This window comes from Lytechinus pictus, chromosome 12 (genome assembly GCF_037042905.1).
Source record: "Lytechinus pictus isolate F3 Inbred chromosome 12, Lp3.0, whole genome shotgun sequence".
Classification (NCBI taxonomy): domain Eukaryota; kingdom Metazoa; phylum Echinodermata; class Echinoidea; order Temnopleuroida; family Toxopneustidae; genus Lytechinus; species Lytechinus pictus.
Genome location: NC_087256.1, coordinates 22527120 through 22671298, shown reverse-complemented (window position 1 = coordinate 22671298; position 144179 = coordinate 22527120). Strand labels below are relative to the sequence as shown.

At 36.8% G+C, this 144179-nt stretch overlaps 6 protein-coding genes across 11 annotated transcripts; 3 read left to right on the top strand and 3 right to left on the bottom strand.

The window, feature by feature from the left end:
- Positions 1-24198: 24198 nt before the first annotated feature.
- On the top strand, positions 24199-31479 carry LOC129273041 (uncharacterized). The gene is made up of 3 exons (XM_054910099.2): positions 24199-24381; positions 25127-25207; positions 29144-31479. Exons 1-3 carry the CDS (start codon positions 24205-24207, stop codon positions 29255-29257), a joined length of 372 nt encoding a protein of 123 aa, XP_054766074.1. The 5' UTR covers positions 24199-24204; the 3' UTR covers positions 29258-31479.
- A 4373-nt stretch (positions 31480-35852) lies between these two features.
- On the bottom strand, positions 35853-45792 carry LOC129273040 (uncharacterized). Of its 6 annotated transcripts, XM_064107631.1 has the most exons (7): positions 45758-45792; positions 45310-45478; positions 44067-44101; positions 41793-41954; positions 40029-40150; positions 38854-39705; positions 35853-38331 (listed from the first exon to the last, which is right to left on the bottom strand). In XM_064107631.1, exons 4-7 carry the CDS (start codon positions 41893-41895, stop codon positions 37438-37440), a joined length of 1971 nt encoding a protein of 656 aa, XP_063963701.1. In that variant the 5' UTR covers positions 41896-41954; positions 44067-44101; positions 45310-45478; positions 45758-45792; the 3' UTR covers positions 35853-37437. The 6 variants fall into 6 exon arrangements, with proteins under 6 accessions (XP_063963701.1, XP_063963699.1, XP_063963700.1 ...); XM_064107629.1 differs by lacking the exons at positions 45310-45478; positions 45758-45792 and adding an exon at positions 43635-43728 and having other exon boundaries at positions 43975-44076; XM_064107630.1 differs by lacking the exons at positions 45310-45478; positions 45758-45792 and adding an exon at positions 43635-43728 and having other exon boundaries at positions 44007-44073.
- Positions 45793-51854: 6062 nt separating this feature from the next.
- LOC129272565 (uncharacterized) lies at positions 51855-60128 on the top strand. The gene is made up of 4 exons (XM_064107916.1): positions 51855-52146; positions 56780-56817; positions 58908-58935; positions 59779-60128. The coding sequence occupies exons 1-4, from the start codon at positions 51912-51914 to the stop codon at positions 60042-60044; spliced, it is 567 nt and encodes a 188-aa protein (XP_063963986.1). The 5' UTR covers positions 51855-51911; the 3' UTR covers positions 60045-60128.
- LOC129272564 (uncharacterized) lies at positions 59113-72767 on the bottom strand. Its single transcript, XM_064107915.1, has 13 exons — positions 72441-72767; positions 71575-71729; positions 70069-70175; positions 69400-69521; positions 67950-68291; positions 67185-67487; positions 66088-66222; positions 65244-65396; positions 64823-64954; positions 64258-64422; positions 63277-63408; positions 62440-62602; positions 59113-61424 (listed from the first exon to the last, which is right to left on the bottom strand). Exons 1-13 carry the CDS (start codon positions 72499-72501, stop codon positions 60893-60895), a joined length of 2502 nt encoding a protein of 833 aa, XP_063963985.1. The 5' UTR covers positions 72502-72767; the 3' UTR covers positions 59113-60892.
- An 8335-nt stretch (positions 72768-81102) lies between these two features.
- On the top strand, positions 81103-106294 carry LOC129272563 (solute carrier family 49 member A3-like). Its single transcript, XM_064108059.1, has 9 exons — positions 81103-81493; positions 89369-89524; positions 91039-91329; positions 93810-93950; positions 99015-99131; positions 100321-100473; positions 101484-101641; positions 102780-102973; positions 103478-106294. Exons 1-9 carry the CDS (start codon positions 81281-81283, stop codon positions 103645-103647), a joined length of 1593 nt encoding a protein of 530 aa, XP_063964129.1. The 5' UTR covers positions 81103-81280; the 3' UTR covers positions 103648-106294.
- Positions 106295-126523: 20229 nt separating this feature from the next.
- On the bottom strand, positions 126524-137354 carry LOC129272559 (proton-coupled amino acid transporter 1-like). Its single transcript, XM_064108058.1, has 9 exons — positions 137260-137354; positions 136646-136757; positions 134970-135084; positions 133202-133805; positions 132328-132422; positions 131130-131409; positions 129749-129951; positions 128117-128222; positions 126524-127422 (listed from the first exon to the last, which is right to left on the bottom strand). The coding sequence occupies exons 2-9, from the start codon at positions 136702-136704 to the stop codon at positions 127241-127243; spliced, it is 1644 nt and encodes a 547-aa protein (XP_063964128.1). The 5' UTR covers positions 136705-136757; positions 137260-137354; the 3' UTR covers positions 126524-127240.
- Between the last annotated feature and the right edge of the window lie 6825 nt (positions 137355-144179).

Genomic DNA, 144179 nt, shown 5'->3' with positions numbered 1-144179 from the left:
CTTTTTTTTGAGAATACAGTTATATGTTTTTATGTGAGAAAGTACAGCATCTCGCCTTGGGCGTAAATTCAAGCAGTTTAAGCCGTTTTATTGGAGAAAGTTCCGCGTCCTCGCTCTGGTGTAAGTTCAGCAGTTAAGTGTTTTTTATTTGATAAAGTATAACGCGTCTTCGTTTTCGGGTAAGTTAAATAGTAGGGCATTTTTATTTGAGAAAGTACCGCGTTTTCGCACTATTGTAAATTCAGTAGTTTGCGCGTTTTTATTTGAGAAAGTACTGCGTCCTCGCTTAGGGGCGAGTTCAGCATTTTTTTTTCTTCAGAAATTATTGCTTCCTCGCTTTGCAAGTAAGTTAAATCATATTTTTGCTGGCTATTCATTGTTTGCATTAGCTGATTAATTCGTGGATACGAAATTGAATTAAGTGCTGTTCCTTCGATACTAATTATTCTGAAAAGTTTACGTGCAGTAAATACGAGTCATATAGTAACATTTCAATTTAATATCATGCCGATTGTTAATACTCACAGAGAGAACATTGAAGTATTAGATATTGACCACCAGATAAATATATATTATATATTTTAATGAAAAATAAAAATCTAAAGATATTTTAATTTTGATTAGTGTAAATTCCACTTAAAACCGACTTTGCCTATATTGAAATAAATATGTAAAATTGAAAAATGTTCATTTAGAAACATGGGCGTTATTTCTATTAATTTTTTGGGGTAAACAAGAGTTACACTGGTTGCTTAATAATCAACTGTGATAAAGATATTTCAATCGACCTGAGCGAGCGAGAATAAAGGTGTTGTCTTTTATCAAGATAAGCTAGACCTGCTATACTGATTGTTTTTGTATATTGACATAGATGGCCAGATTTTTTCTCCTGGAACAAACTTGCACCCTGTATATTCCTTATGCCGCTATTCATGTATAGGCCCCATATAAGCTCTTATACGATTGAGCCGATTGAGCAAAAGTAAACAGATATCTTGGTAATGTTTTATTTGATCATAAAAATATTCTTTATTCTGTAATCTGTTTTGTTTGGTTGTGTTTTTTCTTAATATTGTGTCCCATATACGCCATGTTGCATCATTATGCAACTGCATCTACCATGTCATCAGGTCTATTTTTAGGAACGAGTGGAGCGAAAACAGGTGAAGAAAAAAAAATGAATAACCTTTTTCGTCGTCGAAATGTTATGTTTAATAGTAAAAATGGGCTAAATGCTTTTTTTATTAGAGATATTATTACAGATAAAGGAAGTGGGGGCGTCGTGGTCTAGGGGTTAAGACTCTCGTCTTTTAATCTGAAGGAAGTGGGCTCGATTCCAAGCTATGGCGTTTTTTCCTTCAGTAAGAAATTTACTCACATTGTGCCGCACTCAACCCAGGTAAGGTAAATGGGTACCGGCAGGTAGTAATTCCTCAAAAAGCTATGCGCACCGAAATCGGTAGACTAGCTTAGCCGGGGTAATAGAGGAGCGCCTTGAGCACCTAGCAAGGTGAATACGGGCGCTATACAAATCCTATATTATTAATTTATTATTGAATCATGTACTTTACGTAAATCTTAATTTGTTTGATTATCTTAATCATCTTAGATCAACCACTCTGTTTAATCCTATTATTCTTTTAGGCCTGTGAAATATGCATAATGTAATATAATCACAATAATTATTTGTCTGTAAACAAATAATTAAAGGGATTATCCGGGCTGAAAATATTTATATCTTAATACATAGCGTAGAATTCACTAAGCAAAATGCCGAAAATTTCATAAAAATCAGATAACAAATAATAAAGTTATTGAAGTTTAAAGTTTAGCAATATTTTGTGAAAACAGTCATCATGGATATTCATTAGGTGGGCTGATGATGTCACATCCCCACTTTCTGTTTTGTTATGTAATTACATAAAATCATATTTTTTTCATTTTTTCATACTTGTGTGAATAATATGTCTCCCTTATAATGAAATAAGTTGCAGTAATAAATATCTAATGCACTAATTCAGTTGTCAATCCAATTTTTCTAGTTCTTGGAGGAAAAAAAATGAATAAACCTAATTTCATATGATAAAATACAAAAGAACAAGTGGAGATGTGACATCACCAGCCCACCTATGAATATTCATGACGACCGTTTTCACAAAATATTGCTAAACTTTAAAATTCAATAACTTTGTTATTTGTTATCCGATTTTGATGAATTTTTCGGCATTTTGCTCAGTGAATTCTACTCTATTTATTAAGTTCTCAATACTTTCAGCCTGGACCATCCCTTTAAGAAAGTGCGCACCTAGTTAACAAGAATGCATATAGCCACTGGCGTACAGATGGGGGGGGGGGCAAAAAATTAAACCCAAGAAAAAAGAGAAAAGGATAGAGAGAATGATGAAATATATAATTCTCTGAATATTATGTCAAAATCAATCACAATATTTTATTTTTGGAATAAAAATGTCGAAATTGTTGCTCGCTCGCTCGCAACTTTTTTTGTAAATTGTAAACGATACACCATACAGCCTCCTCATAATTTTCGGCTTATTACGCCACTGCATATAGCACTTCCATGTATTTATTAATGCAGGATAAAAGAGCCCCTGCCTTACTCACGGACATAGGTGCCGTGGCCGGGAATCGAACCCCGGACTTTTAGATGTCTGATTGGGCACCACGGCACCTTGGCAAGTACGACGATTGATGAAGAAAAAAACACGCACTCACAAAAATATCGGCGAGGCAATCGCCATATATGGTATCGTTGTGCCATAGTAGAAATTATATGATCTCCAAATATATTGGAGAACAAACAAATAGATTTGCAATTGATTCAATCAATCACATCTTTTTTTAATCAATCACAACATCTTGAATGCATGTTTTTTCTGTTCAAAGTGTTTATAATTTTTTTTTGACGTATTCTCGTGTATCAGTATCTTTACAATAATCCTCCCCGTTTCCAAATGGATGTTTTGGAAATTTCATGGATGAAAATTATGACTTTGATGGATGACCATAGTATAGCTTGATTGGATCGATCACAACTCTTTTGTAGACTTGGCCCAATGACAGTTACATTAACCTTAGTTAAGCTCCACAGGACTGGTGAAACGTTTTGGTGATAAATGGGGCACCCCAAATTGTTCCAAATATGATGATAGTGGGAGCAGGTTTCACATACCCCTAGAAATAATGATTAGATTTTGACAAATGAAAATAAAATTATGAGGCTGCGCAAGGCCGTGGCAGGTTAACAGAATCATTTGATTGTTTGATTTTATTCTTCAAGAAAATCACAAGGTACGAAAAACAATAATTGGAAAGAATTCATTGACATGATAACCCATGGAAACCAAAAAGCTTCCAATGTGGTGGACATTATTGGAACAACAGAATGTGTTATCAATGACAAGTATAACATAATTTACTAGAACCTGAAGCAAACAACAATTTTTTTTCTTTATATCAAGCAAGATTATATCTTAACACAACCTATATTTTATACCATAGTGAACATAATTGTACATTATGTATGTTTTTGTTTTTTATAGTTAATACTATTCTCGAGTAGATTCCAGCTTTAGGTTTATCTTTAAGGCACTTTTAAAGTGAGGAAAATTCTTAAAAACTTTACCATGATTAGGAAAAGATCATTCCAAAACTGCATGCCATCGAAAATGAAAAAAGGTGATTCCTCAATGATAGTTTCGTAACAATTACATTGACATTGACTTTCACGTTTTGGTAATACAAAATTAACATTAGTATTTTGGTATGGATATACGAGACACAGTTGAAATTATTTGATGTGTAGTGATCTAAAGGCCACCGCACACCTTACGACCCGACTGGTCGGCGACTCGCTTGCGACTGAGTAAGGGGAGATGAATCGCAAGGTAGTCATAAGCCTCGACACCGCACACCTTGCGATCCGATCTGCGACTCACGCATGCGCTTTTTGCTTTTTGGCATTGCAACTGAGGAAGTGCGCTTACTACTACGTAAGCGCGTTGTTTATCATATACGCGTCGTGCAACTCTGCTGTCTGATTGGCTGGAAGTTGGATTGAGCTTGCGATCCAGTCATAAGGATTCGACATGTCAAATCCTTAAGGCCACCGCACACCTTACGACCCGACCAGTCGCCGACTGGCTTGCGACTGGGTGAGGGGAGATGAGTCGCAAGGCAGTCATAAGCCTCGACACCGCACACCTTGCGATCCGATCTGCGACTCACGCATGCGCTTTTTGCTTTTTGGCATAACAACAAAGAGAATGCGTTTACTACTGCGTATGCGCGTTGTTTATCATATACGCGTCGTGCAAGTCTGCTGTCTGATTGGCTGGAATTTGGATTGAGCTTGCGATCCAGTCATAAGGATTCGACATGTCAAATCCTTCCGATTTTCCTTGCGACTTGTCTCTGACCGGTCTGCGACTCTGAAGCTGACATGCGCTGTGACGTCACATCTCCCCTCACCCAGTCGCAAGCCAGTCGGCGACTGGTCGGGTCGTAAGGTGTGCGGTGGCCTTTACGATTTTCCTTGCGACTTGTCTCTGACCGGTCTGCAACTCGAAGCAGACAAGAGCTGTGACGTCACATCTCTCCTCACCCAGTCGCAAGCCAGTCGGCGACTGGTCGGGTCGTAAGGTGTGCGGTGGCCTTAATATATCCGAGTTTAAATTTTTACGAATGTGGTACTAGTTGTTTAGATGTTTGACCTAAATGGAGTAATCCTGCGTTTTCAAGTTCATGACATCCGACGTGCGTTCTTGGGCCTAAAAAATTGATGAATCTTGCAATCGTATTCTGAATCATTCTTAACCTTTTCTTATCCATCACACTCCGACTACCGTACCGAGCTGCATTAGCATAGTCGAATAGGCATTGTATTAAAGTAAATCACAAAATACATCTCGACCTCACATTAAAACAGGTTTGGTATCTATACAAAAAAAAATTAGCGAGAATTAGACATTTTGGCGATTGAGTCTACCAATCCCGTCCATGGTAGGTCACTTGTTAATTCAACTCCCAAGTACTTTACAGAATCGTATCTGTCAATTACTTGATCATTGCATGAAACCATCAAATCATGTGTATATTCAACTTTCCATTTGAACCAAAATAAAATGCTTTCCGTTTTCCCCAACATGTAAACTGACATTGTTGTCAGTGATCCATTCGATACAATTTGCCAGTTCTTCACCAACTTGTCTTCAATTGTCCTAGAATTTGTATCTGATTATAGCAAGACACTATCGTCAGCATATAAAAGTAATTTAGCTCCTTTAACACACCGTTGATATACCACATAAAGAGAACGGGGCCTAAAATGCTTCCTTGTGGAACTCCGCATTTAATTGTCAGTGAATCAGATAGTTCGGTCTGCATACTGATTTACTACTTGATGACGATTAGATAAGTATGATGTAAACCATGACTGATACACATGCAGAATCTAATCATTATTTCTAATTTCTTTGAAAGAATGTTATGATTTACAGTATCAATGATTTTTTTTTAGTCTAGAACCATTCGAACCATGCGCCTAATGATGAAACTCATTCCTGATAAAATCTGTTAAATTAATCAAACAAGTTTCAGTGGAATAAAATAACTTTAATCATAAAAGACCGGCTTCAAAATAAGTCAATTGGAATACAAATAACTGAGCTGATTTCTAACAGGTCATGCTTATAAAAACAACTTTCAGGAACCCCACCCTGGGACTCTACCGCTTTAAGAAATATCATCATATACTAGTGCTCTTCATTTTATTATTGCGTTTGCTATCAAACATGATATGATCAGTCTTATTATGCAAGTAAACGTAGCGGGCAAGGAAATATATATCATGAATATTGCAGAATAAATTTTATTTCATGATCAGAATACACCGTAGATCAAATATAATACATGGTGAGATACGAGTAAATCTTCGATCACAGCAGTGGCCAAACATTGCACTTTGAAATACCGTTTTACTTTCAATAGATCAACAATAAGAAGTATCTTTCTAGAATGTATGCTTTGGGTTTTTTTACTATCCATTTTTATACAATGATTTCGAATTATCATATGGCTCGCTGGCGCCACGTTAGTGAAAATTGTGATCCACTTTGTAAAGTGAAACTCATTTTACCAAGTAAGAGGTATAACAAAACAAAATAGATTGAATAGGTATCTCAGTAACTAACTTTCAAATAGATACGCCCTCGATAGTCTCCTATCCCGATCAGTTATTAAAAAAGGATAAAACAAACAGGATTTGTAATTAAATTAATTCACCAACTTGATTTCAGATGCTCTTTAAAAGCATTTTAACTCTTAATTAGACTTAACATGGTTAGAATATTACGAATACGATCCCTAGATTATCAAAATATTGAGTAAAGTAGCTATAAAGTTAAGCCATCCTCCTACTTAATAAAGACATAACAGATTTTCAGTGATTAATCTAGATTGTCATGGCAACGAGATAATGAGATATCTATCCGTCAGGATAAACACCCACAATCTAGACTTTTTAAAGGGGGCGTACATACAGCCCACGGTAAATTGCCAATTCGTCTATTGCCAACTCGTTCACTCATCACATGGTCTACCTTCATTTAGTCATTGGGCCACGTGGTGCTTTGGAAGATTGACTCGTAGGAGTTTAGCTCGTGGGCTCTGTTTCTTCTCCTTGCTGTATGGTGTCTAGTAACTCGTATGCTCTTCGTGTGATTCATCGTTGCCCTTTGTTGCCTTTCCTCAACATAAAACCTACGGTAGCGTACGCAGGAATTTTTAAAGGAGGGGATTTCCAAACTGAATGGAATGTTGACAACCAAGAAAAAAAGAAGGTCTTCACCACCAATTTTAGGTCGTTTCCTACCCCAAGAAAATTGACAAGCAAAAGAAAAAAAATGTCTAAAATTTTTTTGAGGGGGGTTGGGTATAAAAAAAAAAAAAATTAAGGGGGGTAACCCCTGTAATTAACTAGCATCCTAGTTGGGTAGACAACAGGGAGAGAGAGTGGGAGGGAGAGAGAGAAGAGGGAGGTTACATGTTGACAACATGATGTTGTATAGAATCAATGTGGGTGTTGGTGTGTGTGTGTGAGAGAGAGAGAGAGGGGGGGGGACACTGTGGTCCTGTGACAAAGCTACAAGCAACAATTGTTTAATTGAACAACGTTTATGCATGTGAGGATGACCAGGGCCCCGGTCGTCTTACAAAGAGTTACGATAGATCCAATCAATCTCAACTGTATGGAATTCAAACAGTCATACATTTTAGATGTTGATGTTGCTGGCCGTCCATTGTTGTGATTGATCGGATCAGTCGCAACTCTTTGTAAAACGGGGCCTAGAAATGCAGATATTTTATCAGCAAAATGAAACTCAAATCTATGTAGACGTTCCTTTTCCTACACATGAATATGAATTGAGGGTTAAATGTACCCGAACATTCGCAGAATATAAATAATTTTCTTTAAGTTAAACCCAACCAAAACCAAACTAATCTTCCATAGGCGTAGCGCATGAGGGGGAAACAAACTGATACTAAATCTTAATTTTTTATCATTTTATCTCTCGCTATTGGTGTGTGTTATCCATTGTCAATTTGTTTCTCTTTTCGAATTCAGTCTCTTATATTTTGACAATGAGGTATCATTCTTAAACTTATGGTATCGATACGTTTACATGAAAAGAATTGAACGCTACCCGGTGTCTGGATATATATTGACTTCCATCATTCGTTGTTAGAGAATTCGCATGAACAGAAAAATCTAAAAATATATCGCTCATACGAAATAAGAACAAGAAGCATATTGTGCGAAAGCATTATATTTGCTGGAGTAGTCATGAAGAATATACCTGTTAAAGTATGCAAGCCAGCAATTCGCTCAAGTGTTTATGCAAATCCAATATGGCTAAATTTGATGACTTGGAAAGATGAAATGAACATTAGATCAATCCACGTGTAATTCTTGTCCTTTTTTTCTTTTAATTTCTTTTAATTATGGGTGTGTGGCGGGGGGGGGGGGGGGCGTCATAACCACAGATTTTTTTTCTAGCGTGTGTTGTGTGTAATTATGTGCGTAGGGGAGGGGGTCAGGATATCATAAGTAAAATGACCAAGAATACATAAAATAAAAGCGAGGGGTGTAAGAGTTTGACCCGATCAAGAGAGTGCTAATACCTCTTAAATTGAAATTTAATATTTTGGTGCACACTTTGGGCGAAATATTTTGAAATTTACAACAAATAGGACGTTCTTAAAATTGCCTCACCCACGCGTGCGACCGATATAAAATTATTCACAGCACATCACAACATTTTTGTGACAGCATTTTTTTTAATCGATCGGACTTGTTAAATGACATTTATTATCAAGAGCCAGCCATCCCTGAATTTTCGGTATAAGTTGCATTCGCCGATGGCCACATTAAATTGTCTTCAAGAGCGGAGCCCAAAACGGAGACGGCTAAATCCCTCTGTTCGAACATGGACCTGTTTGAGGGAGTTGTTTGAAAACAACATTTCTCCTTCCGGGATTGCGGAGCCGGGGACTGCGGGATGCAGCACTGGCCAGCCCCCTCCCCTCCATTTTTTTTTGCCAACAATCTTCGTAACAAATAAAAGATTGATACTGCATTTTATTACTGCATTTTATTCCTCCGCTTAGTTCTCCAAAGTGGGCATTTTCAAATTGCAAAGATTTCTCTGAATGTCGCTGCAAACTCCCAATACGCACTATGTGATATGTTATTGCTGTCATTTTACACGTAGAATGCTAATTTTATTATTAAAAAAACGATGATTTTTTTTTTGTTCCTCGCGTTAATTGAAGCGTCGCCCTTTTCGGGGGCGGGGGTTGCAACCAGGGGGTTCCTTAGCTCGATATCTGTCCGCCCCTTTATTAAAAAAAAGAAAGGTTTCGTGGCCCCTGGATACAGAGACTAAAGCTCTGGTCTAATCCTATCTGCGTGACCAATCGAAAGTCACATTATCCAATAATTAGATGTAATCATTCCCAGATACAATAGTTTTAAGTATCCACTTTAAATATTTATGTATACACCAGCGATCATGATAATTCATGAAAATTGCATTTAAATCTCAATAAAACCATACATTGCATGAGTAAAAAAAACACAATTTAAAAAAGAAATATCAAATTAAGATAATATCATATGTAGTCCACATGAAGATCATATTAGGAGCAAGTGATTATATTATAAATCCAGTTGATAGACAACCAGATTGAAAGATTTTTATTTATTTATTTTCCACTCGTGGGCTTGATTGCCCTCTTCAGCCACAGGCTGTTCTTCTGAGGGGTCCAGTGATCACGTTTAAAAAATACAAACAAACAATACACAAACAAATACATACATATATAAAAGAATACATAAATCAATCCTATACAAGGTAAGAAAAAACTACAAATTACAACTTATACAAATGTTAAAAAGAAAAGAAAAAAGTGGAATGGGGGATGGTGGAGGGGGGGGGGGTAGCAAGCAGTAAGGGGGAATTATAATAGGTGTTGAGCTAATGTGGTCCGAAGCTTTATCTTGAAGGTAGTAAGAGAAGTTTCAGATAAAAAGAGATCATTTTTTATTATATACTATATACATGTAGGCCTATATATTTTCTGTAATCCAAATTGGCCTTTAGTACATACAAGGGCCTAGATAACCTTGCTATATAAAATATAATATATCCAAGGATTAGGATGGATCTCGTGAAAATGACACAAAGAGCGGACCATTATCCTTTTTTCAGAAAAGAATTTAACAATTTACTTTAAAATATTTTAATATTTTACAGCATTCTTACCTAGCCCCGAACACCAGAGGTGCACCATAATGTGCCCTCGTGATGTAATCCATGACATCGTTCACACAAAAGTTTGCGATCGATCGATTAAATTTTGATTGGGTATTGATCAGAGTTGCGAACAAACTGCAAATGCAACAATGATCTTGACTGCATCGCCACTGTCATTTTGCGACTGAATGCGAACCTTTGTGTAAAAGGGCTCTGTTGATCGGATAGTGTAATTTCAAGGTAGTGTGGAGATGATTATGTTAAAAATCAATGTCTACACGCCCGCGAGGGGTACGATTCAAGGCGACTCAGTCAAAGAGGTGAAAACAGATACCTTTAATTTCCTCCCTTCCTTTCGATTTCGATGATAGTCATCACAGAGCTACATGAGTCTACGGTAATTATCATTATGCCAAGTTCGCTACGTGCCAAGAGATCCCTGTGTATGTTAATGGGATGCAGTGGCGCTAAAAAGTTAATGAATCCCACCCCCCAACAAAAAAATGCTCTCCTTCATGCTGAGCGTTGAATGTAGACACCAACACTACACAATGTCCGGCGAACCCAGAGAGAGAAAAAAAATCAAGAACACTTTATTGAATCTAATATTTTATCACCTGACTTCACAATTAAATAATCATCTAAAAGATTTTAAATATGTTCATTTTCTGGTGGTGTTCTCTTACACTGCAAAAAATGCCGGTGTTAATTCAACACCAGCCTGGTATCTATATCGGTCCACACCAGTAAGCCGGTGTTGAAAAAACACCAGTTTGGCGATAGGCTTACACCAATTTGGCATTCAAGCAACACCAATTAGTGTTAAAGAATATTTTGATTCTTAACTGGTGTTGTTTCAACACCTCTCCGATGTGGACCGATATAGATACCAGGCTGGTGTTAAATTAACACGGGCGTTTTTGCAGTGTATACATTCTTTAGCACAACTGTATCTCTCATTGATATGAGTATGTTTGATGTTGTTATGTTGCTGTTGCCATGGTTGTTGTAATTGATGATTGCTGTGATCTTCTTTTTTTGCCACAGTCACACCAACGAAACCCACTCAAACTCGATCGAAGGTATACACCGCAAAAACTCTGGTGTTGATTTAACATCAGCCCGGAATCTATATATGTCCACACCAGAGAAGTGTTGAAACAACACCAGTTTGGAATCAAACCGACGCTGTTTTAATACTAATTGGTGTTGTATAAACACTTATTTGGTGTTAGACCAAAACCAAACTGGTGTTGTTTAACACTTCTTTGGTGTGGACATATATATATTCCAGGCTGGTGTTAAATCAACATTGGAGTTTTTGCAGTGTATGTCTCTGAAAATAGGGTAATCGATTTGGTCGGCTTCGCTTGTGTGACGTGGCATTAAAGTCTTACTATATTCAGAGTGAACCTTTATATCACCAACATAACATTATCACGCATACCTGTAGTAAATCCCATCGTATCAAGTATGAGGCTTTAATGGGAATTTGGTGGAATTTCAAGAATATGAACATGACCGTACGCATATATTTGTTGCTGGTGGGGCTTAGGGTATTGTTACTGTTGGAGTTTTCACTTTAATCCATTTTAGATTTAGATAATACATTAGTTAAATTTAATTCAATCATTAATTTATTCCATGAGTCAGATGGACAATGAGGAAAACAAAAAAAAATGTAGTAAGTTAATAAATGCCACATGTCCGTTATGTTGTTAGTGAAGGGTTGTTTTACATGTTTAGCATAAAAGAGAAGAGAATGGATATGTACACTAAAATATAAAAGCCCCTTAAAAGTGCCGCATTTTTTTGTTACGAAAATGAACTTATAATGTATTCATATAACAATGTCGGTTGTATTCCCTGTTGTAACGATAACAAAATGTATTGGTTGATAGATATTCCAGGGAATTACTAACGATTCACTGATTATTCCCCTTCGATACACCAGCAGAGCACCTGCCGTCACACATGAGAAATCGTTTTTTATGCAAATGTTATTTGGGAACTTAGACTCCTCATGGACGTCGATAAACTTCATCTGATTTTTTTCAACATTTCGTGTGCTAAATTCAGCACGCTGATTTTTATAGCATGTTTACCATCCCAAATGCTAAAATTTAACACCCACGTGCTAAATATAAGCACCCAAGTGCTAAAAAATAGCACCGAACCGCAGTCACTTTGCGAGCTCACATATGCATCTCAAGTGCTGAATCCATCACTTTATTTATTACATGTCTCCACTTTGAGTGGGTCGTGTGGTCCAGTGGTTAGAGCATTGGACTTGTAATCGCAAGGTTGTGAGTTCGAATCCCCACACTGCCATTGTCTCAACTTTGATTTTAAAAAAGGCCCAAGAGTATTATCTGTCATCTATAAGGTCAGCCACTATGACTGATTAACCTAGACGTAAACTGTTTCCTGTATAGGTATTGGTTATAATATATACCACCATCATGGCTTTTACCAGCGAAAACTCTGTCCTGCCGAGTTCCTACGTGAATTACCATAAACAGAAATATGTCTTTAGTGTCTTTAGGAGTGTTATTATATTTAAAACACTTTAGTAATACTTGATACGTGTTTACGTTGCCATTATAGGATCAACTAAATCTCGTTTTGTCTAAAGTGCATTTAATTCGTGAAAATACATGTATTTCAAGAATCTCATAAACCGGATATTCCTTCTGAGCTGCCTACCATTCTCCACGATCTAACTTAAAAAGTGCAGAACGCACCAAAATAATATATATGTAAAAGATTAAAGGATAAGTTGTGAAAAACCAGCAATGAAAACTGTTGAACATTTTCCTCAACCAATGAGTTTTGTTTTATAAAGTTTTATCCTGATTAAATATAGCATAATTTTTTTTAAATCATCTTTCACACCTATAAATCTTGGATCTGTGAAATCACATGCTGTTAAATTCCAATAGCCATGTCATTCGATACACAAAGAGAACAAAACATTTGGTCATAACAATAATAATAATAGTAATAATAATAATAATGTTAGTATTAATGATAATGATATTGACAGTAGTAGTACATGGTTAGTTTGGTCATATTCGCTCATTTAGTTTACGAAGCAGACGACGCTACTGTATACTATGCACTCAGACCAGATTGCAAATCAAATCGATTCCGGACTCGATACTACTATAAATATTAGCTTTCTCAAACTGTAGCTATAACATAAATATCAGTAAGCAAAATACTACAAGAACATTGTTACTGCCAACATTAAATGCATAAATCGATTATATTTTGACTGTATTAATTGTTTCAAATGAAAGGGAAACTATCATGCTAGACACGTGACGTTTTACACCAAAATATGGCATTTTCTGCCAGCTCGTTCTCAGAGTTCAAGATAAAAAAAAAATGATATGTAGCCATTGGACCTGTCACATAGTATTATACATCAGCATGTAGATAATTTATTCAGCATTAAAAAAATAATCAACCTTCTTGACTCTTAGGGACATTTCAGTTGGAAAAAACAAAGGTGCCACGTTTCGAAAAAATGGGCGATTTCGGACCGATCGCCATAGCAAAAGTTGTGAACATGGATACTTTAAAATGAACAGCGAAACGTGAATACTGAATTGATTTTAATAATATTTGAATCAAATTAATGGTAATGAATTAATTTCTAATAATCTGACCAATCAGGTATGAGGTTATTAATAACTATAAAGATATACCGGGATTTTTGCAATTTTACGCTCGTGAAAACGTCTGTTTCCTGTATTGACTCGAAGCGCTGTGTGTGGACTTTCGTACACTCAAATACACGCGACTAACCATTATTTAATAATGACCATAATCATAGTTATCATAATCATAACGATAATAATGACAATAATATTAGTATTAATGATGATAAAAATAATATTTTATATATGATATACATTTATAATATTAATAATGATACCAAAAAAATGATAAGAATAATAATCGTCACCATCATCGTTATCATAATGATATATATTCATTTACAACCATATATCTAGAAACGTCTATTCCGAGGCGCACTTGTATTATTATGCCGACTTTAGCTCGATTTTTCCTCCAGCGCTCAGTGCATTCAATGAACTATTCCCGCCTGGTAATCATTCACCTCATTCCTGTATTAAGTGCAGCACAGTGTGGGTAGATTTGTTGCTGCAGGAAAACATATCATCATGGCTAGGGTCCAAACCCACGACCTTCTGATTCAAGGACGTGAGTCAGAACCACTAGATCACAATTACCACCCCCTTCTTATGTATCCTCACTTCGAAATTTGAATAGCAGCCTATGGAAGGGGGTAGTCTCCCCTCATTGAATACACTGAGCGCTGGAAGGAAGCTCGAGCAAAAGCCGGAGTAATAACAATAGTGCGCCGCGGAATAGACTCTTTCTAGATAAACGGTGGTAAATAAATATAAATTTATAAGATGATGATAATTATTATCATTATTTGTATTATTACTAATATCGTTATTAATAATATTGATAATATCATTATTATTATCATTATTACTACTATTATTACGATGATTATGATTATTATGATGATGATGATGACTATTGTTATTATTATCATTATTATTATTAATATTATCGTTGTGGTTGTTGTTATCATTGTCATAACATCCTCAGTCCCTCGAATCGCCGCCTATTGAATTGGAACGTCCTCCCACCCCCCCCCCTCCCCCATATATGGGGGCCAAATTTTACGTAGCTGGGACGTGATATTCCTTCATTCTACATTGGGTTCTGTCCCTGTATTCAATGGTATATTCCTTTCTTTCAAACTTGTTACGAAGCTTACTGTGGATAAGGACGGGTAAAAATTATGAAATAAAAAAAGTTGAAAATTGGATAGGTTTCTTTAAATTTCAAAGGAGATTTTGGGCTTACTCAAAACTGTTCAGTTGATTGATAGAAGAAGGTCGATCTCTACAAAACAGGCTTCTTCTGAAAGTGGCGTATTAATAAAACTCCTCCTTGAAGATTTCAACCGAAATCCGCCGCACATTAATCTTTGTAGCTTTTCTACGTTAGATTTGGAGATAAACATTTATTTCATTGGATCAAATTAATAAATAATTCAGGGTATTAAAGGTTTCTGACAAAGCCATGTAATTCTCATTTTGCCATAATTATCTTCCCGAATCTAATTCTAAAACAGTATGAGCTGAACGTACACATTAAAAAAATGTCAAAGATATGAAATCAGTAAGAGATAAAATTCATGAAATTCTACCAGAGAAAGTCGAATACTATCTCTTCGTATGAGTGTTTATTCATTATTCTTTGAAAAAGATTACACGTTTTTTAATGTATTTGTATTTTGTATTTATTTATTCTCCGAGATTCACAATAAAAACAAAAGTGTACATATGAACATAAAAAAGCGAGACGTAAAATAGCACGTAAGAAACAAACACATACAAAGAAACAACAACGTAATATAAAATACCAAAGAGACATGAGGAAAGTGAAAACCCAAGTCAGACTATCAATCCGTGAAAATGTTAACGCATATTTAATGCAAACTTTCGAGTCATTCGCCTTTTAATCGTCATCTGAGCAACTCGTCGCACCTGAGTATCTGACTATTTGGAATCGTCACAAGGTATCCTAGTCTCATTTTGTTTTGTACTGTTTGTCCCTATGTACATGTATGTGCTCTGCCTGCGGGTAACGGAACGAGAGAGAAACACACACACACCCTCACACACAGAATGGTAATTATGAAACGATACGTCGAACAACATGAAGTTGAAGCTAGTTTGGTTCGTTTGGATTCAACGAAACTTTTTCAAATGTCAACTGCCCTTTCTAATTGGGAGTTAATAATTTATTTAATCTCTAATAGGAGGATTCCTAATTTCTCGGTATACGCCTAAAATTCGTATTTTACTATGGACACGAATGCTAAAAACTGGCAACGTCCGGCATTCGCATTTCATGCGAAAAATTGCGCAAAATGAGGGACGAAATATCAGGAAGCTTTGCCAATTATTCGCGGGTTCGCTTAGAGTCCCTTTTCGTTCGGAAGGTTTTAAATAAACTCAAAACTTCATCCGAATCACCGTTCCTTCATGTGAAAATCTTTTCTGTTAAACCAATTCTACCACTTTTGCCTTTCAACACTTCATACATTTAACCTATTTTGTTCTCTAGGTGTTGTTTTCAGCGCAGTACATCCCAATGCCAACATAATATGGTATCTGAGATTTCTGATTTAACTCTGCGCAAAAATGAATAAAAATGGGGTCATTACACATCCCTGGCGCACTCCTCTTTGGATTTGTCTGTATCTGTAACTTGTGTTTCCAATATTGTTTGCGATGGAAGCTGCCTGCCACAGTCTGCGTGGTCAGTTTTGCCAAGTGTTCCTAAATAGTCAATAAAGTAAACATATTTTTTTTCTTGCTTAGTATACCTCTTAGTCATCATTCCCATATGTGATCATCAACAAAGAACAGTGCATCTCACACGTGCTACACGATACGTTGTGCCAATTGTAATGGAATTGCAATTTTGTTTTATCAATATAAACTATAAAAAGCATAGCTTTATTAGCTGGATTTTTTTTATTGATTTTACTGGTCTAAGGGGCAGCGCAAGTATATCCTTCTATTTACTTTTATTTGGATAGATGGCGAAATTGCCATAAGGCGGCGCGTCCTCTTTTATTATTTGAAAAAAAAATACAGGTGTATGACTCACATCACTCTTTGTATAATATTCTGTCTTATTCTCTTCCTCTTTTTCCGTTTTCTTCAATTCCCCCCCCCCCTTTTTTTTCTCTGGGCCTAATTGTAAAATCATAAGGACCCTGTCTCTTTCTGGTGCGTTGCCCGTGACTTATCCTATCATCCTTGCCATCATACCTCAAAACCAACAAAGCCATGAGAGGATTCTTTTTCTCAGTAGATATTTATTTTTTTATCCTGACATGAATTGTCATTTTGGTAATGCTGATTAACTCTCCTCCCTATATTTATAGAAAAAGTTGAAAGACCACAGATTTTCTGATCTCACTCGCAAGGTAATCTGCGGAATGAAATTACATATTCTGGGATAATGCCATGCTGACGTGGGGTAACCACTTCGAAAGCCCTTATTTTTGCAACCAGTATCAACATCGCCCGTGGTTTGGTATTAGCAATCAAATGTCTGAAGTTTCAAAGGCGCTTTCACACGCTCTTCTTTTAGCGTCTTTCTGCCACCGCCACCTGAAAAGAAATAACAAGAATAAAGCACATTACACCGTAGAATCTGAAAACACTCGTCTGAAAAAGCTGATATCCCGTAGTTTTTTAGGTTTTCTCCATATAACTGTTTCATGTCGGTAATTTATCTGATCCTAGAACATGAACGGTAAGGAGATCTAGGAATACAGATATGTAAATTCCAGGAATATGTAGTACCGTGGCTCGAAAGGAGGAGGTGTTGGCCAAAAGGGGATTCCACTCTCTAATTGAATTTGTCTATTAAAAAAAGAGCAATATTCGTCTTTTACCATGAAACTTGCAGGGACAATAATGATAGTAATATATAATAATAACGGTATATTTACCCATGGTAGCCACTTCAGTTCCGAAAACTGTTCTCCCAGCGGGTCTCTGCTATTATTATTACCCCGACTAGCTGGTCTGCATAGGCGCTCAATTATTGAAGGATTGTCTTCCTATACCGGGTACCCATGCACCTCACCAGGGTTGGGTGCAGCACAATGCCAAATTCACAATCCACTTGGTCGCCTTCTGGTTTTAGTTTGTGCAATGTAATATTGAGGCAAGATCTTGAAGAAGCACAATTTTGTGTCAGATCCTCGGTGAAGCGACGGCGCTTCGCTCCCTCGCCGTGGATCACACACTCAGGCGCGGAGCCCTTTGAGCAAACTTAAAATTTGTAATGTAAAAATGCCATTAAAAGCGAGATGTGCCCCCTATTTTGAAATTGAAGACCTTTTTTATTTTTTTTGCTTGTCAATTTTTTCGGGTACGAAATATCCCCATTTTTTTAATGGGGGGGGGGGGCTTGTCAAAATTTTAATTTTGCTCCCTCCCCCTTTGGAAAATCCTGGATCCGCCCCTGAACACACTGCCTCCCTCCCACGGTGTGTGTTGACGCAAGATACCTACATATGGCCAAAATGGAATAAATTAATAAGCCTAAATTCTACACATGAAGAAAATAGAGAATAACTCAAACTCTGAACACAAAATTACGGATAAAATTAGTATAGTAACAACACGCCGAAATTTTTTATGACGTTTAAATCCTAATGTATACACATCTGATGTTTATGCGTGTTTGAAAAATAATTTGCATTTAGATTGACTGGAGTTTGGGAAGTGAACGAAAACAGCCGATCCTTTGAATAAGTTTAAAGGTTTCTTATTTTCAAAAATTAGATTTATTGAAATCCATTAACATTATCTCTTTTCATCTTACTAAAGCCGTCCAAGGAGAAAGGTTTTCCATCAGACATGATATAGAACGATTCGCTTGTGATAGTCTTCATCAGTGTCTGTCATAAAATGTGTAGCTCTTGATAAATTTGAGAATTCAGTTTACGGAGAACTTATTCAATATAGTTACTTGCCATTCCCCCCTCCGCGTTCAAAATATACATGATATACCTCCGATAAATTCCCACTTACACAATGAATGAAAATTGGTGTGCTATATACAGGGGTGTGTTCGTGTGTGTGCGTGAGAGGGTGAGGAAATGTGGGTGTGTGTGAATGTGTAAGTTTTGTGTGCGTGGGTGTGAGGGTGTGTGTATGTGTGTCCGGGTGGGGGGTTCTGCCCTGAAGAATTTTGTTTGGGGGTTAATTCACTGTATTGGCTTTCAGCATTTTATAATTTTGACCAGTTTAAGTAAACTACATGCCGGAACTTTGACAGAATCAATTATTTTTTTTAAAGATAAATTGAAAACGGTGAATTATCTCCTTGATACACACCAGGGGCCCGTAACACAAAGCTTAGCAATGATCGTAGAACATTTTTCTACGACTGATTGCATTGCCTACAATGTACAGTCAATCGTAAAAATCAAGCGTACGATTAATCGCTAACTTTTGTGTTACGGGACCCAGATGCACGATATATCCATGAAAATATAAATAAATGCACGTAATGTCGAGCGAGCATACACCCATTAAAGACAATTCAAAATGATGAAATGATATTTGGAGCATGGATTTGACTATTTCACACCTTATTTCCCGAGGCTTTTTAGTATTAAAGCCCCCTCGCGATTTTCCCCTTATCATCAACAGAGCATGATATTTTCCGTTTACAAATCATCCCATCTTCTGTAACCACACCCTTTATCATGAAAGACACGAACTCGGTCAAAATGCAATGAATTCGAAGTTTTTTTTATCTCAGCAAATCTTTATCCCTAACACAATCCTTTCATTCTACCGTCAAGATTATTAGGAAGCTCTAAGTGATGAATTTTTCCCTTTATTATATGTATCTAGAGTGAAATACAAATTATTGGGTATTGCGATTTTATCTACATGCCGACAAATTACAAATTTCCCCCATTCGTACAAATGAATAATAAAAAAAAATGGTTACAAGGCTCATGAAGAACATTTTGCTTTCTAAATGAGCATCACCATTACAGGGACTGTTTTGTTTGAAATGAAAATGATGATGGTTTAAAGAAAAATAATTACATATGATTTAACATGATTAAAGTGATTTTTTAAACCTGATAGGCAAATATCGCCAGGCTGCCAACTCATGAGAACCGTATAATTTTTATGAATATTATTTCTTACAGAGAGAAGTATGAAGATAAAACCCCAAAGTTTTATTAAATCCCCGAAAAAATTTATTCAATATTTCAGTTCATGAATTTTATTGATGCATATTTGTAGCATTGATGAATTGTGGTAAATATTAAGTACCTTAGGCAGCTGTATACAATTCGAAATTCGATAGGGGGACACGACACTCCCCCCCCCCCTCTCCGGGCTGCCGCCCATACTTATATCGTAAGAATGTTTGAACAAAAGACCTGTTTAACCTGCTTCTTAAAAGAATAGTGAAATACATTGGGTGTTATGAACAGTACCCAGAATATTCCACATATAATAGAGACAATCATCTGTTCATTCACTCGAATGTTATCATGAATAAGCATTTATTTATTAATGATTAAGTTTTCGACTCTTTACCGTCTCTTTGGGAATATCTTAAGTATATTCTTTTCGTGTTTCTAAGAAAATGATATTCAAAGTAGAGATGAGTTCTTAATTTCTCATGAGTAATTCATCGGAGATCGACGGGTCAGCGCTATAACCCCTCGACAACAATGCATGATTCTCACATAATATGCAATACCTTGAATTATTAAAATGTAGTTTGACGTGCATACAAAACGCATTTTTCTCAATATTTTTTTTTTATATGGGCAGATTTGAGAAACATTACCACAAACTGTCTGAGAAAGCATTCATTTACGAGAAGGGTAAAACTGAAAGTCTGATTGCAAAACTTTGAATTCGTTTGCTTTTTCTTAGCTGTTAACTTTTTTAAAGGTCCAGTAGACCTAAAACAAAAGATTGACTTTGATTAGTACGGGCAGATCTAACCAGCATAACATTGAAATTTTCATCAAAACCGGATGTAAAATATATTAAAAAACGTGTGATATTTTCAAATTCCCCGTTTTTGCACAAAACATTTAATGTGCACAACACAGTGATATAGCAAACGAGAAAGTCAATGACGTTACTTTTGAAATTTATGGTATGAATAATACAAAAATTCCAGAAATTTTCATAATGAAACTCTACAGCAAGTGACGATTACAACAATGGAAATCAAGGAAGGGATAATATTTTAATTAGGAGAAAATTAAAATATTACAATTCATGTAATAGAATACACTAGGAATAGTGAGTGGATGGCGTTATCAGTTCCTTCTTTTTATCAGTTCCTTATTTCACGTATTTCGCACACCACTGACAATCATGTGCATTCAACTATTTTTAAAACGAAGCGAAACTTTAGAATGGCATAACTTTATTCATATTTTACATCTGATTTTGATGAAATTGTCTGCATCGAGCTTGCTTGATTTTGCTTTTTTTATTAACATTGTTGGGGTGGACTAGACCGTTATTACAGTAGTGCATTTGTTGCAGAGTTCGAAAAAGCGATACAGTAACTCCAAGTCATGTTGAAAATTGACTAACAACTTAATGATGATAATGCACCCTAAGATTGAATTTCTTTTTCCAAGAGATAGTGGGAGAGAGACACACACAGACAGGGGGGGGGGGGGAACGAATCGATAAGTCAAATGACATTGCACAATGAGCCAAAAAAAATAGAGGACCACATATGGTGTATCGGGCAAAATTAGAAAAAAAAGTTGCGAGCGAGCAATAACTAAACATTAAAATTCCAATGATATGTGATAGATTTTTAGAAAATATTCAGAAAATAATATCATATTACACAATTTCTCTCTCCTTTTTTTTTTCTTGGTTGTGATTTTTTGTTGTGGGGGGGGGGGGCGAGCGCCTCCAAGGCCCCTCCCTCTTATCTGTACGCCACTGCATGAGTGACAAAGAATGACAAAGTAATTGAGAGAGAGACAGAGAGAGAAGCATGCATAAAACAGGCAAAAAAGATTGAAACATTAATTAAGGAAATTGGCAAATGACATGGGTGCGTAGGAAGACAGATAGAGACAGCGTAAGAAAGGTGTGCCCCATGGCTAGCACTGTTAGGCATATTATCCTGAGGGAAATATCATCCGGGAAGATCGAAAAAGATGAGACGGCGCGCAATCCTTTGGTATTATGAAAACTGGATCAGGTGGACCTTAGGCCACGCATAAATGTTGCAGCACGTCGCCCGATCGCGAAATCGAATGCGGTTATCCGGGACATGGAGGCGAGTCAACTACTGTTGAATGCTGTCCTTTTTGTGGCAGAAGAACATTATAGACCATTCTGCTAATAATGCAAACGCTTTGAAGTGTCTTTTTACAACAGAATCATTTCATCAAACTATTATTGTATTATAGCTGAAATGGTAAATTGCCAATTCGTCTACTGCCAACTCGTCCACTCATCACATGATCTACGTTCATTTAGTCTAATGTCATTCCGTCTATCAACATTTCATCGAACAGCCATTTTGTCCATTAAAACCATTTTGTCAAATCATCACTTCGTCTAATCACCATTTCGTCTATAACCATTTCGTCTCTCTCATAACCAGTTGGTCTAATATCCATTTCATTTTCATTCATTTCGCACAATTTAAAACTTAGTCCAATTAGACCAAATGGTATATGGACCAAATGACTATTGGACCAACTGGTTTTTAGACGGAATGACATTAGACTAAAGGAACGTAAACCATGTAGTGAGTGGACGAACTGATGGTAGACCAAATGATAGTAGACGAGTTGGCAATTGGACGAATTTGCGTTACACGAATAAGAAATAAACCGCTGAAATGGGGATGGCATATTCAGTGTAATTTTATCATTTCATCTAATCAAAACGTTTGCCAGGCAACAATGTATTGGCTAATACATGTATAGGCTTACAACATCAGTATTCACGCATTATTCTTTCTCCATGGCAGCTTATCAATTTTGAAAATTTGAAAAGAAAAAAATATTCTTTTTCAGTCAGTCAGTGAATGAATCTATCAATCAATCAATCAATCAATCAATCAATCAATCAATCAATCAATCAATCATTCAATCAGTCAATAAACAGGAAATAATTGTGTCAACTTATTGGAATCATTGTATGTACAGCTATTTTCCATTTCATTTTTTTTCTAATTCGCCATAATGTCCATTCCCAATGAATATAAGTCAAATTACATATGAGTATGACGTGACCAGTGCCAAGGACGGATTCTTTTCTCCAAATATTCAAATTTAGAGCCCTGAAAACGAAATTTACACATTAATATGAGTATATTTTGGAGTGATCGTGATTGGTATCAATAGGTATTCTGGGAGATTAAGTACCGAAATGTCACGACATCATTTTTTTTTCCTTTTTGTGTGTACGCATTTTGATACCATATTTTGATAGAGCATGCTGAAATACCTCCACAATCCAACTTTAGTGGGAATTGGTTCGAGGAGGCCTTAAATAATGACCCTATGAATACACAATTCGCCCCATGGACTGATTCCCACCAAATTTCGATAGTGGGTTTTTCTTCATCATGCCATGCCGAGGTATGGTATAAAAAACGCTGAAATGCATTAAAATATTTGCTGTAACGTCATCACTTCGGGACTCTGTACAATAGTTTTGCTTGTCATGGTTTCGTATTTAAATGCAAAGCAAAGATTTGAATGAAAGTCTACATCTCAATCATTTACCAAATTGAGAAATAAAATGTGATATTTGAAAGGCATTTCCTCGACGTATGTAATCTCAAGTGTCAAAGACATTCCAACTGCCTCTAAATCGTTGGCAAATGGGATAACGATGTGAATTATACTGGAGTATAATTCAACTTTTACAAAAGTATGGTAGCCGTTGATTTTTTTTATTTCAACCTTTGAATATTTTTGAAAAGTGAATTCCAATTGTGGGTAATCTAGTTTCCTCTCTCAGTAATAATTTTTGACCCCTTTTATATCGGTCCTTCGAATATGATACTTACCAATGCAGTAATTTGTTATCAGAAAGTTATGTTTAAAGATAACATCATGGAATCTCCAGTCTTTTCCATGCTTGAGAAGTGGCCGATGAAAATATCTGTGTTAAAATCGCAAAATTAGTCCAATAAAACACATTTTATATCATCACTCTTATTTATATTCATATAATTTACTTTTTTTTCCTTTTTTAGTTTCCGGCCTTTAGTATTTTAAAACAAAATAACTGAAATTATATTATGTTAATCACCTATCAATTTAAGAGTGCATTAAAGAAGCACCTAAAACTGGAAGCTACCCGAGAGCAATATAACCAGTAAAAATCAAACATTTTGTACAGTTGGTTTCTAGTATTGTAGATAATGTAGGGTATGTTGAAATATAATCTTGTTTCATATATTAGGAGGATTGTTGTTTGCTTCAGATGTTTGCATATTATTTGACTGATGAATATGTATGTATGTATTTCATTATTATTGTTTTAAAACCATATTCCAGTACTTGTCGTAGTTTATACTTTTTGTTACAATATGTTAATGTTTTATACTAACTATAGGACCCCATTGGAAATAAGCCTTTCGGCTTTCATGGGCTATCCTGTCAAGGTATTCTTCAATTTTATTGTAATCTCCTGTGATATTCTTGACGAATAAAATCAATCAATCAATCTATCCAGGAAGGCTAACGATGAATACTTCCAGTAACCTCACAGTGATGGTCATCCTGATGACAGCCGTTATCCTTAGTCACTTTCAACCTTCACTGTGCCAAATACATCACAGATTCAACTGCTGGAGACCGGGAGGTAAGAAACGATCTGACCCAGACAACTCGAACGATCCATCCTATAGCGGAGATCACCTGGTGAGTAGAACGATACTGTTGCTGATGATGTGTACCTTTGCTGCTGTGCTGATGATGATGGTGACTTTAATAGTGGTGGTGATGGTGGGGATGATGATGATGATGTTGGTGGTGGTGGTGGTGGTGGAGGTGGTGGGGATGATGATTGATGATGTTGGTGATGATGATGATGATGTTGGTGGTGGTGGTGGTGAGGATGATGATGATGATGATGACGATGATGATGATGACGATGATGATGACGATGATGATGGTGGTGGTGGTGGTGATGGGGATGATGATGTTAATGCTGCTGCTGCTGATGATGATGACGACGAAGATGAGGGTAATATGATGATGATGGTTCTACTGTTGCTGCTGCTGCTTTTGATGATGTGCTGCTGCTGTCTGGATATTTGCTGGTTTTGCTGGTTCGGATAATGTTGTCGCTGCTCCTGGTATGGTCATGATGATGCTGGTGATGGAGCTGATGTTGCTAATGACGATGATAACGTTGATGCTGTTGATGGTGATGACAATCGACGCTAATGATGTTGTTGATGATTATGATGATGATGGTTGTTGTGGTGGTGGTGGTGGTGGTGGCGGTGGTGGTTTTAATCTGATAAATCTGGATACTTAGTAAATGAATCAGATATCATGATGTTGTATATTACTATTACGTATAGGTTAAAAGCAGAATAATGATATAACACACACACAACACTTTCTTCTCTCGTTTATTTTCTTGTGTTTTTGTTCCCAGCAACTTAAATGGTCTTTACAGAGATACATCGATTCCGTTCCAGCAAGTGAGCTTTTAAATCTCCTCAGTCAACTTTTACAGGTTAGTATTACTCATGTCTCATCATGGTTATTTCCATAGGAATCTAAGCAGGTACGTTCAGAAATTGTTCAGAAATCCACTCTACTCCACTCCCATGCACTTCCCTGATTGAAAACTACTTTCCGTATTATGTGAGGACACTGGGCGACATAGTGAGAAAATTAGCTGTGCTCAATCGGGCATTCTGATTGTGCAATTCGATAATTTGGCATTGCAGTGATTGTAGAGATCGAGTTTTGTGACGTTCACCTACATTTCAATAAGAGATCATTTTAACATTCTTGTCCGCCTTCGTGCATAGCCCTGGGAATCGGGGGCGCACCCCCAAGGATGTTCAGGGAGTACGTGCTACTTATGATGACGGAGATTTGTGAGCAATATAACATTTTTTGGGCTTGTCATTTTGTTCTGACGACAATACCCTAATTAACCCCCCCCCCGCACCCCCTAGTAAAAAAAAATCGTTTACAGAGCACTACCTTCGTTGGAAAAACCAGTTCACTAATGCTGACTCAAATTTGGTGAAAGGAATCACATCCGAGGTATATTAGCATAAGTCGGCCTCGAGTATTTTCGACTCTTGAGAAATCAACACGATAAGATATGGAAATTAGCACAAAATGAAATGTTTGGAATGTAGAAAGTGTTACAATACGTAAAATCTAGTTCGTCATCAATCTCTTTTCATCGGGGGTGGGATAACTATCAGTCGGAATGGTATAGATTCCAAATAAAATCTGCCGATGATAATGTGTCAGACGATCAGGACAATTTTATAGGGCACACTCCGCGGGTCCCGTATGGCCTCTGCGTCCGATCTGACAAGCTTTTAGTAAAATGACACGTTTTCAGATGGCATGACGTTTTCACCTCTCTCAATTATGAAATGATAATTTCAACTTAAAAATAATCCTAAGTTGCATTTTTCGACTCGATACCAATGTAGGTAGGACACTGAATCGGCATCCCCACCCATGCATGGCCCTGGGAACTGGGGGGGGGGGGGGTGCTGCATAGTCTGCAGGCACAGACCCTGATTGGAACTTTGATCAATAAGTGTGCCTCCACGCAAAGACTAGCACATACAAAACTTGCTGTTCCAATACAATTGCATAATGCTAGACTGGAGTTTCAATCAGGAGTATATGTGGGATGCAGCGTGTAATTAAACAAACACCAGTTGATCTCCTGCCCAGCAGGTGACTGGCCCAAATGACCAGCTAGTGGGAGGAGAGTTCAGAGAGGGAATGTCATGGTAACAAACTCACAATGATTGACATAGCAAAATTTGTGCCCAACTTCCAAAGATGAAGCAGACCCTGAGCGAGAGAGCCTTCAGTACACAATGCATGAGTAGGCTGCACATTCAGACCCTTAACTCGAGTGAAGGGTTTGCCCAGCAGACTAGGTGCTGCATGGGGTGCTAAACACCATCGGCGGCTCCCCCTGGAAATCAGATGGGTATGCTAAATTGTATAGGAGTTCGAGAAAAAAAAATGACAAAAACAACCTAATTTTTTTGCGGGGGGGGGGGTTCATACATTTTCTGACCCAAATCACATACATTTTGGAGCGAAAACCTGTTTTCTCCCCTTGTCATTTAGTTTGTGTAAGTCGTCACTCCTTTAATCGTTCCCAGGGCCGCGTCCTTGCCCTTGTTGCAACCTACCACATTGAATAAAACCAGGTCTTCCATGACGAATTCTATAATCATTTTTGATATCTCTAAATTGATATTACTGATCCTTTTCTATCCTTTAAAACATCCACGATAATCTAAGTTTAGATTAAAAGTTTATAAGAGAGACCGAAAATGATTTTGTAAAAATAATTGATATCATGATTGCAATTTCTATTCCTTAATCGAGTTGTGATGTTATTAGAGTATATTGAAGTAAAAAAAAAAATATATTGATGAAATTACATTTTATAATCATTTTGAAATGCAGAAATACGCCGACGGAAAACTTGAATATATGTAGTTTACCCTGGGATGTGAAACCAGGAGGGGGGGGGGGGAGGAGGCGGGGTGGGATCGAGACCGCCACTCTGATTTTCAAGAAATGAAGAGAATAAGATATGTGAAAAGGGGAAAGTAAGTCAATGGCGGATCTAGCTTTTTGCTAAGAGAAGGGTTTGACAAGTTGGTTTGACCGAATAACGATGAGCTCCGACGTACCCCCCCCCCCTGGTAGGTTGCGCGATTCTAATAAACAGGGAAGGGGTGTTGGAGTTGGATCCCACACTCTTTGTTTATGATTTTTTTGGGGGTCCGAGGCGGGGGGTTTGAACCCATAACTCCCCCCCCCCCCTGATCCGCCACTGTAAGTGCGATATAGAAAAGGCTTACTTTTTTTTTACACGGGAGCATAATTATATTCTCGTTATAATGACATCTCATCCCTTTAGAAATACCCTGGATCCGCCCCAGTGGTTGATTCCGGAAGGGGCACATCCAGCCCGTGCCCCCCTCCCCTCTTTGATAGCCACAGACAATATTTTTTTGGAGAAAATGTCATGCATACGCAAGTCACGACTTTTGTTCTTCTTTTCTTACTTGTAATTGTTTTTCCTGGAACGAAATTATCTCTATATGCCCTATTTGGTAGCGAAAACCTTTAACAAAAATCCTGGATCCGCCCCTGCCTGCGGTTGTGGAAACAAAACAGAATGGCATGCTGAATAAATACATTGACGAAGCGTAATTATCTCCCTTATACCCCTACGTACAATCGTCGATAATTATGTTGCACAAGGTCAGAAATCAAGTCGAGTGAGATGATTTATTGATAAAGGGGATAATGACAGGAAGAATCAAAACCATAAATTTCGGTTTCTTTGAGTAACTAATTATCTAAGACCATTGTAAGCTAATTATCTTACATCAATTTATTATTAATTCACTGAACTGGAAATAATCACAAATTCCGTTCCTTGATTTTATCACAAACAAAACAGTTATAAAAAAAAATGATCAAAAAAGTATTAAAAGATAATTTCTGACGACCGCATGGGTTAACGTACCACACTGTGGCATTCCCTGCATGGGGCATTGTGTTAAAGACTCCATGGGCTCCGGAGGAAAGTTAGTAAGCTGATAACGTCATGATTTAACTTTCCTTATGTTTTCTTATTTATCGATTTATCGTTCAATTTATTTATTTAAACAATATTTTTAAAGGATGTCCTTTTAGCAAATGCTGGTATTAAAAGGGGCCCTAAAAGCATAAAAACAAAACAAGTATATGCAGATGATAAAAATTGTCAATGCTTACACAGTATTTACTGATTTGTGACGTCACCATTTATTTTTACAGACCCAAGCGATTTTATTGGTTTTTATGAAGCCCATCCCGCCGCCCCTGTATTACGCTCATATATCGTAAACTTATTTTCATTATAATGCAAAAACTCCTAAAAAGGGAAGTTTCTCCTCAAGAATGTGTAGCTTGTGTAAGGTCGCTATTCGTATAATTTATTTTGTTACAAAGGATAACTTCTCGCACAAGCATTATATGACCAATTGAAAATTAATTACCAAAATCAACGTTTGATATTTCATAAGCAGAAAACGTTTTGATATGATTGCAACGGTATTTTAAAGACACTTTTCCCATTTCTCCCACACACCTTCCACTGGCATTACAAATAAATCGTAACATAAATTAGAATATAAAAAATAAGAATTTTGAAAAGGAAAGCAGCTTTTTCATTAGCTGTATGATTTTTTCTTTTTTGCTCCCATGAAATCAATAACCATTGCATAATTTCATTTCGTTCACACTCGTACCACTCAGTTACTTTGCCTGATTACTTATAGTGTAGAACATAACACACTTGTTTAGTATTACGAATTAAGAATATTGAATTGCGAAAAGGTGTTGTGTGATTCTTTTTCTTCTTCTCTTTCCTCTTTTTTAATATTTACTTCTCCAGTTTGAGAACATGCGACGGACCAAAATCACTGTCCCCGAAACGGAAGGCGACTCCAACAACGACTGGCTATCATCTCCAGCGGAAGATAAAGACGTCAGTCGGACGTGGTCATAACAAGTTCATACCCGTCGTCGTCACCGCCATCGTCGACATTTAGTATAAGAAATACTGATTCAGAAAAAGAAATTTAAAAAAATTGTTTGACTTGAAAAGAAAGATATTTTCTATATTTTGTTAACAGTCACGACACAATAGGCTACACATTCTTTATTATGTGATTTAAATGTTACAATAGTCTAATCATTTTATTTCGAACTGTTAAGTATCATGATGTTAAAATTACTGAGGAGAAATTTAAGTTTATCAAAAAGCACAGAGGTCAAGGAGGTTCGTAAGCAGTGAATAATATGATAAAGTTTTTTTTTTATCTTTGTAGAATATATTAATGATAAAGTACAGGGTTTCCTTATCATATTTTTATATAAACATAACCATCCTAAGATAATTTTAATCATCTTCTTTTATTCCAGTAAAGCATGGCATTTTTTTTTCTCGAAAAAAGCCCAACAGATTACACGGATAAGCCACGTGAATATAAACGATGGTTTGTGATGATTTGTATGATATACACCTTTCTATATTCATAACGAAAATTCGATCAATGGCAATTGTCCAAATTGTTACATCCACACAATCTGCTGAACATGATTTTATTTTGTGTGTTTTCCAATTATGTTATCTAGTTTTATATTGGGAATTGGCTCGGTGGATATGAAATATGTAACAACAGCAGAATATTTCAATTTACTCATGATCATATAGAGGGTAATAGAAGGAAAGTTGTTTTCTGTAGGTTATAATGATACGTAGCAAAGAGAGGCGTGGCATTTTCATAGCGGGCAGTAATCTGTCCTAATGTGATTTTTTTTTTTTTGGGGGGGGGGGTCTCAATTGAACAACAGGGGTAAAATACAATTACACCGTTAATATCTATCTTGTAGATGCTTCTTTTTTTTAATTTTCTCCCACCCCTCCCGTCCGCACTGATTACGTAAACAGTTGTCATTAGAGAAGCATATTTGCCCCTTGTATCATCGCCGGGGGGGGGGTGTGGTGTCACCTACACTGTAGAAAAAAATCTCTGTCAATAAGTAGTTTACACTTAATGTATATAAGTAAATTTATTATTTAATCTACTTGATTTGTTTGGTTTATTTGGGTTCAGTATACATTTACGAAAATTCACGTATTGCTAGCTTGCTGCGATTAAGTAAATGTAACTCCAATTAGTCAAAGAAAATTATTACTTTCAAAATCATTTTGGATGTACTTATATTTTTTAATTTACGCCTTATTTAAATGTACCTGAGGAGGATTCATTAAGAGCAACAGTCATATCTGTTTTTGTTTGAAATTGTTTTGGAGTAGGTTGTGCAAAATATTTTTTTTTTTTTGAATCGAAGAAAGAGCAGCATTAAATAGTCACTCATCAGAAAATTTTAGATTTCTTTTTAGGTTTTCGGAAAATGTTAATATTGTTGTCACTGTTTCATTTCTTAGGATGAACCGGTCGCGTATTGATATAAATGACAGTACCTATCATGTACAGTTAAGTGATTATTTGGATAAAAGATGAAAATTATGCCACTGAAAGTGGGAAGATGGGGGAGCAGACTTACAAATCACGAAAGTCCACTCCCCCATTTGTTTTTTTTTATATTTCAGTGATTGTTTTACTTAACTTAATTAAGTTGTTGTAACTTAATTTACTTGAGTAAAATTGATGCAGAGAAAATAAGTAAATATTAGCTAAAACTGCCAAACTAATAGATAGGCCTACTTGAAAAAATTAAGGCAATATTTGCCTAAATTTTATTGAGTAATTACAAATATTTTTTATAGTGTGTACTCACTGCAAATAAACATTGTCTGGGACCAATTGTTGCCGAGGCATTTGTCGAGTTACTGGATTTTGTTCGTTCCATATCCAAATACCTTACAATACCTTGTACCATATTTCATTAATGTCATTCTCGTCTATTACACGATCATAAAATAAGAATACACATTTACACTTTCCCTATACATTTATGGTTTTTTTCTCCGATTTTACTAAGATACATTAATAAACGTAAATATAATGTCGATAATGTTTAGAATTGAGGGAAGAAAAAAATGTATTTTCCATGACAGGTATTGATATCATTCAATAGTTTTCCCCGTGTTTCAAACTCACGTTTCATTTTTATTAACGACTAAGAAAATGTGCATTCTTTAATCATTTGTCTTATAAATGGCCTATTGGAAGTTCATAATAAAATTACTTTCCAAGATTCTCTCATGTCACTGTGTTATCCTTTATCATCAAGCAAGCGCTTATTCATGCTCTTATCTATTAACATCTTTCAATGCTACAATCATGACAATATTAAATCATAAATATACAATATCTTAAAACCGTTTTGGCGTGGGTGCTGTATAAGAGAACGCACTAGGTATAACTCTAAGAGGGGGAGAAAATGAGGGAATATAGACTGAGAAAATCAAGAGAGAGAAAAAGAGAAAGAGCGAGACAGAGAGAAGAAAAGAAAGAAAGAGAGAGAGAACGAGAAAAGGTTAGATATGTGTCTAAAGAGCCCCTTTTAAGAAAGTTATATGAGAAGGCGCCATTATAGCTGGAACAGAAACGTTCAAATTTCGCACAAAATCAACGAATGTGAAAGATTCAACAGCTAATTGCCACGCCTGTGAAACTGGAGTTTTTTTTAATGATAATCCAGTAAAATTTACATTATTGAACTTTACCAAGGCTTTTGCCAGGCTTTAGGTTTGTAAAATTGAACTCAAGTGCCCTCTGTGAATGTTAATCATTACCGTAAATCCCATGATCAACGGTGAATATTGCAACAGAGCAATTGTCGCCGGAACAAATGTCATGGAACTCCTATGATAATAGATGAAAAAAAATGATTTCACCTTCCGATCAACTCTCTCTGTATCTCTTTCTCCCCCCCCCCCCCCCCCTCTCTCTCTCTCGAGATGCCATGGTATTAAACGCCCCATAATAGTGTGCAAATGCTGTGGAAAACAAAAGACTACTAACAGTAATTGTGAGTGTGATTCTTAAGATGACCAAATTTTGCCTTTAATGCCTGCAGATCTCAGTAAATTTACCAAAACGTGCCTATAGTCATGATAGTGTGAAATTTACCGAAATGTGCATTTTTTAAAACTTACCAAACAGTACATTTTTAAAAATGATCAGTACTGTTGTTAATATATGCTGGTGGGGTACCAAAATGTAAACTGCACAGATTGGTGAAATTAAGAACTGTGCTTAAAACGCTTTTTAATTTGAAAAAAAAAAATTCTTAGGGCCTAGTCAGTCTACTGAGCAAAATGCGCATGCTAGGATAATTTTGATAGGTCGTTTAATTTAGCAATTAATCGCTAATTTTGGGGTAACGGGGCCCTGAACTGTCATTTTCCTTCAAAATAACTTTCTTTGGGGGTTATTTTCCCCCTTTAAGACGGAATGCTGCTTGTCCTACAAAGGTGGTGGTCCTTCTCTTAAAGTACAAGTCCACCCCCCAACAAAAAGTGGATTTGAATAAAAAGAGAAAAATCCAACAAGCACAGCCCTGAAAATTTCATTAAAATCGGATGTAAAATGAGAAAGCTATGACATTTCAAAGTTTCGCTTCATTTCACAAGACAGTTATTTAAACATCCTGTATACTGACCGCACAGAAACGTTGTCAGCGCTAACAGTGCACTAACAGAGACCCTGATACAACCGGTATTGGGATTGTAACAGCGATGCCTAATGTTACAACAATGCATTACTTACACATTGAAATAAATGATTTGACTTAACAAACCAAAAGGTGTGACTGAGCTTACTGTTAGCGCTCTGTTAGGCTGACAACGTTTCTGTGCGGTCGGCACTGGTCGGTATGCAAATGAGGGGACTGATGATATCACCAAGTCACTATTTCTTTTGTATTTCATTATACGAAATATAAAATATTGTTATTTTCTTCTCATTGTCATGTGAAATAAAGCTTTATTGCTCCCTGAATATGTAAAAATAATATTGTTAAACATTTTGTGGTTCAGTCAAGTTGGTCTTTATTGTCAAATCTGTAAAATATGAAATATTGTATAATTTAAACAATAAAAAACAAAAGAAAAAGTGAGTGTGCTGGGACATCATTCACTCTCTCATTTGCATATCATTTTGTGAAAAATAAGTTTGAAATGTCAAAAGTTTCTTATTCTTACATCCGATTTTGATGAGATTTCCAGTGTTGTGCTTGTTTTATCTTTCTCTATTGATTCATATAAACAATATTTCTCTGGGACGGACTTGATCTTTAAGTCATGATAAAGGCAAAACTATTCAGTAAAGTGGTTCGAAAGGATTATTTCGAAGAAGCAAGATCAATAACAATTATGTGCGATTAATGATATTATCTGAACGTCGCGTCGTACAAATGAAATGGTGCAATAATGAAGCAACCTTATTCATGATTGCATTAACGTGATTCAAAGAAGACGATTTTCGGGAGTCGACATATCCTCAGTGGACCATCTCCAAACATGCAACCGCCCCGAGAAGATGCATTCTCTACTGGCGATCAGGGAGGATGATATAATACTTGCGTTTTAATCTTAAAGTGTCTTTAAAGAGATCTCGAGAGGTACACTTCAAAGCAATTGCTGGTAGTAGGGGGAAAGTCACCCGGGGAATTTGCGGGAGATCCGCACTATTATTGATCACATCACACATGTCGAATATAATTTATGGCATCTTCTGTTGAAGATAGGGGCTGCGATGAATAAATAAAAGGATGAATAGAAAATAAATGGCATCTCTCCTGATCTGCATTGTTTGATTGATGTGGTTGATTTTCCAAAGCTATATTTTATGAATTTGATTCGGAGATCGGCTATTGTACATTTCAGAATACAATCTTATACCCATGGACTGTCATGGAGATGATCATACATTTGCAATATCAATGTGAACATAGACCAATAAGAACATGTACAAGTTAACTTAGAAATAGTGAAATATGTATTGTGTGTAGATTTAGCAGGGACCGCGGAACGGTTTTGATGGGGGGGGGGGCTAACCATGCAAAAAATCATAATCAGCATGATCAGATGGTCATTTTTACGTTTTTTTACACGATTTTGGGGAAAAAGTGGGGGTGCTGAACCCCCCCCCCCCTGTTCGGCGGCCCCAGTCAAAGGTCAAGTCCACCCCAGAAAAATGTTGATTTGAATCAATATAAAAAAATCCAACAAGCATAAAGCTGAAAATTTCATCTAAATCGGATGTAAAATAAGAAAGTTATGGCATTTTAAAGTTTCGCTTATTTTTCACAAAATAGTTACATGAACAAGTCAGCAACATGCAAATAAGAGAGTCGATGATGTCGATCACTCACTATTTCTTTTGTTTTTTATTGTTTGAATTACACAATATTTCAATTCTAACAAATTTGACAATAGGGACCAACTTGATTGAACCATAAAATGTTAAAACAATGGTAATTCCACATGTTCAGAGAGGAACAAAACTTTCTTTCACGTGACAAAAAGGGGGAAATTAGAATAATTAATATTTCATATAATAAAATACAAAATAAATAGTGAGTGGATGACATCATCAGTTCCCTCATTTGCATACAGACCAGGATGTGCATATAGCAGTTTTGTGAAATTAAGCGAAATTTAAAAATGTCAAAACTTTCTTATTTTACATCCGATTTTGATGAAATTTTCAGCGTTGTGCTTGTTGGATTTTTCTCTTTTTATTTAAAAGAACTTTTTGTTGGGGTGGACAGGTCATTTAAAGACAGTGAGTTGAGTTGAGTGGGAGAGAGGGCGAGAGAAGGAACGACGGGGTGGGGTAGGAGAGAGAATGGGGACAGAGAAAAGGGGGAGGTGGATGACCGAGGGGGTGATGGTGGGCGATGAACAGAAGACTTGGTCGCAAAATGTGCACGTTTCTTACATATGATAAAGTGTGGTTGTGTATGCAAGAGGATGCAACCAGCTCATGGGAGTACGTGGGTGAGTGTGTGAATGTGTGCGTGTGTGTGAGAGAGAGAGAATTGTCGGGATTCATTCCATACTACAGATGGCGCTATATATATTTTTGTACTGAACAGGTACAGTCCCGATGTGCCATCCAATCGGAATCGCCTCTGCGTTTTCACTTGTGAATAGTGCCCGTTTGTCCACATTCTACACGATCGAATCATGTTTACTTCTTGCTCGTCTATAATATACGCATTTGATCTTTCGCAACATAATATTTTAGCCTATTAGGCACTTACTCTAATATTCGAATTTACTATCCCATTTTACCATCATCCACTTAGTCAATAGCCAGTCAGTCTAAACATCACTCCGTCAAATAAGCCACTTGTGTTATCATATTGTATTCCCTTTAATATCTGTGACATTTACGTCTAATATAAATTTGAGTGAAACTCACGTTGTCAGGTTATTCATATACATCAATTAGCGATAAGGTTATATGAAAACCTTCTCAATGTACATGATGTAATAGATTGATTCATTAATCCAATTTAATTGAAATGATAATTAAAAATTTCTTTTTTTTCTCCTTCCAAAAATGTGACAATGGCCATGGGGATAAATAAATAAGACAGAAAACAACAAGAGGCGAATATCTCATTAATTAAATATTTGTATTTTGTCGGTATGTGGCAAAAAGGGAGTGAAAAGTATTATTATGTTCAATTTAATATACAGTTTTATATATTATGTTTTCTTAATCCTCCGAATACATGGTTTCATGATTCATGTTTCGTCTACAAAAGAATACAAACGATTAACATGTCATTTCTATTATTTCAATATTTTCACGAGGTAAATATGGCAGAGGTAAAAATGGCAAAGGTAAAAATGGGGGGGGGGGAGCTGGGCGGCTTTCGCGAAAGGCTGGGCTAATTAGTCTCTTGTACCATTTATGTTACAGTATAATTTCGTGGGACGAAGGGGGTCTTGAACTCTATTATGCAAATCTATTCAAAATCAACAACAAAAAAGAGATCTCGTCTTTTTCTCCTGTTATAGTTGCTGGTTCAGAAAATTACTCAACATAGCCTTTCGTACACCCCTTGTCTCGAAAAAAGGTGCATTGATTTGACTACCCTTCTTCAACCCATCTTTTCCCCCGCCCCGGTTTGCTCCAAAAGGTGCGGCCACCCCCACTCCTCCCCAGCTCCACACCCGCTCCGCGAACGCACACTGTGGTCAAAATCCTTTTATCATGATTTACATTCAAAATAAATCGTCATCCAAATTTAAAAACAGTCGTGATGATCGACAGTCCGTCCTACAGTGTGTTCCAGAAAAATAAGACTAATGTTATCAGTTATTGAACTATAATAATTATCTCCTTTTCATGACCATAATATTCTAATTTTCTTGTCGACTTCGATGTAATATGATTAGAAAAGAAACCACATTGATAAGAAGGAAGATATCATAATTCATATGCTAGTGTGAAAAATTTTTAATGAGATCACTTCCTTGTTAGTAATTGTGATTTTAATCTGAATTCATATGGTTTACAAACGATATTTCAGTTAAAAGATCGTAAACTCCCAACCATGCTAATTTTTCCCAAGACGAAACAATTTCATAATGATCTTTTAAATATTTTTTTCCTTTTTTAGGTCAGGATGAGTGTTCCTGGAATTAAATGTACTACTAAACCATCGAAAGAACACAGGAAAAAAAAACATATTGCATGTATCTATTAAAAAAAAAACATTTTCAGACACAATGCAGCTCATCTGTGTAAATGTTCTGGCGCTTTTATCGCCAGCAAACATAACACAGGCCCTTGAAAAAAATTTTTAGTGGGGATGTTGATGTAAATTTGAAAAATAAAAAGGTTTTACTACAAAATAAGGGTTATTTTGTAGTATTTTTTTTTTTTAAATACTTTTCTCCATGTTTACACCTTCCAGAATACCAGGGGGTGCTGACTGTGGATAATGATACACGCGGAACCCCCTATAGGAAAATCTTGGGGCTGCTGGATCACCCCAGCACCCCCGCCTCCCAGGGCCATGACAATAAAGTACATTTCAACACACACAATTTCAGTTTCCGCGAGTACATGAGACTGGAGAGAATAAGATTTTCATAAACAAGTTAACATGATTAAACTAACGTACAATTTAACATACTGTTACGCTGACATGAAATTTTTGTCATGACATGTGGTAAACAGTCTTAGTGCTTCAGTTTAGGAGAGGGTTCTTCCGTTGCGTTAACTCTTCACTCATGGAGTACCCAAAAAGTTTGAAATCCGGAGCGTACGTCTCGTACAACTTATGGATGTATTCTTTGGAAATTGTATTGTAATACTTGTTGAATATTTCGTCACTATGGCTCGTGTTCCTCGTGGATTCTTTAAAGTGAACAAGATGGTCGACCTTTAAATGCTTTAAAATGTTTGCGGAGTCTTCCGCCCCAGTTTCCAATTTGCCAATGTAATCATAGTGAATGTTACACGGGAGGACCATTTGATAAATGGGTTTCCAGTGGCCGTCCATGTTGTTCATCATCTTTTCATCGGTAATGAATCGAACGAATTCTGCAAAGGTGACGTTTGCTCCAGTATGGAGCTCCATCTCGGAGGGGCGTTCTCGATACGCTTTGATGATTCTTCGGCCAATGGTCCTTTGGTAGGATTTATTATTCTCTTCCAGCTTACTCCTGTATGCAGATAAGACCCGCGCCAGAGGGTCCCTAACGAACAAGAACGTGGTGTAATTTTCCAAACGGTAATCGATCTCTTCAGGGCTGTACTGGCTAAGTTTCTTCAAACTTGGATCATGGGCTCGTGATCCTGGCACGTCCTCGACCCTCTTGAATTTTCCCTTCAGAACGAGGAAAGTGCTCTTCCAGTGAGTTGATCCTACTTTGGAGATGAATCCATACAATATTCTGTATTTATCGTCAACAATGTAAGGCCATAACAGTTTTTTCTTGTTTCGTATGACATCCGTCATGTTCATTCTTATTAATGGATGTCTTCGACACTCGTCGTTTAAGAGCTGCTTTCGTAAAGACTGTTTCTCAAACCAGGAATCAATCGTAGCTTCAGTATTTCTTTCACCATCCTGTAAAACCTGGAAATGGATCAACAAGAGCATCAGTGTCAATGGTACTAGTTTACTTTAATAATTTTATCGATGGTGGTAATGCAACAACAGTACACTTTATATTACACAGAAAGGGCAATGCCCCTAGTATGTATGTTTCCCAGACAACCTCTTGAGTGAAATGGGGCAAATATTATGAGCGGCAGAATTTTCTGACGGTACAATTGAGCGAAGCAGAAAATAGGCATATGACGTCTGAATATACTTCTTTAATAAATTTGGTTAGTAAAATTCCAATAATCAAGTAGAATTCAACAAATAAAATTGAACAATACATCATATTGATTTAAACCAAAATGTGTTTGTTGATTTGTTTATCTTTTTTATGAAGGTGGAGTGACAAACCAGTAGGCTAGTTGTCAGGGTCTCCACACTTCTAAACTAATTCGATCATACATGCACACCCGCTTAAAATGCGATCACGAAATTCGTCGACACTCATAGAACATTTAGTACCACTACATGGCCAAAAATACGTTAAAAACATACCTTTATTTTAGGAAGTAGGTCGTATCCAAATAGATCGAAGTCGGGTTTATATACCCTCTGCACATTCATGATGTCCTCTGGGGACAGTTGGGAGTAGAATTGCTGAAAGACGTCCTCACTTTGGCTGAGATTTCTGTGCGATTTCATGAAGTGAATCAGATGGTCAACTTTTGTGTATTTCAGAATATTTTCAGAGTCTTCATCTGCCGTTTCGAGTTTGCCAATGAAATCAAACTTGACGGTACAAGGTAGGATCATTTGATAGATCGGGTTCCAGTGTCCGTCGGCAAATCTGTTTCCTCCTGACGTTATTGCTTGAACAAATTCTGGGAACCTTACGCCCTCCGCTTCCGAATTATGCCGCTGTTCCGTGGCATTCGTTCGGAAGCGCGCGATAATAGCTCTGCCGAAAGAACGCTGAAAGGACCTATTTCCTTCATAAAACTTACTCCTATAGGCAGACAAAACACGTGCGAATGGGTCACGAACGAATACGAACTTCGTGTAGTACTGGAGACGATGTTCTATTTCTTGAGGAGTGTAAGAGCTGAGTTTCCTGAGACTAGGGTCGTGTGCAAGAGCACCCGGTACATCTTCGACGCGTTGGTACTTTCCTTGTAGGACAAGAAACGCACTTTTCCAGTTTGTCGAACCAACCTTCGAAACGTAGCCAAAGATAATGCGATACTTGTCATCCACTATAAAGGGCCAGAGCAGTCTCCTTTCCTCATGTACGATTCGAGTCAAGTTCTTCTTCAGGAAAGGGTATAGTTCACACTTGGTCTCGAGAAGATGCTTCCGTTCAGCTTGTACACTCAACCAGGCTTGCTCAACAGAGCCATGTGATGTTGACTAGATAGAGAACATAAAATTGAAAAGAAATGCTTAATAATACCCGTATCATCTGTTTATTGGTTCGGTATTATAAATGTCTCTTTTTACTGGTCTTATCCTAGTTTGGAAGGAGCGACCTATTATTCAAGTTGTCGGTCTAATCATTGTCATCAAATTGTCTCCCACTAGACATGCTAGAAATTGATTTTTTTTTAATAAAAAAGGGGGAGGGGTCATGGATATTCTTCCTGAACATTCATCGTATCCGTGTAGTTGCCATCAAAGTATTGCAGTACATAACTAAATTTACTATCCATTTAGCATAAATGATAGTAACTCACTTTGATGGAAAGCCCTTGGAAGGTTTGTCGGATGGTCTGTATGTCATATCCAGATGTGGTTTCTCCGACAGAAACGTGCAATGCCGAAGGTTCCCCACTCCTGGTCACTAAAGAAACTTGATCTGCAGAGGAATAACATGAGCGGTATATGGTCATATTTTCACATCTACTTCCGGTTTGTACCTCATTCAATCAATGCATGTTGAGGTGAAGTTTAAGACCCTGCATGGAAATGGAAGTCTTGGTCTAATTGGTCTAGGCCTAGGTCTTGGACCATTATCTGGTGGACCTATTACACTTCGAGTCTACAGCATGCCGATAGCAGGCCCATGGCTCATCAGTATTTCAAACAGTATGTACACAATTACAATGTGTTTATAGTGTGAAAAACAGGTTCCATTACATTTGCTTCGGCGACAATTGCTCCGCTTCTATAATCCCACACATTAATAGAATAAGCAACTTCAACCCCGGATTAAACACTATACCATATGTCCTAAACCTAACATAAAACCATACTGAATCCCTAACCCTATTGCCCTAGACAAAATAAAGCCCGGAGCAATTGTCGCCGGGGAAAATGTCGTGTAATCACCTTCAAACTGTCTCAATCTGAGCATTTTAACAGTGGGAATCAAACATATTTACATCGTCAACTTTGTGGACCCACGGTGAAAACACACACTGTCGAGGTATTACAGGGGAAATCATTCTTTGCATTGTTACATTTGAACACTTTAACATTGGGAATCACATTTTGCAGACTATGTGAACACATTGTGAAAACTCACATAAGATTGTCGACAGGCAGGTCGAGATATCCACACTATTATATCAAGCATTTCATTTTAACAGTGTGAATGTCATTTTTACATAGTCCAATTAATCTGTGAACATAGTGTGAACACAATGTGAACATAGTGTGAACACAATGTGAACACAGTCTGAACACAATGTGAACACAGTCTGAACACAATGTGAACACAACATGTGACTCTGTGTCATATATGTGTCGCACATTATGACGTTGATCTTGACCCTCGCCTCTTAATTCAGTTTGTTTGAATGGGAAGCAGAGCCATTTTACATTCTCAGTTTGGAACTTGATACTTTTACTTACTTCTGCAATGGACCTACTAGTCAGAATAGTAGGTCCATGCTTTTACTTACTTTTGAAGTTGATACTTTCTCGTTAAATTCAGATTGTTTGAATGAGTAATAATGAGAAGTAGGGTAGTTTTACAAAAGTCACTTTTGAAGTTGATACTTTTTAAATTTAGTTCGTTTGAATGCGTATTAATGGTTTATTTCCAAATCGTCTAATGCCAATTCGTCCAATTGCCAACTCGTCTACTGTCATTTGGTCTACCATCTGTTCTTCCACTCACCACATGGTCTACTTTCATTTAATCTAATGCCATTCCGTCTAATAACCAGTTGGTCCAAATGCAATTTAGTCCATTCGGTACGTCCAATTGGACTAACTGTTGAATTGTGCAAAATGAATGAAAATGAAATGGATATTAGACCAACTGGTTATGAGACGAAATGGTCATAAACGAAATGGTGATTAGACGAAGTGATGATTGGACCAAATGGTTAATGGACCAAATAGTTGTTAGACGAAATGTTGATGGATGGAATGGCATTAGACTAAATGAAAGTAGACCATGTGGTGAATGGACGAGTTGACAGAAGACGAATTGGCAATTTACCGTAATAATGTGCCGTTTTACAAAATCACTTTTTGAAGGTGATACTTACTCGTTAAATTCAGCTTGCTTGAATTGGTAAGGATGAGAAGCAGAACCAGAATGTTGATGAGAAGAAGCCAGATAAAAAAGCAAGAAGTCCTTGTGAGTGCCATCCTCCTAAAAGATTTAGATTCTGATTCTGATTAGGAAGTTATCTCCATCATTTACAGCTCTGGGAAGAGAGATAATTCTAGGGATCTTTTATTCTGAATACGGCCAGGATCGAGGAAAAAAAAATTATGTGTTCCACAAAGACTTTATACACACTTCACGAAGACGAAATTGGGCATGCTCCCTCGAAGGTGTTGGCATATTTTATTAACAGTCTGTGAATTTGCATGTACAGTTAATAAATAATCCACATAATAAACGACTTCAGAAAAGACATACATGTAACAGGATGATACCAGCGATATCAGTCCTGTTGTTTACAATGACTAAAACTAATTTAGGAAATGAAATTATCAATGTACTAAATACTGTTCTCAAAACACGAAATCATTTTAAATCATATTGATCAGTTTTGTGAGTACGAAATCAGTACATTAATGCTTCATTGCATTTTGAGGCGTACAACATAGTATGCAGTATGGGTATTCGATTGCCACCTTTTTTGGCTGCATATTTTTAAATAAACGAACTTGCTTCTTCTTTTTTGGTAAGCAGTAAGAAGGGGGTGTAATTGAAAGGTATGAATGCTTAAAAGTGCCACCCAGATGTTCAGTTAATAATATTGTTATGTCTACAGCCCTTAGAAAAAATGACCAGATGAAGAGATCTCTGATCTCGTCACGTATACATCATGTAGGAGGGATGGTGAGTTAACAATATCTTGGATCTCATCATATCTACATCCTGTGGAGGAGATGATCAGATGACAATATCTTGGATCCATGATCATGTCATCTGATCATCTCTTCTAAAAGATGTAGACATGACGAGTTACGAGATCAGGACATCTGATCATCTCTTCCACTGGATGTAGACATGACGAGATCCAAGATCTTGCCATCTGATCATCTCTCCCACGGGGTTGTAGACCTGAAGAGATCCAAGATCCTGTCATCTGATCATCTTTCCCATGGGATGTAGACATGACGAGATCCAAGATCTTGCCATCTGATCATCTCTCCCATGGGATGTATACATGACGAGATCCAAGATCTTGCCATCTGATCATCTCTCCCACGGGGTGGTAGACCTGAAGAGATCCAAAATATTGCCATCTGATCATCTCTCCCACGGGGTTGTGGACCTGAAGAGATCCAAGATCCTGTCATCTGATCATCTTTCCCATGGGATGTAGACATGACGAGATCCAAGATCTTGTCATCCGATCATCTCTCCCACAGGATGTAGACATGACGAGATCCAAGATCTTGTCATCACATCATCCTTTTCAAGGATTGTAGACATGACGAGATGATTATCTGAACATCTGGGTGGCACTTTTAAGCTTCCATAGAAAGGTGCAAAGTGGATGGATATTGCAGTAGTGCGCTCGAATTAAGAGCTGGAATAGATCTTATGTTTCAGCATTCTCAATAATGCTTTATTCTTCATTTTTTTATGAATCGAACATTTCATTTACTGTGTCGGCCCTTGTCCCCCGCTGGACCGCCTATTCTATCAGAAAAAGGATAATCTACGATGACTACACATTTCAGTATGATACAATTTGATACCAAAACATATTGAGTATATAGTGATTTTGTTTCCGTTCTTGTGAAGTGGTTTACTTTTACCCATTAGTCATGCAAGTACACAAAATTATCTCTGAGAGAAATGTATTAATGTAGTGTATATTGGCCAATATCTCAAAGATTAGCAAATTGTCCCATGCTTCACTCACCTTATATGTTTTTTAATGGCTATTAATCCCAATGTATCAATTAAACCTCATCCGATCTTGTACTGAAGCAAATTTGAAAATATATTCGTTTCTCCTACGATACAAAGGATTATATTCAACTCATATTCGAGGATTTTGATCAGTGGCTTCGTATATCTTGGTGCCTCCACACTAGACATGCTATATAGGCATCATATTACCCATCAGATTTACCAATATCAGTCACGGTATCTGACTTCTAGTGGAAAGTGACACGTCGAGACTGCATCCATTACCACAAGCTTTTAAACGTGTAAGTGCAGGATAGAATAAAACCCGGGTAGCCTCAGAGCCTAATTACCTCATGCCTAGCTAGGATTCACGAAGATATACTCTGTGCAGAAGCAATTATGTTGCTAAACACGATTGAGATGACCATTAATTAAGCCCTACCTTCTTTGGCAAACACTGGCAATCTCTGGCAATCTCTGTTTAAATGAACAGAACGAAATCCAGTAATGTTATTGTTTGCGCGTTCTTCTCCAACAGAAGGCAATGACGTAACTGTCTATCCATCGTGGACCTACTTTGGCAATCTCTGTTTGAACAGAACGATTAATAGGTCCATGCTATCCATAAATTGCATGACAAAGGGGTACGTTGAAGCCTACTGTTGCAAGTGGAATCAGCTATATAGACAGACCAACACGTACGACTCTATTCAAGCGAACATAACAGTAATTATTCTTGAATATATTAAATCATGCCAATTGCACGGGTAATATATTAACTGGCATCCTATGATAGAAGCTTGTCGAGATAAGCATCGATTATTATACATTTTGGCAAAACATTCGGAAATATATCATATTGTGTATTTTGATGGTGGACACTTCCTCTTTGACGGAAAATATTATTTGGAGCAATAGGCCTCTGCGATATTTCTTTTGTGACATGAAATGTTGTTAAGAGGGGCAAAATGACCCATTTGTTGTTTGTTTAGGATATATTAAGGGACTACAGTCATGATCAACTGAAAATGTATTCTGGTAGGGGGCCGGGAAATGTTACTCAAGATGATAATAATGATAATGATAATGATGGTGATAATAACAATGATAATAACTCTTATTCATTTAAGGTTATGATTATGAATATTCTTCCAGCGGGCCCCGCATAACATAATACATGTCACATGTTATCATGCGTTCAATGTTCAAGTAGTGTGACATAATTGCCCTTAAAATAACAATCCGTGATAGGCCTATTACTTGAATACACATTCAGTTAGGTAACTAAACTATCATTTTGGAGCCCGCGGCCGCCCCCCCCCAAAAAAAAAAATGCTACGTGCAACACTGCAATATAAATTAAAGCTTCAAGTACACTGTAAAAACTGTGGTGTTAAAACTGACACCATTTGGTGTTAACAGAGGACCACACCCTGAGGTGGTAAAATTACACCCTGTATAGAGATTGAACATAACACCAAAGAGTGTAAATTGAACAACCAAAGGTGTTGTAATAACATCAATAGGTGTTAATCTAACACTGTCAAATTAACACCCGTGTAAAAAAAACTGGTGTGGTACGTCCTCTATGTACACTGGTCAACACCACAGTTTTTGCTGTGTAAAATCATGCTTCTTCAATCATTATGCTACAGACACACAAATGAAACTGATTCCAAACCAACCGATAGCAGCCATTAGTAACACACGAAATTTGTTATCGTCTGTCTCGAGTTGGTTTTGCCGGTCTGACGTAGTGTCGCATCGCAGGAGTAAAAATCCAACAACAATTTAAGCTTCCAATTGCTGGAACGGTAGCCGAAAGCTATATTCACAAGTGTACTTACAGCTGCACTAGTTGGCCAATTATGCATACATTCGTAATTCCGAAGCTTCGTTATTCCGAAGGTTCGGATATTCCGAAGGTTCGTTATTCCGAAGGTTCGTATTTCCGAAGGTTCGTAATTCCGAAGGTTCGTTAGTCCGAAAACGAAATGAGGTTCGTAATTCCGAAGGTTCGTTAGTCCGAAAACGAAGTGAGGTTCGTAATTCCGAAGGTTCGTTAATCCGAAAAAGAAATGAGGTCCGTAATTCCGAAGGTTCGTTAGTCCGAAAACTAAATGATTAACTAACCTTATTTCGTTTTCGGACTAACGAACCTTTGGAACAACGAACTTCGTTTTCGGATTAACGAACCTTCGGAACATCGAACCTTATTTCGTTTTCGGATTATCGAACCTTCGGAATAACGAACCTTCGGAATAACGCCACAAATTTTCGGATTAACGAACCTTTTTACGTTTTCGGATTAACGAACATCGAGGTACAGGCAATTTGCGTGTTTCGGAATTACGAACCTTCGGAATTACGAAGTGTAACCGACCATTTAAGTGTTCTACAAGTCCATGGACCTCTTTTTAGCGGCTGACTTCATCAAAAAAGAATTAATGAAAAAAATCATATCCTCTGTATATTGTGGTGATGGAACAATACAAAACGGTAACAATAATCAGCATCTTGCTTAAAGATGTTCAGATTGCCACCGTCACTTCTAGAGTTTGTTGACAGTGGGCTATGCATGCCAATGACATCTCTTTTCTTGTTTGTTTATCCCCTCCCCCCAAAAAAAATGCCAGTGCAACGAATTCTATTAGGATCATTGCAGACCGAATCTGTTTTATCATTACTATCGGGCTCTTCCTGACACCGGTGTTATTACTGGAAATAATAATGATATTTTTTTAATGACAGAATAATAGGCCTAATTCTTATTCTTCAAGAGTATATCACTTCAGCTCTCATGAACTCTTCTCCCAGCGGGCTCTGCACCACAGTCATAATAAGCGACCCTTCCTCAATCTAATGGGAAGAAGGCCCAATTAACGTCCCATTTTAGTCAGTTTAGTCTTCGGTCAGACTCGGCCGGGGATCGAATACACAACCTCGGGTTCATGAGGCGTTCGCTCTACCACTGAGCCACGCCGTTTGTCTCTCAAATACAGATATCGTTGGCCCAATGTCTTTTGGGGTAGCATTTTTCCCCGAGCATATCATTTCTATTTTAGCGTGTGTGAGCGCGAATATGATACCAATAACATATAAAAAAATATTATAATGGCAATAATTTATGAGAAAACCGGGACAACATACTTTCCAAGAGACGTGCAGATGAAACGTCCGTCCGTCCCTGTGGGTTGCTGAAAAGTTATGGAATCGCCCATACCTGCTGCAGAAAAGACGGCCTCATCTGTTCAGCGGTTTGTCAAGGAATGCGTTAAAACCTATTTATTGAAGAAGATTCTGAGGTGTTGAATTATAGTTTTCTTGGCCCAAACATTGAGTAGTGTGCGTGGGTGTGTGTGATGGTGTGTGAGTATATATATATTAAGATATATATGATTCATGATTTTATTAAGTTAGTGAAAAAAAAAGTGAAAATATGAAATGTCAAGTATTATATGTGATTTGAAATGTTAATTTGAAATGTTATGTATTTTTTTTTGTTCATGAAATCAGAATAAAAACATTATTCAAAAAAAAAAAAGTGAGTATGTGTGTGAGGGTGTGTGTGTATGTGTGAGAGAGAGCGTGTGCGTTGTGTGAGGGTGTGTGTGTATGTGTGGGCAGAGCTTTGTAACCGAAAGGTAAAGGCGGTATATCAAATGACTTTTGAATTGGATTGGGTTGGATCCTGGTACTATCATCTTTCTTACTATTTTCTCGGCCTGTTTCATAAATTAAAACATGTTATGATTATAAATTTGCAATGACAGTTATAAGCTACCGAAATCTGTCATTCTGATTGGCTGATAATAAATTTGTTATAGAAATTTACATTTGTTATTATAACAAGGGTTAGCTTGCCTAATATTATTCACCATGCTGTTAGGGCATGACTATGCAGTGCGAAAGAAAACGTGCGAATATCAGTACCGCAAGGCCGGCTGCGCACAGTATTTGATACAAAAAATGCCAGTGGTATTGCAAAGTTAATTGAGGAAAGTGGCGAGGGTTCTCTCTCTATCACCCACCTTTATTTAGCACCGCTATCATATGACACCATAACCAATAAATATGATAAACAAGAAAAAATTAGAAAATAATGGGAAAAATGATGAAAACTAAGACACACAATGGTCGTTAGTAAAAGAGATCTCCGTGTGTTAATATTGAAAACAAATACATGTACCAATTTCCTTAATCGATCTATTATTCTTTCCTACCAATCTGTATGTATTTTATCCAACTGTCTAACCATGTTCTATATTCCAACGTAATAAAAGAGTTTACTCTATCTGCATATGTAGGTGCAGCGCGATGGTAAGATTAGGGGGAGCAAAGGGCTGACCTCATTTTTTAATTATCGGAAACATTTTGTTTCGTTATGTTTCTACAACCTAACAATCTTCTTATCATTGATAATAATAAACACAGCATTTATTATGCTCCATCTATCGAGTAAACTGTTCTGAGGTGCAGAGTGATGGAGGGATTACGGGGGTGGGGGGGGGGGAATGTTTGCTTGTGTGGGTGTGGGTGTATGGTCAGATCAAATTACATTGACATATTAAACAAAAGTAAGAAGAAAACAGATAGGATTTTAAATACTTTTTACTTTTTTTTAAAGGGTGTGTAGTGATTTTTCTTTCTTTTCATGCATTCAATTAAGTTTTGTGTATATTTTGGTTTATTTGCTTTATATGCATGTATTTATGTTTTAAAGGACCCCATGGAAGAACAGTGGTATTTTATTAATACCGCTGAAATGGGCCATCCTGCATATGATCTGTATGTTATGTTAAATTGAGCATGTATATATTTTATCTTTTTATATGGAAATAAATACAAACAAACAAACAATAAATATTTTTAAATGCTACAAGTGATTCAATTGTTCGGATCATTCTAGCCTTTCTTCAATTTTTATATCCTAAATCTCCGTTATTATATCTGTCTATGGTTTTGTTCACTTCATTTCCTGAACTTCCTTTTGGTCAATGATAAGATCGTCGGCGTTCATTCAAACCGTCGTATCAGTCAATTTTGGTTTTAAAAATCGGATTTTGAGATTTTTGCTGAAAATGAAAGTACAAGTCCTATTCTATTTATAACTAAATTTCTAGGCAGCAATTTATTTTAGTTTCTAAAATATGAGGGGATTTTCAACGCGATGACATACCATTTTTTTATTAAATGCGCAAATCCCATTTTAAACGTGTACTGTAGCAGAGAGATACGACGTTTTGACGGTTTTGACTGACCGCGATTTGAATGCGCGCGGTCAGCCGAATCGTCGTATGCGACCATCGACACCGCAATGGCTTTGCACGTGAAAAGCGATACGACGTTTTGACTGACCGTGCGCATTGAAATCGCGGTCATGGTTGAACAAGGACAATCTAAACCGCTCAAACCGAAATTACAAGCATGGAGCTCTTTTGCGATATTTTCTCTGATCCTTTGTTTTGTGTTAAAATAAGGATACCAATGTCACCCATTTGTCTCGGTCTTTCCAACCATGTATTTTTCTAGCAATGAAAATGTTGTAAGGCCGGGGGAATAAGCGTGAAAATTATAGCAAACTTTGAAGTCGATTTTCTCTGAAATGGGTTTGCACCGTCGTATGTGTGATACAACGGTTCGGATGACCGCCGACGAACTATGCAGTGCGGAAGAAAATGTGCGAGGGTTCTCTCTCTATCACCTACCTTTATTTAGCGCCGCTACCATACGACACCATACCCAATGAATATGATGAATACTCATGAAATGAAAAAGTCCTTTAAAAACAAGAAAATAGGAGAAAATGATGAAAAATAAGATACACAATGGTCGTTAGTAAAATAGATCCCCGTGTGTTAGTATTGAAAACAAATACATGTACCAATTTCCTTAATCGATCTATTATTCTTTCCTACCAATCTGTATGTATTGGTCTAACCATGTTTTATATTTCCATGCAATAAGAGCCTACTCTAGCTGCACATGTAATGTGGGTGCAGCGCGATGGTATGTTTGCTTGTGTGGGTGTATGGTCAGATCAAATTACATTGACATATTTAACAAAAGTAAGAAGAAAACAGATAACAGGATTTTAAATATTTTTTTAATGCTTCAAGCGATTCAATTGTTCGGCTCATTCTAGCCTTTCTTCCATTTTTACATTCTAAATCTCCATTATTCTATCTGTCTAGGTTTTAGTTCACTTCATTTCATGAATATTTATTTGGTCAATAAGAAAATGTTGGTACTATAACGCAACAATATTAGGTATACACGATATACGGAGCATGCCTCGTTCACTAAATTAATTTAATCGGTGTGGCAATCTAATTTTGTATTGAAAAGAAAATGAAAATCATATTAAACCTGTTGCCTCATCATGCAGAGAGAGAGGGAGAAGAGAGAGAGAGGGGGGTGGTTGTGAGCCTGGAGAAAATATAGATAAAGAAGGAGAGAGAGAGAGGGGAGAAAGGGGGCGCTACTGATAGGGGGGGGGGGTGGGAGAGAGAATGAAGGAGAGTCTAGAGAAACGATGTCGTGAAAAGGACGAATCATGATGGGGAGAGGGGGTGGGGCTAACATCAGTGAGTTTCCTGTAGTAATTCTTGCAGCCAATGGGAGTGGAATAAATTTTTGCCGTTGCTACTCCGACAAAAATTATACATTTCAAGAAAGGTTTATATGGTAAAGATAAACGACCACATACTGCTAAATATACTGAGTAAATCGTACGTGAGTCCTGGGCTGTAGTGCGATTATTGATCAATATTATTGACGATGATATCTTCTTGTTGATGATTTTCAAGCCAGATATATATGATCATCTGCATCAATAAGATAAATACTAATGATATAAACCTTCTGGTGAACGTCATTAGAACGACTGGGTTGTTTTCTTTTGACGGTCTGTTTTAAAATAGAACGCTTTGAAATGAATGCAGCAAGGACGAGATTGATGGCCATTCTCATTATCCAAGGGTTATTCGTAATTACACATGGAACTGCACCTTTTCGAGGTAAGAAACAATAAATTCAGAATGAAATTATGAAATGTTATCAAACCACATAATGGAAATACTGGTATTGCTAATTCATCGTATCCCTTCAGTACAAATCATTGAGAACATAGCAAAACCGTTATTGAGAACGTTAAGGAGAGTGAAGCCTTTGAAACAAGTTAAATGTAGATTAGATTAAATTAGATTTATTTATTTCCGTTCAAAAATGATATAATCGAAGTAACAATGTAAATACATGTTCAAAATAATACATACTCAAAATAATACATACAGTTCAATGACATTTTATAACAAACATATTGAAGAAAAATTAACAGAACTTAACTGACTTGCCAAGAAAAGCAGAGCTTGTAAAAAAAGGCAAGTCCCTAAACTTAGCTTTGTGAAAGCAGACAAAATACGATCAACGAAACTTTGGGTAAAATAGGACGAAACAGTCCTCCCCATTTGGATACTGAAATGATACCTCAAAACATCGATTGGGGGGGGGGGGGGTCATTTTTATGAAAAGACTAAAAATAATTCATCCATGAACTAATCTTGTGAAAACTGGAGTTAGGATGCTATTCGTTACCCTTTATGCCAAACATTGATATAAAAAAATAATTTTTTTGACTGTTATCTATTCCCGGCAGATTGACGCAAATAATCATACTGAAACTAAATTACACCATTAAGATCAGTTTCCGTACGCGCCATTCTATTTACAGGACGTACCTAGAACAAAATGTGTGAGATTATCTTTAAATAAATGAGTTATGAAATGAATGAACATAGAGATGAATGGTAGACGTGGCTCAAATCTAAAAAAGAGTTATCCTCCATTTTCTCAAATTTAAAGGGGAGTGAACTGTGTGAGGTCTCTAATTGACTGTGTGTTATAGATACATAGTCTTAAAATATACGTTTTCAGATATCTACTAATACGACAAAGAATAAATTGACCTATAATTGTACTTGTATAGAGAAACTAAAATGTTTTGAGAGAAAAAGTAATTGTTTTGCAACTTGGCAACATAATTATTGCGGTATAAATGTATTGAGTAGTTAATTAATATGTTATCATTAAAGTAGGTCTGTATAACTAGACTACACTAGCATTATGGGTCAGGAAATTGGCCAGGTATGAGTAGTTGAGGACTCGAGATGGCGCTATTGGTTCGTATCTGCTTTAAATGATTTTTAAAAATGGCTTACAATGTATCTTATGTGTCCTGACCATTATTTTAGAGACTGCGTGCCAAGGATATGGTCTGTCCCCCACGATGACTATCACATGTGACCAGGGATCGACGATCAATATCATCAAAGGAGCTTGTGTGAGGGTTACTAATTGCAGTGCTTATAACCCCTCCCTGGACAGTCAGTGTGATGAAAGCGACAAGACGACTGGCTGGGCTACATATTGCAGGACCGCCAATCCATGTATAATCACTGGGACATGCAAGTCAGGTGAAACATGCCCAGGGGAGTACACATATATTTACGCCGATTATGAATGTAAGTTGTAGGGTATTAATTATTACAACCTATTTCTGACATTTTAATTATTTTTTTAAATCCCATACAGTGACAGTCTGTTCCATAATGTGGTTACTATGTGCAACTATATGAACACGCTTTGCTGAACGAATGACCCAGTGCCAATTTTCTTTATAGAGTGCTTTTTATCTTCACAGTGTGAAGTCACAATGACAAAAAAATAAATAAAAAAATTATGTGTAGACTACGTGAACAGAGCGGTCCATATTCTGAACTCAGTTTTAAATTAAACTCTGCTCCAAAGTTCTGATTTAACTTTGTCTAAAAAAAATAGTCAACTGTGACAGGTATCTCTTACAGTTCAAGTTCAAATTGTCAGCTCAGTTGACATTCAAATCAGTCATACTGTAACTGACTGGCGCGGGCCGGAAATTATGACCGAACTAGTTCTCTTCATCATTAAAACACGAGGAAAGAGCTGAGTAAAGATATCATTATGAGAATCCACACTGTCAAAAGTTTCTTTTACATTATTAATGTAAAATCATTTTTTTACATTTCGGCTTTCCATAATGATCATGATAATTTCAACAGAGTAAGACCATGTTAAATAGGCATGGTTAGACCTTACATGGTCAAAGCTAAAACCAGACTTTAGAATACAGGCTAGCTCGTGAGTTGGTCGGAAAATCCCAGTGTAAATCGCTTCACTGTGTGGTGACTATTATGCTTTTCACAATACATTTTCTTAACCCCATACTATCCTTAACCCCGCCGGATTATCCTTAAGCCCATACTTTCTTTTGGGGTTTCACGCTGTCTTTACAGCCCCATTCTATTGGCTAAGCCGGGGTTAACGCCTTAACCCCGTACTATCGCAGCTCATGAATATTGATGATTTTTTTTTCCACACAGAGCGTGATTAATGTGCAATTTCGACTTCTTTGATTGGATGATGCTTAGTCCCACTTTTCCTTAGCCCGATTTTATTTCTTACTGCGTCTCTAAAGCCCCTTTCACAATTGACGTACGACCATTTGCGACCTTTTGGTCGTGCGACAGGCTGCAACAGGCATCAATCGCCAGTCATCTCATAAGATCGCACAGAGGCTTTCACAGTTGCAACAGCTGTCGTACAACAAAAACAACCAGTAAAACCCGTTACACGAGTAAGTCGCTTATGATCCTATTGTGCTCGTGCGATCACATGCGAGTGTTGCACGAGAGAATGCGAGGGGAACGGTCGCATACAACGGTAGTGAAATGTTGTAAGCCGTTGCGATCGGTCTTGCAACAGTCTTATGGCCCATCATATTGTCGCACCCAGTCGCAAGACAGGTCTCTGTACATGTAGGTCGCTAGCACATGTGCAAGTGTTGTACGACCTCCAGTCGAGTAAATGCGACTACTTAGTTGTGCCACCTCTCGCACCAAGTCGTGCAACGTTGAACAACACTCGCACGATGATCGCCCGACCGATGGTACGACCCCGGATACGAGCTGATGCGAGTGAATCGATCGTATTTGGTCGCGTTCGGATTTTGAACATGTTCAAAGTTCAGATGTGACCAGTCACGACCACCTCGAGTTCGTGCGACCGTCTACAACGACTGCGAGTGCTCGCAAGTCACCAAGCGATCGATCGTGCAACAGCAGGAAAAAACTGTTGCAGGCGGTCGTAAACTGGTCGGATGTCAATTGTGAAAGGGGCTGTACGGTCGCATACATGCGAATGCAACGGTACTGGAATGTTGTAAGCCGTAATTTCGATCGGTCTTGCAACAGTCTTATATTATCGCAACCAGTCGCAAGACTGGTCTCTGTAGGTTTCTAGCACATGTGCAAGTGTTGTACGACCTCCAGTCGACTAAATGCGACTATACGTAGTTGTGTCACCTCTCGCACCAAGTCGTACAACGTTGAACAACACTCACACGATGATCGCCCGACCGATGGTACGACCTGATGCGAGTAAATCAATCGTATTTGATCGCGTTTGGATTTTGAACATGTTCAAATTCAGATGCGACCAGTCACGACCACCTCCGACCACCTCAAATTCGTGCGTTCGTCTACAACCACTGCGAGTGCTCGCAAGACACCAAGAGATCGATCGTGCAACAACGAGAAAAAACTGTTGCAGGCGGTCGTAAACAGGTCGTACGTCAATTGTGAAAGGGGCTTTAAGGCCACTGCACACCAAACGACTGTTCGCGATCCGATTTTGGAACAAATCGCATTTTGCTCATTTTCTGAAAATGTGAATGGAACATATCATTTTATTTGAGGTTGAAATTAATTGAAAGATTGCTCTTATAACCATTTTTAAAGGTTGCAAGCCTTTATTTGGGAGTAAAGGCCAAATTAGTTTCAAATCGTAGCCAATCATACGACTGCTATGACGTCATTACGACTAGATATTAAATTCGCTTTTATTCTAAAGAAGGATGATAGCATATTCACAGATTTGAATATAGGTATTCGTATGATGATTGAGAACATTACACAGCAAGATATTCCATGTCTCAATATTAGCATCAAATTCTACTACATTTTATTCCCAAAATCGGGTCGCAGACCAATCGTAAGGTGTGCGGTCGCCTTTAGCACCGCAATAAGCCGGCTAACCCTGTTTTTTTGCAGGGCCAGATAGTAGTACCGTACTATTTACCGTGCGAGCCCACTTTACTGAAACGTTGTGTGAAACCGAAGTGGGCTAAGCTAAGCCCCGGGAAATTGGTGGGGCTAAGACATCCCCTCCCCAGAGTTATTAATAATGCTGCCCCTCCCCCTTTAGCCCCACCAATTTCCGGGGTTAAGAAAAATATGTGCAATGTGAAAAGCATATAATGTGTCATTACTTTGTAATACACGCATCCCACCGTGACACAAAGTGTTACCACTTTTAGTCACAAAATATATCAATAAAGACGCGTTATTTCATACTTTATGATATCTCTAAAAACGAAATTGGCTTCCAGTTTAATTTCTCGAATCGGAAAACACCATGATTCCATTAGCATATTGATGATGTAACAAGTTATATTGTTAGCGTTGCGCGATTGGGATTAAATGTACTAAATATGCAGACCTTGCTCCCTTTTCTTAAAAAATTGGTTTAATAATTTAAAATGACATATAACATATTAAAAGGTTACAGAAGGATGAATTATTCATATGCATTTATCTTATCTATATTTATTCAATGGCATTACAACTACACAGTGAAAACTCCAAGCACTTTTTTTTTCATACACAACAGTGTGAGCCCCTATACACCAGGGAAAGTGTTTGTGTAATTTTTCAAGTTTTTATATGTGGATTGTGATTGAGTTGGAGAGTAATATCAGCCAGAATTCCCAATTTCTAGAGAGAAATACCCAAGACGCACCCCTCTGAATCATGTTCTTAAATTGAAATATTTTTAAATGTCAGGAAGTATCACTCCCTATCATGAATATTAACAAAATAAGTATCTTTTCACACTGTATATCTCTAGAACATGGATCGGTGTTCATGCTATTATCTAGGATGATAAAAAATGCCGCAATCCCATTAGCAAATTGATAACAAATGTAACAACTTATTCAATTATAATGATCATAATTTTGTTGACCTCAGTCAGGATTAAATGTACTAAATATGCATAAACCTTGCTCCCTTTACATCAGAAAAGTGGTCGAACAATAGCGGGATGTTTTATATGGAAATAATCGGAAAGGATATGAAAGAGAAAAAGGACCAGGAAAGGGGAGAATTAGAATGGAAAAGCAAACGAGATGTGGGTGGAGAGGGGGGGTGTCAAGCGGGTAAACAGACATAAGATGTTACAGAAGGATGAAATATATGCATTTCTCTCTTCTACATTTCAAATTACATAGTTAAAGTGCAGGCGTGTTTTTTTTTTTTTTTTTTTTTTACACACAAAGATAGGCCCCATCTTACAAAGCCGAGTTACGATTGATGGGATTAACCTCAACTATGGAAAGCCAGCAACATCTAAAATGCATGTTTGTTCAAAATATTTTCTAGATGAAATATATATTCATACTTAACATTCATCGTTTTCTTGAAAATTCAGTGCATGTGCTTCTCTTTGTTTACAAAGGACATTTTTCAAATTTCCTGAATGAAAAAAATATGACAGTGATGGATTTACATATATATACTTGAGGTTGATTGGATCAATTGTAACTCTTTGTAAGACGGGCCGGAGCGCCTATATACCGAGGAAAGTATTTGTGTGTGTTTTGACGTGTCCATGTGAGATGTGCAAGCAATATCAGCCAGGATCTAAAAATTCTAGAAAAAAATACCCCAGACCTCTCTGAATCTTGAAATGCGGCGATAAATGGTGAATGATTATGTTCTCTTTACCTTTACAACATTGATGTCGAACTTCAATGGATTATAGAAGAATACTTATCGGTTGGACGCTGGATTTAGATTTAACCCTTATATAAGCTATATCTAAATTTGGGCGCTTGAATATTAAAATACTTCTAATGCTTCGCTTTAAATCCAGAGTTCTACTGCAATCTAGGCACTTACCACAATCAATCTGGGTTTATTCTCATCAATCTCAAAAGTGTATCAATTTAAAAAGTGTTTCAAAATTCATAATAAATTCCATTTGATTTTTTTTAAACAGGTATTCCAGATGAAACAACTACACCAACCACTGTCACGGTGAGTCATCACTTTTCAAGGCCTCTTCCTCCTTTTAATCTTCATGTACATTTATGTGCTCTAAAATCAGTGGCGTAACTACGGGGGGGGGGGGCATGGGGGGCACGTGCCCCCCCCCCCCCCCAATCGGCTGGCAAAAAAAAAACGGGGAAAAAGAGGGAGAAAGGAAGAGAAACGTAGTGGGAAAGAAGAAATTATTGTTCATTATAATGCTATATTATAACTATGTTATATTACATAAGAAATATTTTTATCATAACTGTATGAAACATAATTTGCATAGGGTCTATGTATTCATTGTTCCTGGTACTCGCATTGTCTGTTTAACGAGATATATAATCCTGTTGTACTAAAACTTCCCGTTTTCAAGTCATATACACCAAATGTATTTCCTCGCACTTCGAGTTATTATTGTTTTATGTAGTGAAATATGCTTCTTTTTCATGGCTACTTAAAGTGATTGCCCCATTTTAAGGTCTTAATATAACACATTTCCTGTCCGAGCTTACGTTCGCATTGGTGGATTGGTGAGATATGTCTGCTCTCCATGAATTCCTAAAATCATGTCCTTAAAATGTCCCTTTTCTGATCTGAATATAAAAATTTCAGCTCGCGCTTCGCGCTCGCATCATTTGGTTAGTGAAATACGTATGGTCTTAGTGAATTCCTACAAACAAGCCTTAGAATGCCCCTCTTTAGGTCTGGATTTCCAAAATTTTCAGCTCGTGCTTCGCGCTCGCAATATTTGATTAGTGAGATGCGTATGTTATGACTACAAGTGCTTCATGTGTTAAGATGTAATTCTAACAAAATCAGCAAGAGCTTGGCACTCGCATTACATGACTATGGTGAGATATGTATACTCTTAATGAATTCCTAAAATAAAGTCCTTAAAATCTCTGTTTGGGGTAAATATATACAAAAATTTCAGCTCGCGCTTCGCGCTCGCATTGTTTAGCAAGACAGATACGTATATATCATGATCACAACAATTTGATTATAATGTCCCTATTTAGGTCTGAATATCAAAAATTTTCAGCTCGCGCTTCGCGCTCGCATTATTTGATCAGGAAGATACATATCTGTTTTATGGCACTGTCCTTAAAATGTCTCTATTAGGTCAGTATACCTGGCGACTGAGCGCGCTTCGCGCGCTCACAAAGTGACTCAAAATTTTTGCCGGTGCCCCCCCCCCCAATGCCGTGACCCACGGTACGCCACTATCTAAAAGTGAGAAAGGTTTTAATGGGCTTACAACACTCTGGGTGGGATTCTGGGAAGGGGGAGGGGCAAAACGGGCATATGCCCCCGTTTTCTGTCGGCCTATTCTTTTTTTCTTCATTTTTTTGGGGGGTCATCAGAACTCCATCCCTGCGTTTATAATGAATCTATCCTAGATCTACCCCTAACTACATTAGGGGCATACCGTCGTCACAATGCGAATCATTTTTATCGGGATGTCCGATTTACCAAAAACTACATCACAGGTAGACTGGCCACACAATAGTAGTGAAAACCTTTCTTTGTTTGTTTTTAAAATTTCTCGGGACCAATTTGACCTCCATTTTGTAGTGAAAACCTTTTTTTTTTCAAATTTCTCGGGACAATCTTGACCTCCATTTTGTAGTGAAAACCTTTTTTTTGTTCTGTTTTTGTTTCAAATTTCTCGTTCTCGGGAACAACATTTCTTGCTTTTTGAAGTGAAAACCTTCGGGTTTTTTTTTTTTTGGGGGGGTGGGGGCTTTTTAAATTAACAATGAATCGTTCCCATGCAGGGCTTTGAATGAGACCCAGGATGTTTCAGCCAGCGTTTGCTGACGTAACTATGACAAGCCACTTTACAATTAGAACCTAGCTATTCCTGATATCAAGACATTAATTCTCGATGTCAATAATTTCCATTTTGGTGACAACAGACACAAGTTCCTTATATCAAGATGTTTTGGCTATAACGATTTCTTGATACCAAAAATTATTATTCATATCAAGAGACAGGATTGAATTATATACGCTGGCTAAAATACCAGTTGCAAGATCACTTCATTAACTTTGTGTGTGTGTGTGTTTTATTTCTTTAATTATCATTGCAGGGACGGACATCCGAAGCTCAAGTGCCAGGTATCGAAATGAGTGTTCATTTTTTAAGTAGTTGATATACTCAGCCATGATATGTACCCGTCCCCACGGGCGCACCCCCTCCCCCACACATAAATTCCATGACATCTGGAAGCAGTTTGTATTGACACCAGTAATTATGTGTAGATCTCACCAATTCAGTCCAAAACATACACATATGAATTTTCATGTCTTTTTTATTCGTCCTATCTCTTTCTCTCTACACTCTTAAAATAGATGGGCAAAAATGACCAACTTTTACCCGACCATGAGCAACATACTCTCCACACATCTATTGGATAAAATCTGCCCAAATTGGGTAATAAACACTTATAATTGGTTAATACATTTGCTCAATTGGATCATAATTACCCAGAAGATATATACATGTATGTATGTTTAACAAAATACATTACCCAACACAGTGGACTGTATGTTGCCCAACATTTGTGTGTATCTCCCATTTCTCTCTTTCTGATGGAAAACAACGTTCTAACCTGTTTTCAAAAAAGTACATTTATTCACGAGTTCTGACATTTCTTTATTATTATATAACATAGTTCCACTTTACATGTCCTATGAAAATAACAGGTGCTTTCAATGAATATTCCAAAAAAAAAATTACCGTTCGAATTTATTCAAATCTCCACAGTATTATATAGCCAGCTCCACAATATATAGCCAATCTACGTGAAACACAAAAATAAACACTTAAGACATATACCGAAAACAGTTAAATAAATACGCAAAGCGTTCTTCGCCATCACTATATACTACCACATATTTTACTATTACTAATAATGATGGTGATAATGGTTTTTTTTCTAATGCATTTATCTTGAGCAGTTCCTGCCCAATACGATCCGACCCACAGAAAGGCTGCTCTCTTCAAACGGGTTAAAGGATGGCGCCTTCAAAATCACGTGATCAAAACCAAACAAGGAACCTCATTGGTCAGATGTGGGGCTGAGTGTAACGGTCAAGACGGGTGCGTGTCGTTTAATGTCTGCAATGGTGTGTGTCAGCTCAACGATGGGATGGTTGGTGGCGATGGTGTAGCTGAGGGCGACTATGTTGTAGATGAGCGGTGTAAATACTTTGAGAAGCAATAAGCCTAAAACTATAACTACATAAAGGATATGATATGAGCCCTATGCTAAACATCGAAAACTGCACATAATGTACTTGTGAAATGTCCAAGTGTGCTTTGGTTTCATTGCCTTTTTATACGTGTTGGTAAATAATAGTGATTATCTACAAACCTTAGTAAAGAAAGATTCATTGCCTCACCTCGCGTCTACATGGTCTAGAACTGTTCGTTTGAGAACAAAATGTCACTCTTTTTAGGACATTAAGCATTCTTTTATGTTTCTTACAAATCTTAGTGTATATACCCTAAATATCCTCAATCTTCATTTGTGTGCATTCGGATAATAGGTACAACACATTTTTGGACTTTTACGTTGTTGCATTTTTATTTCGTAACACAAACGCTTTGAATGATCATGTATCAAAATCTTATTAGGTTGGAGTCGGATCATTCAGTGTATTTATATAAGGTTTCACACTTACATAATAATACCTGTACCAAAATGCAGGGTTCATTGCATTTTCTAACTCTTTATAATCAGCAGGGACATACAACATGAAGCACCCGTGGAGGATTTGTCCTCTAAACGAGGATGGGAAATACAGAAAAAATTGTAATAAATATGAAGTCACTTCAACCAAATAATGACGCATACTGCGGTCTAAAGGAATAGAAGATATATACATAAACTAACTATATAACTATATTGAAACCTGTCTATATTGTATTTACATCTGCTGATATACAAGGATGATAGTATGACCCATGAAATTAATTTTGTATTAACACCTGTCATCATAATGATGTAGGTCCTTATAGATCCTATCTTTTGTTCTTAGCGTATTAATTCTGGAAGACTAATCCAATCGATCACAACAATTTTGATTTGGAATTGTCTATCATCTTAACACCGCTGTTCTGATAGACGACATCGGACGAACTGATTGGCTTTTCATACTCGTTGAAATGGTCGCTCTCTGGAACCTTTGGCTTCGAGCTAACATTTTCCATGGGAATCGCATAGTCATACGCGTCATCATTCCCACCCATCGTTCTTCCTGTTGGTTTGGGACCCTTAAAGAGGGGTTGGTAAGCGTGTTCGGATGAGACGGCATCAGTAGAGGAAGGCTGGTCCTCGTCAACGTAGTCATTACTTAAAGTGCCCAATGGAATATTGGTTGTGACAGCACTTGGGCCCTTGTAGAGAGGCTGATATGCGCCTTCCCGTACGGCATCAGCAGGTGAAGACAGTCGCACGCCAAGACTGTTGCCTAAAGAGCGACTCGTGATATCGGTTCCTATAGCATCGGGTCCCTTGTTAAGAGTTTCATAAGTAGGGTCCGAGGGGGTTTCTTCAGCATGTGATTGTCGTGTTTTCGATGTCGAAATTCTGTTCCTCATCCTAAATGGAAGATAACAAGAAATTTGACCTTGGATTACGATAGTAATTTAAGAAAAAATCATTAAAAAAGAAACAAGCAAGAATACGGGACCCCGTTTTACCCAACCAAAATGTGGTAGAATTATTTTTAAAGTTTATTCAGGGAAAATTATGTTATTTCATTACACAAATAGAGGTTTAGTTTGGAAATCGATAAAGGTTTATCAGCGAAAGAGTGAAAATCTTGCATGCATGGCAGGTATTGTTATCTAAAAACACCAAATCAAAATCATTATTCCCATTCCTACCGTTGACTGAAACTTAAAATACAGCCCATTCAGATATCCAAATTTTTAACCTTTCTTTAGGTAGGAAGGAGTGAACTTCTTATAACCGTTATCACAATTTCGACAAATAATTACTATTGGTACCAGATACTTGTAACAATTTTAATGTTCAGCAATCTAATTGTAGGGCCAAAAATCGGAGAATCTGAATTGACACGTGTGAAAAGCTTTATGAAAAAAACCCACACACACACCACCAGGGGCCGTTTGGGAAAAACAAAACTGTCCGCAAGTTTCAAATGACCTCTACGCACGACAGACATGAGAGATGTCCTTTTCTTGTGCTAACATATATCATTATCTACATGAATTAAATCCTGTATGCTGATTGGTTTAATAGCATCATGTGACCAAACATATTCACACTATTGTGCGATGACATCGAAAATGAAACGCCCACCGAAGAATATGTACTATATCATACATGTCATACTGCAGCCGATTATGAATATGAATAACTATGAATATGTTCTAGTCGTGCCTAAAGTTTTTTGTGTTAAATTACGTACAGCCTTATGAAACATAATCCTGTGTCCCGTCACAGAAAGGTTAGTGATTAATAAGTACGATTGATTTTCATGATTGATTGTGCATTGCAGACAATGAAATCAATCGTGTAAAAAAAATCTATGATCTCAATGTTAAGCCCCAGGCCCAGGTTGTAGAAGGTCAAGAACTGTATTCTTTACCTCAGTAACGCAGCGAGGCACGCCAATAGAAAGACGAGAGTGGTCGCCAAGAGAGCCCACAAGGCACTTCCACCCGTCCAGACACCAATAGATCTCTCATTGATGCTAACTCCAGAAGATGAATTCACAATAGCTATGGTACTTGTCTGCAAAATTTCTATGACTAAAGATGTGAAATGAGTGTAAAACGAGTATTATGTAAGTCAGAAAGTTAAGTTTCCCTCTCCAACATCAATACTAACAAACATCCGATCCAAATGATATAAAGAGAAAACAATAATAAAAATGAATTAAGAAATTCCACAGAATGTTCTTTCGTTCATTTCCTTTTAGGGCAAACGTTGTATCGACATGGCGCATGTCACGGCATGTCGAATGTAACGGCGTGACTTGTATTTGATTAAGTAGAAGTTTTTGAAAATATTAATATCAGTATTTAATGTATGCCTTGATGTGATTCTGGCGTATAATTTTGTCGTATAAAATGTATATTATTATGACTATAAAGATTAGTCATAAAGTAGATATTCAAGCTTACATGACAAATAAAGTGTCAGTAAACTGTTACCTAATATTGGGTTAAATAGGAACACGCCTGTTTGTTGGGTAACAATAAAACATGTTCCATCCACATAGCGTAAAGGTTACACAAAATTGTGCGATGATTTACCCAACATACATGTGTATGCTCCCTTTGAAACGAATGAAGTCGGGTGATTATGTCAATACAGCGCCCTTGAATATGCAACTAGATAATCGGCGCCACAAAAATGCTATATATTTGTTATTATCAATGTGTTTTAGAGTGAAGTATTTGGTTGGAAGGAATTAGCTTACCCGTGTTGCAGGCTGGCCCACCCCATCCAGGGAAACACTTTCCAGAGAAACAACTACCAGTCACAGAATTGCAATCTGGTGCTCCTTCAGAACAATGGCACGTCTTGGAACACGAATCAAAGCAACCAACGTCTACAAAGAAAAGAGTTATAATACTTTCTCCGTCGTTCTGTGGGATGGGTGGTCAGTTTTCAAGTGCGCAAATTGTACAAATCGTTTTACTTACTACAACAGTATCATGTAGTAGTATAAATGAGTAATTCATTTCCACTTATAATGAACCAGAAAGGAGCCCGGGTCGTTTTCAGTGCGCGGCAGCCTTGAGACAGAATGAACCATTTCGAAAGGAATCGCTGTCAAGAATAGGAATTTGCCTTAAACTTGCCTTTGTTATTCGAGCCTTCAGATATATGATCCATGAGGTAGTATTTTTTGTTATAAGATAAATATGGAGCTTAATATCAGAATTAATATAATACCTTACCGGTTAATAGGTGTGCCATAAAGTTGTTCGTAAGTTCCGAACGGCTTTGCGAACGACTGGTGATGCTTTCTTAGAAAATATATCATCACCGATGAAACTCTGGTGTGTATAATTTACTGCAAGATCACCAGTCGTTCGTAACGTCGCTAGTAGTAGCTTACCATTAGCTTTATGAAACACCCATCTGGTCCGTATTCTGAACCCGAGTTTGATTAAAATTCAGGTTTAAAGTTGTTGTTCAGCTATGTATAGTTAATTGTGACACAAATCTTACCAGTAATTGTACTATTCCCCAGCCCATTTGACTCTTAAATCATTTATATCTATCTTGGAATACTAATCAAAATAGTTTTCCCCACCATAAAAGTATGAGGAGAAACATAGCATAAAAATAATATATATATATTTTTGTAACATTTTCTTATTTCCATAATGTAGGAACAGACCTACCATGGCCAAGTTCAAGTTATCACCAAATAACAATTGGTTCAACTCACAGATATCGCAATATGTCCCCCTCATGGGATCCGTCATATACCCACTGGCGCACACACCGTTAGACCTGAAACAGAAACCAGTTTGCAAATCACATGACTCGTTAAGGCAGTGGCACACCTTACTGCAGTCCTCGCCGTAGAACCCTTCTAGGCATGTTTCAGGAACTTTGCGAAAAGCAGGGAAATAAAAAAATTGTTAAAAATGAAGAAATCTTTTGATCAATGATTAAAGGTTTGGAATTTAAATACACGATTGTTTTTAGATAAAGAGCCTTAGCCGCTGTTTTGGGGTTGTTTTTTGTGTGGGTGTGTGTATACTATACTTTTTAGAAGTGAGAAGTATTACAATAGTATTGATTAAAAATTTCTTCAAATATTATAACTGCTATTTTGCTGTATCTTGGCTGTAAAATATCTCAGTTAGACATTAGCTGTCAATCAGAATAACGTTATATATATTGAGATACTTAATTATAATACCACAAATATCGATCTATATTCGGTTATCATGCCGAGGAGTGTTCCACCATTATTCTTGTCAACGTTTCATGGATATATACTGTACCTTGACAGCTTGGACCCGTCCAGCCGTTCTCACATTCGCCCGGACATTCCCCGCTGACGATATTACAGGGGGTCCCTTCTGAACAGTGACAAATTTGAAGACAGTCCACACCGTACAGACCAGCTGAACAGGCTAGAGAATGTCAAATATCAAACTACGTTTGTAAATCCGGACCATTGTCTGAACTATTAACATGATTAAATGCTCTTTAAAAATAGGGAAATATCCCACTCATATTACCCTATGCTATCCACTTTATGTATTACATATCATCCATCTCCTCTATCATGTTTATGATTCAGCAATTAGCATAAAAATTGGGGTTGACTTAACATGACAGTTGCCCATTTGAAGAACAATAACCGGTGTGTAACCTTATTCTCTCTTTAAAAAGAGAGTACATGAGATGATCGATACTCACTTTGGTTGCAGTACTTTCCGGTGTATCCCGACATACAATTGCATCCGTAAGGATCAGGACGACAGATCTGACTTCCGGCACAAGGCATGCTGAGCTCCTGGTCAATTCCACACGTGATCTCACAATCTGAACCAAAGCGACCCTCACCACAGGCTTCAAACAAGGATTTAGATAGAGAAAGAGAGATGGCGAGAGAGAAACATTATGTAATAATAATGATAATAGTAATAATGATAATGATAATAATAACAATACTCTATCAGTGGTATCTACGCGTGCAGTTATGCAGCATAATAGGCATAATAGAGGTTATATAGATAATAATGATCTTTTCCATTGTAAAATTTTGTTTTGAAACGATGAATATTTTTAACGTGTTTGAGAAGTCAAAGAAGATTATTATTCAGCCATCCAGCAATAAAATATCCAGGGTCCCCGGTGCATAAAAGTTACTACTATGGCAACTTTGCCATTCAATGGTAACTATCATGCAACCATGCTCAATAGCCAATTAAAATCAAAGATTCCGTGAAAGATACTATTGGATGGTAAGTCACTATAATAATAATAACTTTCATGCACCGGGGCCCAGATGCTAATAACAAATTATTACCACTGCAGGTAAATGTACCATATTTATATTTACGCAAAGGAAATGGCCGCAAGGAAATGGATCTAGAATTGTTAGTATGTGACCCGGCTGGGCATCGAACCCATTACCCCCAACCCCCCCCCCCCCCCATTCATGAGGTGGCGCCCTAGCACTGGGTCACTCAGATGCCCTGTATGCCATCCACTTTGAACATGTTGAACAACTACCACCGTCTGGTTGATATAGGCCTACCTGTTAGACAACTGTCTCCTGTGAAGCCCGGTGGACAGATGCATGATCCCGAAAGATCATGGCAGATCCCTCCATTGAAGCAGGGGTTACACATACCTAGACACGTTGGAGGACCCCATCTTCCTTCCGGACAATCTGTAGGTAATAGAGTAGGGTGATGTTCCATGAAATATGGGAACTCTTTTAACAAGATATCTCTTTCCTTATCAGGTTTATTATTTGCCAATGAAAAGGTTGGATTTGGTATGAAAACTTCGGCTCTGAAGGAATTACTCTTAGTATCTTATCATGTATAATGGCTGAATTGATAGGATACCTTATTGATTATTCAAGAGCTCATGTGGACGGCAGCTGTGAACATTATGTTGAAGTTCCAATGGCAAGAACATTACTTCCCGATCACCTGCTAAAGTCAAAACCTCTCTACACAACATCAAAGTGAATAAGGGAACGATAAATTTGATGGAATTATCTCCTTTGCAAGAATGATTTTCAAAATGGCATTGTGCATTCCTTTTTTATGCAGCCTGGCAATGATCTAGCTTAAAATAGATTAAACAAGTAAAATAATAATAATACCAACACGCTTATAAAGAGCATATCTCTGTTAAAGGCGTCTCTATGCGCTCAATTTGACATTATTACCCTGGCTTTAGCCCCGCAGCCTTTTACAGCGCCGTTGCATTTCAAGGAAGAAATTCCTGCCAGCTACCCATTACCTCACCTGGGTTGAGTGCAGCACAATGTAGATAGATTTCTTGCAGAAGGAAATTACGCCGTGTCTAGGATTCGAACCCACGACCCTCTGTTTCAAAGTCAGGAGACTAATCCACTGGGCCACAACGCTACACAAAATTATATTAGCAGAGTTTGCGATCTCGTTCTCAATTAAAATCAAGTCTGATTCCTTTCAGTTGTGCAGCAGATCGATACTATCAAAAAATGACGTGAACAATCATTATTAAAAATAAATGTATTGTATTAGCCTCGCCTTGCTCAACCCCCCCCCCCTCTCTCTCTCTCTCTCTCTCTTTCTTTCCATATTTTGTCTGTATAAGGAAATGGAGCTATATTCTGGGGTCAAGATGAATACTCACCAGGAACTATAAGCCGAATTGCACTTCCATTAAACTGGACGAATCTCTGACTGTTGTTTGAATCATAGATTATTGCTACATAAGTTCCCTCGTCTTCCTCCCTTGCATACGTTATGCCATGGACTGTGTCGTGCAAAGATGGGAAGATTACTTCCCCTCTGCTGATATCTGATTGATGAAGTGTCCACGTAAGAAGCAGAAGACGAAACCTGCTCAGTCGTTTGAGTGTATCCATTTCCACTGTGACACGTGTTCCTGGGTAACCCATCACTGTAAATCGTCCTGACACTGGCTCCGCCTCTCCTGAAATATAAACATTCCAATGGCAGATGAAAAGATTATTAACATTTGGTCCTAAAATTTTGAAAGGTTCAAAAACACATACAAGGCCCAATACTTACTTATCTTTAATTCGCATACCTCTTCCTGGTAATTATTTCTAGCCATTTCTTCAAATTGCACAAATTGACACGTTCCATCTTCTTGGAATCTGCTACTTAGTTTGGAGGCATGTTTTCACATCAATATTCAATGTACTTGCAAGAAAGTAAAGAAAATGAATGGAACCGTGGATTTTACATTACCAATCCTTTGTGGTCCTCTATTACTTTTCGGGGGTAAAGTCAGCGGGGCTTAACTGGTAACCCCACTCTATGAACGACCAAAGGTATCATGATTATGAAATTACATAGGATTTCCAATCATTTTAAGAAAGAATGAGCGGTACCGAAAGTATCGAGTAGGCGAACGTAACTAATGACATACTGTCAGGTAGTCCTACAAGATGAAATGCCGATACGGTGGTTGTTGTATGCCGATCAAACTCCGACGAAACCCCGCAAACTATTCTACCGGCCGCTTGGTATTTCGAATCCGGATCCAACTGCACTTCGTGGACTGCAGACGATTGGGACGCCGACGGTGTTACGGTGCTAGTCGGGATAGGTTGGGTTAGTGCATCCCTTCCGTCATAGGTGATGTGTTTGCAAACAATCCTTTCTTCCATTTCGGGTGCGATTACCAAGACTTTAAGCAGAGAGACTGGATCAAATGGATTAGAAATCCACTGGTAAACTTCAGCTGGTCGCTTAATAGCGTTGTGAATATCTTCGATCGATCGAGAGAGAGAGAGGGGGGGGGAAAGAGAGGGTGAGAATTGTTTTTAAAATATTATTATAAACGTTTGAACCACAATCTGGTAACAAACACCGGCAAATCTTATTCCAGGTCCCCATCTTACAAAGAGTTAGGGTTGATCCCATCAACCTCAACCGTATGGAAATCCATCAACGTCATAATTTTCTTTTTACACAGGAAATTTGCAAAATGTCCTTTGTAAAAAAAAAGAGAAGCACACTAAATTTTCAAGAAAGCAATGAATGTAAGAATTTTCAGCATATCTAGATAATGTCTTGAACAACACATGCTATTTGTTGCTATACACGTGCTATAACACATGTGGGTGAGTCGTGATCTAGTGGTTCTGACTCTCGCCTTTCAAGCAGAGGGTCGTGGGTTTGAATCCTAGCCATGGCGTGTTTTCTTCAGCGAGAAGTTTATCGGTACTGTGCTGCACTCGACCCAGGTGAGGTAAATGGGTACCGGCAGGAAGTAATTCCTCAAAAAGCTGTGGTCACCAGAATCGGTAGACTAGCTTAGCCGGGGTAATATAGGAGCGCCTTGACCACCTAGCAAGGTGGATACGTGCGCTATACAAATCCTATATTATTATTATTTAGATGTTGACGTTGCTGGCTTTCCATAGTTGTGGTTGATCAGATCAATCGTAAGACGAGGCCGAGTACCAATACCAGATCATCGGTCGGTTTCGTTCGTGAGACTGTGTCATTGTTCCTTATAATAGGGAGTTTCGCAATCGCGACGGGGAAGGATTCTACAACATAAAATCTCTTGTCAAAAGCCCTTCATGACAAAGCAGTCTTTGTCGAAAATCGGTAAATCAAAAGAGCACTTTCGTCCTGGACTGTGGAAAAAAGGATATATATACTTGCACCTTTTCAGCTCAGAATATTACGATGATCAGCTGTCTCGGTTCACCATTTTTCGACAAAGGCCTCTTAGCTGTTCATTGTGATTTTTCGCGATTACGAAAACTAGCTATTACTATAGGTTACGTATAATGGCTCCCCGCTAAAGCGCAGTCGACATTATTACAGAAGCATAAAATGGTTCATTAGACGTCTTGTTAGCTTACCTGAGTTTTCGCAAACAAAAGAGCCCGGAAAAGAGCAGTTGCGTTCCTGCCATGTTCCTTCTCCGAGTTGAACGCAGTTGATGTTTCTGATGCAAAATGGTGACCCAGTCCATCCGGTGAAACTTAAATGTTAAAAACAAAATTAAAGAGAGAGAAAAAAAAATTACTGAGAGGGAAACGAGTGCTCCTGGGAATAATCGAGGAACAATAACGCCCAATGACGATGATGATGTTCATGGTGACGTTTAAGATAATGAAAATGATGATGGTACCGTTGTGCCGAGGTGGTGATGTTGATGATAATGAAAGTGACGATAAGGCAATATTGATGGTGGTGGTGAGGATGATAAATGATGATGATAATAATGATGTTGATGATGATTATGATAATGATAAGGATGATGATGATGATGATGATGATGGTGGTGGTAGTGGTGGTGGTAGTGGTGTTGGTGGTGATGGTGGTGATGATGGTGGTGGTGTTGGTGGTGATGATGATGTTGAAATTCATTAGCACTTAGAAGGATAGACCACCTATATGTCTCTCCATTATGCAGGGATCCTTTTGGGGACTCAGTAGCCAATTCCTTCCGCCGAATTTATCCATGCCACGCTTCCCTGTCTATAATATAGTAACATCCTTCATGAAATTATATCAACCATTCTCACCTATTCTCAAGCGAGGATCCGTCAATCCAACGGTAGTTGCAGCTTTCATCCAGATTGTGAAGGCCAAACCAGGCCGAGTGATTGCCTATCAACATTTGAACAAATTCCTGAAACAAACCAAGTATATATAAATATAATGGGTCCGTTATTTTTTTTTAATTGGGGTAACTTTACCAATCAGATATCTACTATGTATAAATATGTACATGTATATATTTGATTTTATTGCGATAAAACTATCAAAATACAATCACAAGCAGTCCAAACACTGAAATGTGCGACTGTTTACGAGTACAAATAGAATCATAACAAAATGTAAAGTAAACATATAAATAAATGTTCAAATACAATACAGATTCATACAGATGAAAAAGAAATGTATGGTATATTTTATTTTGATTGGCTGCTGAATGCGGCCATGTTACTGGCCTGGCCCTTGTCCCATGGTAGATGTAGTCATGAATGGCGTAAGGACTACCAGTGATTGAGGGGTTTCAGCATGCCATATGGCACGTATGGGGATAAAACAAATGTACATGATATCTGGTGCAATTTACTGTTAAAAAAATGTTCCATTCAGACACAAATGTGTCCAAGATATGGGGAGCGTATCGAGAACAGTTTTATCATGCTCCCTTGGTCCGAATCAATAAACATTACGATTCCTAACTAATAAAACTTAGGACAGACAGCGATATTATAGTCATTTTGTGAATTTGTTGTTGTTTTTTTTTTTTTTTGTCTTACTGCAGACAAGAGTTGGTAGAATTGGAGCAGGCGTCACCGACGTCAGAAATATTGAAATATTTCTTTTGTCTTTAAAAATATTTGTAGCATATCTACATTCTCGCTGGCAGTAGGAATTGGCAGGTCAAAATACAAATCACATATTGTTGCGCCAAGAATAGTTGTACGTATCATCTTATTACTTTTTTACAGGAGATCGATTAATTTATCCAAGCAGTGCCTAGCGTAGTAGTCCGACATTTGGGGCTGATGGATGTAGTATCGATATACTTCCTTTAAGAAAGGAACCGATGAAACGGGTTACCATCATCATGATGGTGGTACAGACCTGTTTCTTCCTTAGTCTTTTCCTTTTTTCCCAAAATTTCGATGCTGTTATTTTGCTGGCGCTGGTATAGACGTCTTTCACAGAAGCGGGAGATTTGGATCACTATATGCAGAATAATTTTCTTTAACAATGTCTGCAGTGTGTTTGTAGCTCGTTTACTTGCTTTTTCGCAGGCGTGAACATAGATATTACTCTTTATCTAAATATTCAGCCCCCCCCCCATATTTTTTTGTGTCTGGATTATCAAAATCACCACGACAAACAATCCAAGCAAATGAATTATTGGGAGACTTTTTCTCAAGTTCTTTTAGTTTTTATAAGAGTAAAAAAAACAGGAACGAAGGCACAATACCTTCATTAGCCTAACCCATCATTAATTCAAATAATTAACACTACTAAAAGTACATTAAAAAACATGCTGGTAAACTTACGGTAATATTCCTTGTCTTTAACTGTGCTAGATCTCCACCAAAGTTCTGGCAGTAAGTTCGAGCATCATCGAAAGTTTGAGGAATATTAACGAATCTATAGGAACTCTTTCCTAACGCCTGCCAACCTGACAATCCGCTGGTCATGCTGGCGGTGCCTAAGTTTAAATATAAAAAAAATCAGGAAAGTGCGTTATCAAGAATTGAAACATGTTCGCAAACTTCGCAAGGAAAGGGTAAAATTAATGGCGACGGTGGGGGGGGGGGGTGCGTAAAAGTGAATTATTTTGACCAGTTGCCATGATCAATTCACCCTTTGATAATGTTGGTATATGCGTTTCAACAAGACTTATCGTGAACTTATTGTTTTAAGTGCATGCCGCATCTCGATTCATTTGTTTCGATGCTATTGACATAATTATTTTCATTAATTATTAAATCCGTGACGTCATACTGTTCAATTGGGGGGGGGGGGGTGAAATAATCGATCACCCCCCCCCCCTGAACAATATGTTCACAACGTGGATTTACGCCAGTGTTTTTTTCTATTTCAGTATTGCCTTTGTATTGCTGATGTTCTACAGATTTTTTATGTTTTCTTTGTATGTCCTTTTTAATGATTTGGAAATAAATACTGAATTGAAAGGAGGTAATTGCTTTGTGTGAACTCATCATAATTATGATAATGGTTTTAGTTGGAATCAGATTCTACTATACTTCGCAATTCACACTGGTTATCAGTGAAAGATTGCTTCAATTTTTGTAGTTGAATTCAAATGGCAGCATAAATTGCCCCCTATTTACTAACAATAGCTTCTCGGTTAGTATTAACTACACATCTCTTTTATGAATACCAAAAGAAATCTTACCTCTTGCAAGCATAAAATAATAAAACATTGATGAGAAGAACAAATTTTGCAACGTAGTCATCTTCACGATAATAATTGGATCATAAAGCTGCGATCATTGTATAATAATTGCGTGGAACATCACTTGATCTGTTCGTAAAAGATGTAGTTCATTTTCCAACAAGATACGATACGAACTCGAATTTTATCCAGCGGGTTATTATAAAGATGTGCAATCAGCAAACAACTTTTAACATTGCAATATGCATACTTCCTCAATGATCAGTCATATCAGTAACTACAAAATAACCACATAGCATAGGCATGGGCATGATAGGGACTTAAAATGGGATCAATAAAAAGACAAAAGGTCAGAAAAAACCCATAATTACTTTTCACAGAAACTGATGTTTCCGTTCAGAAGGGAAATGCCACGGAAGAACAAAAGTGAAAGTGCAATCAGGGACCAAAATTTGTATTATTTTCTGGACAATATCCTAAACAAAGATGATGTTATTTATAGTTGTGCGTGCATAGGCGGATCCAGGGGGCGAGGCCCCCCCCCCCCCCATATTGGCGGAGCAAAAAAAAAAGAATAAAATGAGGAAAGAAAAAAAAGAAAAAGAAGGGGAAAGAAAGGAGGAAAAAAGGAAGAGGAAAAATAAGAGGAGTTAGACAAGTGAATAAAATAAGGTCAGGGGAAGACTTGGAAAATGATTTTGAAATATATATTTCATGTCACTTTATTAAATTTTCGCTCGCGCTTCGCGCTCTCATAGTCTGTTCGATGAGATACATATCTTGCTCAATAGGCTGATATGTAGCTTAAAATATCAAGCATATGCGGATCCAGGGGGGCGAGGGGCCCGCCCCTCCCCCCCCCCCTCCTATTGGCGGAGCAAAAAAAAAAGGAGGAAAGAAAGGAAAAAAAAGAAAGGGAAAGAAAGGAGGGAAAAAAAGAAGAGAAAAAATAAGAGGAGGGAGACAAGTGAATAAAATAAGGTCAGGGGAAGACTTGGAAAATGATTTTAAAATATATTTCATGTCACTTTATTAAATTTTCGCTCGCGCTTCGTGCTCTCATAGCCTGTTCAATGAAATACATATCTTGCTCAATAGGCTGATATTTAGCTGAAAATATCAAGTTTTGAAGTCAATATACAAAACATATTTCAGCTCGGACATCGAACTTTTATTATTTTGATTGATTTACAAATTGATTTTTTTAAGTGCTCTGTAAAATGTCCGTTTTATGGTGTAAATATCATTTGCAGCTTTTTGCGCTGTGCACTCACATTATTTGATTTGCCAAGTAGGCCTACATATTATTTTTGTTTATGCCATAAGATTCTTTATATATATTATTTCTATAATATGGACCCCATGGAAGAACAGTTTAGTCATCATGTCGACTAAACTGAATATGGGCTATCCATCCGTTTTGCATTTTTTGTGTGTTTTTAATACGGAAAATAAATTCTATACTATACTATAACAAATTACTTAAAATCCCCCATTATGACAGTTTATCAAAAAATATCGTCTCGCGATTTGCGCTCGCATTAATAGTTAAAAATATATCAACTCCTAAATCTTATTCATAATCATAAAAGTGCCCAAAATATCCAGTTTTCAGGCCTCAAATGTCAACAAATTTCACTCACTCATGAGGCTTATTACATTAATAAATATGATAATAAAATGTTTATAAATTCCTATTAACTAAATTGTCCCTTTTTCAGAAAGGAATATCGACAAGTTTCATATCGCGCTTAGAAAGAGAAATAGGAAGAGAGTCATCATTTTCATATGTGCTATCCACCCTTCACAATTTCCCTACACCATGTACACAGTGCTTTAGATAGTGCTTAAATTCACCTTTTCATACCGGAATATCAAATATTTTCCGCTCGCGCTTCGCGCTCGCATTATTGATTTTTATGATAAAAAATGAAATTCAGTATTCAGAATGCCCAGATTATGTCTAACTCTAAAACACGCGCACACATGTTTATTGAGATATGCAGCTTGATCTTTATTCAAAACGTGCTAAAATTATCCAATTTGCGCTCGCATTATTAACGTAGGAAAATACCAAATTACCCATCCTTTTTCATGATTTACAAAACATGAATCCCATTTTAGGTCTGAATTCCCATTTTTTCCGCTCGCGTTACGCGCTTGCATCAGTTGTTTAGTTTTTATACCTATACTGTTTATTTCAAAAGTGCTTAGAATGTCAATTTGTTAGGTCGGAATGTCAAATAGAATTCAGCTCGCGCTTCGCGCTCGCATTATCTAAAAGTTGATATATGTATCGTCTTAATGGCTAACTGCAAATCGTCCTTAAAGGTCAAGTCTACCCCAGAAAAATGATGATTTTCATAAATAGATAAAAATAAAACTTGCAAAACGCTAAAAATTTCATCAAAATCGGATGTAAAATAAGAAAGATGACATTTTAAAGTTTCGCTTATTTTTTTACAAAACAGTTATATGCACATTTCAGTGACATGCAAATGAGACAGTCGATGATATCCATCACTCACTTTTTTTTTTTTTTATTGTTTGAATTAAACAATATTTCATTTTTACAGATTTGACAATACCTGAAATATGGTATGAAAACAATACTAGTTCAACATGTTCAGGAAGGAATTAATCTTTGTATCACTTGACAATGAGGAAAAAATTAAAATATTTCACATTTCATATGATAAAATACACAAGAAATAGTGAGTGGATGACGTCATCAGTCTCCTCATATGCATACCGACCAGGATGTACATTACGTGTGAACTCTGTTTATGAAATACCCCACCAGCTTATAACACAGGAACCCCACTGCCCTGCGTATTTATTGGACACCCCACTTTCAGATTTAGGAGAGCTTCATTTCCCTCGTTTAAACTGGGGAGGGGTGGGCTGACAGCTGATAAGCGCTGATAACACACATGACCACAGAGGCGGAGTTCGATTTGTTTTAGGACATTGGCATATCAAAAAAACGATTCAAAATTTAGATGAAGGTCAAAATGGAAATTTAACGATGCAAAATGACCCACAATTGGCGAAATTAGAATGAGTAAACATAAATAGATCAGGAATCTTGCATGTTTGTAACACCTCTCCCCCTCCGTATACATTCGTAATTCCGAAGCTTCTTTATTCCGAAAGTTCGGATGTTCCGAAGGTTCGTTAATCCGAAAAGCGAAATAAGGTTCGTTGTTCCGAAGGTTCGATAATCCGAAAACGAAATAAGGTTCGTTGTTCCGAAGGTTCTTTAATCCGAAAACGAAATAAGGTTCGTTGTTCCGAAGGTTCGTCAATCCGAAAACGAAATAAGGTTCCTTATTCCGACGATTCGTTAATCCGAAAAATAAAAACCGGGAAAGCAGAGGGAAGGCAAGTGTGGTGGTGGTGGGGGGGAGAAACACCGTTGCTGTTCAATTGTTATGAGGATGGGAAGGCAAGGGCGGTCGAACGAATTTTCGTTTAGGGGGCAAAGCCAAAAATGACACTCGTACGTCAAAATGGGCACTTTGGTGATATTTTCACCATGAGATTTTCATCTGCGTGAAGTCATTGTGTGTTTTATAGTAATTAAGGAGAGAAAAGCCTTTTTGAAGTGACTTCTGATTATGGAAAGATGTATATATATAGCCTTTATTTTTCGCGTAAGAGTATAATGAGCGAGTGGTTTGGAAAAATTTTCAAAGCTGAAGTTGTAAAACTCGTTTTGCGGGTCAATTACTCTTAAAATGGCATTATTGCATTTATTGTTTCTTTGAAAGGGAAGTCCTAACAGTCAATAATTAGCTTTATTCTTATAAAATAAAGTAAATATATATTAATATCATAAGCCTTTTTTAAATAATGCGAGCGCGAGCTATAATTTTTTAAAATATGATGGGCAATATGTTAGTGATCTTCAAAACAAGAAGCCTATGTAACAAGATAACAATTGCGAGCAAGAAGCGTGAGCAGAAATTTTGAATATAAGCTCTGACCTGATCTAAATTGCAGTTAGCCATAAAGTCGATACATGTTTCAACCAGGGGCAGCGGAACGTATTTTCCTGGGGGGGGGGGCAAAGCAAAAAAAGGAGCGCTTATATGCCAAAACGGGCATTTTGGTGCAAACGGATATTTTCACCAGTGTGTTTTGTGGTAATTAAGTTCAGCAAAGTTTATTTAATTTATTTCTGATTGATAAGATATATATATTTAGGTTTTATTTTTCGCTAGCAAGCTTAGCCAGCAAGCGGTTTGGAAAAAATTCAAATCTGAAATTGTAAAAGTCGCCTTTTTGGGTCAATTATGGACCTAATTACTGTTAAAAGGGCATCCTTGTGAGATGTTGCGAACGAATCACGAGCTCAAACGTTTGGAAATTTCACGTATATAGGCCTAATAAGAAATAATAATAATAATAATATTGGTATTATTTACCAACGGAAGCCACTTCAGTTCTGAAAACTGTTCTCCCAGCGGGCCCTGCTATTATTATTACCCCGACTTTAGCTGGGCTGCCTAGGCGCCCAAAGGAAGGCATTTAATGAATTTCTTCCTACCGGGTACCCATTCACCTCACCTGAGTTGAGTGCAGCACAGAGTGGATAAATTTCTTGTTGAAGGAAATTTCGTCATGGCTGGGATTCGAATCTATGACCCTCTGTTTCATTGTCAGAAGACCAATCCACTGAGCCACAACGCCTCACATAAAAAAGTCAACATTCCGAGCATTTTTTGTAATTATGAAAAAAAGGATTAAAATTTTTAACATTAGGCGTAACGAACAATACAATTTTATTAACATTTATATTCTTTATTACCATTTTGTTATGATCATCGTTTGGAGTATTATGATCATCATTAGTATCATTTTTATTGTTATTACCAGCAGAAGCTCTTATTAAAAATGACATCCCCTCTAATACAAATCCTATTATCTGGATGTTACTCGCATGCGACCAACACATTTAATCCCCTGCATCCTTAAACCAATTGCTTAGGCAGCAATTGCTCAAATAAAATCGAAATTAATGTTTGATCCGGGCGCCTATTCTTAATGCAATACATGCTTTGGCCAAAACACACACATGTATCATCGTTCGTTATTACTATTATTGTATAATATCCTGTTATCTTGTAAGGACAACACTGTTCTTGTTACCAAAATGAATTAATTTCATTTTCGGAAATACGAACCTTATTTAATTTTCGGATTAACGAACCGTATTTTGTTTTCGGACTAACGACCCTTCGGATTGACGAACCTTATTTTGTTTTCGGACTAACGAACCTTCGGAATTACAAACCTCATTTCGTTTTCGGACTAACGAACCTTCGGAATTACGAACCTCATTTCGTTTTCGGACTAACGAACCTTCGGAATTACCGTTTTTCATTTCGTTTTCGGATTAACGAACCTTCGGAATTACGCCACAAATGTTCGGATTAACGAACCCTTTTCCGTTTTCGGATTAACGAACATCAAAGTATAGGCAATTTACGTGTTTCGGAATTACGAACCTTTGGAATAAAGAACTTTCGGAATTACGAACCTTCGGAATTACGAAGTGTAACCCTCTCCCTCTCTCTCTTCCTCTCTTCCTGCCAGCTCATTAGGCAATGGAGGGGTGGATTACATCTGGGCAGTGTGTGTTTCCTGCAAAGGTAGTAGTAGTTATCCAGTTACATACGCAGCTTGTTCAGGTTCACAAACATTGCCCAGAATATTCCATTTTCAGGAAATTTTCAGCAAATTACAACAAAAAAATCAGCTCGCGCTTCGCGCTGGCACTATTCAAAGAGGGTTTATGAGATTATTACATTTTTAAGTGTTGTTTTATAAGAAAAAAGCTAAAAATTGACTGTTAGGATATCGGCGTTCCCCCCCCCCCCCACACACACACAAAAAATCACGACCAAGAAAATAGGGAGAAAAGGAAAGGGATAAGTGTGAAATATAGACCTTTAATTTTTCAAATGTTATGTCAAAATCTATCACAAACTTTGATTTTTGTAATTAAAATGTCAAAATTTTCAACTTCTTATCAATTTTACGCGATATGCCATATCGAGCCCCCTCAAAATTTTGGGCTCATTACGCCACTGAGACAACCCCTTCAAAGAAATAAACATAAATCAACTTTGAGCGGCTGATCGGGGAAAATATAGGTTTTAAAAAATCGCCCCCTCCCCCTTTATTGGCGGGAGCTGGATCCGCCCCTGGCGTGTATGGGCTACATTAATTTTATCAACACTCTTCTTCATGGGTTTCGTTAAATCTGTTTCCACCAACCTTTGCTCATTAAGGAAGGCATCAACCCCTTTCCACAGCACAACCGAGTGACATCATACTGAAATATATACATAATAATTAGCATTAGAAAGCTAATGCATACTAAAATGAAAAAAAAAAAATCAGATTTTGCGTTTTCGAATTTCGAAGGTACATACAAAGCCAGAGGGGAATCCGCATCTACCATTAGATAGACGGATTTAGGGAGGCGAAGCTACCTACCCCTCCTTTTGACGGGCGCAAAAAATAAAGATTTTTTTAAGAAGGAAAAAAATAAGGAAGGGGAGGAACAAGATATAACAAGGGGAAGAAAAGTAAAAAAAAAAAAAAAAGAGGCGAGCAGTAATTGGAAAATAAAAAACCCTTTCAGTTCACTTAATTGTATCGAATAAAATTTACGATTGCGCTTCGCGCTTGCATTCCACGTCCAGTGAGACACATTTCGTGCTCTACAGAAGATAAGCATCCATGAGGCTTAAACTATCCTGTTTTCATGTCAACATACAAGAAATATTTCTGCTCGTGATTCACCGAATTCATCGAATCACCCTTTTTTTGATTGACTAACGGGGAATAATGTTGATGAAAATATTTTCTTGGCCTCGACCCCCCCATTGCTTAAAAGCTTTATCCGCCTTTTGCAGTACTTGTCCTCTTCATCATCATCATCATCATCACCTTCATCATCACCATCATCATTATCATTATTGTTATTATCATTAATATTACTATTAATTATCATCATCATCATCATCATCATCATCATTATTATTATTATTATTATTGTCATCATTATTATTATTATCATTATTTTTTTCTTTATCATTATCATTATTAGTATTATCATCATCATCATCATCATCATCATCATTATTATTATTGTAGTTGCTGTTGCTGTTGTTTTTGCTATTATTAAGAATTATATGTAAAAGACCTACAGCTCATATCATATTTCTTATAATAAATCTGCCTCCAATGGCGTGAAGCAACACCAACTAGGTACCTAGCTCAAGGACAATTCAAAAGACTTCTCCCCTTCCAAGACGATCCAGCGAGATTGTGGTAGACTTAAAGCGATGGGCCGGGCTGAAAGTATTTATAGCTCAATAAATTGAGTAGAATTCACTGAGAAAAATGCCGAAAATTTCATCGAAATTGGATAACAAATAACAAAGTTATTGAATTTCAAAGTTAAGCAATATTTTGTGAAAACAGTTGTCATGAATATTCATTAGGTGGGCTGATAATGTCACATCCCCACTTGTTCTTTTGTATTTTATTATATGAAATTAGGTTTATTCAAATTTTTTCCTCCAAGAACTAAAATTAAAACTAGAAAAATTGGATTGACAACTGATTTAGTGCATTAGATATTCATGCAACTTATTTTATTATAAGGGAGACATATTATTCACACAAGTAAGAAATAATGAAAAAAATATGATTTTATGTAATAACATAAGAAACGGAAAGTGGGGATGTGACATCATCAGCCCACCTAATGAATATTCATGACGACTGTTTTCACAATATATTGCTAAACTTTAAACTTCAATAACTTCATTATTTGTTATCAGATTTTGATGAAATTTTTGGCATTTTGCTCAGTGAATTCTACTTTAAGTCTTAAGATATAAATATTTTCAGCCCGGACCATCCCTTTCATTCGACCTTTGTGTTTTGTCAAAGTACAACCTGTTGGCCTATCATTTTGTTATTTTCCTTTTGTTCTGGGAGGAGCTAGCCTGTTATTCTTTTTCTTGGCAGTTTGTTATCCCCGCGGGACCAGTCAAATATTTTGCTGTACACAAAAAACGCGTTTAAAGGGGTGGTATTCTTTAGTTTTGGACTCGGGCCGCGCGTGCACTCGTAAAGGGAATAAAAGAGACCGATTTTCAAAAAAGGGGTAGTTTTGAAAATACTGGTCAATGGTCAATTGCAGGGTCATTTCAGTGTATGTTTTTTTTCTAAGCTTTTACCGTTTGAGCTATCGCGCCTCAGAGACTTGTAAAGCCTACTGGTTTTCGAATCGATCCATTTTACAATGGTTTATACTTATATGTAGGTGTCTACTTTTCATACTGAGATCAATTAAACTATCCAAAATATATTAAAACAAAGCAATGAATTATATAATGAGCGCTTATATAATACCAGACGAAAATCGTAAGGATTTTCGACTTGGGTAAGATAGTTGCAGTATTCTGCAGTAGTTCCAAGAGATGTTTTATTGTTTTGCATACCATCTTATCTGTTCAAGCAAAATTTGATCGACTGACATAATAGCCCCCCCCCCCCCCCCCCGGTGCACGTGCTCCCACCACCTCGGGGTTTGTTATTGTCACATGACATAACTGGCCAGCCATGTGATTATTATGCACATGCGCAGTGTTCGAGCACAAAGCCGATCGTGAGTGAAGAATATCAAGAAGAGAGAATGTAATAACCAAGTCCAAGCAGAAGGTTCAGGAAATTTACTGTTTTCGTTTTGTCTATCACCTTTTAAAAGTGCTAGGGCTTCATTTGGTATTATTGTGAAATTATGATCAAACAACATGCCGCAGTATAAACCTCTTTTTAATCAGAGAAGTGATGATGATGAATTTGGTTCTGGAGCTGGAGGTAGCGGACCAGCACTCCCGATACCGGGTGGTCCAGCCTTTACTCGCGGGAACGTTTCCCGTACTGGTGCGGCTGAGTATACGCTGTACAAAAGAAGGTGGCTTGTTGTTGCAGTCCTCGCCTTTGTGAACATTTCAAGCGCCCTGGTGAGTATATATTAGTAGCCCTGTCAGCACTAGACAGCTGGCAGCCGTCTGTTTCGAGGAGTTTTGTAACATTTTTTTTTCTCGTACACAGTACAGACGGCTTGCTAGTCATGCTAGTAGTATGGCAGTGAGTCCAAACTTCGCGCATGTCCATACTTCGCGGACGGTCATTATCTAAAAAACTAGCCAATATCCTTAAAATCTGACATCGTCAACGTGAAAAGCGACCTAAAATTACCCTTTAGTGAAAATTTCTTTAGGATGAGTTCAGTATTCATGAAAATATTGGCAAAAGATCGGCAAATTTGCCACCGCTAGCGCCCATTTTGAAGAAATCAACAAGCATCACGATATCACCATTTTGCAAGCAGAAATCATCAAAAATGTGAGTTAAATGTGGTACTAACCGATTCCATAGCATTTTGCCATCAATCTCATATAAATATTTCACTTTTTGAGCTTCAGTTTTTGTTTAAATCTCCACAAAAGCTTTGGTGCGCGAAGTTAGGTCACACTTTTTCTGAACGGTTTGCCAGCACAGCCCGCATTCGCCGATCGGAAAAGAATTTTGAGATCGCGATACCGGCGAAACCCCTTCACCTACTTTACATTTTCGTACATGATTTTATAGTTTAGATCTTGCCGTCTATGTGGTAACTATTTCTTGAATTGGTTTTGTATAAATTATGAATATTTTGTGAACAAAATTAAGCCTGATGAATATTTTTGAAAAGTGCGCGAAGTTTGGACACCCCATCATACTAGTATGGCAGTGAGTCCAAACTTCGCGCGTGTCCATACTTCGCGGACGGTCATTATCTAAAAAAACTAGCCAATATCCTTAAAATCTGACATCACCAACGTGAAAAGCGACCTAAAATTACCCTTTGGTGTAAGTTTCTTTAGGATGAGTTCAGTATTCATGAAAATATTGGCAAAAGATCGGCAAATTTGTCGCCGTTTGCGCCCGTTTTGAAGAAATCTGATATTCTCAACAAGCATCACGATATCACCATTTTGCAAGCATAAATCATCAAAAATGTGAGTTAAATATGGTACTAACCGATTCTATAGCATTTTGCCATCAATCTGATATAAATTTTTCACTTTTTCAGCTTGAGTTTCTGTTTAAATCTCCACAAAAACTTTAGTCCGCAAAGTTAGGTCACACTTTTTCTGAACGGTTTTCCAGCACAGCGCGCATTCGCCGATCGGAATAGAATTTTGAGATCGCGATACCGGCGAAAGCCCTTGACCTACTTCACATTTTCGTCCATGATTTTATACTTTACGATCTTGCCGTCAATGTGGTAACTATTTCTTGAATTCTTTTTGTATGAAGTATGAATATTTTGTGAAAAAAAATCAGCCTGATGAATATTTTTGAAAAGTGCGCGAAGTTTGGACACCCCATCATACTATGAGTACAGAGTACTAGTACTAGTACTAGTATCGTGTAGGCCTAGACCAAAAAGCTTCAGTCTCTGTATTTTGGTTGTTACGCTGAACTGCGTTGGCTCACTCACCAATACATAGTCATACTAGACTGAAGAGCTTGGTCTTGGAGGCCCGTACATACAGACAACGTATTAGCAGTAACGTTAGATCTCACATTCGGCGGAAACCCGATTTTCTGATCGTTTTTTGTACATAAAATGTCACATTATGAAAAAGAAATCACATCCATATTTACGAAAAAATGTTTAAAATTCAGAAATATCGTACCTTAGACCGCAGTTACCGCTAATTCCTTTCAAATTATGATCGAAACATCGTCATCTTTGATCCTTTCGTTGGTCAACGTAAGTTGCCATCTTTGATGACGTCATCATCCTTACAGACGTATTTACCAGTCGCTATACATGTATATCGCGATTTGTGCCGCTGCTTTGCGCTTGTAGATGTACGTGCGTTCGGAACTTGTCGCTTGCATTGATTGGCCAGGATATCAAAAATTTAATCGGAAAGCCTTGATAAAAGCACAACTCGTTGACGGCTGCCATTTTTTCCTCTCCGGCAGAAAATTAGAAAAATAAGGAATAACCCGGGGAATAACTCATCGGTAACGTATATTTTCGATATTTTATAGAACTTACATAGTATCAAAAGAAAGATTAGAGTCTAACAAAAATAGTGGACCTTCGCGTTCAAGATAATATAATGTCATTTAGAATCTAAAAGAAATTAAAATCTGGACAAAACCCGTCCTCCGAATTGCCGACCAGTTTACACATGCAGGCTCGCACTAACACACTACCGTTGGTGAATGGGGATTATAGTAAAATGTCAGAAATTGTTGAAAAAATCCCCAGAAACGGCGGTTATTCCTGTCTAGCTATCGTGTACCTCGGCTCGAGCGAAGTTCATGCAGGCTCCGCTCCACTTCACTACCGCTACACTACTCTCCACCTACCTGAACTTCGAGACCGTGAACTCGATCTGATATTCCGAGTGACGAAGGTGGGATTTTATGGGGGGAAATATAAAATTCATGCAACATCATGATCTTTAAAAACAATTAAAACTAGTTACTCTACACAAACAAAGTTTCACTTCTTTTCCATGCTTCTGTCAGTCTCAAAATTGGTGATTTATAGCCAACATGAAGTTCCTCACACATATAAATAATTCGCTGCTGTATCGCATGCGATATGCACGAGGTACCGGGTCTGGTCCAAGCTCGGACCCTCGCGCGCGCATGCGATGTTTTGAAATTATTTATGCGTGTGAGGTAAGAAGTAAGAATATTAGTTCTAATTGTTTTTAAAGATGGTGATGTTGCATGAATTTTATATTTTCCCCCCATAAAATCCCACCTTTGTCACTCGGAATATCAGATAGAGTTCACGGTCTCGAAGTTCGGGTAGGTGGAGCGTAGTGTAGCGGTAGTGAAGTGGAGTGGAGCCTGCACGAACTTCGCTCGAGGTAGCTATCGTGCAGCCACTACATTAGGGGGTTATCAATGCAAAATCCCCCCGTCGGGGGCCAAAAATGCACCAACACGGGGAAAAAATATAGCTCAGTTGGTTAGAGCGATTGTTTCGGATAAGATCGTAGATCTCAACGTGAGGGGTTCGAGTCCCGCTCATGCCGAAACAAAAAAATCTAATGCTATAGCGTTGTGTGTTAGCGTGCCTCACCACTGTATTCAGTGCAGGTGTGATTGCAGTCAGAAAACACTTCGTCCATCGGAAAGGACGCAAATGTTGGTCCCGTGTATAGGAGAGTCACAACCTACATGTACATGCGCCTAATGCATAGAAAGGGATAAAAATTATTTCACTCTAAATGGTAAAAATGAGACGTTTCTTACCAGACCGATCTCCTGTACATGTAATCACTAGATCCGTTTGTCAAAGCAAAGACAATAGGCCTGACCCTTGAACCGCTTTTTTATGACGTACATCCGATTAGCGATGTCGTTTTGAAGAACAATTTAAAGATAAAAATTATTATTTCACAAATACTAAAATTTAATATGTGATTATAAATAATTAGCAGTATATACTAATTATGTACGTCATAACGAAGAGGTTCAAGGGTCTGTTGACTAACGGATCGAGGGATCTACTGGAGATCGGTCTGGTATTAAAGAAAGAAACGTCTAATTTTTACCATTTTTAGTGAAATAATTTTTATCTCTTTATACGCATTAGGCGCATGAAGGTTCATAGATAAATAAAATTCACCCCTACAAACCGATTTCACCCTCTAACTATGGATTTCCTAGGGAAATCCATCTTTGTTTACATGTGTCTCTTATACATATATATGGCTGGCGGTTCAAGGCTCCATGTCTGAAGAAGTACATACACGTACATGTATATGTCAAAATATCAGACATGGAGTCCTCAAGGCCAGCTCGGAGCTAGACAGGTAAGACAGCTGGCAGCCGTCTGTTTCGAGGAGTTTTTTAACATTATAATTTTTTTTAATTTCTCGTACACATTTGGTGAGTGGAGCCAACGGAGTTCAGTGGAACAACCAACATAACATACCGAAGCTTTTGGTCTAGCTCGGAGCCCACTCACAGTCAGTAGTCACACGTATTGCGAGTATACTAACCTCGCACAACCAACGTGTTTACGCAATGGATTTTAGAATTGTCGGTTATCGCTTCATAACGCGAATAATGTTAGCCGAAACTCATTCCGCTGCTCACCAGGGCTTTTTCTAGTGAAAAGCGTTCCATTTTAAATTTTACAAATACTTTTCTATATAAAAAAGAGCGAAATCGCTTACCTCGGCCTGAAAAGTTACTTCACATGTCTCTTCCACGGAAATAAAAGGAAGGTGTTGGTGGCCCCTTTACAATTCACAACCTTAATTCAGCTTGTCGGTATTTTTAAAACTAGATTCTTGATTCATTGTATGCGCAATTCCCAGATTGTTCGATAAAATATAGACAATGCAATAACTTAAAAAACATACTTTTTGCTGACAATAATACTTTTTGGAAAATATTCAAAGCGATGACAAACAAAAAATATATAAAAATTGAAAATAAAGATACGTACCTTGAATGAAGCCCCGCAAGTGCTACCGTTCGTTTGTCAACTAACGTTCCACCAAAGTGTTTACAGTACAGTAAAAAGATTGGACACTTTGCCGACTTTGCGTAACGCTTTGCATCGATTTATGTGTAAAATAGTTTTTGTGCCTAGTCTTTCCCTTGTAGTGTCTTTGATATGAAGATAAATCGCGCGCCTTCTTTAGCTCATTAGACGAAAAATTTGGAAAATCGCTAGCTCGCTCCGTATTTTGTCAACAAGAAGAAAAATCAACGCTTAATTGATGCTATTTGAGGGATATTTATCATATTAGGGGGAATTGACTTCACATTGTTCGGTAAGTTTCATAGGAGGACTTGATTCTGTAAATCCTCATATGATATTTGCGGGAGTTTGTTGTAATTTTTCATGCGCCGTGCCTTCGATTTTCCTGTACACGGCGGCAGTAATACACCCATGAGCGAGTCCTACATAGATCTATTACCATGATTATGGGGCTGTCATACATGTAGCCAGCTGGCAGCCATCTGTTTCAAGGAGATTTTAAACATTTTTTTTAAATTTCTCCTCGAACACAGACGGCTTGCGATCGTGCAGCCGCCATTAGGATTAGGAGGTTAACAATGCAAAATCCCCCCCGACGTGGCTCATCGATTTTTGTCAATATTTCATAAAATATATGAAATAACTGGACCAAAATAAATTATTATTCCGTTTTGGCCTGAAATGCACCAAAACAGGAAAAAATCAACTTTAAAGGAAAAAGAAGAGTGACTTACATGTACATGTACTTCCGCTGTCGCGCAACTTCCACTTCCCTGGTTTATCCAAACTTAATACATAAACATATGGCCATTGAGTCCCTGTACAGATCAAGTTAGAACTTCGGTCTCTGTAATTGGTGAGTGGAGTCAATGCAGTTCAGCAGAACAACCAAATACAGCTCTAGACTGAAGCTTTTGGTCTATATTGGACTGTGCCTAGGATACACATTTAGTTTACTTTAACACAAGATGTACATGTAAGAAGGGAATTCCTTTCTTCATATCTATTCTATTATTGTAACCATCCAACAAATTTTAATCTAAAATTGTTATTAAATTACATACCTTTATACACCTAATGCATATAATTATAAAGGTACTACTTTTTTACACAAAAAATAAGAAAAATGAGAGGCTTCTGACTACTTTTGCCATGTCAAAGGGACGATAAATATTTGTCAACATATTTTGCATTGTTGATCCTAGTTATCAAACATCTGATGCTTTCAACAACGGAAAGAAATACCAATGCAGTTAAAGTCACAATTTGTTGTTAAAACATATCTCCTATGAAGTGCTACAAATATAAACAGAAATTTTGCATATATGGAGAGCTCCATAAATACAATTTGCTAACTGAAAGTTTTAATGCTACATTTAAAATCATTTAATAGGTAGCATTCAGTATCAGTTATAACCTGTGTTAGATTTGCTGCAGTTTTTATCCTTTGAGAGAAAAGTAATCAAATTCAGCATGTCTATGCTTGTTCTTTATGTATCACACATACGTGTAGTACTTTATTTTAAATAAACTGCTGTTTAATTGCAAAAAAAAATCACAATAACTGTGCACCCTAAATGATGTTTTAAACAAAAAAGCTATCCCGGGATGAACACATTCTGTGTATCAGTGCGAGGTGCCATGGTGAGGTAATTTGAAATTTCACTTATATACATTAAAAGTGAGTGTGCACCATGCAAGTAAAAACTGCCTCTTGGTTTACAGCATAAGAGACCCATCAGGAGGCTGCATCGTGCAGAAGAATGGCAGTGCAGCCTCTCTAAATACAGCTGGGTTCGTTCCTATTACAGTACAACAGGTCCTGGTCAATCATTCAATGAACAAGGTTATAATATAACCTTGTTCTCTAGCTGTTACATGTACATCTCCATGTGTGGCAAAACAAGGGTGGCAATGTTTGGCTTATTTTCTCTTTTTCTTTGGGACAAATGCTTGGTTTTTTTACACTGTTAGTTTCCATTACAGCTATTCATCATACTGTATAACTTGGATCAAAAGTGATGTTTTAATGATTTTTTAAGTGTGTGCTCTGTACAGCATTGGCATACCATAGTCCTACCTGTAGATTCCCTACAGGTAGGATGGTTGCAGTGATTCAAAATTTTGACAGTACGTGGGAAGAAAGAGAACTTGTATGCATCAGTGGTTGCTTTCGGGATAGCATATTTAAGGCTGTGATCATGTCATCGCGAGATGCGGCACCGCAAGTTGAATTTCAAGATTTTCAGCAAAAATTGGCATGGTCGCCTACATGTACATGTACCTTTGAACCTGAGTATGCACACAGCAGAAAGTCAGCATCTTCATGACTATTTTCCATAAATTCTATTTTGACTGGATGTAATTATTAAATAGATTGTTAGGAATAATTTTAGTAGTAAAATGTATGATTTTTAAAATTGATGTCGGTGTAACTATAAAAGGGTTATATTTTGGGTGACATTTGCGCTTTGTTTTTATAAAAAATCAATAAAATAGTTTAAATTAAAAAAAATCTGATTTAAATCAAATGAATCTGATCTTTTTTATTAAAAAAAATATTTTCATACTAAATAAATCAGGATTGCATCTTCTTTTTTCACAATTAAAATTTTGCTTTATTTCGTTGATTAGACCAAGTTTACTTTTTTACTATGAATAAATCAGGATAGATATCTTTTCAGGCATTGCTTTATTTCGTCGGGACTTGATTAACTATTACTAAATAAATCAGATCTACATACTTCTTTTCAGTCTCCATCGATATATTTTGATGACTAGTACTTTTAATACTAGATACATACATGTAAGTCAGGATTGTATCTTCCTCTTTTCATGTTTCTCACAATTGAAATTCTGATTTATTTTGTCTATTTACATTTTTACTGAATAAGAATTGCGGGTTATTCCATGTCGAATAACCAAAAAATTTGAAAATTTTAACCGACCAATTTTTTTTATTTTGATTGAAATTAGTATACTTGTTTAATGTGATCCCACAGTACCAAATTTCAAATTTTAGGTCAATTGTGTGAGGGGTTCGCGAGATACGGCAAATTGAATTTTGAGATTTTCTGCAAAAATGGGCGTGGTCGCACTCGTATCTCAAAAGCCACTGTACCAATCTCCAAAAAATGGGTATTGTTGGAAAGGGAATTAAATATGGATTTCAAATCTGGCATCACTTTTAGGATCATGTAAATACATGAAAAATCAAGGTAAATGAAAACTTCTGTCGTGTATGATGTCACTAGGGGGATGATATTATTTGTAAAGAATTGACACTTTTATGATATTTTTTTATTTTGTTGAAACACAGACATGGATTACCTTTGCCCCGATCGCTAATTACGCTGCTGTGTACCTCAATACAACAGATGCCAATGTCAACTGGCTGTCGACTGTCTACATGGTCACCACTCCATTTGGATTTGTTGCTGTGTGGTTATTAGACAGCTATGGTCTTGCACCAGTCGTAAGTTCTTTTTACTTCAAAATTCATGTTGAGATCATAAAAGGGCTAACTTCCTACTATTGAGTGATTGCAAGTCCATGCATCATGATAATTAAAGACATTCCACATTTTGTGAAAGATTAAATCAACCATGTGGTTGTGTCCATTAATAATACATGTATGCTTTGTGAAAACTATCAGGCATTTACACTGTGGGCTCAATATTTACTGAAAAAATGTATACTGGTAAAGGTTTATTTTCAAAATACATGTAGTAGACCCGACCTTTTGCTTTATTTTAGCATGGGAATTTTTTTCATGAAAGGTCAGGTTTACTTGATTATTCCCTCATGTATAAGCTGAAGGTTTGGAAGTAAATATCTCAGGAAGGATGTGTACAGAAACAGTGTAAATTAAATTTTCTTATTGACAATGCAGTATGTGAGCTTAATCTCATTTCATGATTGACTGAACTTTTTATCATCAGTAAAGTTTGTTCCAGTATTATGGATCAAATTGACCCCCCCAGATCTCGGCCGCTGATTGCGCGATTGCCGCAAAAATTTGCACGCTCATAGAGCCAGAGGTACATGTAAACTACAAGACTTTTAAAAAAAATTGTAATTGTTTATATTTTTTTAATTAAAATTATGCAAATTAGCACATGAAATTTGCCCTAAATGTATATGTTTGCCTTTAACTCACTTTATATAGCTAGTTGAATGCTAAGTTTTTTATGGGAGTATCAATTTTTACATTAAAATGATTTCTCACAAATATCTACCAAAAATCTGCCAAAATATAATTGATTTCTTATGTATTTTATTGTTTTCAAATTCTTATGTATTTTGTTGTTTTTAAATTCTTATAGTGTATGTATTTTCTTGTTTTTCTAACCTTTGTTTTTTGTTTGTTTTTTCTAATGAACTTTGTCCTGGACCTTTTTTCGATCATAAATAGTGTAAAGTAAATCCATTTTTAACCAACAAAAGTAATTTAAACAATCATACATTAATGATTTTTGGTTGAAAAACACAATTTGCATTGACTTTTTACACATAATCACACTTTTGGTTCTGTACATGCACTTAGAAAATGTTGCATGATTTTGGAACTGCGTACCCGGCCGTCGCAAATTGGTCTCAAAAGATGCACAAGACTTGAAAGTAAAAACTCTGTGAGTGGCGCGGTCAAAAAATTTTGCACAGTGGCGTAGCGACATATTTGTATAAGGGTTAATGCTGTACTAGCATGACCAAATTTGACATTCTGTAATCTGCTATATTGCCTGGTAATTGTCCCGTGGCATTGTACATTGTGCAGCATTAATGAGTGTTAAATGTGCTGATAAAATGAATGTGTATGTAACATTAATTAATACCATGAGAGCTTTGTTAAACATTTTGATATCTAACAAGCTAAGCCACACTATGCATACCTATTAAAATCAAAGTTATAAATCTCATTCAGAAAAAAAAAATGCCAAAAAGTTATCGATATTTATAAAATTGTTAGTTTGTTTGTTTTTTACTCAGATCATCCTTGGTGCCTGTTGTAACACTGTTGGCATCGTCATCCGCTATGTATCAGTATTCAGCTTCTTCAGTAACTATCGATACCTTGTCGTTATGGTAGGCCAGGGCCTGGCATCGTTGGCCCAACCTTGTTTCCTTTTCACCCCCACCAAGGTGGCAGCTGTCTGGTTCCCAGAGGGCCAGAGGACCACCGCCAACACCGTAGGATCTACGTCCAACCCCCTGGGAATCCTCATCGGCATGCTCCTCTCATCAATGCTTGTCAAGGAGCCGGATGACTTGAAGTTTTTGGTAAAAGATAAATGATAACAATATGGCGCTTAACACTTGTTTATCACGAGTCTCTAATGCGCTCTCCAGTAACAGACCTGCCAACCAGTACGTTTTTGGCGTATTAAGTACGTTTTTGCAACCAAAATACGGCAGTGCGTTTTTCTTTAAAAAATACATTTTTAAAAAAATTATTATTTTTTTTTTTTACAAAATCGTAATTTATTTATAAAAATCATGTCTCTATTTCATAGAACTTACACAAATATGGTTATTAGATCAATGTAGTTTCAGGTACAATGTAACTTGTTTTTTTTTTTCAATCAATTTTGTTAAAACCAGGGTGAGATATACACATGTTTCAATGGTTTTTTTTTCATCTGCAAGAGCAGATATACATGTATCATTAGATATGAATGGTGTTTTTGTCTCACCTGCATAGCAGAGTGAGACTATAGGCGCCGCTTTTCCGACGGCGGCGGCGACGACGGCGGCGGCGGCGTCAACACCAAATCTTAACCTGAGGTTAAGTTTTTGAAATGACAGCATAACTTAGAAAGTATATGGACCTAGTTCATGAAACTTGGCCATAAGGTTGATCAAGTATTACTGAACATCCTGCCTGAGTTTCATGTCACATGACCAAGGTCAAAGGTCATTTAGGGTCAATGAACTTAGACCATGTTGGGGGAATCAACATCAAAATCTTAACATAAGGTTAAGTTTTTGAAATGTCATCATAACTTAGAAAATATATGGACCTAGTTCATGAAACTTATACATAAGGTTAATCAAGTATCACTGAACATCCTGCATGAGTTTCACGTCACATGACCAAGGTCAAAGGTCATTTAGGGTCAATGAACTTTGGCCGAATTGGGGGTATCTGTTGAATTACCATCATAACTTTGAAAGTTTATGGATCTGATTCATGAAACTTGGACATAATAGTAATCAAGTATTACTGAACATCCTGTGCAAGTTTCAGGTCACATGATCAAGGTCAAAGGTCATTTAGGGTCAATGAACTTTGGCCAAATTGGGGTATTTGTTGAATTACAGCCATAAATTTGAAAGTGTGTTGGTCTAGTTCATAAAACTTGGACATAAGAGTAATCAAGTATCACTGAACATCCTGTGCGAGTTTCAGGTCACATGATCAAGGTCAAAGGTCATGTAAGGTCAAAGAACTTTGGCCACGTTGGGGGTATTTGTTGAATTGCCATCATATCTCTATAAGTGTATTGGTCTAGTTCATAAAACGTGGAAATAAGAGTAACCAAGTATCACTGAACATCTTGTGCGAGTTATAGTAGTTTTCAAAATCAGCACTGCTGCTATATTGAATCGCGTGATGCAGGTGAGACGGCCAGAGGCATTCCACTTGTTTGTGAATAATTATTTTATAGTAGTTTTCAAAGTCAGCACTGCTGCTATATTGAATCGCGTGATGCAGGTGAGACCGCCAGAGGCATTCCACTTGTTTTATCACAGAATACAATTTTTCATTCCCAGAGGTTGGCAGGTCTGCAGTATAATTGCCCTGGATTTTTATAGCAGAGCAGCTGTTACATGCTTGCATGTTTCAAGGAATAAGTTCCTGCCGGGTACTCATTTTCCTCACCTGGGTTGAGTGCAGCACATCTGGGATCACTTCTTGCTGAAGGAAATTACACCATGGCTGGGATTCGAACCCTGCGAACCTCTGTTTAAAAGTCTGGAGACTAGAGTAATCCATTGCGCCACAATTGACATAAATTATGTTTATTAAATCCTTCTCACGTTACAGTTTGATACAGGTGAACGAAATCCATATGATTTGCAAAGTTATTTATCAAAACAAAATTTTTGCAAGAATATCATACCAGTACATTGTACATGTACATCAAGTTTCAGGGATTGATCTGCACATGTACATGTACATATTATACATGTATTTTCTGTAACGGCACTTCTACATCCTCAATGATCACAAAAAAAACGGGGGAGAACCAGTCATAGAGAATGCCTGTATTTATCTCCTAATTATAAAATGAATTTTTCATGTAAATGCAATTGATGCAAACAAAACAAAAATTGTCTGTTCAAAAATTAAAAACCTGTCCATTTTTTGAGCGAAATCTGGAACTCCACAATGTCCTCTAATGAATGCCAAATGTTTTCAAGGATTCAGGCAGAATTATTGAAAAAAAAATCAAAATATTTGTCCGAATTTGTAAAATTCTGTTCGAACTGTACATGTATTTCATGAGAGAAATGTAAAATAAATCATTGGGCTCCTCCTTTTCACCATTGCTGGTCAAGGAGTTAGATGGTTTGCAATTACATTGGTAAAATATAGTAAAATGTATGTTCAAATGATTGAATTTCATTCAATTATGAGACCATTGATGTTTGAAACACAATTACATGTAGCAGATAGACACCCAGTCTGTCCGAGCAGTTAGATGTATGTTTTAGAAGGATTCTTTCAAGCTTTTTTTTCTATTCATTGTCCACAGTTGATGGTATACATGATACCTGGTATTGTAAGTGGGGTGCTAGCAGTGGTTGTCATGTGCTACTGTAAGAATGCCCCGCCCACCCCGCCCAGTGCAAGTGCAGCGTCCCACCATTCATCTTTCTTCTCGGGTCTAAAACAGGTATGTTTACCTCGATATTATGGTTCATTGCTATTTGCAGAGCTGCCAAGTAGTACGATTTTTCTGTATTTAGTACGTTTTTGCAACCAAAATACGGCAGTACGTTTTTTCTTTAAAAAATACGTTTTTTGTATTAAAAAAAACATCGAAATTTATTGAGAAAAATCATCTCTATATGTCTCTATTTCATAAAACGTACCCAAATATGGTTATTAGATCAATGTAATTTCAGGTAACTTGTTTTTTTTTCAATCATTTTGTAAAAACCAGGGTGAGATATACACAAGTTTCAATGTTTTTTTTTTTTCATCTGCAAGAGCAGTGCACATTTTAGCTTGCATGCAGCTTGAGCGCCGTGATGGGTGAGTGCGCCAAGCATTTTATTATGAAATACAATTTTTTTGGGAAAAATACAAAACATTTATCTCACACAGTAAAAATACTGATTTTTTTGTCAAAATACTGATTTTGGGGATAAGAATACTGAAAATGCAAAATACAACTTGGCAGCTCTGTGATAATTTGGTCTACTGTGCATCCATTTTGTCTGTTTTCCATTTGGTCTCATCCCATATGGTCTAATCCTACTTTGGATATACATGTACAGTACCAGTTTGTCTACTATAAACCATTTGGTGTAATTGCCATTCAACCCATTTACAGGTACCACACATTGTCTGATTTCTAAATAAGCTATACCAGGGATGACCTCACCAGTACAAATAGTATATGTATATCAAAGTTACATTTGACCCTTAGAAATTTTGGGTGCTTTTTTCTCTGGTTTTCATGGGCTTTTTAGGACATTTCAGGGGGCGAGTTTGCCTGAGCCCCTCTGCACTTTTGGAACATATGAGGTCACAATAAAATAAGCAAACCAATAATAGGACTCAAGAAATGCAATCAATATAATTTTCATACTAACACAATGTTAGAATGTAGACAGACTACATGTATCATTCATATATCCAGGCCATCGTTATCAGTCTTCAATTAGATCTGTTATCAAGCAAACTTTATGAATCTGTTTGACATGTACACTTGAACCAAGATGAGTTTTGTTTTGGGAACTTTACATGCTTGATAAAGTCCACGAACATGCAGTTTGTTTACTTTTGCTGTACATACAGTATTCTAGATAAATCAGAGTTCTGAACGCTGGGACAATTGATTTGAAATTCAAACGATGGAAAGTGAACATGATTACAATGATCAAATTATCATCATGGATGAATGCAAAACATTTTAGTAAAAAAATTAGATAATTGAATAAGTTCAAGATCACTTGAACTTTAATGAAATGATGATTGCTGATTGATCCATGGTATACTTGTTTCCCTCAAATTAATTGTTGCCAGTTTCAGTTTATATGTTTCTTTTTTTATATTCTTAACTGACCTGGATTGAGGTGAAGGGGTGTGGGAAGGAAGGCATGTGGGCCATGGTAATTCAGTTGACCTTTTCCAAACCCAGGCAGCCCCTTCATCTCTATTCCAGGTCCTTTGTACTATGTCACCTATGTCCTATTGTTTGTGTGATTTGTATTGTACTATAATTTATGTATTTTTTATTGCCTAATAAATTAATAATAATAAAAAATAACTATAGGCCTAAAGTAGGCAAACCCATAATAAAACTCAAGAAAATGCAATCCATATGATTTCATTACTGCATACTGTTAGACTGTGGAGTGACTATCATTCATAGATCCAGGCCATCAATATTATTCTTCAAATGAAAATGTGTTATCAAGCAAACTTTATGAATCTGTTTGACATACAATTGAACTAAGATTAGACTTGGTTTGGGTAGTTCAGTTTTGTTTTACATGCTTGACAAAGTATGTGTACATGTATATTATGCAGTTTGTTTACTTTTCAATTTTCTAGATAAATCAGAGTTCTGGGCCCTTGGACAAGTTCTGGGACCTGGGGCAATTGATTGAAACATAAATACATGTCCCGGGTCTGATAACACAAAGCTTTGATAGTAATTGATTGCTGGTCTGATCTCTATGATTGATTCCATTTATTATTTAGGGAATATTGGATGGCCTTGAGTGGGATGCAAAGAAATATTGTATGAGCTGAAAAACAAAACACTCTTTATACAAATAGTGCAGTGGGTTCTTAACATGCAAAGGTGGTGACTCTCCTCTACACGGGGCCTCCACTTAATGTCCTATCTGAGGGACGGAGTATTTTCCACTCTCACATAACCTGCATCTACATGTATGGAACAGGGGAGAGACGTTTACACACAATGCAGGCTTCAGTCATCTGCCTGTGGTAGACTTGAACCCATGACCTTTGGTTCAACAAGCGTTAAATACCAACTGAGCCAACTTCACTCTCTGTGTGATCGATCATTGACGCTTGTACCAATTGACATTCGCGACATACATGTATCTGATGTTGAAATATACGTGTGTTACCTCCATATATAGAATATTTATTATTGAATATGGGATAACATGATCAAAAGCTTTCACCTACCATTTTATACTTAATTGATACATTTAATTATTTAAAGTTTCTTACTTTTGAAGATCAGTATATTCAGGACAGGGGAGGACCCAGGTTTCTCTGAAAGGGGGGGGGGGGGGGCATATTTACCCTAAGAAAATTTGACAAGCAAAAACAAAAGATTTTCACTAAAAATGAAGTCATTTTATCCCACATTAAATTTGACAAGCAAAAAAAGGAAAAAAGAAGGTTTTCATTATAACAGAAGGTCCTTTTGTTCCATGAAAAAAGGTCCTCATTTGTGTATGAACGACATATTTCCATTAAAAATATTTGCTGTGACTCTCAAGGGGGGGGGGGACACACTTGTGTATGGACGTCATATTTACATTAAAATATTGACTATGGCTCTGAATAGGGGGGGGGGGGTACTTGCCAGATGTGATTCAGGAAATACAATTCTCAAGCTCTTATTAAAAGTAACATGGTTGACATGATAAAAAATTTCCCTTGTCATCGACATATATCCTCTGTAATTAACATGAAATAAAATTTCAGCATTTTCAAAATCAGCAACCTTAAACCTTTTTTATCTGTAATAGAGACTAAAGGTCTTTTATCTTATTAATTGCAGGATAACATGTTGACTTTGTTGATGTGTGTGGGAGGGTGGGTGGGTGTGTGTGCGTTTGTGTTGTTTTGCTGCATTAGTATGTAATGTCTACATGTGTAGCATGCTTTAAAGGGTGAAGCATATCATATAAACAACAAACAAACATAATGTATTCGGAATTTCTTTTTAGTCCAGTCTATTTTTGGGTGATTTCAAGATCAGTGTTTAATAGCGTTATTGATACGGTGCAGTGTCTGGTGTTAAATCAACATCATAACAAGCTTTAAAACCAATATTGAAATCCTTAATGTGCACTAAGTGTATCTTGTACAGTGGTACATACTACTGCAGTCCAGTTTAACCCTAATTCTCCATAATGGCCCCCCCTCGACAATTTTCGCGATATATCTGCTGCGCAAAATTTTTTGACCTCGCCGCTCACTAACTTTTTACTTTCAAGTCTCGCGCAAATTTTGAGACCAAATTTGTGATGCCCAGGTACGCGGTTACAACATTACGCAACATTATGTAAGTGCATGTCAGACCCCAAATTGCTCATAAACGTGATTTCATGTACAAATCCAATGCAGATTGTGTATTAGCAAAAATTCATAAATATATCATTATTTCTACTTTTACTGATTAAACTTAATTAATTTTGCCTTTTTTATGATCAGAATTATGTCTGGAACAATTTCCATCAAAAAAACAATAAAAAACAAAAAGTAAAAAAACAAAGAAATACATAAGAAATTAAAAAAACAATAAAATACATAAGAAATCGGTCTTGGTACCAGAATTTTTTTCATTCACAATTGTTAGGAATGCTTTAAAGAATATTTTCACCCAAAAATAGCATTCTAGGAGCTTTGTTTAGTGAATCGGAGCAAAAAGTATGATTTCATGAATAAATAGGCATACAGTAATTAATTCATATAAAATAAAAATATATGAATTCAGTGAAAGTTACCAATGCAACTGCGTAGATTACGTCATTATCTACCATCATGCAAATTTTCGTTGTGATCGCGCAATCCGCAGCTGACATTACGTCTTACCCCCGTTTGAAAACGGACCGCAGATCAGATGGCAAACTGCGGTGTTTCACCCCATTTTGCATTTGAAAATCTAAAACATCATTTCCAAGCCCTGGGGGTCGTTTCATAAAGCTGTTGGTAAGTTAAGAGCGACTTTAACAACGACTGGTGATCATCGTCAATGGTTTGTACCATTTACCGCAAGACATGATCACCATGCAGTCGCTCTTAACTTACGAACAGCTTTATGAAACACCCGCCTGATCAACCCCGCTTGGCCAGGTAATCCCCACAGGCCAGATTATGAGCGTTGAGCCAAGGACAAAATGATAAACAACAGCTGTGTATTACGTAAGTCTTCTCTGCCTGTAGAAGGACCTTCGGAATTAAATTATTGTATTCGATATTTAATCACGTTTTCAAAGGCATATTGTATTCAGAAATTCAATGCTAGCCCATTTTCAATTTCAAACGAAGAAAATCAACCTCGAAATAAGGAAAGTAAGTGAATAAAAAATGGCGACATGTTTTCCCGGACCGCACTCGGGATGTTGTGTTATCTTCGGACCGAGGTCAAGAAACAGGTGTTTTGATAATTACATTGCATGCCTGGGGCAGTATGGTTTTCGTATTCGGAGAACAGAATTCATTGAGAAAAAATGGGGTATAGTGTAATCAAATGGAGGTATTTCGTCATGAGATCTTAAGGGGGGCCATAATGCCCCCCCCCCCCCCGAGAATGACAAGAATCAAAATACCCGGGAGATTTAGGGTTAAAACGAATGCATGCATTGAATTTTGCATTTCAAGCTCACATGTTAATTCAGTTTGTTATTTTTTAACAGTTTCCATTGATTCTTGTTAGGTACCTCGGTACCAGTATAACACTATACTGTAAAACATGAATTTTATCCTGCAATATAACAAAAAATTTACTTTTCATTTTCAGATCATATGTGTCAAAGCATTCTGGGTCCTATTTATTGTCTTTGGTGCTGGACTAGCAGTTTTTAACTCCATCATAACTATTATAGAGGAGGTTTTATGCCCCATTGGCTACAGTGATGTAAGTATAGAATACTGTAAGACTGTACTAAGTTATTTAGATTGTGCACTTTTTGTGTGGGATTGAAATAAATCCAATGACCAGGGTAATAATGTGCTGTATATAAGCGCTTTGAGCCGTTATGGGAAAAGCACTATGAAACTAGCTATTACGGTATTATTGTTATTATTATTATTATTATCATCATGATCATCATCATCACCATCATCATTGTCATTATTGAGATGTTGTGTGTACTCATACAATGTATATCACTGTAGTTTATAATGAAGTGATATAGTACTTGCACACTGCAGTAAAACAAGGCAGCAGAACATTATATTCCCGGGAAGGAATATATTTCTTGAACGTAAAGTTACATTTCTGATAATGTGAAAAAGCCAACCTTGTTTTAATAAAGTGCCTTTTCATATACACAGTAACAAAGTTCTCTTTTTTATTTTACCAAAATGGCACTCAATAAAGACATGCTCAATTTTTTCTTAGCTCAGAGTTTTTTGTGGGCCATTTAGATTGCTTCCACTTTGCTTTGTTTGATTTTTATTCATTCTTACATTTGCTTACAAGTGATTTTATGCAAGATATTGAGCGAGTATTTTATTCAGTGACAATTTGAGATATTGTCCAACCAAACGGCTTTTCCTTCATTATGGATCCTTTATATCAAATACTTGACTAAAATACATATATATTATGTGGTCAGTCATTTATTATGGCTAAAAGGAAAAGTTTGTGACTGATAGTAATGACTACATGTAGTTCTATTGACTAATAATACACAAGTAAAATTCACATAAAAACAATGGCCAATGTTGCTATCCTGTATTCGATATTACATATCATTTTGCTTTGGCATTAGAATTATTACTCATGCTCGTTACAGTTCAAAAGCCCTAGGCTATGTCTCAGGGATGCTCGAATTGTTTAAAGGTACCTCGTGCATGTAATTCTTACAAGTGCTCTCAATGATGTATTATTTGAACCTTCTTGTGAACCTTCTGAAGTTTACACCGGCAGGGCACTAGAATGCAAATCGCCAGTATGCATCTGCCGTCTGAGTTAGAGTGCTACTCTAAACCTCTCTACTGTCATTCTTTCTTTATATCAAGGTCCAATGAATTCCAAGCTCTGTTTGTTTGTATTTGTATATTCTATCATGACCATTATTTATACATTTCCCCTGTTACAGAATTTCTCAGGCATATGCGGCGCTGTCCTCATAGGCAGTGGCATCGTGGGAGCATTTGTATCCGGGGTATACGTTGATAGGACAAAGAAGTTTGCTCTCGTTGCTAAGGTCTCCTTTTCCCTCTGTGCTGTGTGTATAGTAGCTCTATCAGTGGTAAGTCTGCTGCCCTCTTTAGTTTATATTGCTCCAGGGTTCAAAAGGCATGTACAGTAGATATGTCATATTCAAATCTAATTTTATCATCTTTGTCTAACAAAGGCGTAATTCACCTTCTTTTTTATTGTTCAATGCAAATTTAAACAATGCTGTAGAGTACTTAGAGATCTCTTGCTTTCCTTGTCGGCTTCTCAGAGACGCTGCAGTACAAATCAAAGAAACTGATCATAAGGATGAATTTAGTATTGAATGTTAAGATATTCATTTGGAAAGACAATATATATTCTATTCGGCTGCAAGTACTCTTAATCACTGTGATGTACGAAACAGACAAATCCAATTTTTAATTTTGATTGAAAGTCTCTTGCGATTATGTTTGTCTTATTTCAAGGGAGTTCAAGCCATTCCCCGATTTGGGGGTTGCACACGTGAATGAGCAGTCAGTATAGCTTTATGTGAGGGTATTTGTACCATATACTTGACTTGCTTATGACATAAAGTTTCAGATATTTACATTACTAGTTAATGCAAGACCAGAGTGTAGAGTTGATGGCTACTTTGAAGCTACTGCGCGTAGTCTTCTGCATCATACATATTGCTGGTATTTTTAAAGGAAAAAGATAAAAGCTGCTTCCTCCGCTTTATTATTCTCCTGAAAGCACTAGTCTTTTTATTAAAACATTGTGCATTTTTACCAGGATTTTGTTCTTTGTGACAAATATTTCCTATGATACAGATGTGTTGGTTCAGTTGATAGAGCACCCATCTCACAACTGAGATGTTGGGAGTTCAAGCCCTGGCCATTTAACACCAAAAAGACATTAAAAGATGGGAATTGTTGCTACCCTTTTTGGAGATACATGTAGCGGAAGGTCGATCTGGCGCTGCACAGTGGCTGCCGGGTTCATGATTAGTTGGGCAAAATGATTTTTTAGAGTATTTCTATATAAGACTTCTATTTCGATCCATTTTTATTAATTTTTCTGTTTTTGTTTTATTCTATCCAGGTAACAAGATATCCCAATATACCTGCAGCTATTGTTGGTGTGTGTGGAGTTTTAGGCTTCTTTGGTTTTGCCCAGTTCCCAGTCTCCTTAGAACTAGGCGTAGAAGCGACATATCCGGTGTCTGAGGGTACAAGTGCAGGGTTCCTCATCATGTCTGGGTAAGTCATTTAGTGTTTAATCAATAAAATATCATTTAGGCCCTGTCATGTAATTCCGTTCAAGCCCTGCTGCTGGTGAGTTGGGGGAAATCACCCGCAACAAGTTGAGGGCTTGTTCAAAACTTTTCTGTGTGTGCAAAACAGACTTGTGTGCACTCCTGTGGGCAACTGCATGCAAGATACATGCAAGATACTGTCAGTGCAGGCGACCTGCGGGTAGCAAAAATAGTCACCGCCAAGTAACATGTAAGGCTTGCTCACATAACATCACAACTCTGTTAATCTTCGATCGATATTTGCTAAATCTTCACCAAAATGATGGTTAACTTCCCCTTTAAGCTCACCTCTATATACTTATATTGAGCATACCATGATAATTCCACCACTCTCATTGTTTAACCATGTTGCTGGCAAGTTCAAGGTTTACTGCTCATCATGTTACAGCTGAATAGTTAGCCAGACCTCTAACATCTCAAGAACAACTCTTAAATCTCAGCAAGGAGCCACCTGCAGGTCCTTTTTCTAAATTTAGAATCTTTCTTTGAGCTTCTTGCCAAGCTGTATTTGTTGTATGAACACTATTCCACTGATTGTTTTACCATGCTGCAGTCTAGTTTAAGGTTCCCTTCTTTTATTAGCAGCTGAATGGCTAGTAAGACCTCTAATAATAATAAAATAATGATAATAATAATAGCACGATCTAGGATACAAAGTGCTGCTATTTTTACCCCGGCTTTCGCTCAAGCTACCATCACTGGTGCTCAGTGCATGCAAGGAATTAGTCCTGTCGGGTACCAATTCACCACACCTGGGTCGAGTGCAGAACAGTGGGGGATAAATTTCTTGCTGAAGGAAAACACGCCATGGCTAGGATTTGAACAATGACCCTCTGTTTGAAGGGCGAGAGTCAGAACCACTTGACCACAAAGGCTTGAAGAACAACTCTTTACACTCCAACAAAGATCACTTACAATGCCTGATGCCTCTCATTTTCAAAGGTCGCACAGGAGTAATGGAGCGTCTATTGTTCCTTCTGTCACTATGGCACGTATTTCTTTATTAAAGCTCCAAGATATGTTTAATAATACATGTATGATCCAATCATTTCCACTACTCTTGTTGTTTTACCATGTTGCAGTCAGGTTCAAGGTTTCCTGCTCATGTTATCTGCTGAATGGTTAGCCAGACCTCTGACATCCCAAGAACAACTCTCAAACTCCTGCAAGGTGCCATCTACAGTGCCTTCTGCCACCGTGGCGTCTCTGTTCCAAGATGATTCAGGAATAATGGAGGACCTACATGCTGGCGATGCAGTATCACAAGACATGACTGGTAAGCAAAGATAAATGGAAGATAAATGGTACGGAAGATTCTTTCAAGAAGTTTTTTTTTATCAAACAATTAGGACAAAGTAATTTTGCTTTTGGAAATGCCACACAATGTTTTATACACAGAATCAGACTCTTCAGATTCGATATTTTTGTTGTCTAGATATATATTTTTTTTAAGAAGGAAATATTTATCAAGGAAATACACATACCCTGTTGTTCATTGAATTATTTACAGTACTTAACATAGTTTCTTTAATGTCAATGCAATGTTGTTTCTAAATCCAGCCCTTTATAGTTGATTTAGTTCTTGTTGTTGGCCTCGTCATATCCAGTTTAACTACATAGCTAATTCAAAACCTTGTATATATGAAGAATTTAGACTTGTTTTGTGATAAATCTGATGTAAAGGTTTTGATTTTATTTAAATATTTTCTTTTCTCATTTTGAACCCTTCATCCCTGATAGCAATGCACTCATCACTTTCTATATGTTTCCCATTCTGCAGTGACAATGCTGTTTTATGCTGGCTACGCCTCCCTCGCTGCCATCATCTACGTCCTCGGATTCCACACCAGGTACAAGCGCTTGCGTTCTGAGCATTGCAACGCTGCGGACGCCATCCTCAACTTCAGCAGACAACATTCCGGCAGCAACACGCAGAACGTGATTTACTGAACAACTCAAGAACATTTTTCCTAGACGAGCCCTGTATGCTGAGTACTACTGCATTCTGTCCTTACCATCTTGGGTAGCGCTCCTGGGGCCCGTTGCAGAAAGAGTTGCGTTTAAACGCAAGTCAAAAAATCAATCGCAAGTCCCAAATGCGTGCTGTTGATTGGTTGAATATCAAGTTGCGCATGATTTTTTAGAGTTGCGATTGATTGCAACTCTTTCTGCAACGGGCCCCTGAAGCACCTTGTAAAGGCCACCGCACACCTTACGCCTGGTCCACGATCAGACTTTGGAACTAACTGCATTTTGCTCATTTTCTGAGAATGTGAATGTAAAGTATCTTTTTATTTTTAGGTTCAAATCATAGCCAATCGTATGATTGCTATGACGATATTACGACTAGACATTAAATTTGCTTTTATTCTAATAAGGATGATAGCATAGTAAAAGATTCTATCATAGGTATTCGTACAATGATTTAGAACATTACGCAGTAAGATATTCCATGTCTCAATATGAGCATCAATTTCTACTACGTTTTTTTCTCCAAAATCGGGTCACAGACCAATCTTAAGGTGTGCTGCGGCCTTTAGTGATTTCACTGCTCTGAGCCAATGAGATGCAAGGATTCAGTAGCTTGTAACAAGTAGTCGGTGAAAATCTCTATTTGTTTCATAAAATGCCCCCCGGATGTATTTACACCTGTGTAATTTGGGAAAATACCTGATATTTTCTGATTTGGTATTCTACCCTCAGAATGGATGTTTTCTTGCTCTATGCCATGGGAATAGAAATGTCTTGTGTGCTCATTACATATGGCAACTTTTCCTGGTTCAAATTGATATGAATGTGTGATAATTCAAGGTATTTTTCATGATCGCAGAAGTCTGAATATGGCCATTGAGGGCTTTGTGAAACTTGCTAGATTTGAGTTCACAAGGTCAAAGGTCAAGGTCACAGTAATCCTTACATACATGGAGATTTGATTCTCCATACAAATAACTTTTGAAGTATGACAATCATCTTTAAAACTTAGCAGTGGCAACCATGATGAGCCACTTTTATTTTGGGGTAGCAAGGCAAGAGGTCATCTTATTCATGAAAACGACTTAATGAAAGACATTTTGATAATCACATTTCAATCCTCGTACCTATGCATGTACATCTACGGGTAAGAAATTATCTGATTAACTCTCTATGCACAGCCCAATTTGAGCAACATTTATCAGATTCTCTCTTTAACTAGAAGGTGGTAACAAATAACCTGGGTCCCATTTCATACAGACTTCCGCCCTTTTCACACGGTAAAAAAAAATCGTAATTTGAATGATGATTCCAGTGATAAATAAGGCTGATTACGAATATTTTGCACGTGTGAAACCAAACTAGAACATGATAAGAATCACGAACGCTAATCACAGTCATGATTACAATTATAGTAATCATCATTACAATGATGATTCAAGATTCACGTGTGAAAAGGTCCTTGTAGTGACAAATGCTTTATCAGCTATCAGTCAATAATATTTAATGATTTCATTAGCTTTTAACTTTTTACTTCAAACTTGATTTTATTGCAAGATTTATGAAATGGGTCCCAGAACATCTTGAAGGAAACATGTGAGTAGCATAGTTGGTGGTTGGGGAGAGGGGGGTGTTATGAGCTTGTAATTTATTATTACTTTTAGTGTTTTCTACATACACTGTATATGATACTTGTTTATCTAAACATCAAAATGTGGATAATCCTTGCCCCACCCCTTCAATGTGAAGTGCAGAGCTCTACTTTCTCTCTGCTTCTTTGACCTTGAGATGGACACCATAGAACAAGCATGGAGACAAGATCTGAGGCCCCGTTTCATAAAACTTGTTATCACAACAAATTTGCAATAACAATTTTGCAATAACAATTAAAAGCTACTGAAATTCATCAATGTGATTGGCTTGTGTAAAGTTGTTAAATAGAAATTGTGCATTTGTCAATATATATCAATGTAATATGTCTGTAAGAAACGGGGCCCTGGGGGTCCGTTTCAATAAACTTGTTGTAAGAACAAATTTGCAATAGCAGTTCAAATCTACTTAATCCTTCAATTTGATTGGCTGATAATGCATTTGTTAGTATAATACAGTGTAAGTCTTTAAGAAAAAGGATCCTGGGGTCCATATCATAACACTTGTAATAAAAAATCACAATAGCAATTAAATCAACTGAAATCGGCCAATTTGATTGGCCGATAGCACATTTGTTATAGAAATCATGCTTTTTTTTTAAAACAAGTCTTCATGAAACTATACCATCTTCCCACCAAAAGCGGTGGCCGGCTAGTGTCGATCTTATGTCTCATATGTTGTCGGTGATATTTGTCAGGTGGTTATATATGCAGTGCGTCCCTCAAAACAGGAAACCCGTTTTCAGAGACATATTTCTCAATTATTGAATATGTTTTTACTATAAATTTAGTATTTATAGTAAGAGTGGAATCTCTTCTTTAATATGAGACCAACATCTTTGGAAATTACTCGTGCATGGCAGATTAAAAGCAATAAATATTGAGGCATGTCAGGAATGATTTGCGCAGAAACTCACATGTGAATCTGAATCCATTCTCGTTTCAGGGATTGGTGAGGAAAACTAAACACAGACTACAAAAGAAATGCTAATGAGCCCATCGAATAAGCACGGTGGTCGTACCATGAACCAATCTTGTTCAACTTTTCAGCGCAACCTGATTTTCACATTAGAATTTCAAACTCGTCTTGCTTATTAACGCATGAAGTGTTCGTCTCATATTAGGTACATGAATCAAAATATAGATAACTAATTGAATCAGTGGCGGACCGTGACCCGGGGGAGACAAAGCATTGGAGGGGCACTGTATTGTTTGTGAACAATGCTGTGCCCCTCCAATGCTTTGTCTCCTCCGGGTCACGGTCCGCCACTGAATTGAATTGTATGATGATGTACAGTAATGAAATATCATAATTCATTTTTGTTTGAAGAAAAAAGATATGGGAATCCCGGTTTCCTTTATTCTGAGACGCACTGTATATACAGTAGCTCTGTTTTGCTCATGATGATGTTCAGCATGATATTCAATGTGATGTTTTGGGCAACTCTGAGTAATCAGGTATATACATGTAACAATCTTCCAATTTCTTTCTTTTTTTGTAATTGATGTTCATGTACCTCATTGGTTATACATACTTAAAAGTAGCTGTTACTACGTATCGCATTATACCTGATATTATTCTTTTTGACCTTCTGTAGTAATGAAGAAAGGTTGTTCGTCTAAGTACTTACATATATCTTGTGTGATACTGTAGATGTGTATAGATAAATTATTTTTCTAAGAATCTAATATTCTCCTTATGACTGTTTGAAATTGAAAAATATACTGAATTCTCCAATCAATTTCAGTGAAAGATTATTATGGAAGTGATATACAGTATCATGGCAATTGAATTGTTTTCTAAACAATATTTATACATGTATGAACAAAAAAATATTTATGATCATTATTTTTTCACTTCTCTCTCAAATGTATGATTTCTATCTTTTCGTAGTATCTCCATGTAAACCTCAATTCGTTTTGCATGAATATTGAATTGGTAAGAAATAGTAACAGTACAAAGCTTATCATAATTCAGATTATATCATACTGTATATAAATAGAAATATTTATGTTGCTACCAAAGCAACTAATTTGTAATTTCCCAAAATTGAAATATTTAAAAGATTTTTTTTTTAATACATGACTGCCATGAAGAGAGCGAGGTTGATCAGACTTATATACATGTACATGTAGAGCTCACCTTTGGCATGTCATCACTTGAGAAATCATGCACTGGTAGTCGTTTAAACCCTGCCGTATTCGCGCTTCATACTACATTTAAAGGGGAAGTTCACCCTGACAAAAAGTTTATTGTAAAAATAGCAGAAAAAATATTGCCGAAGGTTTGAGAAAAATTCATCAAATAATTAAAGAGTCATTAGAATTTCAATTATTTGATTTGTGACGTCATATGCAAGCAGCATTCCTTCATAGCGAATGGTAAACAATCAATTAAATGTCATTTTCTCAGAAAATTGAAAATAGTTTTCACTGTACCTTTTGTATATCAATATACAAATAATTTCACACCCGATAATGAATAGAAAACAAAATTAAGTCATCAGGAACCATACAAAATTTGAAATTCATGCATTTTATATTACATAACACATGGGGCAGCTGCTCGTTTATGACGTCACAAATCCAAAACTGAACTCTAATAACTTTCTTACTCTTTAACAGATTTTCCTCAAACCTTCACCAATATTTTTTACTATTTATTCAGGGTGAACTTCCCCTTTAAATTGGAAGAAAAAGAGGGTGGATGGGAGGGAAGCAGTTGATATTGCAATGTTCATTTTTGTCTTGGATAAGGAATGCAGTCTAGCTTTGCACACAGCGATGTTTTCAGTAATAATTCCGATATGGTTTCGACTTCAGACCACGTTCTGACCTTGACTGAAAGTATTGCTGTGCTCGCATGAAATGATGTATTCTGGTGAAAATATTCATTTTTTTGTGGCTGGAGTACCAACAATTATATTATTATTTCATGTGAGAAATGCATGTTACATTTAGCTTGCAGGTGTTACATTTCAGACTCAAAACCATAGATGTACAGTAGTATATATAAAACAAAATCAGAATACTACTGTATTGCATTTTCAAAGGGAATAATGAGTGCAATGTGAGTTCCAATTAAATATGATACACATTTAAAGAAAAAAGAAAATGTTTTAGCAATACAGTACATTAAATACAGTACAGATTATAATGTATCTTTATGGAAGAGATACATGTATTTAGCTTTAAAGCACTGACAAGTATTACATATATTACAGACATATCTTCCTGTATTTGTTTTACCTCAAGTATAGACTGTGGTATAACGGGTTCTGTCCTGTTTAACAAGTTTGTTTAATACTGTTTTTTTTTTTTACTCGCCTTAGGTGTTGTATGTTTTAGTAGGCAGTGAGTGAGTTAAACTGTTGGCCACCGAATTCTGTAACTCTTATCTATTTGTACAGGGTCCACTGGGATCTCAAAGGCGATTGGTCAAGACTTATGCATTGAACGGTCAACAACTGGAAAAGCAGCTTATATAATTTTTTTCAAAAAGCTTTCTCTTCTGAATCTTGTATGTTTTTTTTTTTTTTTTTAGAGAGAGAGAGAATAGGGTCATTAGGTTGAAAAGATTTTGATTGCAAATAAAACATTTATCTCAGTCAAATTATGTTTACAATACAATTTATTTTATCATATTACCCTCATTAATTTAATTTGTTTCATTGTTTCTTTTAGTGTAGAATTTTAGTGGCATGATGTTGGGAAGAAATGTGGAATAGAGGGTTTATTTTCATTTACGTTATGCAGGGATATAGTTACATGTACCTTGAATGTGCATATATAATCCTATGGAGATATGTACAACTCTGTGCATCATTATAATGACAACCCATGAACTTATTCTTTTTTTTTAATTGTACAGCACATTTATGTTTGTGACAGTGGTTTGCAGTTGTTTTTGTTTTATGTTACCGTACATTTGTATAATTTCTTTTTAAAAACCATTTAATACTGTTGGGTTACTTAAACCAAGGTATTTAATTATGATATCCCATTCCCTTATTAGTCAATCTTTTTTTACTATTATTTAGTGTACAGCATTTAATGATTTATATGACTATACTTGTATTTTTGTTAGAATAATGCATTTGAAGACATGTCGTATCTAACAGTTTTTATGCATGTCCAATGGGCAAGAAGTTCATGTCACTGCCTATGTTCCTGAAAACTAACTGGTATGCAAAAGTGCAAGGGGCTTTAAACATTGTATTTACTTTTTTTTTTTTTTTTTTTAAAGAAGTTCAGCCCTCCTCGTTCCAAATATTGGTAACTATATTTTGATGGAAATCATTGCACTACTATTTTAGATGTCTTTAGGAATACTCTTCTGAAATACCAGTCTTCCATGTGAATTTCTGAGCAACATGTACATGTAGTAATATATTATAGATGAAAAACCCATGACTCCTCAGAACTAACATCAACACCTCGCTCAAAACCAGCAAGTCTGCCAAAATAAATATTGGTGTTCTATGCAGTTCGAGAGGTTGATTTCTAAGCATCAAAACAATAATTTTTAAAGAATGAAAGCTGCTAAACCCATGTTTCATTCAACGAAAAGAAATAAAAATAGTTTCCCAAAGTATTAGATTTTTTTTTTTTAGTTTGATGTGCACTAGAGCATTAATAAATATGCTTTACAGTGCATGACATAATTGAAACTCAAAAGGAACAAACAATAATAGTCTACAAAGGCATAATCTTGGCTTCTGTTTAATGTTATTACTTCATTTATTTACAATAGAAGAAGAAAAATTAGTTTAATGCAGTTGAGACAATATTGTACTTTTTAAAATGATGGTATTAACATATTAAGCAGCTATCTGGCATCAGGAACAACAAGGGATATTGGACCTGTAACACAAGACTTACTGATTGATATTAGAGATTTTGGAAATGATTGATATTAATTATATTGATTTTTTTGTGCAATTAGTCTTACAGAGCAGCTATGATTGCTTGCTAGGCCTTGTGTTACAGGGTTATACATGTACTCACTAATAAGCATTACTAATATATAATGTAAAAATTAAATCACATTGTTTTTTGTGTTAAGCTTACATGTATGCCTTGTGTTACAGGGTTATACATGTACTCACTAATAAGCATTACTAATATATAATGTAAAAATTAAATCACATTGTTTTTTGTGTTAAGCTTACATGTATCTCTTTCAAGCTAGATGCATACTCATTTTTCCAAATTTTCTGGTGATGAATTATTAGATTCTTATGATACAAAAAACTTCAGCTTTTATGTTAGATTTCATTGACTAAATTGGCAAGAGTAACTTATTTCATATACATGTAGAAAGATGCCACTGATCAATTGTGTGTCTTTTTGTTAAAGGGATGGTCCAGGCTAGAGATATTTATATCTCAATAAATAGAGTAAAATTCGCAGAGCAAAATGCTGAAAATATGATCAAAATCGGATAACAAATAACAAAGTTATTGAATTTTAAATATTTGCATTATTCTGGTGAAACAGTTCTAGGCATTTCTTAATGAATATTCATTAGGTGGGCTGATAATGTCATATCCCCACTTGTTCTTTTATATATTATTATATGAAATTAGGTTATTGAAAAATTTTCTACCAAGAACTTAAACAATTGGATCGACAACCGATTAAGTGCATTAGTTATTTATTGCCGCAACTTATTTCATCATAATGGAGACACATCGTTTACCCATGTATGATAAAAATGAATTAATTATGATTTCATGTAATAATATAAGAAAAAGGGAATTGGGGATATGACATCAACCCATCTAATGAATATTCATGATGATGTGCATATAACTGTTTTCACAAAATATTGATAAATTCTATAATTCAATAACTTCGTTATTTGTTATCCGATTTTGATGAAATTTTCAGCATTTTGCTTTGTGAATTTTACTCTATTTATTGAGATATAAATATTTTCAGCCCGGTCCATCCCTTTAAGGGTATCTGTTCTATGTTAGAATCACTTTCAGGTTTTATGTTCTTGTATATTTTTGGCTATAATAGGATTTTATCTGTATATTTTCTTTGTACAAATTTGTGTGCACATCAATAAAATACAGTATGATCTATGCCTCGGTGTTAATTTTGGTTTGGTGTCATACAGTAAGAACGAGTCCAAATGAATATGATGAATGTCAGCAGTACGAAAGAAAATGAAGAGGAAAGAAGTAAACCCCAAAAAAGAGAAGAGAAGAAAATATGAAAATGACAGATTAACTTTAATTTCTTTGAAAACATTAATCATTATTAAAATGTGAAAGAAATGTAATTGCAAAAATTAGTCAATTTAGACTGCTTGCCAAAAAATATTAACACTAGAGAAGACTCTTTAAATTGGCAACAAAAGAACAACCTCAATAAAGCAGATTTGGAGATATACCTGTATCTTATTTTATTGCATGTTTAAGTAAACAATTTGCATATTTAACATTTTTATTTGTAAATGATAACTTAAAAGTTAATGATTAATTACATGTAGCATCCAAAGCAGCTGCATAAGTTTTCACCATGCCCAGTTTAAAAGCAATAAATGACATGGTGAGATTAAGGTGACTACCGTTCCTTTTTTAAGCAATTAAAGGGGAAGTTCACCCTGAAGAAAACTATGTTGTAAAAATAGCAGAAAAAATAATAAAAAATATTGGTGAAGGTTTGAGTAAAATCCGTTACAGATTAAGAAAGTTATTAGAGTTCAAAGTCTTGTATTTGTGACGTCATAAACGAGCAGCTGCCCCATATGTTATGTAATATAAAATGCATGAATTTCAAATTTTGTATGGTTCCTGATGATTTTGTTTTCTATTCATGATCGGATGTGAAATGATTTGCCTATTGGTATACAAAAGGTACAGTGAAAACCATTTTCAATTTTCTGAGAAAATGACATTTCATTGATTTTTTACCATTCGCTATGTAGGAATGCAGCTCGCATATGACGTCACAAATCAAGTAATTGAAATTCTAATAACTTTTTAATTCTTTGATGAATTTTTCTCAAACCTTCAGCAGTATTTTTATTATTTCTTCTTCTATTTTTACAATAAACTTTTTGTCAGGGTGAACTTCCCCTTTAATAAGTGACATGATGAGTTTCAGGAGACGGCAACGCAAAGTCAGTAAAGGATTAGTCCAAAAATAGTACGGAGGTAGTGCACATTGTTCATATGGTATAATGACTTACGTCATATACAGTACATGTAACCTGCAGGACTTGCATCTAGATTTGCACAAGTTGAATTAATTGTTCATCCATGTAAATGTAATTAATTCCATCAATACACCTATACAAACCCCATACACTGTATTACATAAACAAGTGGAACGCCTCTAGCAGTCTCGCCTGCATTACGCAATTTAATATAGCAGCAGTGCTAACATTGAAAACTACTATAAAATAATCATTCACAAAAACACCATTCATATAATGACGGTGACTTAAGACTTGTCAAATACACCCATGTCCACATTTCATTCACTCTATCCATAAACTTTCAAAGTTATGATGGCAATTCAACAATTACCCCAGCATGGCCTAAGTTTATTGACCTTAACTGACCTTTGACCTTGGTTTTGTGACCTGAAACTCACAGGGGATGTTTAGTGATACTTGATTACTCTTATATCCCAAGTTTTATGAAATAGAACCATAAACTTCAGAGTTAGGATGGTAATTCAACAAATACCCCCAACACGGCCAAAGTTCATTGACCTTAAATGACCATTGACCATGGTCATGTGACCTGAAACTCGCACAAGATATTCAGTGGTACTTGATTAACCTAATGTTCAAGTTTCATGAACTAGATCCATAAATTTTCAAAGTTATGAAGGTAATTCAACAAATACCCCCAACTTGGCCAAAGTTCATTGACCCTAAATGACCTTTGACCTTGACCATGTGACCTGAAACTCAGGAAGGATGTTCACTAATACTTGATTAACCTTATGTCCAAGTTTCATGAACTAGATCCATAAATTTTCAAAGTTATGATAGTAATTCAACAAATACCCCCAACTTGACCAAAGTTCATTTACCCTAAATGACCTTTGACCTTAGTCATGTGACCTGAAACTTAAGCAGGATGTTCACTAATACTTGATTAACCTTATGCTTAAGTTTCATGAACTAGGTCCATATACTTTCTAAGTTATGATGTCATTTCAAAAACTTAATCTTCGGTTAAGATTTTGAAAATAATTCTCCCAACATGGTCTAAGTTCATTGACCCTAAATGACCTTTGACCTTAGTCATGTGACCTGAAACTCAAGGTTAATCAAGTATGACTGAACATCCTGCTTATGTCCAAGTTTCATGAACTAGGTCCATATACTTTCTAAGTTATGATGTCATTTCAAAAACTTAACCTTAGGTTAAGATTTGATGTTGACGCCGCCGCCGTCGCCGTAGGAAAAGCGGCGCCTATAGTCTCGCTCTGCTATGCAGGCGAGACAAAAACCTGTAACCTAGCATTTCAAAATAAACCTTACAACGTACATGTATTAGAATTTCCCATTGCAATAATACATGTATGATTGCACCTTGATATAAAAGCATAGTTATCTACCCCTCTTTTCATATCATCATTCTCATCATAAGTTGACATTAAACTAAGAGGTAAAGAGGATGTACTAGGGAGTGTACAAAGATTATCAAAATCTACTTTTCCAGAGCAGAAAAATGCAGATTTCAATGTATTCCCATTCTACATGTACATGTATGAGCGATGCACATTCATGTACACTCAGTGCAGGCCTGAGAGTACAGATAAATCAAAGGTCATAACATTCTTTCAATAAATCTTTTTCTCAATGACCGTCTGGAATAAAATTAGAAAAATTCACATTTTTTTGTCTTCTGAAAATACATGATTTAAAAAAAAAACCTGTTTGACAAGATAACAAATAATGCAGTCAGTTATCACTTATAGTATTACCTCAGCCAATTCAACAATTCTTGCCCGCATAGAATGTATGCACATACCACACTCCCTGGGGAGTATTCCAATATCACATCAACATATTGTACAGAAATGCCTGCATGACCCGTATAAAACTTGATGCACCCTTTGTATTGCGGACATGTGAAAATAAAAATGGCCTATTCATGTATTTGAATATATATACATGTATATCCAACGATTATCCGGTTATCGTACTTTGTCTAATATCATACATATAATGAATGTTTATGAGTGCAATGGACAGAATACATGTACTTCACGAGGTGAAAGATGAAATGATCCATTCAACTCGGCTACACCTCGTTGAATGGATCATTCATTTCATCTTTCACCGAATGAAGTATTCTGTCCATTGCACGAATGAAAAGAACATTCATTTATTTGGTTTATATGACACCTAAAAATAGATTTTTTCATATGAAATTTGTGAATTTCGAGGCAAAATATGATCATGCAGTGCAAACTCGGTCTGTTGATTATCGCGTACATACAACATTCGCGCTGCAAACACGAGTGCCTGCAATCTGGGTGCGCGCGTGCAATGGACAAAGTCGTATGGATCCAAAACTGTACGATGAATGGATCTACATGTAACATTGCATGGTTGATGACATCATTGTAAAATGGGCTGAATGATTGATATCGACCAACCAATCAAATGATAAGGATTTATCTAGGTGTCATATAATATTTATCATTTACAATGCACATGTACATGTAGGCATTCTAAAACGTAAATTGTATTTTCATAAATTATAAGAGCGCTATATTTGAGATGAAAGACATACTATACCAGGGATGATTCTGAGTAAAATTTGCTGGATAAACTGGAGAAGTTAAGTAAACTAAGTCAATGTTAGATAGGCACCCCCAACACAAATACATTAATAAATAATAATAAGCCCTGTGAAATTTGGATATTGAATTTTGAAAACTACCAAAAAGGGGAAAAACAGGTTTAAAAAAAAGTTATTATGGAGCAACATAAAGCCAACTTTCAATATTGTTTTTTTTTACTCCGTTATTATGCTACCTCAGAGATGGGGATATGCAAAATGTTCATTTTTGTCAGAGTGTAATGTCACAGAACCTTGAATCGCTATGCCAAAATATCACAAAACCACTCATTGCAATGCCCAAACAATAGATAGTAAAGATTGAAATACATCTAATACTAGTTTTGCTCTTGATAAATAATTTGTTGATCAGTCGCTACATTCCCCGCCCTTGTATGCAAATCTTCACTGACAATATTGTCATCTTGAAGAGGTTTTTTTTTATATTACTGTCATTTGCATGTCAGACGAAGGCCTGTTTATTAATCTTTCCTATTTTAGCACCAGGATATATAATTGTGTACTTGTAAAAGTACCTTAAAATGCAACAACAAAAAAGTGTTGGAAGGACCTCTTCAAGCACAGTTTATCACTTTTGCTTTCATTACTTTTGGCAAGTACACTTAAAACGATAAAATACATGTACCTGTAACTATATCCATAACAACACCATTGCCATAATTGACAATAATAATGATAATGAAATAATGATAGTGATGATGAGGACAAATTATTGAAATAGAAATGAAAAGAAATCACATTCACAATGCAGCAAACTAGAAAAAATAAGCTTAATATAAGTCAAGAAAAACACATTATTGCATTAACATTTACATTCATTTGTGCATTGTTATCATAATCCAATATACAAAAATACTTTTATCTTAAGCAAGGAAGCCTCTAGATTCCATACTTTTATAACAATGCTGTGTGGAGAAACTCCATCAAGTCAATTTTGTATAAAAAATAGATATCAAAACTATAAATACAATATTTCATTTCTGTCGTACACATAATAGAACACTTCCTCACACAAATGATCAAGTAGAGGTTAGGATATATATAAATAATTAAAGAGACAAAGAGTACATCTTTGCGAGATAATGCATCTAAGTGCCAACAAAATTTGAAACTTACAAAGACAAGATATTGCAATATCCCTGAAGAAGACGTGGGGTTGCATCGAAAATTTGGAATATACAATGGAATAAACTTTTGGTTGGAACTTCATGCATTATCTCGCAAAGATGTACTATGTTGTCTCTTTTGTCTTTTCGTCTATATCCAACACATGGAATTACTTATTGTCATATATATCGAGAACAAGAGAGAATAGGCATCCTACTTTACTGTCTGTCATCATTATAGTCTATATTTACGGACCGCTTCTGATACATGTTTATATACATTTATATGCATGTACACCTGTATAATAATATTACAAATTAACACACATACATGTTCATATCTATACAATTTCGGTAGCCATGATTAAAAGTCTTATCCATCCCTACATGTTGATTTTAATATCTAAAAAAAATGAAAAATCAAACAAGCAAAGCACTGAAATTTCCTCAAAATCCTACATGATTATGTTATTGTAATGTTCTGTTCATATTCACAAAAAAATTATGTCAACATTGTTTCTTAGGCCATTAAAATGAGCCAATAGTCACACAATCAACATTTATTTTGCATTCTATAATATGAAATATTTTCCCCCTCATATAATAAACATGTGTAATCCATTATCCATTACTACATGTATATGTTTAATAAACCTTTGAAGAAAAAAAATGAGTTAGGTTATCATCCGTCTTTATAGGGGGTGTAATTAAGAACTTTTAAAATACAATAAGTCTGTTTTGCTAGATTTGATATGTCCTTAATTTTTTGTGTTATGCTTGTTTTCTTTTTTTTTTAAATATATTCAATATCTTGTTGTTTAGGTAAACTTGGCATGTGTTTATGCATTTATAAGGTTGCTTTAGTTTGATTTGGAATATTTCTTTTATTTGTAGGAAATGTTAGATTTTCTTTCTTAATAAATGCCATTCAAACATCACTTAGAAAAAAAATGTAATCATTTTTAGTTACATAAGGTTAATGACCTAGAGCAAAAGTGTAACAAAGATTAGAAATGTAACAAAAATTACATACATTGAAATTGACATGATCACAAAGTACCTTGTAAAATTGAAAGACTTCAGTAATAGTCTTGCCAAAATATTGCAATATGTCACACTAAATATCTTGGCCCATCAACGATTGAGCTAATTTGATGCCAAAAAAATATATTTTTAGGGTGAAGTACATGAAGAACACATGGCAAACTGTTTTAAATGTTCCATTCCTGGCATGTTTTGTGCAAGCAGTTATATTTCCTATGGGTTACCCTCTATTATGTACTATGTGTTTGATCAGGTTTTCTTTTGTACTCACAAATTATTTATGTCTATGGCTTACCTGTAGTTTAACATATCACCATTCAGACCATTGCAACACAGGTCTCACACCACCATACTGTAGGATATTACTCTTGGATCAATGGTTGTTATTATGAAGGCCTTGTTGGCCCCAATTCACATGGATTCGAATCTTTGGTTTGAAACCATGGTTAGAGGGGTTTTTGTGGTCAAGTGGTTACCACCCTCGTCTTTCAATCAGAGGGACACGGGTTCGAATCCCAGCCAAGGAATTTATCTACCTTGTGCTGCACTCAACCCCGGTGAGGTAGGTAAATGGGTACCTGGTATAGGATTTATTGCTTGAATGCTAGAGCCTATATGGCATCTCAGCTACAGGCGGGGTAATAATATGATACCAAGTATCAAGCGCAGTAGAGAATATACATATAGTAACTGCGCTATAAAAATGGGCCATATTATTGTCATTATTATAGTTTATGCAGATTTCATGTACATGCACTAATTAAGCTAAGTTCTGCACATAAATTGTGAAAGCACCCAAGAATGAATACATTCTTTTCTCACAGCATGGTAACCTCATGACTGTCACCAAGGTTACTTCATTAACAAGCCAACTCTATACGAAAAACTAAGTCATCAATGCACATAACCAAACAAGCATCGATTTAGCATGGAGTGAAATAGCTTACATTCATTATTATTGGATGCTTTCTCAATAATAATAATAATAATAAAACTCAGTTTTTATATAGTGCATAACACATACAAATACTGTACAGTGTATGTCTCTATGTGCTTCAGAAAATAAAGGAGACAAAGAGATGTGTTGGTGAGTTCACTTTGTTGAGATAAGGTACAATTAAAATAAGCAGGTTTTAAAGGCTGTTTTGAATTTGTTGGTTCCATGACAATTGCTCCGCCGACATTTGCTCCGCCGACAATTGCTACGCAAAATACGACAACTGCTCCGCCGACAATTGCTCCGGACAGTTGCTCCGCCGACAGTTGCTCCGTCGACACTTGCTCCGCCGATATTTGCTCCGTCGACACTTGCTCCGCCGATATTTGCTCCGCCGATATTTGCTCCGTCGACATCTGCTCCGCCGAAAATTGCTCCGCCGACAATTGCTCCGCCGATAATTGCTCCGCCGACATCTGCTCCGATTATACGACAATTGCTCCGCCGATATTTGCTCCGCCGAAAATTGCTCCGATTTTACGACAATTGCTCCGCGACAATTGCTCCGCCGATATTTTCTCCGCCGAAAATTGCTCCGATTATACGACAATTGCTCCGCGACAATTGCTCTGCCGAAATTTTCTCCGCCGAAAATTGCTCCGATTATACGACAATCGCATGAACATCTTATTTCTCCAATGATACAAATTGCTTGTTGTTGTTTTGTTCTTGTTATTCGTTAATGTTTTATTCATTTCATTCTCCCCCTATCATCGCAGCTCCCTGCTGCTGCCACTTGACAAATTGTAACGGAGAAGGGGAATGACACACTCCTCATTGAAATTGTGAATCTGGATTTTTGTTCATATATCATTATCATTGGTTTCACTCCGGTCTTGAGCGGGGAGAGAATTTGGGGGGGGGTGCTGGACACAATATCTCTTCTATTTTCAAGCAACTTATACACCATACATTCGCGCGGGCTCTCTCTCTCTTTCTCGTTTTGTTCTTTCACGTTGTTTATTTTCATTGGTGACTGCTTGATTTATTGTATATTTATCAGCATTATAATTATTGATATTTTTATCAATAATTTTTATTTACGTCTTGGGCCAATTACCCTTGCACCATTTTTCTTTCAATTTGTTTCAAACGAAAGTATGATCATCACTGGCGTACAGATGGGGGAGGGGCGTGCTAGGGGCCACGGATTCCCCCCCCCCCATTCTCCCTACCAATGAAAAAAAAAGAATAAAGGAAAGGAAAATAAATGTCATCCTTGTCTGGCCCCCTCCATTTCTTTTTGTTGGCTCATTACGAAACTGGTGAGTAACTAGCGTTGTGGAGCGTTGTTGCCCAGTGGATTAGTCTTCTGACTTTGAAACAGAGGGTCGTGGGTTCGAATCCCAGCCGTGGCGTAATTTCCTTCAGCAAGAAATTCATCCACATACGGTGCTGCACTCAACCCAGGTGAGGTGAATGGGTACCTGGCAGAAATTGAATCCTTGAAATGCGTGTGCGCTGTAATCTTAGTAATTACGGTTGCCAAGCTACAGCTGGGGTAATAATATCCAAGTCATTTGGAAGCGCATAGAGACATTATTCATAATGTGATATGCGCTATACAAGAACTGTTTATTATCATTATTATTATTATTACTATAAAACTAGACTTCGGTTGTATTTTGTTCTATTCTGTGCAATAGCGACAATATGAATATATTTTAATAACTGAATATGTATCTCCCTCATTACGTCTAAACAAATAATGTTATTTCTAAAAGACAATAATATATATACCAGTAATAATATAGTTACAAATTCATGAAACCCAATACGCATCTAACTGAATTTATAATGCGAGCACGAAGCGCGAGCTGTTATTGACTTGGAAAGGGGACATTTATACGTTTTTTTTTTCAATTGTAAACATGAAGCATATATCTCGGGGGGGGGGGGGGGGGATATCTCGTAAAAGAAATGAGAGCGCGATGCGCTAATTTAATATTTTTGAGTTTATTTACCAGAAAAGGGACATTTAGAGATCGTGAACTTGAGACATATTCAAGGAGTGGACCAAGCTTTCGCCACTAGGGTTGGGGGGTGGAAAAAACATTTTCATCCTTATTTTCGCCGATCAGCCGCTAAAAGCGGAGTTTTATTTTTTTTTTTTTAAGGGTTAGTCCTAACTAAAGACTAAAGTTTAAAGTGGAACCGTCGCACAGTGGGCCAGGAGAGAGCAAAAGTGCGCCAAAACTGGTTTTTGGTCATGAAACAAATTTTGTTTTTTTCATGTTCTAAGCAAAGATAAGAACCTGTAGAATATTTCTCCATTAAATTGAATATTAGTTGCCCATTTTTATTCAATGTTACCGGAAAATGACTCTTTACGGCTACCGCATGTGTAAATGACACGTTTTAGATATTTCACTGTTTTAACAAAACGGATTGCCTTATTTATTTCTAATTCACGGTGCTCTTTGATGAATAATTGTTTTAAGTGATCAAAGATTTTCAAGATAAAATGATAATCCCTTCAGAGGCAATTTTGGACGAAACCATTTGACAATGGGGGGGGGGGGTTTAGCTTTTTTTTTTCATGAGCATTTCTTTTACAAATTGCTGCCGATTGCTGCGCTGTAAATACCATGGCGGTCTTTGTTATAGTTCATGCTTTACACTGATACCAAATTTTGCTGCATATACGTGCATTTTCTGGAGATATAACAAATTTTCCTACCACATGTTCGCCGTATTTATCACAAAAATCGTTCCAAGTTACTGTCCCATTATGGGCGCGCATTCCGAACGTTGCATCAAACTCCCCGTCGCGTTCTGGGAGAGAGAGAGAGAGAGAGAGAGGGGGGGGGGGTTGTCTGGCTCAAGTGTGTGGCTCTTGTGACTGGTGTCTGCCTTTAAAATATTTTCGTTAAACATACGTAAAGGCAAGATTTCATTTCCAATTCCACTAACTATATAATAATACATGTAACGCAACTTCATTTTGATGCCAAACTGTTCCATCCCGTGTTCCATATCTGATATGCTGTCATACTGAGAAGATTGATTCTTAAGGTAAGATTCCCGGGTAAGATTATATATTTGGTTTGTTGTTCATTAACCAAGTAGAGGCTACTGTATATCGCTATATAAAACACACATGACTAGGGATGTGATAGGTCTCTCGCAGTTTTCTGACAAAATATGAAAATGTATATAGGACAGAGATGGGATGTACATGGGCTCTATTACATGTATAAGTTGCATTATCATTATTAGTATTTATCCCCCAAAGGGTTTGTAACTTCACATACACCTATGAATTCGTTTATCTCTTGGCTCATTCTAAATTTGCTATAATTGTTGGTATCGATCAAGAAGGAAGTGTATATTATCATTTCAAGGATTGTTTGGTTTATGATTCTCATTGACTTTATATGTATCCCACAGGCTAATGGTAACAGGTGACATTGTGATTAGTAGCAAGTTTTTAAAAGTACAACAATCACAACCTCTTCCCCCTGATGTTCAAAGTATGCTAAAAGATCCTCTCACCAAAGACATAATAGTTGTTGAGATAGTAGAGAGAGAGAGACTCTGATTCGGAATAACTTTGTATACGCCGTTCTTGGTAGGCCTTGTAGGGCCTTTTACTGATTAACCTGCAGAGGACCCGGCATCGAATCACTGGAATCATTATTTTAAAGATTTCACTGTCCACTTCTGGTATCAATCCATTTTAATTCATGTAGGTGTGGTTAATCATTGTACACAGGGAATAAAAATACTCCTTTTCATTTTTTTTTTACAATTTTACTTTGAAAAATTACAATTCCAGATTCATGGTAGGGCGCCCTCTTTAAGCGATACTCAAGTCACCAATTGAATTATTTGTACTCCGAGCACAGACTTTTCTGGTTTGGTTGCCTGTTTGTGTGTTTGCTGTTTGCTAATATGCTTAATTATTGCTGAAATTTATCTAAAACTAATTTCTGAAAATTTGAAACTTATTGTAGAATTAGAAACATGTAATTTCTGCTCAAATGTTAACAGCCAATAAGAAAACAGTATTTTAACGACGTCATCAACATTTGAAAATACTTTTATTGAATTCTACGGGTGAAATTACCCTTGTCTACCAAATGTAATCATACAAATGTGTGAATAATGGGTTTTGGCGCACTTTGGGTTCATTCTGGCCCACTGTGCGTCGTGGTGTGGTGTAGCAGTTCTGACTCTTGGCTTTGTACTTAAACGGTCGTGTTTTCGAATCCCACCTTGGTGTAGCGTCCTTTGGCAAGTCGTTAATCAACACTTTGCCATTCTCAACCCTGGTGCTAAATTGTAAGATGTGAAAGTTACTGTAGCTTGTCCTGCATGTCCTGCATTGTGTGCGCCTCATCGCCGGTGACAGGCTGGGATACTCCCCACTCCCCCAGGGAGTGGAGGATGTGCATACGTTGTGTGCGGGAATAGCTGATTAAAATGATGACCGGGGTGATAAATGTGTAAGCGCTTAGATACATACAATGTCTTATGCGCATTATAGATAACCAGATGATTGTTATTGTCATTATTATTTTTATTATTATTATTATTACTATTTTCATCATAATTACTATTATCATTATTGTTATAAGTAGTAGTAGTAGTATTATTTGTATTATATTTCATTCTCCTTCATTTCATCTTTAAAAAATATTTCAAAATATTTTGATATCCGTTCCAGAAATTAATCAAAAGGATACGTATCTCGCCAATTAAATTATGGGGGAGCTAAGCTGAAACTTTTTTTCATAGGTTATGAAAACGGAATATTAAAAAAAAAACATGATGATGTTCCGTATCTTACTAAATAGCGCAATATGCGAGCTGGGATCATTTATAGGCCTACTGGTATGACGATCACAGCCAAAAATGGCTGATGGAACAACAGTTCTAAAAAGGATGCGAGCGAGCAAAGCAAGCGAGCAAAATTTTTGACATTTTTAATACAGAAATCTATTTTTTTTATAAAGAAATTGACATACTATTCAGAAAATAATATACCATTTCTCCCTTTCCATTTCATTTTATTTCTTGTTCTCTTTTTTTCTTGGTCGTGAAAAATTTGGGGGCACATGGCCCCCCAAGCCGCCCCCATCTCGCCAGTGGACGCCCATGATATTCCATGGAACTTGGGGCGCCCCACTGCGATTTTTTTCTCTAGGAGCGTCGAGGAACGTATGATGGGATGTAGGCATGCGTGTTAGACCGCGTTGCCGGGGAGGGGGGTCATTTTCATTACACAGCGTGTACGTCTTACGTGAAGACAAGGCGTTGGTACTATACAGTGCATACACCATGGAAATAATCGAAAACATCGGGGGGGGGGGTCAAACTCGGACATGAAGGGTTTCTTTATGTAAAAAAAAAGAAGCCGACAAACAGGACAAATTCGCTAGCAGTGCGAATTTCAGCGGAGTTCCCATTGTAGTGGGGCAATAACAACAGATGGACCACCAGCTTATGGCTACCCTCAGGGGCGTGTTGTCCATAAAGGCAGGGGCTGAAAAGGGCGGCGCAAGATATAAACTCTGGCCCTACCACGCAGCTGATCGGAAACAATTTACTCGGTGCAACGGATGATGTAAGGGCAAACATTTGGTCCTTGGCAATGGCAACCCGAGATGTGCAACGGCAGAGGTAATGTATGATGTTTAAAGAAAACAATAAAACAACAACAACACTACCACATCCACAGTCATGAAGATTATAATGATGTTGATAATGATGACGATAATGATATCAGTGGCGTAACAGGCGGGGGGCAGGCTGCCCCCCTGGCGGATTTCACCGGGAAAATATAAAAGGGAGGGAGAAAGAAAGGGAAAGGGAAAGGAAAGGGGAAAAGGAGAGGAGGAAAAGGAAAGGAAAAGGGAATAGATGACGAAGATTTTTTTTTTATGGAAAAGGAAGGAAAGCGGAAAAAGGAACAAAAGAAGAACATTTGAGAAAGATCAAATCATTCCGAAATAGGCCTAAGTAATGCAATAGCATGATGGGAAATAAATTAAAAGATGACAAAATGGCAAACAATAGCGAGAAATTAAGGTAAAATGGAATTAGTCAAAAGCTGAATTGGAAAACAAAGAAAAGGGACCAGAAAAAAACAACTTAACACGACCGGGTTGCCGAGGATTGAAAATAAAGAGCGGGAAGAAAGATGGACTGCATACAACATTGTGCTATAGGGCCTAAACTTGCTAAATTTTATGCAAATAAGCTACCGGGGCTTTGCCCCAGACCCCACGCAGTAGGGGCTCTTCATCTATAACCTTCAAATGGTTCTATAACGCCCCCCTGTAGGGACCCTTCCTACATTAAGCTTTACGTTCAATCACTGGCGTACAGGTGCGCGGTGGGTCTTGGTTCCACACCAAAGAGGAAATAAAATAAATTATAGGAGAAAACGTATAATGAACTAAATGGAAACAAATTATATGAAATGTGTTGTTTGTTGAATATAATGTAAAAACCTATCACATAATGAGGATTTAATTTCAATAGGCAATTTTTTCCAGCTCGTTTTGCTCGCTGGCGACTTTTTACAAATTTTCCCACATTGCTATGTTTTGCCCCCTAAAATGTTTGGTTCATTACGCAAATGGGTTGAATAAAGGTGTTGTTTAAAAGCTATATTCTGTTTTTTACCCGTGATTTGATTGAAAATAGCGGCAATGTGCGAGGTTTAAATGGCTTGGTATCAAGTTCCGGGGGCTCCGCTCCGGACCCCAACGAAATAGCACTGCCGTATATGAGTATGGAAGGGTTAGGTCATGGCCCCCAAAAGTTCTACAACCAAGACAAAAAAAAATGGAGGAAAGAAAAGCAAAGAAAAAGTGTAGGATATGATTTTATTTACTGAATATAATGTCAAAAAATATCCCAAAGTTAGATTCTCATGAAAAGGTGATTTTTTTTCTCGCTCGCTTCGCTCCCTCGGGACTTATATTAAGCAACTTTTTAGCACATGCGCCATACCATGCCCCTCGTTTTTTTTTTTACTCTTCACGCTACTGCCGCAAAGAATCCTGTTCACAGTGGCGTACAGACCACAAAAAAAGAATGGAAATAGAGAAGAGTGAAATATGATTCTCTGGATATCATGTCAAAATCCATCAAAAAATTTGTTTTTTGTATTAAAAATGTCAAAATATTTGCTCGCTCGCAACTTTTTTTTTAAAGATAAATTCTACCCGATACGCAATATCTGGTCCTCTCAAAATCGTCGCCTCATGACACCATTACGCCTTTTCATACCATGATATGACCGGGAAATTTTTGGCTCTTGCCCCCCCCCCCCCCATGGCCACCGACCCCTTTTACGCCGCTGCCCCCCCCCCTCACCATGAATAAGAATTAAGAATATCTATCCCTCCTTTGTGCTTACCCCTTTTTTTCTATTTCTCTATATATGTTATGCATGTATCACCTTTTTCCAAAACCGTGTACAAAAACGTAAAAATGACCATATGATTGTGATTTTTAGCATGGTCAGTTGCCCGCTTTGAAAACCGTTCCGCGGCCCCTGTGTATGTCATGTAATATATCATGCAAGCATAGTTTAATTTTACTTTGCAATATATTAAAATATACAAATTTGTAAATTGACGCCTTCAGCCTGTGCTACAATTGTTATGCGCATGAAAGTACAAAATAATTGTCGCATTATCGGAGCAATTTAGGGCGGAGCCATTTTCGGCGGAGCAGTTGTCGGCGGAGCAAATATTGACGGAGCAGATGTCGGCGGAGCAGATATCGGCGGAGCAGATATCGGCGGAGCAATTTTTGGCGGAGCAGATGTCGGCGGAGCAATTGTCGTATAATCGGTGCAGATGTCGGTGGAGCAAATATCGGCGGAGCAATTGTCGCGGAGCAATTGTCGTATAATCGGAGCAGATGTCGGTGGAGCAAATATCGGCGGAGCAATTGTCGCGGAGCAATTGTCGTATAATCGGAGCAGATGTCGGCGGAGCAATTATCGGCGGAGCAATTATCGTTGGAGCAATTTTCGGCGGAGCAAGTGTCGACGGAGCAAATATCGGCGGAGCAAATATCGGTGGAGCAAATATCGGCGGAGCAAGTGTCGACGGAGCAAATATCGGCGGAGCAAGTGTCGACGGAGCAACTGTCGGCGGAGCAACTGTCCGGAGCAATTGTCGGCGGAGCAGTTGTCGTATTTTGCGTAGCAATTGTCGGCGGAGCAGATGTCGGCGGAGCAATTGTCGGGTCACCGAATTTGTTAACTGAATCTATTGTTTTCAGAGAATTTGGGAATTTGTTCCATAAAACAGGGGCTGCAAGAGCAAGTGAACTACATGTAGGGCAACATTTAAGTGTTTATGTTTGCAGTTTTTATGATATGATTGAGCGTAATCAATTTGTGAAATGTGTACAAACAATGGTTTCAAACCACTGATTTAAAACAACCTTTGTGAATTAAGGCCAAAATTATTGAAGTATTTATGTTTGAATTATAAAAAAAACATTTGACCTTTAACATCACGATTGCGATGCAGGTCTCAAACAAAGCCCAAAGAGTGATAAGCAGTCTAGGATCAAAGGTTTTATATATAGAAGTTTGGCCTCATAGGCCCATATGAAGTTGTGTCTACAGTTGTGGTTTAACTATGGATAGCCAATTGTGGCAGAATGCTATAACAGTAGAGATTAAATATATCAGCTCATTTGACTCTCAAATCATTCTGTATGGAAAGGATAAATGGGATAGGTTATCATCTCCATTAAGGAAGTAAAAAAAAGAGCACAGTAAACATGAGAAACATACAATGTTACCAAGATTTTTTTGACATGTTTGGCCTCCCATACTGTTAGCACAGAGTGAGACCATGGCCTAAATTACACCCGACTTCTGAATATGGGCCATTTACTTTGGCCTTTATCCTTCATGACCAGAGAATGAAGAGTGCGGGACACAACCTGTAAGAGACATCAACCCTCGTGTTCAATGATGCTAACGATCGACACATAGACGCCTGCTACTCCTCCGGCCACACCGATCACGATTAAGAAGATATTCTTGATCCAGACAAGAGGGTTCAGCTGTTTACCTCTCAGTACCAGGTGTATCGTGCAGGGCAGGATGAATCCTAGGATCGTACTTCCGATGGCACCTGCCAAATCAGGCATATCAAAATAAATAATAAGTTTTAGAAATATGGCAATCCAACAGTTCAGGGTCACTTGGTACCAATTAATCAGAGTTATAATTTTCTCTGGAGAACATTAAACAAATACCTGGAATTCACAGAATTTTTCAATGAAATAAAAAAAATCAAACAAAAAAATGTAATCTAGAATACAGTGGAGACAGAAAATCAAAAGAAAAGCCAATAAAACTTAAACTGTACATCACTGGGAGTTCTGCCAATAAAATATCTTTGAAGTGTTTAGCAATAGTCCACCAAGTTCTGCTTAACTTAACATTTTTCTTAGATTTTCATTTTTCATTGCTTCATATGTTAAACATACTAAGTAACTAATGAACATGAACTTCAGAAAACTGAAAGCTCAATCCCATAAGTAAGCATTGGTCAGTATGAAAATGCATCACTGACATATATATATTTCAATATGTTCATACAGTATGTTATGTAGTATTCACCTGAAGCAATCCGATCCCCCATTCCTTTATATCCCTCAAAACTTGTCATAAAAACTACAATAACAATGTAAATCCTCAAAAATTTTCTCAACATATCCTCACTTTCTTTCTGTTCAATCTTTTGTACAGTTTTATAACGTATTCATTGCACCTCCCCAAAATAAAGGCACGGGTGTAATTCAAATCAAATAAAAACAACTTACCGGTGAAGGCACTAAAATAAGCAATACTGTTCTTGAGAGTGAGCGCTATCCCAGCTTGAAAGATAACAATCAGGATCCTCAAAGTATTCCTCTTCCAAGTTGCGACCTGTGTTTGGGAAAAGAAGGAAAACCATTCAAACAAATGATTTATAACAAGTTGAGATGAAAATTTGAGAATGAAATAGAGAAAGAAGTGGAAGAGAGAGAGGGGGGAGGGGGAGAGGGTGAGGGGAAGGGGGGGGGAGCTGGGGAGAGAGGGAAGGGGAAAGAGTGTGGGGTGACAGATAGAGAGATAAAGCAGAAGTGACTGAGTACATGTGATTTCTGTTGGTGTTGGGGTTGTAAATGTGCATTTTTTTGTAGGGGTGGGGGTATGAATTAGAATCTGCTCAAAAATAAAGTGACTACACTAGTGGTATCAAATATATGTACAGTCAAACCTGTGTCAGTGGCCACCTTCCTATAGCACCCACAATCAGGGTACTAATGGATAATTCTAAATAAGTCTAAAGTTTTTGGGGCAAGACATGACATAAAGGGCTAAATTCATTTCAAAATGATGTAAGCGAGGGAAGCGACCGAGCCAAAAATAGCCTTTTAAATAGATAAATCAAATTTTTGCAACTGATTTTGATATGATACATGTATATGTTTTAAACATCATGACAAAATCCATCATAACAAATTGATTCATATATTAATAATATATTTTTGGCTCGCTCGCTTCCCTCACTCACTTAATTTAAAATTTATTTTGCCCTTTTGTCATGTCTTGCCCCGAAAACTTTAGACTTATTACGGCACTGACCTCCGCCCAAACTAAAAGAATAATAAAATAAAAGCTATCAATTTTTTTTTTTAATAAAAAAGATCCCTCACAAGAAAAAAAGCAGCCCCTAACCATGAATACAGATCGACACCCATAGCTTACCAGTATATATGCTAGAACAGTGGTTTTCTTTGAATTCTATCAAGATAATTATGAAACATGGCACTTTAAACATTTTGTTGACGTAGATGGCGCTCTTTAATATTGATGAACGAAAAGCGAATCAGAAATCAAAGAGCCAACGGCAATTTTGATGTTTGCTGTGCGATTGTCCGAATACAGAATCATGGAGCGGAAAGCGTGTTCTGATTTTGTTTTTGATATATAAAAACACAAATCTAGAATGAGAAATCAGAAAAAGCCCAAAAGTATTTCTGATTTCAATTTTCTGTTTTTGATCTACAAAGACGAAATCACAACACGTTTTTCTCGTTGTGATTTCGTTTTTGTGTTTTCAAGAACCAAACCACGAGGCTGATTTCCGTTTTCGCTTCTTCCTGATCGGAACGTAAAAACGAATTATCCATTAGTACCCTGATTACCCACCTGCCTATAGTGACACCTCAATAGGTACATGTATGTGGCATGAGCAAGTACCAATAACATGATATCCAAATGGTCTGGGGTTATAATAATTGCTCATTAAAAATACAGTTAACAAATAGAACAAAAATAGTAATGTACAATTTTAATGCATGCAATGAGAGAATCCATCACATTCCATTCCCTGTTACTTCATCCTTTTTACTCACACTCTTCAGGTCCATGAATGTGAAAATGAAGGAAATCACAATAACACTTACGGAGTCGGGTATGGTAACCGTGACGACGCACTGGCGGAACGTCTGCATCATCTGCCTATCTTCTTCATCATGGGTGGGTTGTAAAAGCTGGGTTTTCTCATCGGTGCTCTCACTAAGGTCTTCTCTGTCATTATCAGACTTGTTAATAGAATCCTCCACTCCATCCTCCATAATCCTCTGCTTGGACGGTCCTAGACATTGCCCTGTGGACAAGAGTCAATGGTTAACCTCATCCTTCATCACTTACAGGGATATTAAGGTTCACATTTGTGACCCCCCAAAAAAAATAAAATAGAATTAAGTCAATTAAATAAATAAATAAATAATAAATAAATACAATTAAATAAATAAATGAATAATAAATAAATAAATAAATAACAAAAAGTCACCCTATATGAATTTTCAGATTTCTATTTAGCTTGATAAAGCACATCCTAAAGGCCTGGTCCCACTGGCCGACGGACACAAAATATATTCATAACAGATACAGCAAACGAGCAAAAGTTTGGGGTGGTTCCATCCATTTTCATCCGCTCCAGACAATGGATAAAAAGGGCGAACAATAAAATCATAGTGGAGGGATGCTCGATGGGTGTAGAGCGTATGAAACACGTATGCAAAGAGTACACAACGGATACATAACGTTTTCCAACGTACAGGTATGGCAAGATTCTTTTCCGCCTAACATAGTCTCTGCATCCGTAAGTTCAGTGGGACCAAGCCTTAAGCTTTAAAATGAGATTTAACTTGTCAAAATTGAGAAATAATAATTTGCATTAGTATTGTATTCCAAGGAACAAATACCAAATTTGAGGTAGCTATGGAAAAGATATTCAAAAGAAATAAAATGTTTTGAATATCCGCATACCGTACAACAGTTTATTGTGAGTCACATTGTAATGAAAGAATAAGACACAACAGATGCCCAAGAGACTCTCTTGAAGAGACTACATTCAAGAGAGTTATACATGTACATCAAAACATCTATGATATTATACTGTATTTCACATTTTTACCCTCTCTAATATTTTTTTTGTATTCAACTTATTTAAATTACTATACACTGTAGGATGGGTATTCAAACAGTGAGCAGGAGAGCATTTCACCAACATTTTTGTCCGACAAGTTGTCAAATCTGACAACGTTTCTTGATTTTGATTGGCTGAGAAGCATTGTTCCTATGGAAACTATCGGATAAATAATAATAATAATATAGGTATATTTACCCAGGGTAGCCACTTCAGTTTCGAAAAACTATTCTACCAGCGGGCCCTGCTATTATAAAACAGGACTTGTGGGATAAAACGTCTGACAAATCCTTTCATGAAACGTTCCCTGCATACATTACAACACATACTTGCATCTCTTCTCCCAAACTCACCGGGTGCAAATATCAACTGCTCCATGATCTCGACAATGGGAAAAACCTGAAGGGGGTAGGTGAAGACGATCGCTATGATGAGGGTGACGTTGACAGCAATCGTCAACGGATCCTGGAGAGGGAGGCTCCATATGATCATCTGTTCGACGTTTTTGCCGTAGTAGAGGTATCCCATAATGCCGATGGAAGCCATGAGGAGGGTGAAGAAGGTAACATTGATGTGCAGGAGGAGAGGGTAAAGGTGACGGTTACCCTCCATACTCGATTCAATCGGAATAATCTAAATTTGTAACAAGAATGATAATCTGGTTATTTAAAGGTAGATACTGATATGCCGTATACAAAACACTGACATGCATATCTAAAGGTAAATGTAGTATCTACATGTAAGCACTTACAAACTATTAAATCAAGGGACTATCAGACAATTCTTTTTCTTATTTGGTAACTAGGAGTGCACTTGTTTGGTTTTTTGTTAAATTTATGAAAATAAAACACTTACAATTAAGTTTTAGTTTTGGCTTTGACAAAACAGAAAATTAATGGCTACCCTCTACGTTAACTTTTGTGCAGTCTATAGATGCTCGCACAAAATACACACAAAAATAGTAGAACAGCAGTAATTTTGCATAAGGACCTTGATAAAGCAGTGTTAGGATACCATGTAATTCATTAACAAACTGTCACTATTACATTAAACAGCCAGTTGGGAGTTGGAGACAACTTAATGGAACGTAACATATATTGTTCTAATGTTACATGAAGTGAGGATGATTCTGTGTTGATGTTGATCAGGTTAAGCCTATTTTCAAAATGTTAAATGTTGATTATTTCTGCTGACATATTGATTTAGGCCTGTTACCTCATGTTGACTCTATGGTCTTGTAAATATTTGCATTTGTAATGCATCAGTGAAAGGCAAGTTTCCTTTGAAGGATAATAAAGTTTCATTTCAGTTCAATACAGTAAAAGCGGGTTCCCATTGTAACCATTTGCATCACAATTGAAACCGTGGTATTAATTGTGGAGTAATCACAGTGACTGTATCAGATTGTTTCGGATGTCACATCAGTCATGTATGGCAATCATATTTATTGCTACAAAAATTTAACACTTCAGCATTTTTCGTGATCAGCTACAAAAGGCCAATCCTGGAGTTCGTAACAATTGCACGAAAGTGTGAACGAGGTATACTCACTGTTCCAATGCCTTCATATGAAGCTGTCACCTGCCCAAAGAACACAGGAAATTGTTTCCAGTTCACGTTCACAATAGTTGAATTTATTTCAAAATCTGTGAAAAGAAAACAAATATAGAAAATAAATTGTTGCCAGTTCCAATTCACGATAGTTGAAAAATCTGTGAAAAGAAATTGAGAAGATTTTTTAGCCAGTTCACGTTCACAAAAGTTTAATTTACCTCAAAATCTATGAAAATAAACTTACACATACTGTAGTGCAGCATTATGCTTAAGGATCTGTTGTCAGGGAAATATTATTTGCGATAAAAATTTAAAAAATTGACAGATCTAATCTATTGACAGCATGGCAATTGATACAAAACTGAACTATTTCCAGAAGCAGAATAGTAATCAGTTGTGAAATATCATGTGAGTAATTATAGGAACAAAACTAAAATGGACTTCCAAATTGATTGCAAATTTATTTGTATAATCTGAATTCTCTGAATTCATCGGAGAAAACAAGTGTTACTAACATGACATTTTTTAAAATCTGCTTTTGAGTCTCATAAAGTGCATTTATGTGTGTACCACACAATGGTATCAATTAAGATTTGAATGTATGAAACATTACATGCATGAAGAACGATATTCACGGTTAAGTAGTTTACGGTACACTATGTGTAAAAAAATGTTCAGTCTTTTTAATAAGGACTACTCTCATTATGAAAAAATACTCCACTTCCTAACATCCACTTTCCTGCCTTTCCATTTCACTTTAATTTCAGTCCTTCAAGGACTTACACATAGTGTCCAGTAAACCAATTCCATGATTGTTTATACCACCATGGGAACCTTCAAACATCAACACTGATGTTGCAGCTAAACTCACCCCTGAGAATGTAATACATGACAACGACGTAAGCGATGAGAACAGACCCGTTAGCAATAATACTGCTCGAACCAAGCTGCCTGATCTTCCTCAATAGAGCAAACACGATGAAAATTGGGAATGGTATAAGCATCAGCAGCTGATAGGGCGGGGCCGACGAATGTGCTGCATTGTTCATAACATGAGTCCAGTTCGCAGTCTGCGTCGTGCTCTCCATCAGTGCGTCTGCATATGAAAGTGATTGCAGTGGTGTTCCAGGGTGGATGGTCGATGCGGGTACGACGGTGGTGTTCGTGACAGGGAACATCCTCTGAATGGTGTTGCCGATGAAGATGAAGTAGTTGATGCAGAAGCCAAGCTGGGTGACGAGCAGACTGATGTTGGTGACCCAGGTACCCCATCTTCCCAGCGTGAGTCTCGAGATGTCCCCATAGGACAAGGACTTCTCGATGCTCTGGACCAGCTTCCTGTGTGTGCGGGAAGACTCCGGATGGAGGTTGAACTTCCTGACAATGTCTTCGATGGCATATCTCTTGCACTTGACAATGAGGTAACAGCAGTGGACCGTAGCAGTTGCAATAAGCACCAGACCAGCAATGCCAAGCTACATAAAGAATTTTTAAAGATAAAGTCAGGCCTTATATATCATTTAGGGAAAGGTCAGTTTTCGAGAAGGCATATTTCTATATGACAAAATAAGGGCACAACAGTAGAAAAGGCTATTAAATGAAAAAGGACATTAAGGACAATACAGGGCAAGGCCATGAATTGAGTACAATTGCCACTTAGCCCATCGACTATAATTTCACAATACATTGTAGAGGGACCACTTGGTTTTATAGGGCAATCCCATAATTCTGTAATCCCTATCTCAGTTAATAGAGGAACCACCTGATCCATGGATCATACCATGAGTGCATACAGATGTATTGTACCTCGCTGCAATGTAGTAAATTGTGACCAGGCACCACACAAAAAGTTTCATTACATTATCAAAATGGTTTTGGTATGAGAATGGTTAAATTTCAGCTTTTTACATTTTCTTAAAGACCATACTTTTTTATATACTGAAAGAAAAAATTGAATACTAATCAAACCCCAAAAGCTATTTAATTTGTATTTACCCATATTTTGTCTGTGGAGATTACATTGCCATTTGTTCTTCCTGAAATCTAAAATATTAACCTTACTTTGAACTTCGATAGATTAAAGCGTGGGCGAGCTGTTGCATTGCATTGATTCTTGTCATAACAAAGAACAGGATGTGCTTTATTCTTATTACTTGCAGTTCTAGGAGGTAATTTGATGGCTTATTGATGAAAGCTTAATTGATTTTTAATCCTTCTTTTGTAACATTCACACAACAATAGTTGGTGGTAATTTTGCTTCAAAAGACAGGTCAACTATAATCCCTTATTTAATTCTCAAAGCACTCTTCAGGTTGAATTCATTCTTCCCTTAAATTAGGATCACCTAACTGAATCCTATATCATTCTAAAGCATAGAATATCCTCTTTTAATAGTCAAATATGTAAAAGCTGGATTTATAAACCACTTTTTGCCTGAGGATACAAAGCACAACTATCATAACACCAGGTTTAGCTTGAGCTACCCCTGTTTTCAGTGGCGATTAGTTCATTCAAGGAATGGATCGTATTCTTAAACTGAAATTCAATACTGGTAACTTTTTAGAGGGGTTTGTTGTGCCTGGTCACATTGACAGTTATAATGAACATCATTAAAAACGCATACAAATGTAGAAACTTACATACAGACCACTCATGCTAAGAGCAAAGGAGATCGACAAGAAGTTGGTACCAATGAATGCCTTGAATATATTGGCATTATCCAGGAAGAGCTGTCCACATTTTGAAGTAAATGACCTGGGCATGTGAAAAAAAATATTGGTCAATATTGGCCTTTGCTTGGACTGTTTCATAAAGGACCAACATGTATGAATAATGGCAACTTTGCCACCATAGTAACAACCATATCATAGGGTTCAGCAGACAATAAAAAATGAAGTCACCATAATCACATTGAAATGCGTCTATCCCTCGCATCTGAAGGTTATGTGCTCTCCTATTATATATATATTGGTTAAATGTTTTGGGCAGGGCAGTAATGATATCATAAGGAAAAGTGGTATAAAACTGATTAAAGATAATCTTGTTCTGGTAAATGTGCGATGAAATTATTAAATTAAAGTACATTTCAAATATACTTCCTGGCACGTGTCAAAAGTAAAGTTCATAATTGATTGTAAATTGAAGAATTAAGAATAATGCATTCTTTTCTGAACTAATTTTGCAAAATAAATATTTGGCAAGGCTCGACATTAGCGGTGGCCCGGTGGCCCGGGGCCACCAGAAATTCACCTCGGGCAACCATTATTGAAAAAATATTAAGTTTTGGTGGCCCGAATCGGGCAACCAATAATTTTCAGAATAGCGCAATTTTTCTCCCCATTTTGCACGCATTTATAAACTTTCTACAGTTCAAATTGCAAGCCAGTTCGTCATGCGCCCTTTTTGGTGATCTACACACAAACACACACACAAAGTTGGCCTACCGCTATAGCATTAAGTAGCTTTTATCCAGCCGGCCGCGCGCTGGCCGGCTGGCGTGAGCTTTGCATGCTTGAAGCAGCTGTGCGTTAGCAGCCTATTCAGACTCAGGGAGCTTCAATACGAAATGTTGCTGCCAAGAAATCTTCCACAGAACTGTGAAAATCCAAGTCAAAGTCACATTTTACACCAATGAAATGCCCTTCTACAGACCTTTTTGCTAAAATCTGGTGTATCCTGATTATTTGCAAGCATTAAAAAGAGGAATCATGACCTCTCTTTTGACTAAAAAAGACCGATTTCCAAATGAAAATAATACACATAAAAACACATAGGTGAGTACATCACAGTCCCACGTGTGCATTTGTATGAATGTTGTTACTTGGTTTCTTTCGAAGCTGTGTCTTTTCCGGTCTTTTCTAGCCAAAAATAAACAAACAGTTACTTTCTTTCTTGTTCATAAATGACTTCTTAAACAACTCTTGAGAAAGTAAATACTTTGGGAAGGCATTTCATTAATATGAAATGTGAATTTTTCCAACATTTTGGCAAATAGAGGGAAGGAATTTTCTCACACTTTTTTTGCCGTTTTATTACTTTCTTTCATTTTTTTTTACTGTGGTTAAACCATTTATACCCATTTATTCATTTTTAATGTTTTTCTTTATTTTTTTCGGGCCACCAAACTTTAATATCGGGCCACCAAAAAAAATTATTTATAGGTTTTGGTGGCCCGAACGGGCCACCACCAAAAAAAGTTAATGTGGAGCCTTGTATTTGGAATCAATAACCAGGATATTCATAAATCTTTATGTGTAGATGTAGACTGTAGTATGCTTTTCAAATTTCAAAAGATTTATTTTTTAAAGACACTCACCTGCCAGTTCGAGTGGTACTCCTGTCTTGCGGAAGAATAAGATAATCTTCTTGCGACATCTTGATCAATGGAATTAATTTTGGTTTTGAGAAGGGTCATTGGTTCCTTGCATCTGTGTCATAGAAAAGGAACTCAAGCAATTAAAAACCTACAATATTAAAAATATCCATCAATGTCCAATGTCAATGACGGTGAATTATATGAAGCATGATTTGATCAACTTCATATTGAAAAATTGGCAACATTGCACCATTTTTTTTTCTTTCTTCTTCTTCATGACTGTGTTTAAAAGATTATAAAAGTACATGTACATGTATTCAATGTAGAATTCAGAGACTATACCGTTCTATTTATTGGGGTTAATTAATTTTTTTTCACGCACTGCAAGATCAGGCCAAGGCAAGCGCCAACCGCGCCGAGGCTGCGCCGGCGAGCGAGCGGACCAGGTTGAGGAACACTTATTAACTCGCTCAGCTTCACTGACACACAACACTCAACAGGCTTTATTTTTTAATTATATTTTGCAACATTTATGGCAGTTAACATAGAATTTACATGTACACCAAAACCCATAATGGGAATATACCATATCAGAATGCAGCTGTATTACTTACCAACGAGAAAGAGGAAACTAATCTATTCTTGTTTCACTTTTGTTGACGAGGGTCTCGTCTCTGGCTGCCGCCGATCAGCTGACTTTTTGAAGTGTATGGAACGCTCTTACAGAGAATAGTAGGCGTTGCGCGCGGTGATATCGTGCAGAAAAATAATGAACATACAGGTCTCACGCGCGTAAAACATTCCCCATAGACTTGTGTGTTAAAATGGCACTTAACAAAAATTCATAAAAAATAAATGTGAAATTAGAGGGTCGAATGTTTACTACCTTTGGATAGGATATATATCTGACATTCCATATCTGACCAGAGAAGGGTATCGTAGCCAGGGGTGGTATTCTGAGATCCATTTTATCTCAGATGAAATAAAATATTTTATCTCCGTTAAAATCAGTGAGATAAAATACCCTTAAAATCTCTCCGAATTGGTATTCTGAGAACAATTTTATCTTCATTTTATCTCTGTAAGACACACCTATTTTTTAATCAATATCCAATTAGAAATGCGCTTTTATAGCTCTCTCATATCACTCAACCAATGAAAATCCATTCCGCCAGGAGGTGTGGCAAAGGAGTGAGATTGCGTCAATCTATTGACTTAAATACGCTTGCAATATACGCTTGCGCGTCTTTACAGAGATTTCTTTTTAAAAAAATGACAATACTCTCATCTTTTTTCGAAGTCTATATTTCCTCTTTTCAAGCATCATTTCAAAGACAATATTAGTCAAGAAAAGTCTCATGAAATACTTCCTGATTGTACAGGAATAAAGTTAAGGTATTATTCTCAATAAATATATAATTTTTCTTCATTTTCATTTCAACATTTGTAGTTAATTCACCAAGAAATAATGATGAAATCAACGTCGCGGAGATAAAATAGCCCCTACCCTCTTTTAAGTTTATTTTATTTTTCTTCAAAGTAACATGAGCGCAAGCACATCATCCGCGTTGCAATGGCCAGATCAGGGCCAGATACGCGAAGGGTATGTCTACGCAGGCACTCCCCTGTTGCGTATTATCTGTAGATACGCAAGATAAAATTTCTACGCAAGATAAAATTTAAAATTTTATCTGAAAGATAAAATGTCATCTCAGAATACCAATTTCATTTTAAGAGATAAAATAAAATATTTTAAAGATAAAATGACCTCAGAATACCGCCCCAGCTCATTTTAAAAATAAATCGCCATTTATGAAGATAACTATGATGGGATCAAATTCATCAACTGAAACAGGAATAGCCCCAATTCTTCCGCCAGTCAAAAAATAGTGCCAAATCATTGATATATCTTCCCAATTTGGGCAAAGGAAGTTCAGTAGTTACCATTTCTAGAATCAGTGTTAGATTTTGAATCATATTCATACATTTTTGTCAATCAGCAATATCAAATTGAAAAATTTCGAATGGGTTGGGTTTGAACGAATATCTTTAGCCCTCCTGATGTAATTAGGCTCATGGCACCTACACGGGAATTGTCGGAGCCCGGTGGTATACCCAGCAGCAGAGGCGGCGGAAGCTTGTCAATTGTTTTCCTGCGTCCCCCCTAAATTCATGTACAGTGCGTCCCAAAAAAAACTATACACTTTTGAAATGGCTGCCAAATAAAAAATGTAGCACTTTGGATGAAATGACTTATTGATATGGAAAGCCAATAAAGTCAACTTTCAAATGACACCAACAAGTTGGAAAACTATTCATGCTTGAGCGAGCACTGCCCACTGAAACAAAGGGTATGAAAATTAGGGTGGGCCGGAATTAGCCTTCCAATTTCTTTCAGGTTTTTTGTTTGGTACTTGTAAAGTTGAGGGTTATTTGGCGAATTAAAGATCAGTTGTGATCAGTTTGTTGTTTGTGAAAATTTAATGAGTTATTAAATTGAAATTTAATGCATAAATGATCATGAATTGCAATTTTTAGTGCAGCATTTTGTCTTATCATGTGGATCTCAACAATGTGTTCATGACAGTCAGGAGAAGAGGGGGGTAATATGACTTAGGAAAGTGAAGTACATTGATGGGATAAAGGTCAACAGGACATTTAGCAACCCCTCTCTCCATCTCAACCCCCTCCCCCACTTCTCTCCCCCCCCCCCCCCACTTCTCTCCTCCTGAGAGACTAAGCTCGGCTAGGCTGGGCAGGAATTATAGTCATACTGTTTTTTTTAGTGGTTAGTCCTTTGGAACTTGCTAAGCTAAATTAATGAGTGAGATAAGTTTTGGTTTCTTAGGCAAATTTCATGAGTTACTAAATTGAAATTTAATGCATGAGTGAACAGGAATTGTAATTTTAGTGTAGCATATTCATCTTGTGGACCTCAGAAGTGTGTTCGTGAGAGTCAGAGTAATGTGATGGTATCTGTTACAAGCAAGAGGGCGGGACTCGGTTAAAAGGGCATTCCTCTCTTTTTTTGTCCTTTTACAAATTAAAAGTTATATGTACCCTCCCCTCTCCACCTCCATTTCCCAGCCCCCCTCTCTGTCCCACTTCCTGGAATGTAGCCTATTCAAAACTTAACTGCCAAGTGACCGGTGGCTGATGGTCAGTTTTTTTATTGAATGATTACCAAGAAATTTAATAATTATGATGATTAATTTATTGAAAAAAAATGAATGTTTGATTGATCACATTGCACATTGAATGAGTTGATTTACGGATAAATTGTTGATTAAATGATTAATAGGAAAAAGTTGATGCCCCAATTCAGAATTAATCATTAAATCAACAATTCTGCTCGGGACTTCACGCGTACATGACAATAGTCATCAGTCTGTCAACAGGAGGGGAGGGCGGGAAAGAGGGAGGGGGCGGGGGCTGAATGTTCTGTTGACCCTTATTCCATCAACCTACTTCTCCCACTTAAGTCCTATCTCACCCCCTATTCTCCCGACTCCCATGAACACATTGCTGAGATCCACATGATAAAGTTGAATTGCTGCCCTAAAAGAGATCCAAATGATAAAGTTAAAAAGTTGCTGCCCAAAAGGTGTAATTTGTGTTCACTCATGCATTAAAGTTCAATTTAATAATTTATAAAATTTGCTTAAGCAAACAAAACTGGTCACGGTTGATCATTAATTTATCACAACGCCCTTAACTTTGCAGGTTCAAAAGGATTTGCCTCTCAAAAACTGACATAAATTGGAAGGCTAATTCCAGCCCACCCTAATTTTCATACCCTTTGTTTCAGTGATCAGTGCTCGCTCAAGCATCAATAGTTTTCCAACTTTTTGGTGTCATTTGAAAGTTGACTTTATTGGCTTTCCTTATATGTATAAGTCTTTTCCCCCAAAGTGCTATTTTTTTTATTTGGCAGCCATTTCAAAAGTGTATAGTTTTTTTGGGACGCACTGTAGAACCCCCAAAAAAATTGTTGTGGTCCCCCTTTAAATTTTTGTTGATGACTTTTCTTTTTTTTTTGCTTGTCCAATTTTTTACCGGTGTCCTTCCAAAATTTTCGGGTGGACCCCCCAATTTTTTTGGCTTCCGCCGCCAATGCCCAGCAGTGTCATTTCTCGCATCGGCGGCGGAGGACGTACGCACCCCTCCTAAATTTCAGGAGGAGGGGACGCCCCCCCCCCCCCCTAAAAAGGGAAGAGAAAAAATGAAGGAAGGAAGGAAGAAAAGAAGGAGGAAGAAAGAAAGAAAGAAAGAAAGAAAGAAAGAAAAGAAAGATACTAAGGAAGAGCTAGGAAAAGATTAAGTAAACTGAACAGCCGGCAAAGAACTATTAAAACCTACAGGTCTATAGAATAGTGAAAGTAGCAGGTTTTAAAACTCGTTCCTAATGCGATTTTGTTCAGAAAACTTGACAACAAACAAAAAAGGTTTTTTTCGTACCAAAATGAAGGAGAGTTAGGTGAAATCTCTCTATATAATAATTAGAACCCAATTTCAATAGACATCTTGGCGGTGATACATCCATGCTTCCCAGGGTGAATAGGGATTCTGTGCCATGTTACAATATTAGTAGTGAAAAGACTGGAAACACAAAAATATTGAAAGAAATACTAGATTGAGTCCGAAAATGCGCGCAAATTTCCAAGCTCACTCTCTACGCTAGCTCGCATTTCCTCATTTTCCCATCTAAAACCCCCTAGTTTCCCAAATTGACAATATTGATTCAATTTGGTTATTGCATTAAAGACTTTGTTAAACAGGAAACTGGCACATACAAAGTTCACAGGATATAGAAAAGTATATGAAATAAACAAATAAGAAATAATAAAATTATGAAGAGTACGATTAAATGTGGCAATTCAGGTTTATATACATCGTCAGTGATGAATATTTTTTCTTTAAATATTGTTGGTTGTTGCCTGGTCCAACAAACAAAATGTTTTAATGGGATTAACTTGGTAATTTTATGATATTGATTTCATATACATATATATTTTTTTACAAAATGCCCTCTGGAGATATCACAATTTTGAAGCTGCCAGGGGTTTTGCTTTCTAACCCCACTCGCCGCGGGCTTCGCGCTACACGAGGAAGAAAATATGTTTTAAAAAGAGAGAGAGAGAGAGAGAGGAAGAGCATGCAAGATAAGAAGAAAAATATATAGAATATTTCATGTCACTATATGAACTTTTCGCTCGCGCTTCGCATTGCCTGTTAGGTGATTTTCATATCTTGTTCAATATGGAGTTTAAATATTAAGTTTGGAAGTCAATATACAAAACATATTTAACCTCGGAAATCGAACATTATTTAGTGTGATTTAAAAATTGATTTTTTTTTTTAAGTGCTCTGTAAAAATGTCAGCTTTATGGTCTGAATATTAACATTGTCTGCTCGTGCTGCGCACTCGCAAATTTTGTTTTATCAAATAAATTTGCGTATTCCATACAGTTTTCAAAATATCCCTCTTCAGGTCTGATTGTCAAAACGTATCAGCTAGCGCTGCACGCTCGCATTTTGATTGGCGAGTTATGTATGTCTCAATATTGATTATACAACAAACTACTTAAAATCCCCTTTTCATGACGGTTGATCAAAAATTTTGGCTTGCGATTTGCGTTCGCATTAATGGTTAAAATATATTAACTTGATGCATCCTCTTTATAATTACAAAAGTGCTTGAAATGTCCAGTTTTCAGGCCATAATATCAGATTTCGCGCCCTCATTAGGAATAAATGAATAAGATATTAATATAATAAATAAATTGTCCCTTTTGTTTCATCTCGCATTTAGCAAGAGGAATAGGAAGATAGTCATCATTTTCATATGCATGTCCTAAGGATGTCCCGGTCCTATGTTAAAACTCAAAGTAATAATAATTAAAAATATCAGCTCTTTATTAAATTGCGATCCATATCCAGCTCACAATTTTCCTACAAAGTACTTGAATAATAGAACTAAAATTGACGCTTTTTTTCAGATAGGAATATAAAATAGTTTAAGCTCGCGCTTCGCGCTCGCTTTGATTTTCATGATAAAAGATTATTTAGAATTCCTAGATTCTAGGTCTAAATATAAAACGCGCGCGCTTGTTCTCTACTAAAATCATTATCCAGTTTCAGATCACAATATCAAACATTTTCTGCTCACGCTTTGTGCTCGCATTATTAATGTAGGAAGATCCCCTATTACTCATTCTTTTCATGATTTACAAAATATGGATAGAGTGTCCCGTTTTTAGGTAACTCTTGATTTTTTTCAGCTCGCGCTTCGCGCTCGCATTATTTGATTTTTAAAATTTGTAACGTCTTCATGGCTAAGTGCAAGCAGTCCTTAACAGGTACCTTTTCGATCAGTTCAAAACGTATATAAAAATGTTCTGCTCGCGCTCTGCGCTCGCATTATTACTGTAAGGGAGGTCCCCACTTACTCATCCTTTTCATGATTTACAAAACTTGAATAGAGTGTCTCGTTCAGTAGGTCTAAATCTCGAAATTTTCCGCTCGTGCTTCGCGCTCGCATCAATTGTTAAGTTGTATACCTATTCTGTTTAAGTTACAAAATTTGCTTAGAATTTCCATTCCTTAAGTAAAATTTCAAAAAAATTCAGCTCGCGCTTCGCGCTCGCATTATTTGATTTTTAAAATATGTAACGTCTTCATGGCTAAGTGCAAGCAGTCCTTAACAGGTACCTTTTCGATCAGTTCAAAACGTATATAAAAAAATTCTGCTCGCGCTCTGCACTCGCATCATTAATGTAAGGAAGATCCCCACTTACTCATCCTTTTCATGATTTACAAAACTTGAATAGAGTGTCTCGTTCAGTAGGTCTAAATCTCGAAATTTTCCGCTCGCGCTTCGCGCTCGCATCAATTGTTTAGTTGTGTACCTATTCTGTTTAACTTACAAAATTTGTTTAGAATTTCCATTCCTTAGGTTCAAATTTCAAAATAAGATTCAGCTCGCGCTTCGCGCTCGCGTTATTTGATTTTTAAAATATGTAACGTCTTCATGGCTAACTTCAAGCAGTCTTTAATAGTACTTTTTCCATCAATTCATTTCTGCTCGTGCTTCACGTTCGTAGTAATTATTGATTTGCATGCACATCTTTTTCAGGATAACAAACATTGCCCAGAATGTTCAAAATTTTAGGAAAAAATACATAAGTTTCCAAAAAAAATTTAGCTCGCGCTTCGCGTTTGCATTACATATTTTATTTATTTATTTATTTTATTTCAAATCTTTATCCAGAGTAGCCTGTTCAGCTTTATACAAACAAATATGTAAAATTACACAATATATACAATTAAAACGTTCATAAAAAAATCGCTGGTCTTCCACAGGGCTCTGCATTAATACCAAAAAACATATAATTCATAACATAAAGAAAACATAAGTAAAGAAGACATATATATACACACATCAAAGTAAGATTCAGAATGAGAAAGTAAAAGGACATGGTAAGATAGGAAGAAAGAAATAGAGAGAGAGAGAAAGGGGCAGAGGCAAACAGAG

Bases quoted from the DNA above. Each gene is read 5' to 3' on its own strand.
- LOC129273040 (XM_064107631.1), bottom strand. From the start codon at position 41,895: ATGGCACTCACAAGGACTTCTTGCTTTTTTATCTGGCTTCTTCTCATC. The intron at 40,151-41,792 runs GTAAGTATCACC...ATTCCTCTGCAG, and splicing joins AAGCAAGCTGAATTTAACGA to ATCAAGTTTCTTTAGTGACC. The intron at 39,706-40,028 runs GTGAGTTACTAT...TTCTCTATCTAG, and splicing joins TCCAAGGGCTTTCCATCAAA to TCAACATCACATGGCTCTGT.
- LOC129272563 (XM_064108059.1), top strand. From the start codon at position 81,281: ATGCCGCAGTATAAACCTCTTTTTAATCAGAGAAGTGATGATGATGAA. The intron at 93,951-99,014 runs GTATGTTTACCT...TTTCATTTTCAG, and splicing joins TCTTCTCGGGTCTAAAACAG to ATCATATGTGTCAAAGCATT. The intron at 102,974-103,477 runs GTAAGCAAAGAT...CCCATTCTGCAG, and splicing joins AGTATCACAAGACATGACTG to TGACAATGCTGTTTTATGCT.
- LOC129272559 (XM_064108058.1), bottom strand. From the start codon at position 136,704: ATGTCGCAAGAAGATTATCTTATTCTTCCGCAAGACAGGAGTACCACT. The intron at 132,423-133,201 runs GTGAGTTTAGCT...TTCTTTTCACAG, and splicing joins CATGTATTACATTCTCAGGG to ATTTTGAAATAAATTCAACT. The intron at 129,952-131,129 runs GTGAGTTTGGGA...TCTTGTCCACAG, and splicing joins GCAGTTGATATTTGCACCCG to GGCAATGTCTAGGACCGTCC.
- LOC129273041 (XM_054910099.2), top strand. From the start codon at position 24,205: ATGAATACTTCCAGTAACCTCACAGTGATGGTCATCCTGATGACAGCC. The intron at 24,382-25,126 runs GTGAGTAGAACG...TTTTGTTCCCAG, and splicing joins CCTATAGCGGAGATCACCTG to CAACTTAAATGGTCTTTACA. The intron at 25,208-29,143 runs GTTAGTATTACT...TTACTTCTCCAG, and splicing joins TCCTCAGTCAACTTTTACAG to TTTGAGAACATGCGACGGAC.
- LOC129272564 (XM_064107915.1), bottom strand. From the start codon at position 72,501: ATGACTACGTTGCAAAATTTGTTCTTCTCATCAATGTTTTATTATTTT. The intron at 65,397-66,087 runs GTAGGCCTATAT...CCTTGTTTGAAG, and splicing joins AGGAGACAGTTGTCTAACAG to CCTGTGGTGAGGGTCGCTTT. The intron at 61,425-62,439 runs GTAAAGAATACA...TCTTCCATTTAG, and splicing joins TGCCTCGCTGCGTTACTGAG to GATGAGGAACAGAATTTCGA.
- LOC129272565 (XM_064107916.1), top strand. From the start codon at position 51,912: ATGACTATCACATGTGACCAGGGATCGACGATCAATATCATCAAAGGA. The intron at 56,818-58,907 runs GTGAGTCATCAC...TTATCATTGCAG, and splicing joins CTACACCAACCACTGTCACG to GGACGGACATCCGAAGCTCA. The intron at 58,936-59,778 runs GTATCGAAATGA...TATCTTGAGCAG, and splicing joins ATCCGAAGCTCAAGTGCCAG to TTCCTGCCCAATACGATCCG.